The sequence below is a fragment of the Octopus sinensis genome, linkage group LG4 (assembly GCF_006345805.1).
Source record: "Octopus sinensis linkage group LG4, ASM634580v1, whole genome shotgun sequence".
Lineage (NCBI taxonomy): Eukaryota > Metazoa > Mollusca > Cephalopoda > Octopoda > Octopodidae > Octopus > Octopus sinensis.
In genome coordinates, this window is record NC_043000.1 from 133328607 (window position 1) to 133456106 (window position 127500).

General features: G+C 36.7%; 2 protein-coding genes and 1 long non-coding RNA gene across 5 annotated transcripts in view; 2 read left to right on the forward strand and 1 right to left on the reverse strand.

The window, feature by feature from the left end:
* The window catches only part of LOC115210801 (arylsulfatase J), a 30449-nt gene extending 14304 nt beyond the window's left edge, over window positions 1–16145 (reverse strand). The window contains exons 1-4 of one of the 2 annotated variants that reach the window (XM_036502506.1): window positions 15856–16145; window positions 15721–15825; window positions 12069–12177; window positions 7479–7638 (exon numbers count right to left, since the gene is read on the reverse strand). In XM_036502506.1, coding sequence (XP_036358399.1) covers window positions 7479–7638; window positions 12069–12177; window positions 15721–15743 — 292 coding nt within the window. In that variant the 5' untranslated portion in view covers window positions 15744–15825; window positions 15856–16145. Of the gene's footprint in view, window positions 1–7478; window positions 7639–12068; window positions 12178–15720 lie in introns of both variants that reach the window. The other variant, XM_029779542.2, reaches the window with a different exon arrangement.
* A 20962-nt stretch (window positions 16146–37107) lies between these two features.
* LOC115210871 (protein disulfide-isomerase A5) lies at window positions 37108–119889 on the forward strand. Of its 2 annotated transcripts, none has more exons than XM_029779634.2 (24): window positions 37108–37411; window positions 64766–64889; window positions 68790–68877; window positions 70100–70165; window positions 73068–73113; window positions 75300–75392; window positions 79556–79616; window positions 83176–83243; window positions 87000–87091; window positions 89751–89819; window positions 92089–92225; window positions 94201–94268; window positions 95655–95749; window positions 96750–96815; window positions 98255–98394; window positions 101425–101495; window positions 102177–102305; window positions 103258–103453; window positions 104469–104536; window positions 105782–105863; window positions 108924–108936; window positions 110387–110452; window positions 117200–117426; window positions 119711–119889. In XM_029779634.2, the coding sequence occupies exons 1-24, from the start codon at window positions 37352–37354 to the stop codon at window positions 119851–119853; spliced, it is 2268 nt and encodes a 755-aa protein (XP_029635494.1). In that variant the 5' UTR covers window positions 37108–37351; the 3' UTR covers window positions 119854–119889. The 2 variants fall into 2 exon arrangements, with proteins under 2 accessions (XP_029635494.1, XP_036358400.1); XM_036502507.1 differs by lacking the exon at window positions 37108–37411 and adding an exon at window positions 38813–38931.
* LOC118763141 lies at window positions 105881–107565 on the forward strand. The gene is made up of 2 exons (XR_004998898.1): window positions 105881–106950; window positions 107403–107565. It is a non-coding gene; the product is annotated as an uncharacterized LOC118763141 (long non-coding RNA).
* Window positions 119890–127500: the final 7611 nt, after the last annotated feature.

Consider the following 127500-nt stretch of genomic DNA (forward strand, 5'->3'; position numbering starts at 1 on the left):
GTTTGTCCCCTTAGCATTGCTTGACAACCGATGCTGGTGTGTTTATGTCCCCGTCACTTAGCGGTTCGGCAAGAGAGACCGATAGAATAAGTACTGGGCTTACAAAGAATAAGTCCCGGGGCCGATTTGCTCGACTAAAGGCGGTGCTCCAGCATGGCCACAGTCAAATGACTGAAACAAGTAAAAGAGTAAAGAGTAAAGAGTATATATGTATATACATGTGGTCTGATCAATAAGTATCTGGACTGTTGCTATAGTAACAAAACTAAAGCACGCAGAGTGAAGCTGCATGGCACAGATTGACCTTAAACTCTGCTGTGCATGTGCACTAAGTTTTAACATTCTAGCTCACTTCTGCTGTTTACAACAGTGCTTGGTAGGAACGTATGCAGCGTGTGATCATTGCATTGACCATGAATCAGCATCAAATATTGCCAAAAGCTTGATGATACTTGCTCAGAGACTTATGCAAAGTTGCAGAAAGTGTATGAGCTGAACAAATGTCGACAGTGACAAACGTTCTGGTAGACTCGCAACCAACAGAACTGAGAAAAACATCACAGATGTGTGTGCAGCTGTGAGGGGAAATCATTGAATCACCATCCATCAGAGAATGTGCAGATTAGTTATGGTTCAGTTCAGTCCATTATTACTGAAGATTTGGGTATGAGATGCATGTGTGTCAAATTTGTGCTAAAACTGCTTTCAGCTGACAATGCACCAGTTCAGTGCAGCTTGTGCAATAGTTTTTGGCTAGACACAGCATTCCCCAGGTCAGACAGCCATTGTATTCTCCAGATCCTTGTGACTTTTTTCCCTTTCCAAATATCAAACCCTATTTGAAAGGAAGAAGATTTCAGGACATTGAGGAAATCAAAGTGAATGCAATGAGGCAGCTGTTGATTATCCCAGAAAACGAGTTCCAGGAATGTTTCCATCAATGGAAACAGCAATGGATTAAGTGTATGGCTTCCAAAGGGGACTACTTTGAAGGAGATTGAATGCCAAATAGGTACATACTGTAGATTTGTTTTTATAGCACCAGTCCGGATACTTATTGATCAGACCTTGTATATTTATGTGTGTGTGTTTGTGTTTCTCCCCCTCACCATCACTTGACAACTGATGTTTATGTCCCCATAACTTAGCAGTTTGGCAGAAGAGACCAACAGAATAGCACCAAGCCCAAGGGTTGATTATTTTCGACTAAAAGACGGTGCTCCAGCATGGCCACAGTCAAATGACTGAAACAAGTAAAAGGATAAAAGTATATATATGTGTGTGTTTGTGTGTGTGTGTGTGTGTGTGTTTGTGTGTGTATGTGTTTGTGTGTGTGTAAAATACAAAATTGTATATTTAACAACAGGTGATTTTAGACATTGTAAGCATCAATCTATGTTTGACATGGAAAAGAAACAGGGCAACTAATGCGATACAAACTATGTATCTATCACTTTGTGGGTAAATGAACTCTCAATTATACTACGGAGTGCCAACAGCACCACATTCAACCACAAATTACTCAGACATGTTTTAATATTTTTTTTGAACAGTACTATTGCTGTCGTCACTAAATAATCAGGTCAGTTAATTGGCATAACAGAACAAGTTATACACCATATATATCAATATGGTATTGTGTATACAATATATATTATGCAACAGTGCAAGGCATTTCAATTTAATTCATAGTTTACGACATATATCAAACTATGAATAAATTTTGAGTTAATGGCAAATATTTTGAATATAAAATTATATTAGACATCATAGACATAAATTTCCATTTTTTGTCTCAAATTGATACTGATATTATATAATTAGTCATATTCCAAAATAATTTTGAGAAAATATATCTTGATTATATATCATCATGATTATTTAATTTCCTGATTATCTATTATCATCATTGTTTAATTTCCTGATTATATAATCATCATCATCATTGTTAATGTTTGTTTTCCATACTGGCATGGGTTGGCTGGTTTGAGAGGAGCTGGCGGGGGCTCCAGTTGTCTGTTTTGGTATAATTTCTATGGCGGGAGTGTGCTGGTTGCTTTTTACATGCCACTGGCATGAGTGTTTAAGTAAGACTGGCACAAGTGCATTTTATGTAGCACTGGCATGAATGCAATTTACATGGAATTGGCATGAAGTGCATTTTACATAGCACTGGCTTGAGTGCATTTTATATGGCACTAGCACCTGCAAGACAAAGACCGCACAGCTGGGAGGGGGAATGGGGGCATGGCATAAAGGATATGCCTGTATGTATGGATGACCGCAATTTTACTTAGCTTGGTATGTTTTCTCAAAAGGTGGCGAGCTGGCAGAAACGTTAGCACGCCGGGCGAAATGCGTAGCCGTATTTCGTCTGCCGTAACGTTCTGAGTTCAAATTCCGTCAAGGTCAACTTTGCCTTTGATCCTTTCGGGGTTGATAAATTAAGTACCAGTTACACACTGGGGTTGATGTAATCGACTTAATCTGTTTGTCCTCTCTTTGTTTAGCCCTTTATGGGTAGTAAAGAAATAGGTATGTTTTCTCAAGTACAGCAAATCACCACAAGTCCCAGTCCCATGTCACCTCCTCAGTGAGGCCCGGCACTTTATCCCACATCCATGCTAACATGGAAAGCTGGACGTTAATGACGACAACGATGATGACTTTTCCACATTTGCATAAGTTAGACAGATTGTCTATGGCCAGACGTCATTCCTGTCACCAACTCTTACATGTTTCCTTTTCCACAGAAGAATGAAATGAAGAACACTGCTTGTATGATGGTGATGCTCGTTTACAACCATCTCATGATATTGAGACAAAGGTATTATGCACAAACATACACACACTCACAGATACAAATAAATTTACATACATACATACATACATACATACATACATACATACATACATACATACATACATATATATATATGTGGTTGGGAAGCAAGCTACTAACCACACAGCCATATCTGCAGGTATGCAGAGCTTGCTTCTTGTATACTAAAGACTTCTTTCAGTTTTGCCTACAAAATCCACTCACAAGGTTCTGGTCAGCCTGAGGCCACATACTTGGGAAGCAAGCTCTGCATACCTGCAGGTGTAGCTGTATGGTTAGTAGCTTGCTTCCCAACCATATGGTCTTGGGGTCAGTCATAATGTGCTCAATTGCAGAGGTATAGTAGAAGACACAGGGCAAGGGTCTTCCACTGTAGCCCTGGGACAACTAAAACCTCGTGAGTGGATTTGGTAGACAGAAACTGAAAGAAGCCCAGTGTGTATGTGTGTGTGTGCATGTATTCTCATCAAGACATCACATTATTATTGGAAACATGCAACACCATCATACAAGCAAGGTTGTTTGTCTCCAATTTTCTGTGTCTGGCCATGTGGAAATAATAGTTTGCATGGAAACAGGTGAGGATTGGTAATAGGAAGGGCATCCAGGTGTAGAAAATCTGCAAGCAAGCAAAAGTGAATGTTAAAATGCTGCTATAACTGATACTCTTTTACTTGTTTCAGTCATTTGACTGCGGCCATGCTGGAGCACCGCCTTTAGTCGAGCTAATCGACCCCCAAGACTTATTCTTTGTAATCCTAGCACTTATTCTATCAGTCTCTTTTGTTGAACTGCTAAGTTACGGGGACGTAAACACACAAGCATCGGTTGTCAAGTGATGTTGGGGGGGAGGGACAAAGACAGACACACAAACACACACACACACACACACACACACACACACACACACACACACATATATATATATATATATATATATATATATATATATATATATATATATATACATACATACATATGAGAGAGTGACCACTATGTGGTCTACTCTAGTGCTAAAAATAGATCCACTATGGTATAGCCACTAAAAAATTGTTTCCAAGGAGAAATAACACAACATTTAACATGGGGCAAGTGAAAAATAATGAAATATTTATGCATAAATTTGTATTGTATCCCTGGTTTTTATGTGCCAAGTCACTTGGTGTTAAATTGATGGAATTATTAAATTAATATCAAATTTTTCACCCTCATTTATATATATACATACATATATACGATGGGCTTCTTTCAGTTTCCATCTACCAAATCCACTCACAAGGCTTTGGTTGGCCCGAGGCTATAGTAGAAGACACTTGCCCAAGGTGCCACGCAGTGGGACTGAACCCGGAACCATGTGGTTGGTAAGCAAGCTGCTTACCACACAGCCATAGTTTTACATGTTAGATAGCAATGTAAGGAATTTGTTATTAGAAATTCTTCAAACAGAGAAATTAAATAATTGTAATTAAATATAAAAAATTTCCAATCTCCTGTTTTGTTATGCAATAACTCGGCAAATAATATTTCTATAATTCTCAATTTTAATATGTATTTTGAACTAACATACAGCAGCAACTGAGACTACATATTGGATTGTAATAATGGAATAAGAAAATGTACTTCAAGAGGAAACAGCTGAGATTTACCCTAGCTACTTTCATATGAGACACTTAAGCTTTATTTAGAACTAGCAGTATCGCCCGGCGTTGCTCGGGTTTGTAAGGGAAATAACTATATAAGCATTTTAGAGAGTTATAGCCAAAAAATAGCAAAAAAATGCATTAAAAATGAAAAAAAATGATGGTAAATTTTTTTTAAATCGTTGACTCATCGTAGACATTTTTAGAGAGTTACTTCCCTTATATAATAGCGAAAAAATGCATTAAAGTGGAAAAAAATTATGGTAAATTTTTTTTTAAATCGTAGACTCATCGTAGACGCGCGCTAATACCCAGAAGGGCTGGATAAGAATCACGACTATAAGATACCCAGTTTTGGTTAAACTGCACCACAAAATGTGGGAGTAGTTAGGAATCTAAATCGTAGGAGACAGACACACAACCTTACTTTTATATATAAAGATTCTATGTAAATCCATGTATGTCCAACTTCCAACCAGTTATTAAACATAATTTGTGTTCAAATTTTTGATTATTATTTGAATAGATTACATAGTGCATATTCCAAAGCAGAATAAGCCAGATTTAACAAGTTGTGGTGCACCTGAGCACAGTATACAATAATTTCATTATTATCATTTTTTTTAAAAAAACAACTTACCCATCAACTCTCTCTCTCTCTCTCTACACACACACACACACATGCACATGCGCACACACACACACACACACACACAGACACAACATATGAAAACAGCTGGCAATACACTTTGTTACATTTAGCAAATAAAAAATATGGTATTTTATAAAACTGAAATTATGGGATTGCTAAATGTGTCTGTTTGCAATGGCTAAACAGCATTTTTACAGTTCATAAAAAATAAAGAAACATAAATATCATAAAAAGAGAAATAGACAAAAAAAAAATAGATAAGTCAATAACATCTGCAGAAATCATTTTGAAGAGGTAAAAACTAGAACATTTCTATTGTAGAAGATATTCAATGGATCAGAATAAAATTTGTTTGATTGTATGTTATTTCTGAACAATCAAAATACAAATGCCCAATAATGATGATATTTAACATGCTACCACTTCCTCACTAACTCTGTCTCATCCTTCACCTCTGTTCATTTCATTTGTGTCCTCTTTAACTTTTTCCCTAATTACTGTATTCTGCAATGCATATAAAAATAGGAATGCATGATTGCTTCATAGAATAAATGTCATGTGTTTGAGCGTTTATAAATAGTGCAAAAATAATTGACAGAGAATGAATAAGATATAACGATTTTCTGCCAACCTAAGATATAAAATAATGCAAACGTGTATTAGCAGTACACCTTAAATGTTAAGTGTTAGAGCCATTCACTCTTCTAGATTTATCAGTCTTAATTAGACACAAATAGTGGAGGCGCGTGGCTTAGTGGTCAGGGTGTCAGCATCATGATCGTAAGATTGTGGTTTCGATTCCTGGACCGGGTGATGCGTTGTGTTCTTGAGCAAAACACTTCATTTCACGTTGCTCCAGTCCACTCAGCTGGCAAAAATGAGTAACGCTGTGATGGACTGGCATCCCGTCCAGCTGGGGAACACATACACCATAGAAACCGGGAAACCGGGCCCATGAGCCTGGCTAGGCTTTAAAAGGGCACATTTATTTTTAATTAGACACAAGCATGGCAGTGTAGTTAAAAAGTTTGCTTCCCAACCACTTTGTTTTAAGTTCAGTCCCACTATGTGATACCTTGGGCATGTGTCTTCCACTACAGCCCAGAGCTGACCAAGGCCTTGTGGGTGAATTAGGAAGATGGAAACTGAAAGAAGCCTGTAGTACATGTATATGTATGTATGAGTGTAAGTAATTTCATATTTCTCTTGTCACTAATAATCAATGGCTTCAGTAACAGTATCATTTGTCTTCAGTCCACACAGCAGCCTGGTCCTCCTTTTTGATATGCTCTCATGATCTTCATCATCATCATTATCATCGTTTAACGTCCGCTTTCCATGCTAGCATGGGTTGAATGATTTTGACTGAGGGCTGGCGAACCAGATGGCTGCACCAGGCTCCAATCTTGATCTGGCAGAGTTTCTGCAGCTGGATGCCCTTCCTAGCGCCAACCACTCCGAGAGTGTAGTGGGTGCTTTTTATGTGTCACTGGCATGGGGGCCAGTCAGGCAGTACTGGCAATGACCTCGCTCGAATCTTTTTACACATGCCACTGGCACAGGTGCCAAACAAAAAGCACATTTCAGCATCATTCGTTTCCAGTTCTCCACATTAGTTTAAGTCCAGGCTGGTTGTATGCTAACAAACTGGGAGGTTGTTACTTCACTTGGAAACAAGTAGGTGTTGGTGACAGGAAGGGTCTCTGGCCACAGAAAACTGTGCCCCATTATACCCAATATTTCTGACACATGAAAATATGGAAAAATGATGATGCGGAAGATGATGATCACAATGATGATGATGAAGAAGAATTAATTGAAATTTATGATGCTGAATTTAACTTATATCAAGGTTCCTTATTGTTTTGAACTTACTTTGCTCTTCATTTCCTCAGCATTAATTAAATGTGTACCAGTAATATATTGGTTTTGTCAGCTTGGGACACTTGACACTTTTCATTGACAGAGTCTTCTTTGCATACTGATATAAAAGAAATATGTGTTTTTACTTTGCAAATGCTTAACTGCAGCTAAAGGAAAGCCTAGTGAAGAATTAACAGATTAATGCTTGGAAAATATATTAGGTTGAGGTAAAAGTTTGTGTGCTGTGTTTTGAAGAATAGTTGTTGTTTTTGAATAAATTCTTGCATAAAAAAAAATCATTATTTTAACACAGTGCACAAACTTTTTCCTCAACCTAGTAATTCTGGAGATTCAGTTTTGGTGTCAAGACACAGCTATTAATAATAAATACATTGGAGTTCATGCAATTGTCTATTCACTTGTCGTGTGTTCAGTTAAAAAAGTAACCAATAATACACTGAAATTTAATCAAAAACATCACCTGTATGGATTGGATGCCGTCCAGTCATCAGAGCACTTCGTGTTGGGGTGCAGATTGGTGAAACATAGTAATTATTCAAAATTATACCTTCAGAAGCCAAAGAATCTATATTTTTTGTCGGTATTTGGTTTGATCCATGAAAGCTCACATCATCCCAACCCTGAAAAAACCCAACAAATTAAAAAGATTTGAATTAATGACATTCATACTACATGTTTCAATGTTATAACTGATAAATATTTTAGAAATAAATATATCGTAATTCTTACTAGTATTACCTTTAACACATTAACTGCCACAAATACAATGAGCAGTTCATCACAAACTTCACTCAACTGCCATATTCACCACTGAGGTTACATTCTCATAACTTGAGAAAATATTTTATTCTGTATCTTTGACATAATTTTGAGGATATTCAAATAACATGAGAGATAAATATCAAAGTTTAATTATGAAATATGGTAAAAATTCAAAAACGATTATATTTCCATGTAATTAAACAGTATTATTATTATCACCAGTATGTTCCAGTAACAAGCCATGACAGCTAACATGTTAACATATGAGCTGGCAGAAACGTTAGCACGCCAGGCAAAGTGCTTAGCAGTATTTCGTCTGTCTTTATGTTCTGAGTAATGCCAACCACTCCAAGAGTAGTGGGTGCTTTTTACATGCCAACAGCACAGGAGCCAGTCAGGTAGCACTGGTATCAACCACACTCAAATGGTGCCTTTTACGTGTCACCGGCACAGATGCCAGTCAGGCGGTACTGGCATTGTTCACTCGAATAGTGCTTTTTATGTGTCACTAGCATTGACCATGACTATGATTTCACTCGGATCAACAGGTCTTCACAAGCACAGCATACTGCCCAACGATTGAAGGATACTTTTAAATGGGCCAGACATACAAACATTACACTCATGCCAGCATGGAAAGCAGACATTAAACGATGATGATGATTATATATATATACTAGCAGTATCGCCCGGCGTTGCTCGGGTTTGTTTCGACCCGCTGGAATTGTAATTTTGAAAAGTAAAAATTTTGTGAACATTTTTCTGGTCGAAATACACCGAAAAGTGGCGACACAGCAGTGAAAAAATCGTAAAAAATAGGGATTTTCATAGAAAAAAGCATCTTTTTGATGTAAATAATTTTTGGTGTTAACATGGTCCGATTTGAATTTTATGTTCTACGGAAGGAAGAGCAACCCTTCTTCTATCATACTCTCAATTTTGGTCAACTTGCGCCGCAGGGTCTCGGAGGAGATAGTGTTAGTTGAAGGTTACCAAACGTGGCGCACACAGACAACTTTAGCTTTATATAGAGATAACACACACACATTAATACACATACATAGACACACACACACATGTATGTATGGATGTATATATGGGTACTTGTATTGCAGAGTGGTCCCGGTTGCGCACACGTGGATTCGTGCGTGCGAGCCAGACGTAGGTACTCGATACTCGATCGCCCTTAAATAATTACTGTTTTTTACAGAAACGCGAACGTATATAACGCGCAAAATTATTCCGTAGAATTTATCAAATTAAATAACGCAAAATTAATATATTTTTTGAAATTGCAAATTATTTAGAATATAAAAATCTGGCTGCTATTTCTAGGTGCCTGAGTAACAACCTCGCAGATTTACAGATAAATGAATTAATTACTATTTTACAGAATAAAATTAAATAATTCTTGAAAATTAATTAATATTAATATTTTTTGAACAAAGTAAATAATTTTTAAAACTTAAATAATAATTTTTTTTACACAAACGCGAACGGGGAAAAGGGGGTGGCGAATTCGATTTTTTTATTTTCGTTGAATGAATAGAAAAAATGTATAATATATGTTGTACATACCTAAATTTTTTCTTTTTCATGACATTGTAGCAAAATAGTAGTGAATTATATAAATACCAGCAGTACATTTTTTTTTCTGGGGTATTTTTTTTCAACCTCGTCACATATTTGCCCCTTTCAATTTAAACAAAGTCTTAATTAAGCAATTACGGCAGCTTAGCAATGGTTTCAATACAGGTGTGACATCTGTATCTCAATTGTTCAAAACCCTTCGAATTTTTTCGCACGTGATGATATCATAGTGAAAACTTTCAATTACGCGCGCTTAGAAGTACGCTCGCAAATTAATACTACCAAAATTTTGAAGTTCGCGCTCCGCTTGTGCGTGCTTTAGGTGTACGTAGGTATGCGTTTTTGTGTGTGTGTGTCACTGAAGCCATACATACATATATACATACATAACCTCTCTCTCTCTTTTCTCTCTCAGTCACTCACTACAAAAAGTGAATAAAAAAAGTTCAGTTATTTCTGTCTTTCACTCTCTCTGTCTCTTTACACACACTAACAAAAGCACTTCACTTACACACCACACTTTCTGTGTCACACAACCCATCAAACACACACACACACACACTCACGCACGCACACATGTACATCAATGCTTTCGGAGTGAAATGTTAAAATATTGAGTTTTCTCGAATTTTGTCTTAATTGGGGGTGAAATTGAAAGAAATTTGTTATGGCATGACCGAATGGAGTACTTTGAAAAATCTTAGGTAAACTCTAATTGAAGAAATTGTGTGAGGAGTAAATCGTTATGTATTTATTTGTTTCTGTTTGCTGTGTTTTTTTATTTTTTGAGTAGTGGTTTAAGGTACACTTGCAAAGAGAAAGTGGGAGAAATTATGTTGATAGCATGAGTGATCCGTTTTATAGAAATACTTTCAGTTTAGTCTTCCTCAAATCACTCTGTCGCTATTTACTCTCTTCCAAGAACATTTTCACTCACTCTTATCTCTTAGCTTGCCATACATTTTACTCATGTATCTATCAGCGTGATAGACAGAAACAAATATTACATCGCCATCGCATTCTATTGTCTACCTGTCAACACACACACAGTGAATTACTTTCACTTTATTCGTTGCACACTGTGTGTGTGCGTGTGCGTGTGGTGTAAACCACATTAAGAAAAGCATTTGACATACACACCAGAATGTGAGTTTTCTGTAAATTTTGCTTAATTGGAGTTTAAATTTTAAAAACTGGACCTGGCATGACCCGATGCATTCTACTCTTAAAAATGCTAGGTAAACTGTAATTGAAGAAATCCTATATTGTAGATTTCTATAACTGACAAAGGGAAGGCAGATAAAATCTGCCTTTTATAATAAGAGATATATATATATATATAAATATATATAAATATATATATATATATAATATATATAAATATATATATCTATATATATATATATATATATATATATATATATATATATATATATATATATATATATATATATATATATATAAATATATATATATATATATATATTTTCGACGTGCTTCCTTCAGTTTCCATCTACCAATCAACTCACAAGGCTTTGGTTGGCCCAAGGCAATAGTAGAAGACACTTGCCCAAGGTGCCATGCAGTGGGACAGAACCTGGAACTTAATGTGGTTGGTAAGCAAGTTGTGTGTGTGTGTATATATATATATGTGTGTGTGTGTGTGTGTGTGTGTGTATATACACACACCATATTCTAACATGTATAAGAAACCCTCATGAACTCTCCCTTTGAAGACAATGTATGAATGATGTATGAGTTTTTGTTGAATGACCTGCACAAATGATTTGCTTATAGCAATCAAATCATGTGTTGTACATTAAATTCATTCCCTCCACCAAATCTACACTTCCTATACATGTGCACAGGTGTGCCACATGTCAGGTGTCAAAGTGATTTCAAAGTGATGTGAAATGAAGTATTTTGCTCAAGATGACAACATGCCACTTTGTCCGGAAATCGAACCCATGACCTAGTGATTGAGAGTGCAACACTCAAATCACTCTGCCACTTATATATAAGTATCTGCACAGTGCCTGTACAAAGTCAGAAAACAGCACAGCTCCCATGACTTTCGGAAACATTTTTTCATGCTAAGTGTTGCTGAAGCATGGAACAAACTGCCGGCATCAGTTGTTAGTTGTCGGAGCACTGCATCCTTCAAAACTTCCATGCTTCCTGAGATTCACCAACACTACACCTGATTTTCTCCCCTCCATACACACGCAAGCATGTATCTGACTCATACACTGTTCACTTTCCAGACATTTGTACATTACTGCATATGCTTTATATGCACTTTTGACAAGTTGTGGTGCACCTGAGCACTGTATACAATAATTTCATTATTATTATTATTACTATTATTATTATTATTATTATTATTATTATTATTACTATTATTATTATTATTTTAAATCTCGAAGGTTATGGTTGGAGGCTCCTACAGAAGGTGCAGTGCATTAAGATTGAACCGGGAACCATGTGGTTGCAAGATAAACTTTTGACTTCAAGCCATAACTGTAACCAATTTCTCATTCTTATCATGGGGATATTAAAGTTTTAGTTTTCCCAATGCCAAACCAGCTTGATGCCCAAGATTCTTTGATCTGAGAACAGAGGAAGGAAAATGAATTTAAATGATACAAAAATAATATAATATAATAATATAAAAATAGAAATTTTACAATTCACTTACCAAATCATCAGCTACAATAATAATAATATTTGGTTGTTTGGCAGCAGTGACACACTTCAGTAGCAGGATAAAGATCCAAATATAGATAGCATATGAAGTCATGTTACAACTGAAAGAAGAGAATTATTCTTATTCAGTTCTGTGTGTGTGTGTGTGTGTGCATGTGCACATAAGATTGCTTCATGGATTAATTAGAAGGGTTTGTGAAAGTAGCTTTCCACACAGCTGAACATCTAAAACAATAATACTTACATCATCATGGTCTATTTAGAAAGACATCTGTTATGTCCATGCAAATGAGTTTATTTGACTCGCTTTCAGTAAGTGACATAATATTTCTAGAAACCAATTGCAGCGTGGAAGGTGGTTATAAGTTATTATGAAACACACAAAAACCGTTAGATTCACTTCAACATTTAAATTTAAATGTTGAAGTGAATCTAGAGGTTTTTGTGCATTTTTTAAATGGTTTATAAACACCTTCCACGCTGCAATTGTTTTCGTTCCAGCACACGATTTCAGAACAGGTCACTTGCTATGCAAGTACATCTCCGTAATTTCTAGAAACTTTTCTCAGAAAATCAAACATGTTAGTGCCCACATTACATGTTGTGTATTAAGATATTATGGCTAACTTCATTGAAACAACAGAATATGCAGAAGCCTTGCTGCAACTCTATTTGCATATAATTTCTATAGATCTCCCCCAAAAATGCGATGTAACATGTGTTTGCAGTTCATCATTTTTTCTACTTTCTATTACCACTTTTATAGATTTTTGTAAGTATACCTAATTGACAGGCATCCGTAGCAAGAAAAGAAGGTTCAATAAAAATAACCTAAAATAATTGCAATGAAGTACATTTTGGTAATCAAAACATTTAATCACATTAATAAAAATTTCTGGATTACAGCAAATCTATAAATTTGCTATAATCCAAAAATTGCTCAATAAAAGTGAACAACAATAGGCGTAGGAGTGGCTGTGTGGTAAGTAGCTTACTTACGAACCACATGATCCCGGGTTCAGTCCCACTGCGTGTCACCTTGGGCAAGTGTCTTCTACTATAGCCTCGGGCCAACCAAAGCCTTGTGAGTGGATTTGGTAGACAGAAACTGAAAGAAGGCCATCGTATATATATATATATATTATATATATATATATATATATATAACAAGGAGAAAATTTTAAAAACATTTACTCTTAATACTTTTTTTTGCGGTTGAAGCCTTAGCTGCTATTTCTAGTGGGTTGAACGGCCTATTATGGCCGTTCCTTAATTTTGCTGTTGAATTTATTAATAGTCTTTGACTATTTCCTTTATCCCACTAGACCGCTGGTGGCAAATAATTTCTGCTGAATTTTTTGCTACCCTATATTGATTAATTTATATATATATATATATATATATATATATATATATGTATGTATGTATATATATGATAGATCGTTAGCTACTACACACATTTTTTTTCTCTCCTTGTTTTTTTCTGCCTTCGTCTTTTGTTTATTTTGTAAACTTTACCTTTATATATATATATATATATATATATATATATATATATATACACACATATATATATGTGCATGTGTGTATATGTTTGTGTGTCTGTGTTTGTCCCCCCAACATTGCTTGACAACCGATGCTGGTGTGTTTACATCCCCATAACTTGGCAGTTCAGCAAAAGAGACCGCTATAAGAACTAGTAGGCTTACAAAGAATAAGTCCTGAGGTCGATTTGCTCGACTAAATGGCGGTGCTCCAGCATGGCTACAGCCAAATGACTGAAACAAGTAAAAGAGTAACAATATAAAATGTGGCAGATGAATTGCAACAATAAAAAGTAATTTTTTCCCATGCAATTACAACTGAAATGACACATAAGTATTTACCAAAACAAGAATGTTTATTTTTTCTTTTGTTTATTTTTTAGTGTACAATATCTAAAGAAGAAATCTGTCTAGAAGCTGATAAAGCATTAGAGATAGCAGACAAAGCAATAGAGATAGAGAGAAAAGTGTCTATGTATTCTTTGCAAGTCTCTGGTGGCAATAACAAGATGAGCCAGTGAGGATGATGGAGATTGGGAAATAGAGAGTGTCTTCATTGCATGAAAGGAGCAAGGAAAAGCAAGCCTCAGAGAAAAATGTCAAAAAGGGCTCCCTTTGAAACGTACCACTGGTTCAAGAGTTTCTTCAGCAAATTACTGAAAGCGCCAAAAAGCAAGCAAGCTGATTGGCTGGCAGTCCCCCCAAAACAGTCATGTGACTTGTTTATAAGTCATCTGCTAAAACCGTGCAATTAAATTCGTGTTTTTCGCTGGTCGCCGGAAAGTTAGATATGAAATGATAGTGCAATAGAATATAGTCACATTAATACGTATGTGTACATGAGTCCGTGCAACATTGAGCAACCGAAACAGACACAACCAAAGCACACTATTATGAAAATTCGAAAGATAATTGCGCTTGTGTGTCTGTTCGACAGAGCCTTAGAAAGCTAGTGTCTGCTTCATAAAGGACAGGTTTTTGCAGTTCCCTTTACATATTAGCGCTTTGCCGTAGGATCGCATCCACGGCTATACCTGCGCCCTAGCTAGCCTTTTAGTTTGAGGTTTCACTGTTTTAGATAATCCCTAAGTTTGCTGCACAAAGAGAATGAAAAAGAAAGGATTTGTAGTAAGAACAAAACCCCAAAAAAGGTACTCTTAGGAAGCTGGGTATTCGCCAATAGATGCTTTTTATGTGTCAACTTTGTAATTTACGAGAATGAAAAGTGAACTAATCCTTAAAAAATTTCGAAGATAGAAAAACGAGAATTAGACAACTAAAGGCGTCATATATAACTAGTTTTATTACACATATAACACGTATGTATATAATATAGATATATTATATACATACGTGTTATATGTGTAATAAAACTAGTCATATGTGACGCCTTTAGTTGTCTAATTCTCGTTTTTCTATCTTCGAAATCTTTTAAGGATTGGTTCACTTTTCATTCTCGTGAATTACAGAGTTGACACATAAAAAGCATCTATGCAAGATCACACTAAAATACAAAACCTAAAGAATAGTCATGATTCCCCTTTCATGTTTCCACAAAAAAGGAAAAGAAAAAAAAGCGGAAAAAAGGAGAAAAAATTATAACTAGTGTTATAATTCAAATTAAAAAAATATTTCTGTTATTTAAAGAAAATTATATTCTCTTTTACTTGTTGCAGTCATTTGACTGCGGCCATGATGGAGCACCGACTTTAGTCGAGCAAATCGACCCCAGGACTTATTCTTCGTAAGCCTAATACTTATTCTATCGGTCGCTTTTACCGAACCGCTAAGTTACGGGGACGTAAACACACAAACATCGGTTGTCAAGCGATGTTGGGGGGGGGACAAACACAGACACACAAATATAAACACACACATACATATATACGACGGGCTTCTTTCAGTTTCCGTCTACCAAATCCACTCACAAGGCTTTAGTCGGCCCGAAGCTATAGTAGAAGACACTTGCCCAAGGTGCCACGCAGAGGGAACGAACCCGGAACCATGTTGTTGGTAAGCAAGCTAACCTGCGCCTATATATATATATATATATATATAAAATTTTAAGTGAACACTTCCTATAATTGTAATGCAACTTACCGTGAAAAATTTAACAGTCTCATATTTTCTCAAAGTTAGTACTTTGTTTCTTCTTGCTTGCTGTTATCTTTAAGTGTAAAAAGTAGAATTTCTGCTCCGACCAATGGAAAATAGAACATTTGTTTCTATATTAACTGATAGATCTAATTATCTCCCTTGCATCCTCTATGCAACATTTGGTCTTGTTTACTTTCCGCTTGACGTAATATTTTACATTGTATTTACTTAGTAACGATTATAGATACTAATGGCGGTAGATTGGCTGAAGTGTTAGAGGCGGTGGTGATGTAGAATTGTAGAACATTGGATAAAATGTTTTGCGACTGTGATGTTTAGTTACGTCCCTTTACGCTCCGAGTTCAAATCGCGCTGAGATCAACTTCGGTTTTCATTATTCTGGAGTCAATGAAAAAAGTACCAGTCTGTCACTGAAGTCGATATAATGGACAATGCCCTCCTCTAAATTTACAGGCCTCATGTATATGAATGATGGTACATAAATATCTACCATAATGTGTTTCTTATACTATGTATTCTTTGAAGGCGGTGAGCTGGCAGAAACGTTAGCGCGCCGGGCGAAATGCTGAGCGGTATCTCGTCTGTCGTTACGTTCTGAGTTCAAATTCCGCCGAGGTCGACTTTGCCTTTCATCCTTTCGAGGTCGATAAATTAAGTACCAGTTAAGCACTGGGGTCGATGTAATCGATTTAATCCGTTTGTTTGTCATTGTTTGTCCCTTCTGTGTAGTACCCTTGTGGGTAGTAAAGAAATAGGTATTTCGTCTGTCGTTACGTTCTGAGTTCAAATTCTGCCGAGGTCGACTTTGCCTTTCATCATTTCGGGGTCGATAAATAAAGTACCAGTTTCGTACTGTCTGTTCTTGTTTGTCCCCTCTATGTTTAGCCCCTTGTGGGCATATACTATACTATATATTCTCTGGTTTCTTAGAGCGGAAAAAATCGGGTCCTGATCTATTTGATTTTCAAGAGAGCAAAAAGAGAACAAATTGCTGTAAAGTAAGAAAAGCAAAAGTGCCTAGAATATGCATTACATGCAAAGATAGGGATAAAAATATATCTTTCTAGAAAGTGACCGAGACAGACAAGACATACTCCATTTCATGTGGCTTTCACTGGGAGAAAGCGAAAAATTTTTTAAATAATTGTTAAATAATACATTATGTTTCAGATGTTTATAGGACTATGGGCTCTTTTTCAATCAAAACATACATGCTTTCTGAAAAATGAGAACAAGATTGAAGTTAGATATATGTAAGCCGTTAATATAAAAAATACATTACGAAGTAAGGCGGAAGTAAAAAACAAATTTCCTGAACGTGAATGTTTCTTGTCCTCTGAGAATATTTGTTTTTATACTGATATTTGCATTTTGCATTGAAATTGAAGTTGTATCAATGCAACTAATACATAATCAATTTAAAAGATTTTTTTTCAGCGCGTAAATACTGATAGAACAGCATATAGAGGATAAAATCCTTACATAGGCGTATGAATGGCTGTGTGGTAAGTAGCTTGCTTACCAACCACATGGTTCCGGGTTCAGTCCCACTGCGTGGCACTTTGGGCAAGTGTCTTCTACTATAGCCTCGGGCCGACCAAAACCTTGTGAGAGGATTTGGTAGACGGAAACTGAAAGAATCCCGTCGTATATATATATAATATATATATGTGTGAGTGTGTGTGTGTGTGTGCATGTTTGTGTGTCTGTGTTTGTCCCCCCAACATTGCTTGACAACCGATGCTGGTGTGTTTACGTCTCCATAACTTAGCGGTTCGGCAAAGAGATCGATAGAATAAGGCTTACAAAGAATAAGTCCTGGGGTCGATTAGCTCGACTAAAGGCAGTGCTCCTGCATGGCCACTGTAAAAAATGACTGAAAAAGCAAAGGATTTTATCCTATATAACCTATTTTATCAGTACTTCACGCGTTGAAAAAAATATATCTTTCTACTTGTATTACAATATATTTCAGCGTTTCAAAAACAAACCCATGAAACTCCGATGTCAGCTGACTTGGCAGACACCCATAAAATTATTAACCATCTTACAAACAATAACTCTGAGCACCTTTTCAAATTCCACCTGTCTAACACCCGTGGACATGTTTACAAAGTCAGAAAACAGCACAGCTCCCATGACTTTCGGAAACATTTTTTCACACTAAGAGTTGCTGAAGTATGGAACAAACTGCCGGCATCAGTTGTTAGTTGTTGTTGTTGTTGTTGTTGTTGTTATATATATATAATGTATTGAGTATTAAAGGAAGTAGTGAGTATTTAGTATGAAAGATTAAGAAAATGAGAGAGACTGAAACAACGTGTTAACGATACGAGATACTTTATTCGACTGCCGTTGTTGTACAAGTTAATTGTTTTGGCGGGAAACAAAGTGAAAGTCCTTTTATCAAGGGAGACAATGGGCGACGTTGATTGTTCATGTTTGTTGTGATGATTATATAACATCTTCCCTTTTTTTTTTTTTTTAATTTTTTTATATCATCTGTATCTACAGGGAATAATTATTCGTCGTCCACTTTTTGTGGTTTTATTATTTTGTAGTGTTGAATTCTGTAGTTGTGCTGTTTTTGTTTTTTCATGCGTGTTTGTTGACTTTGGAAATATATTTTCATAATCTAATTCTTCTGTTATGCGAACGTGTTCGTTTGTTTTAAGAATATGTTGTCTATTTCGTTTGACTGTATTTCCTTCCTCTGTTATTACTAAGTATGAACGAGGTTGCTCTAGTTTTTTAATTATTTTGCCCCTTCTAAACCAATTGTTGTTAAACTTAATTCTAACCGTGTCGTGTGGTTTTAACTCTGGGAGTTCTGTTGTAATGTTTGATTTCTTCTTTTCGTGAGGCCTGATACCAATTTTGTCGTGTAGTATGTTTGGGAGATTTGTTCGCAATGTTCTATTCATTATTTGATTTGCAGGGGATGGTGCACCATTTTGTAATTTAGTCGTGCGTAATGCTAAGAGCGCTAACTGAGGTTCTTCGTCACTTTTGAATGCCTTTTTTAGCGTCTTTTTTATTGTCTGTATATTTCTCTCAACCATGCCATTCGCTTGATGATAATGCGGGCTTGTCTTCGTGTGATGAAAATGCCAATTTTTTGCAAATTTTTTGAATTCAGCCGAATTGAATTCTGGACCGTTGTCACTTACAACTGTTTGCGGAATTCCGAATTTAGCAAAAGTTTCTTTTAATTTTTTGATTACGGTTTTTGACTGGCAATCATTTATTTCGTGTAGATCAAAAAATCTTGTTGTATAGTCAATAATTGTGACATACGAATTTCCAGACAGGTGAAATACGTCTGTACCCACTTTGGTCCATGGTGTAGTAGGTATTTCATGATTTATTAGTGGTTCGGCTGCTTGTTGATTTTTGTAGTCAATGCAGTATGAGCATGTGTTAATCATGTCTTTGATTTGAGCGTTAATGCCGGGCCAGTATATACATTCCTTCGCTCTCTCTATGCATTTTTCGATACCCATGTGTCCGGTATGTATTTCCTGTAGAGCTTCTCTACGTAATGACTTAGGTACAATTATTCTTGAACCTTTTAGAACGAGACCATTGACGATTGATATTTCATCACGAACGGATACGAATGGTTTGATGTTTATTGGTATTTTGTCTTTTGGGGGCCATTCTGTTCTTGTATATGTGACGAGTGTCTGTAGAGACGGGTCGTCTGCAGTGGCTTCTTTATACTCTTTTAATTTAGTGTCGGTTATGGGGTAATTTTTTATTACTGCATGAATGTGCGATTTCATATCTTCGTCTGATACTTCTGGAGTATTTTGCTCAAGGTATGCACGTGATAGGGTATCTGCAACAATTGATTCTTTACCAGGTATGTGGTTTAGGTCAAAATCATATCTTTGTAATGTTAGTAGAAATCTTTGGATTCTGGGGGGGGCATTTAGTGATCGATTTTTTGAATATTTGCTTCAACGGTTTATGGTCATTTTCGATTCTGAAATGAGTTCCGTATATAAACTGATGAAATTTCTTGCATGCGAAAACTATACTGAGAGCTTCGCTCTCTATCGGACAGTAGTTTTGTTCCGCTTGAGTTGTTGCACGAGATGCAAACGAAACAGGTAGCCATCTTTCGTTGTGTTTCTGCTCAAGTATCGCTCCGAGCCCATGCTTACTAGCATCTGTAGTTATTTTTATTGGTAGATCTGGATCATAAAATTGTAGCACTGGTTTTCTGGTAATCATTTCTTTTAGCTTTTTTATTGCTTCGATTTGTGGTTTGTCGAATGACCATAACGTGTCACTCTGTAGAAGCTGGCGCAATGGTGCTGTGACTTCGGAGTAATTAGATAAAAATTTACATAGGTAATTTGTCATACCTAGGAATCTTTGTAATTCTTTTTTACTTGTTGGCAGTGGCATGTGAATGATTGCTTGTACCTTGGTTGGATCTTGTTTTATCCCTTCGCTGGTTAATATATGCCCAAGGTACTTGATTTGTGATTCATAGAAGATACACTTTGATTTATTTAACTTTAATCCGTGCTTTCGGATTCGATCGAAAACTTGTTGTAGTCTATTTGTGTGTTCTTCTAAAGTGTTGGACCAGATTATGATGTCATCCTGTGAATTTCTTGCTCCTTCTATGCCCTCTATTATTTTTGAAATTTCTTTTTGGAAAACTTCACTGGCGCTGTGAATTCCAAAGGGTAGTCGTGTGAAGCGATACCTTCCAAAAGGTGTGTTGAACGTTAAAAGATGGGAGCTTTCTTCGTCAACTGGAATTTGCCAGTATCCATTAGATGCATCGAGTTTTGAAAAATATTTAGGGTTATGCATTTGTGCAAAAATGTCCTCCGCTGTAGGGAGTTTGAAATGTTGCCTTTTTATGGCTTTGTTTAGATTCTTGGGGTCTAAACAGAGTCGGAGTTTTCCGTTGGCTTTTTCAACGATGACTAGGGAATTTACCCAGTCTGTAGGTTCACTAACAGGTTTTATGATATCTAATTCTGTCATTCTTTTTAATTCTTTGTTGAGTTTTTCTTTTATAGAAAAAGGAACCGATCTTGGTGGATGAATTACAGGAGTTATTTGTGGATCCACTGTGATATGATGTGTTATTGACAAAGTGCCGATTTCTCCGAAACAGTCTTCATATTTTTCTAATATGTCGTTTGTGTTCGACGAATTTATTTTTGAAATTCTCTGAATTAGGTTCAGATCTTTAGCTGTCTTTGCATCTATAACTGCGTGCGAGTTTGTTTTTGCAACAATGAATTTTATTTGCTTTGATAATTCTTTGTATTTAATGACTGCTGTGCATTTTCCTAGCACTTTTATAGCTGTGTTATTATAAGCTGATAATCGAGTTGAAGTTTTTTGCAGTTGTGGTTTTGGAATTATATTTCTATATTCTCTGAATGGCAGTACGGTTACGTCTGCTCCTGTATCTATTTTGAATGTTACATTCGAGTTGTTCACTTTTAGTTCGACCGTCCAAATGTCTTTTGGAGTCTTGAACTTTTCGATTTTGTGCACGCGGGAATTATTTGCAGTGATCATTTCGAGTGCATGTGTATCGTCATCTGATTCATCGTCGGTATGTATCTCTACTTTATGTACAAATTTTCTTGATTTGCACATTTTTGCATAGTGTCCTTGTTTCTTGCATTTTTCACATGTCTTGTGAAATGCTGGGCATTTATTTCTTTTGTGATTATAACCACAATAGTGACAGTTAGTGACGTAGTGTTGACTTGGCGCTTGAAACTTCGCGGGCTTTCTGTCACTTCCGCCTGTTCGTTTTGATGTCTGGATTGCATATGGCGGGTTATTTGGGTTTTGGCGCCTTTTCTCTGTCGTGTTGACTATATACCCTCGAGATTTCGTTATCTCTTGTTTCGGATGTGGCATTTAGCATCCTTGATTGGAGTCGTGTTTGCTCTGCACTCTGACCTGCTTGAATTGTTTTTTGTAGGTCTAAATTTGGTTCTCTCAATAATCTTTCTCTTAATCTCATGTCTCTGATTCCACATATCAGAATATCTTTGGTGAGACTGTCTGTGAGGTTGCCGAATTCGCACTGTTGTGCCTTTTGGCGCAACTCTACTACGTACTCATCGAATTTTTGATGTTCCGCTTGTCCACATGTGAAGAATTTGTGTCTTAGGAAAGTTATGTTTTTCCTGGGTTCACAATATGCATCGAATTTTTCGATTACTGTCTGAAGGTTCATTTCTTCGTCGGGTGAATCGAAATCCAGTGTGGAATGGATATCTCGGCCTTTAGAACCGATGCAAGTTAAAAACATTGAAGTTTTTACTTTGTCTGGCTTCATGTCACTTTCTGTTGCTATCAAAAAGAGATTGAATTCTTTTTTCCACTTTTTCCATGCTGCGGCTAGATTTTCCTGATTAAAGTCTAGGTCTTTTGGATGCGGTAAATTTTCCATTTCGTCTTTGAAGTATGATTTCAACTTCTTTTTTCCTTTGGTTTCTGTATTTTGGGTTCTTTTAGTATTCTGACACCATGTTGTTGTTATATATATATAATGTATTGAGTATTAAAGGAAGTAGTGAGTATTTAGTATGAAAGATTAAGAAAATGAGAGAGACTGAAACAACGTGTTAACGATACGAGATACTTTATTCGACTGCCGTTGTTGTACAAGTTAATTGTTTTGGCGGGAAACAAAGTGAAAGTCCTTTTATCAAGGGAGACAATGGGCGACGTTGATTGTTCATGTTTGTTGTGATGATTATATAACAGTTGTCAGAGCACTGCATTCTTCAAAACTTCCATGCTTCCTGAGATTCGCCAACACTACACCTGATTTTCTCCCCTCCATACACACGCAAGCATGTATCTGACTCATACACTGTTCACTTTCCAAACATTTGTACATTACTGCATATGCTTTATACGCACTTTTGACAAGTTGTGGTGCACCTGAGCACTGTGTACAATAATTTTATTATATTATATTATTATTATAAGACGTATAATCAATTACGTCTCATATGTGTAAGGCGATGAATTTACGGAGTCGTTAGTTTTCGGAGATTAATAATTCGCGACATTCTTTCAGATGTGTACCCTCCAGACTTTGTTCCCTCATAATTTCCAGAAAAATCTATATATTTTCATGAAATTTTCTATGAATACGCTTCAGGTGATATAGATTCTGATTATATCGGAATTTACTGCGAAGTTTTTCTGCAGGTGGGAAGAGGAGTTTCGGACAATTCACATGAGTTGGCTTTGTTGCTTCATAACTTTCAGAAAAATGCGTAGTTTTTAGTGAAAGAACGTGTAAATTACGATTATATCAGAATTTGATGTGAAAAGCAAAATAGTGAGCACGCGTACATACAAACACAACACAATTTCAGTCCTATATTTAAGATATGAGGAATTATGTACATTACTTATATTAGACGATATTTGTCCTCATCTTGTTTGTTGTTAACACAACGTTTCAGCTGATATACCCTCCAACATTCATCAGGTATTTTGGGGAAAATTTCTAACCTGGGTTCTCATTCCTAAGGTATTTTTCGATGTTGTTGTTGTTATTATTATTCAGGTCACTGCCTGAAATCGAACTCGAAATCTTGGGGTTAGTAACCCGCGCTCTTAACTACTACGCCATATGCCCATGAGTGTAGTGGTTAAGTGCGCGGGCTACTAACCCTAAGATTCCGTGTTCGATTCCAGGCAGTGACCTGAATAATCATAATAACAACAACATCGAAAAATACCTTAGGAATGAGAACCCTTTTTCTTTCTCCTCTCTTTCCCTTCAACTAATCACGTGAAAGCGTTACAATTACATTCCCTTTATCTCACGTCATGGACGCTTCTCTCTCCCTTTCTTCCCTCTGAGGCAGAGGCTGGTTGGGCACATTTCGTGCCGCGGTTGGGGTTTCAGTGCCGTGCCAAGTTTCTTGATACAGAAAGTTCTTCAGGTAGACTGTAACTGTTTCACGTCGGTGAAATATTCACAAACAGCGTGGAGTTTAAACCTGGACGAGTGCTGTGTACGTATTGCTGAAGTCGACGGAGATGGAGACGACGCAGAGTTGAAGGACGAAGATGGTGATGGCGGCGGCAGAGGGAGACGACGTCGAGATGAAGGCGACAGAAATGTCTGTCGCTGGAACTGGAACTGGCTGAGTAGCTCTTAGAAGGTCTAGAGCCAAAGACCCGGAATAGTGAATGCTGGGCTTTATATAGGATTTAGGTGTCTCAAATGAAGGATCAGAAAAACAGTGTCACGAGACCTTATCCAAAGGCCGTGATTGGTTGGTTTACACACTGGCGCGAAATAAGTCCAAAGACAAACTGCGCCAAATGCCAACCAGTCAGAGCAGTGGACACAATAGGGTCAAACTAGCCAAAGATGGTTGTAATCTACCACGAAATCATTCCTAACGTGTCTCTCAAACAGTGAGGATATCAGTCACGCTACATATTTGTACCCAAACATATGTCACTATAGTAGATTATTTTATTTTTGATATCGTCCCCTAAAATCTTTTGTTATTGCCCGTTGAAAATAGCACTTCCAGTTTTTCTGGTATCTGACAATTATCTTCATTTCAAAATACCAATAGAATGTTATTTTATTTATTTTATTTTATTTTTGAGATCGTTATCTGTTTGAATTTGAAGGTGTAAAAGATGGATTAAACATTAGGATGTGAATAAGAGTCCGGATATATCTTACGAATAACGCCTTTCTCGAAGTCACCACAAATTCACAAATCTCCGCCTAATCTTTGTATAACTACAACAGCCGATGTTCACTTGCTATCAACAGGTGGAATATGTTCTAATATGTACTGTTCAACAATTTCTTTCGAAACCAATGGCACAACCAGAGTGTGTGCCGCCCGGAGCAACTATTGAGTTAGCCGCCTCTGCCCCACTATACAAGCAGTGTAGATCCAGCTGTGACGGTCTCGTAAAAGCGTCGTCTGGGGCGGTCCGCCCCCATCGTCACTCCCTTTCTAACTACAAATGGACAAATATGAATTGACAGTTTACGAAATTCAAAATATAAATATGTACATTTCTTATAATTTTAGTTGGTGTAGTAGATTTGACTAGTAAAGCTTTGGTAGAGTCTTGGTTGCCCCAAAAAGTATCCTGAAGTTCCTTGAAATTAAGACAACGCTACTATCAATGGAGGCACGTGGTTTAGTGGTTAGGTTACGGTATCAGCATCATGATCGTAAGATTGTGGTTTCGATTCCTGGACCGGGTGATGCATTGTATCCTTCCTTGAGCAAAACACTTCATTTCACATTGCTCCAGTTCACTCAGCTGGCAAAAATGAGTAACGCTGCGATGGACTGGCATCCCGCCCAGCTGGGGAGCACATACGCTATAGAAACCTGGAAACCGGGCCTATGAGCCTGGCTAGGCTTTAAAAGGGCGCATTTATTTTTTTTATTTCTACTATCAGTAACCGCTCGCATTTCCAAGCTGACATTATTCAATGTAACTTCATGGTGATCCCTTCGGAGTTTTGTAGTGTAAACATGTTTATTTCTGTGGCAAATTGTTCGTCCTCAGTTTGTTCCGTAAGTCTCACACAACAAACTGACTGAATGTAATTCTTTTTTTATGTGCACAATTCGCCTATCTTTTCGCAAACCAGACATTTACAGTAGCTTATATCCACAAATTTCTGCATGGTTTTAATAATAAAATTTCGCATTTAGAAAATTTCTTCATTTCACTTTTAACAATAAATATCAATATTCTGTTAAAATATAGATGTCTATAAAAATGCTTTTTTTGCAGTAGTAAAATATGAAATATAACTGATTTTCTTAGTCACACCTACTTTACTAGTTAATCTATAGGTGTAGAGTAAAGATATATATATGTGGGAAACAAGACGTAATTGATTGTTTGGGAACAGCTGACACTATATCTATGTTTCATTAAGACTGTTTAATCAAAAGTAGACGTTACAGGAGTAAACCACAAGTGATAACGCTTTCTTTTCTAATCTAATGTACGATCGATTGTGAGAACGGACAGCAAATAATGTTAGCTGCTTTTCAGTTCGCATAGCCAGAAAGCTAAACCAGAGCGAGTGCTGAGTACGCATTGGTGTCGCTGTTGTTGTTGTTGTTAAGCAACAAGACGAGTAAGGGTGATTAAGTGATGGGTTCAGGGGCGGGAGACCCCAGACCTTGGAAAAAAACAACAACTTTGGTCGTCTTCTTGTAGTCGAGGGTTCTTCGTTGACGCCCGACACCACTGGGAGGTGGACTTCGAAGTCGCTGGAAATGGAGATCTCCAGGTCCAAATTCTTGAACGGCTATTGGTGTTGCTGGAGATGAAGGCGACGGAGTTGGAGACGACGTGAAGTGAAGACGACGTGAAGTGAAGACGACGATGGTGATGGCGACGGTGGAGAAAAGCGTCGTTGAAGTTGCTGCATGTTGTCTGTCGCTGACTAGCTCTGAGGTCAGAGGTTAGTCCTGAGAAGGACTAAAACCAAAGAACAGAAATAGTGATTTGCTGGCGCCTTTTATAACCTGCTAAAGGCCCCAGTGAACTGAACACTCGGGAAATAGTTGCATAGGCTTTACAAGCAATATAAGAAACTGAAGAATAGGAAGTACAGCGCAGACATTTTTTTTAGGAAAACATCTCTCAGATAAACGCTTAGTCATGAGCATTTTTTCTCTTTTGGTTACCCAACGCAGTTCAGAAATGGCAGTTGAAAGAAGTGGTAAACTGAGTGGAAAGGAGGTGGTGGGGGGAGAGAAGGAGGAGACAAAGAGAGAAAGCAGAAAAATATAGGTTAAAGTGAGAGCTGAAAATCGCTTCATGCGCATATACACAGTTTGTAGGAATGTCACGTTTGGAGATACAATCTTCCTTTATCTTATACTAGCAGTATCGTCCGGCGTTGCTCGGGTTTGTAAGGGAAATAACTATATAAGCATTTTTAGAGATGTAAAGTATAATAGCCATCTCAATATGGCTAACAACAAAGGTGGGGGAGGGTGTTACTGTAGCTTTTTACGTTCTGAGATTTAATAATAAATTTTTAGAGAGTTACTTCCCTTATATATGCCAAAAATGCATTAAAAATGGGAAAAATTGATGGTAATTTTTTTTTTAAATCGTAGACTCATCGTAGACGCGCGCTAATACCCAGAAGGGCTCGATATAAATCACGACTATAAGATACCTGGTTTTGGTTAAACTGCACCGCAAAATGTGGGAGTAGTTAGGAACCTAAATCGTAGGAGACAGACAGCACACAACCTCACTTTTATATATAAAGATTTGTTTCAGTCATTAGAGTGCAGCCAAGCCGGGGCACTGCCTAGAATAACTTTTAGCCAAACAGACCGACCCCAGTACTTTTTTTTTAAAGCTTGGTACTTATTCTATTAGTCTCTTTAGTCGAACCGCTAAGTTATGGGGACGTAAACACACAAACACCGGTAATCAAGCGGTGGTGAGCGACAAACACAGACTAAAACACACACACACGACAGGCTTATTTCAGTTTCCATCAACTAAATCCACTCAAACAGCTTTGATAGGCCCGGGACTATGGTAGAAGACACTAGCCCAAGGTGTCACGCAGTGGGACTGAACTCGGAACCATGTGGTTGGAAAGCAAACTTCTTACCACACAGCCACGCCTGCGCCTAGAGAGAGAGAGAGAGAGAGAGAGAGAGAGAGAGAGAGAGAGAGAGAGAGAGAGAGAGAGAGAGAGAGAGAGAGAGAGAGAGAGAGAGATATCTTTTTACTGGAAATCACTCCCAACTAAACGACCTGCAAATAACAATAAAACAACCCCCAAGCAATCACTTAGTTTGCCGGGGATAACAAAATTAAAGGAGGTAAGTTCTAGCGAGAAGCAACCTTTAAAACCATAAAACGATCGGCATAAAAATTAAGATTATATCTATTACTAGCAGTATCGCCCGGCGTTGCTCGGGTTTGTAAGGGAAATAACTATATAAGCATTTTTAGAGAGTTATAGCAAAAAAATAGCCAAAAAATGCATTAAAAATGGAATAAAAAATGATGGTAATATTTTTTTAAATCGTAGACTCATCAAGCCATGAAGTCGTTGTTCTAAAAGAACGCTGGTCTCCTTGACAACACTTTACGACGTTGATTTCCTTACATTCCCTTCCCCACAGCTTCATGAGGGAGGGAAGAAGGCGGAGAAGCAACACAGGTGCAGGTGTGACCATGGACGCCAACTCCGCCGCCATCGACACACGAAAAATTATGCATTAAAATGGAATAAAAAATGGTGTTAAATTATTTTTAAAATCGTAGACTCATCGTAGACGCGCGCTAATACTCAGGCGGGCTCGATATGAATCACGTCTATAAGATACCCGAATTTGGTTAAACTGCACCGCAAAATGTGGGAGTAGTTAGGAATCTAAATCGAAGGGGACAGACACTCACACAACTACAGTTTTATATATATAGATATGAAGGTAACGAAAAGAAGGAAGAGAATTCTGTTAGATAACTGTTCGAAGAAAGAAACTATTAGAGATTTTATTCTTATAGGGAGGACAACGGTAGAAGAATACGCAACAGAAAGACGTTACTTGATTAGTAACTTCAAGAGGGGGATTCGCAAGTATCACATATTATACCCAGTGTAAACAAAACTTTTTACAGCGATAGTCACCATGAGAGAAACTCTCATATGGTTATGTGGTGCCTATAAGCACTCTTGTTTACATCGCTAGCAGGAGACAATCGCTGCCATCGCCGCTGCCAGGACAACCAGATTACATGATTTCGGCCTTCCGCTTGTATGTATCACGAAACCCTAAAAGAGGTTTTCTTAGATTCTGTGTTCTAACACAGCATCTACTTTTAAGTGGTGATTGATATTACCTTTTGTCGCTATTATTATTTTTTTAATATGCTTTTTTGTTTTTGTAATATGTATAAAGCATTATGTGGAGGCGTGTGGCTTAGTGGTTAGGGTGTCGGCATCATGATCGTAAGATTGTGGTTTCGATTCCTGGACCGGGCGACGCGGTGTGTTCTTGAGCAAAACACTTCATTTCACGTTGCTCCAGTTCACTCAGCTGGCAGAAATGAGTAACCCTGCGATGGACTGGCGCCCCGTCCAGCTGGGGAACACATACGCCATAGAAACCGGGCCCATGAGTCTGGCTAGGCTTTAAAAAGGGCGCATTTATTATATTTTTATAATGCATTATACACTATTCGTATGCAGTTATATCCAGAGATAGGCACATGAAATCATATTAGATACCAAAGTAGTACCCAAGGAAACTAATGATGTTTTTGTATATGAAAAACGTAATGGCATTCCAAATCAATCAAAAAAAAAAACCCAAGAAAATGAAAGCGGCGAGGGAGTGACGACAAAGAGCGAGAGATGAATGGTGTGAGAAGTATGATTAATATTAGTGATAAGACTACGGTCAGAACGTAACGGCAGACGAAATGCTTGGCGGCATTTTGTCTGCCGCTACGTTCTGAGTTCAAATTCCGCCGAGGTCGACTTTGCTTTTCATCCTTTCGGGGTCGATTAAATAAATACTAGTTACGGACTGGGGTCAATATAATCGACTTAATACCTATGTCTGTCCATGTTTGTCCCCTCTATGTTTAGCCCCTTGTGGGTAATAAAGAAATAGGTATTTTGTCTGCCGCTACGTTCTGAGTTCAAATTCCGCCGAGGTTGAGACTTAGCTTTTCATCCTTTCGGGGTCGATTAAATAAGTACCAGTTACGGACTGGGGTCGATATAATCGACTTAATCCGTTTGTCTGTCCATGTTCGTCCCCTCTGTGTTTAGCCCCTTGTGGGTAGTAAAGAAATAGGTATTTCGTCTGCCGTTACGTTCTGAGTTCAAATTCCGCCGAGGTCGACTTTGCCTTTCATCCTTTCGGGGTCGATTAAATAAGTACCAGTTACGCATTGGGGCCGATATAATCGAATTAATCCGTTTGTCTGTCCTTGTTCGTCCCCTCTGTGTTTAGCCCCTTGTGGGTAGTAAAGAAATAGGTATTTCGTCTGCCGTTACGTTCTGAGTTCAAATTCCACTGAGGTCGACTTTGCCTTTCATCCTTTCGGGGTCGATTAAATAAGTACCAGTTACGCACTGGGGTCGATATAATCAACTTAATCCGTTTGTCTGTCCTTGTTCGTCCCCTCTGTGTTTAGCCCCTTGTGGGTAGTAAAGAAATAGGTATTTCGTCTGCCGTTACGTTCTGAGTTCAAATTCCGCCGAGGTCGACTTGCCTTTCATCCTTTCGGGGTCGATTAAATAAGTACCCATACGCATTGGGGTCGATATAATCGACTTATTCCGTTTGTCTGTCCTTGTCGTCCCCTCTGTGTTTAGCCCCTTGTGGGTAGTAAAGAAATAGGTATTTCGTCTGCCGTTACGTTCTGAGTTCAAATTCCGCCGAGGTCGACTTGCCTTTCATCCTTTCGGGGTCGATTAAATAAGTACCAGTTACGCATTGGGGTCGATATAATCGACTTAATCCGTTGTCTGTCCTTGTTCGTCCCCTCTGTGCCCCTGTGGGTAGTAAAGAAATAGGTATTTCGTCTGCCGTTACGTTCTGAGTTCCAATTCCACTGAGGTCGACTTTGCCTTTCATCCTTTCGGGGTCAATTAAATAAGTACCAGTTACGCACTGGAGTCGATATAATCGACTTAATCCGTTTGTCTGTCCTTGTTCGTCCCCTCTATGTTTAGCCCCTTGTGGGTAATAAAGAAATAAGATTCGCACCATCAAGCTTAGGTTCATTCTTCTACTTTTTTTCTAAACGGCTGTTTCTCACTTTTAACAGTCCAATAGAAATATACGTCAGTTGCGACATGGTTAGCTTTGGTGACTTCTCCTGTTGCATGGTTGTTGAACAGGATTTGGGTTTCTTCAAAATTATTTTCAGTCCCGCTTTGTTGCTTCTAATGTTCAGTTCAATTGACATTTGTTCCAGTTTAGGAAAATTATTTGTAAAGAGGATTTGATCATCAGCAAATCGGTAATGACTTAGGAATCCATCTTGACGTTTATCCCTTTTTCATCTCGCTCAAACTTTTATAAAAGTGTCTTGTAGTGCGGGATTACAGTTCGGACAATATACACCATTGTTTTAATCCGCTTTCAATATCGGTCTTTTTGTTTTCATTAGAAGTCTTATAAAAGATGTTCATTGGCTACAAATGTTCTTAATATCTTATGACATTGATGCATTGTTCCTTGATCAATAACAGCCTCAAGCACAGCTGGGGTTTCAAGGCTATCGATGGTTTTCACATAATAAAGTCTAACCATATACTCACACATACGCAGGCACGCACACACATATACATTGTATTATCTGTGTTTCTGAAAAAACTTGTTCATGACCTGTAGGTGGTTCATTGTTGAAAACTCACCCTTGAAGTTTGTTCCAATGGTTGACTAATATTTAAGAAGGTATTAACACGATTTGAGAGCACTTAATCCCAGTAAGACAGGGCTCTGATAAGTCTGTACTTTTTAGAGCCTGTAATGTCACCTACCTAGTATAAAAGTATGTTGATGACATTGCTCTAGCTACCGAGAATTTAACTTATTTTATGCATTCAGTGAAGAGATTTGTTACAAATTAGAACCTTTCCTTCTCTTAGGAATTTAGTAAGCACTTCATTTTTCATATCTGTCAACTGGGCGCTGATCATAACTCCGGACGTCACATGAATGAATAATAAGAGACTGAAAAATCAAAATATAGAAAGTTTGAAATAACAAAAACGACAGTGTCAAGTGTCATAATCCAAAATATCAAAAACTCCGAATTTTGAAATATACTAAAGAAAAAGTGTCTTAAAAAGCTGTTTAATTGGAATTTTAAAAGTCAGTTTATCTGAAAAATAGATTAAGATCTATTAAAAAAATTGAAGTTTATTTAAAGTGTATTGCAGGTAAAAAAAAAAAACATATTCGAAAACGTTTTTCTTTTTTAAAGAAAATTTCCGAACTTAAAATTCTGTCATTTGCTGAATGTTTTCCTTCTTTCGATACAAACATCTGAATTTAATACTTATGTAACTCATATATTCTAATACGTTTCGCCGTTTCTAAACTTGCAATAGATTCACAGATATTTACTCTCTAATTCCTCTATAGATTCGGCTCAGAACTAGATAATCAGTATATGAGTTCCCATGGACAACCAGTCTTAAACTCTACTCACACTAAATTCCTCACTGAAGTCGTTGTTAAATCTCGCTTTACTTTGTACATAGTTTGTACGGCTCTCACAAGCCATTCGTCAATGCCTAGTTTCCTTAGCGACCACCAAATTATTGTACATAGCACCCTGTCGAATGCCTTCTCCAGGTCAACGAAGGCCAGGAATAATGATATACTCTTAGGTAAGTATTTCTCCTGTAGTAGCTTCACTAAGAAGACTGTATTTGTGGTACCTTTTTCAGGCACAAAACCAAACTACATTTTATCTAGATCTGTCTTGCGACGAATCAATCGTGCAATGATTTTCTCTGTGACCTTCATAATTCCTTTTCTCTAATGTAAATTTAGCAAAGGTGCAAATTTTAGTAAGAAAGTATACAGGGTCCAAGTACCCCCAGGGAAATGACCTTGCTTGATATACAGAAGAACAGTAGGTACAAACTCCATACGTTTCATTCAGTGTACACACAAAATATGCTGTGGTATCACAGACAGACAGTCAGAGAACACAAGTTTCATATGCAACAGATGCACTGGAACAATACGTTCCAGGGATAGAACTCTTTAAATGCCTGGATGGTTCATGAGTAGTTGATAGATTTTGCTTTCTAGAGGTCATCAGCAAGGGAGGTGTTTGCTCTGAAAGTATAGCAGCAAGTGTAAAAATGTTTTGGCAAAAGTGCAGGGACTATTACCGCTGCTGGTATGATGCTTGCATTAGAACTGCAATATTACATGATAGTGAAGCATGAGCCTTGAACGCAGAGGATATGAAAAGACTAGAAAAGCAAAACAATTTGAAACGAATATGTTCCGTTAGATGTGCAATTTAAGCGTGCACGAACATCGTATAAAGGTGGCGAGCTGGCAGAAACGTTAGCACGCCGGGCGAAATGCTTAGCGGTATTTCGTCTGCCGTTACGTAGTGAGTTCAAATTCCGCCGAGGTCGACTTTGCCTTTCATCCTTTCGGGGTCGATAAATTAAGTACCAGTTACGCACTGGGGTCGATGTAATCGACTTAATACCTATGTCTGTCCTTGTTTGTCCCCTCTGTGTTTAGCCCCTTGTGGGTAATAAAGAAATACGTATAAGTGAGCTGAGAGAAAAACTGGGCATAAGAGAAATCAGATGAGTGCAAGAAAGAAGACAGCACAGTTACGTACTCACGATGTGTGTGGAAGTGGTCAGCTGTACAAAGAAGTGCAAATCACTGAACGCAGCTGGAGCCTGTAGTCAAGGAAGACCCAGAAGACATAAAATGAAGCAATAAAGGCTGACCTCAAGACCCTGAGCCTCACAGAGGAAATGACAAAGGACCTGGATATCTGGCAATAGTAGGATCTCGTGAAAACCTGCCCATCATGGCAAAACTTACTCCTGGAAGTGTGGGTATATATTGCATGTATATACACATGCACACATACACTCACAATCAATCAATCCCCTCCTCACATCACACTCCAATTACTGCTCTTTCCCCTTCTCGATACCACGTTTTTCTCTTGCTGTCCAGAACTATCTCACTTGTTAGCTATTCTTCATCAATTGATATTGTTCTCCACACCCACGTTACAGTGGCCATCCCATTCCGCTCTCTCTATCATCAAATGATCTCTCCTCATGCATTACACTTGTCTATCTCTCTACTTTGTTTCTACACTCTACACCAGTGGTTTTCAACCAGGATTCCGCCAGTACAGTCCAGGGGTTCCGCAAGAAGTTACAAAACTGCTAAAATCGGCAGTAATTTTTAATTTTCCTGTGCAGATATGTGTGCATAAGACTATTAAATTATTGCACAGGGGTTCCCCGAGCCAGTGGAATGTTTCCTTGGGGTTCCGCTCCAGCAAAAAGTTTGAAAAGCACTGCTCTACACAAACATGTCATTTCTCGTTCTTCCTCTGTCAACAGTATCATCATTACTACTCTGCTGCTCGCATCTCCCTAGCCCCACCCCTCCCGTCAATCCTTCCCGGTCTTTCCAGATGTTGCCTATCTGCCTCCATCTTTCTCGCTCCCCCTATCTCTTTCACCATACAGTCTTACAAACCCATACCCCAACTGCTCCTCCCACCTGAGGTGCCATCTGGACACCTCATTACCATAATCTATCTCTTTGGAGATATCACCATTTCATTCTCATTCTCTCTCTCCTATGTTAGTAGCCATGTAGCTTCTCTACAAGAACTTGCTCTATCCCCAACTTTTCCCCTAATACCTTACCCCACCATCAAACATAATGACGCAACACCCACCATTTACGGGCTACATGGTGATCTCATTGGTACTAGTGACAAGAAAATAGCACCTGGCATGCACAGTAAAATGGTTGGCGTTAGAAAAGGCATCCAGCCGCAGAAACCATGCCAAAGCAAAACATTAGAGCACGATGCAATCTTTGGACTCATCGGATTCTTGTCAATCCGACCAGGCGTTGGCATGGCTGTATGTCAAGAAGTTTGTTCCCCAACCACATGGTTCCGGGTTTAGTACCACTGCGTGGCACCTTGGGCAAATGTCTTCTACTGTAGCCCCGAGCCGTGGAAACACACGGCCTAGTGATTAGAGCAGCGGACTCGCGGTCGAGGGATCGCGGGTTCGAATCACAGACCGGGCGGTGTGTGTGTGTCTATGAGCGAAACACCCAAGTTCCACGCAGCTCTGACAGAAGGTAATGGCAAACTTCTGCTGACTCTTTCGCCACAACATTCTCTCACTCTTTCCTCCAGCATCTAGTAGCTCAATTGTGACGGACCGGCATCCCGTTCAGGTGGGGAACCTATATGCCAATGAAACTAGGAAACTGGCCCTTATGAGCCAGACATGACTCGAGAAGGAACAAACAATAACATAGCCCCGGGCTGACCAAAGCCCTGTGAATGGATTTAGTAGACAGAAACTGAAAGAAGACCCTCATAAATATATGTGTGTGTGTGTAGTTTGTTTGCCCTTCTCTCACCGCCTGACAACTACTGTTCAATTGTTTACGTCTCCGTAACACAACGGTTTAGCAAAAATACTGATAGAAAAAATACCAAGCTTGTAAAAAAAGTATAGGAGCTGGTTTGTTGACTAAATTCTTCAGGGCGATGCTGCAGTCTAATGACTGGACAAAATAAAAGATATATATATATTTTGGCAGAATGTTTCCCGATGTTTTTTTTCTTTATATTGTTGATATTAATAATTAGCATCACTAAATTTCATTTATTGCCATGTATTTTATCGAAAAGATCATATCCACTCCAATTTGCGTAGTCAATATACCGTATATAATTTTCTAAAAATAAACGATCTAACTGGAGTCACCTCCCCTGGATGTTTTGATCGAAGTTTTTCAACTCGTAATATCACATGTATACGAAAGTCGGCGAGCTAGCAGAATCGTTTATATACCGAGCAAAATGCTTAGAGTCCGTCTTTACGTTCTGAGTTCAAATTCCACCGAGGTCGACATTACTTTTCATCCTTTCGAGGTCGATTAAATAAGTACCAGTTGAACACTGGAGTCAATGTAACCGGCTTAGCTGCTCCCCCGAAAATGAAGGCCTTGTGCCATAGTTTGAAATTAATATTACATGCATAAGTAAGGCAGCGAGCAGGTAGAATCGTTAGCATACCGAGCAAAATATTGAAAAACATTAATACATGTGAGAGTGAGAAAGAAAAGAGGAGGGTGGTCGTAGGGATGTGCTAGAAACAACAGCCAAATCTCCATTGAATCATACACCTTTTCGTTTGAAAATATTTAGAATTTTTTTTCTTACCGAAAACGCTTCTATAGTTTTCAAGTGCGTATTGGCCATATATCGATCTGGATGAGGTGAAAGAAATCACAAATTTTCTAAATTTTTTTCATTAAAAGATGCCCCCCACTATCATTTAAAAGGTCGTAGTTAAAACAAAATTGGAGAAATTCCAACTTTTTGTGAGCTTCTTGATCCATATCTCCTCTCCCCACTAGCAGAAAAAAAAATTCCCTCAAATTTTTATAATCGTAATCTATGTCATTTGAAAGGTATTTGTTAAAAATTTCATCATAAGCTACCCTCTTTCCTAGAAGTTATAAGGTAAAAAAAAAAATCGGTTGTGTGAATTTTTCGAAACTCCCCACCCCTCCGGAAAAATTCTTTCCAACAAATCCCTATATACTCTGAATCTACAGTATCTAAGCGGTATTGTTTGAAAATTTCGTTAAAAAGTATACATTTTTTGGAAGTTAAGAGGCAACAAATTCGGAGGGTGGGGTACACTGTGGGAATGTCATATTTCCTCCGTTTTACTTAATTCTGTGGAAAGTGGAGTTAAATTGCTCTCAAATCGAGTTTGTTATATTTTTTGTGTGTTAACTAAATACAGAAATTATAAGAGTGGCATGCTCACACACAAATACAACCAAGCATATAGAATAAATAACTCAACTTACACAAAACTATATAGTGAAAAATACAAAGTCTAGCAAAAATACACACAAAAATAAGCAGCATTTAAAAATGTAACATGTGATTGCGATCAACTCAAAATTTCATAGAATTAAGTGAAACGGGGGAAGGGAAGTTTTATCTTGAACGCTTTTAGTAAAAGTAAAATTCCGTTATTCTTCAACAGAAAACAATGATTTGGGTTCGCTGTTGAATCGTTCTAAAAGTAGTTATACTTGTTTTAAAGTTTGCCAACAATCGCTGTTCATAACTTTCCCACACATTTCAGAACACTAAACAGGTCTGTAAAATATCCAGGATACATTTGTGACGCTATACACGCTTGCATTTTGATATTTCCAGTATGCTCCATCGGTTTTTTTTTAGGAATATAATTGCAAATATTTATTGTGTGATCGTAACAAAAAGACAAACGATAGACATGTAAACAAACCCGAAAACCGTGTTGAGTGAATCTGTAAATACATGCAAAATATCAAAGAAACGCAAGCAGTTATTAGAAACGTTAAATGTTAAGAAATGCATACGATTCTATAAAACATAAAGATATATATTGACAATTAACATAAAGACATATGGTAACAGTGAGAAACCTGAAGAAATCTAAGGAAGTACTTCGTGTCAACTACGTGTAACGTAGTTTCGCGCAAAGCGATTCTTCATTAAGGCGTGACGTGTCATAAGCAGTGCGCCTGCGCATTAACGTGGCCAAACTGTTTGAATAGTGACGCTTCATTCACCAATAAGCAGACTAAATACGCTCGATATATACTACTACTGTGCACTGGCTCAACGTTACTAGTTGGGGGCCCCTCTCCGCATTTTTCTCCTCCTGTAATGTTTACATAGGCATTTCATTAAGACAATCTGAGTTGCAACAACCGGACATCTAGGAGTTTCTTTTTTTTCCCTCCCAATTTGAATATATATCATCATGGCAATTACTTTGGCAAACATGCGTTTAGCACCACTCATCTTGATTTTCTTTGTGACGGTAAGAGTTTTTTTCTTCAACTTCGATTTTTGTTTTCTGAAAAAATTTTTTTTTTCTTTTTTTGGAAGTCTAATGCTTGAAAGCATCATTAATTATTATTATATTTCTAAAGCTTCATTTGCATATCAAAATATCTTGTATGTGTGTGATTTTAAGAATGGACATTGCACTTTCACGCCCGCGCGCACACACACACACACACAAACACACATACTCATGTCCTAAAGAACCGAAATTTAATTACTTTCCTTATACGTCTTGATTTCCCTTAATTAGTTCTTTACTGGTTATGTATCTCTTCAATTTACACGTTGCATTTTATCGAGCGATAGATCCACTTGCTGACTTTGGAGTTCCTATGCACCTACCTACCCCTGTCGGTTTGGTAAATAAAAACCCGGTCGATGGTCATTTCTCTGCTATCTAAATGTCACTTGTACCCGTCTTAAGTCCTTATCAGCAACTTTTCAGCAATTTTTGTGCAGCGTCCCAGATTTGTCTTCACATTCTTAAATTATGTGACAAGTCATTTGTAAAACACAACGTGAACTTCAGTAGAATGTCTTATTTCTTCACAAGTCACTAAGCCTGTTTTCTTCATATTAAGATCCCGGTTTTTCTTATTACTCAAGTATTCCACCAACATGCTGATTACGAATTCTGTAATCCAATATAACACGCACACTGATTAGATCAAGGAGAATCTGGTTGAAGATAAGATAAAACCGACGGCATGTTTGCCTTTAAAATCATATACTAAATAGCATTAATACTTCCTTGGTTCATCTAGTTTCATTTATTCCATACAATACACCGATGCTCAAATAATGTTTGTAAACTTCTAGCACGCAAATTCCCCATCCCCTGCTTGCCTAGTTCTTAAGAAACTTTTACTAAAATATTTCCGTAAATTTATTTTGTAAAACACCAGTTGCTACTAATCAAAGTACAGTGAACTTGTTATTTGTCCACCGTTCTTCGGTGAACTTTCTCTACAAGAATTTAATCACCACCATCAACATCACTTTCTTCTGCTTCATCACTATCATCATTATCATTGTTGTCGTCAATCCATCCATTTTTCGTTCTTGCTTGCTTTGCACACATCTTCTTCAGCTCAGTGTCTCGTCACTTGTTACAATCTTTTATCATCTTCTCTGGTTCAACCCCCTGGGATTAACATTCACCGCCTCTTCCCATATCTTCTTTGATCTTTCGCAAGTACCTTCCACTGGATCGTTTAGCCCTTCTTAACCCAGTTGTCATCTCCCGTGCCCCTCGCATGCCGACTCCACTTCAGTTCTCTTATTTCTTTTACACTCCATTTATCTCAGTCCATTCGTGCTCCATCGTTCAAGCACGCTAGCATTGCATATTCTGTGGAGCATGTTTGCCTTAATTCATTCCAGTCTGCACACCCGATGACTGTGTTTCACTACCATGCAACATTACATTTCGTACACAAGCATTGTAGAATCTGTCCTTCACCCACAGAAGGAATCTTTTTGATGTCAGCAGGGGTAATCACTATTCTTTTATTCTATTACTTGTTTCAGTCATTTGGCTACGGCCATGCTGGAACACCGTCTTTTAGTCAAAGAAATCTACCCCAGGGCTTATTCTTTGTAAGCCTGGTACTTATTCTATCAGTCTCTTTTACCTAACCGCTAAGTTACGGGGACGTCAACACACCAATATCGGTTGTCAAGCCACGGTGGTGGGAACGACAAACTCACACACACACTCGATGGGCTTCTTTTCAGTTTCTGTCTACCAAATCCACTCATGAAGCTATAGTAGTAGACACTTGCCCAAGGTACCATGCAGTGGGACTGAACCCAGAACCATGTAGTTGAGAAGCAAGCTTCTTACCACTCAGTCACGCCTGTGCCAATCTAAATATTTTCTTTGCATTTTTTACTCTGGCTACTACTATACTTTCAAAATAATCCCCTCTGCTAATTAGGCAACAGAAATTACTATCTGCTACAAGAGAACCTTGCAAACATTTGAAAAATTTTTTAGATCGGTGCTTCTTCCTAGAGTGGAGTTTCTCTGAATTTAGACAGCTGATCTTAAAATACTCTATTATGGTTTGGAGAACTACAATAAACAGGATGGAGTTGAGGACTGAGCCCTGATGGTCACCTATTACATGCTAAATGACTTACTGAACTTGTTAATTTTCAACTTGCTGATTATATCTCTATACATGATTTGCATGGTTCTCACTGGTAAAAACACAATCATCTAACCATATTACAGGGTTGATATTCCATCATATGACTATAGTAACTACATAGCAATATACTTTGTCAAATGTTTTCTCCAGGTTAACAGATGCTATGTATATAGTGATTTTCTCTATGCAAATAACTTTTTGTGGAGGCACATGGGCTAGTGGTTAGAGCAGCGGATTCACGGTCGAGGGATCACGGGTTCAAATCTCAGACCGGGCGATGTGTGTGTTTATGAGCAAAACACCTAAGCTCCACACGACTCCGGCAGAGGGTAATGGCAAACTTCTGCTGACTCTTTCGCCACAACTTTCTCTCACTCTTTCCTCCTGCATTTTGTGGCTCACCTGTGACGGGCCAGCGTCCCATCCAGGTGAGGAACCTATATGCCAAAGAAACCGGGAAACCGGCCCTTGTGAGCCAGGCATGGCTCGAGAAAGGAACAAAGAACTTTTTCCTGTAGTTGTTTCACCAAGAAGAGTGTTTTAGTAGCTGGTACCCTATTCTGGCACAAACCTTGAACTTCATCTAATCTAATTTAATTTTCTTTTTAATTAGTTGGTCCATAGTTGCTTCTTTCTAGGACATCTCCTTTATCCTGTGTGAAACTAACCGTACAGCTATACCAGTCACTGGCAGTGACCTCTTCTTGTACCACACGAATGATTACATGAATAATTAGTGCGTGTTCTTCTTCACTTGATTCGTTCAGCATCTCAGCATGATGGTCCTGAATAATGATTTCAACCATATAGCTATCGATTTCAAAAGCAGGGTCTCATTGAAGTTGACTGTATATCTCCTATGCATTCTCCTTATTCAACAACTTCTCATAATAGCATTTCTTCACAGTCTCTTATATGATTGGAAATATAATTTTGAAGTATTCATGATGTCATAGTGAGGATCTGATCAAAGATTGCATTTACAAAAATAAGAGAAAAATTCCGATATAAATAAAGTGGAAGTATACAAAAATGAATATAGTTTTCCTTCTTACTGTTAATTTTGTTTCGTTTTGAAAAATAAAAATTTATTTTATGATTTATTATTGTTTATATTTTGAATTACATATATATGGGAGTGCCAAAATCTTTTAAGTACTTTAGGCCTCTATGGGTCTTAATCTGGCCCTGATCTTACATGAGTTATAAAGCTCAGGTGTGACTCACATTAGTGTGGTGGGGCTGAAGTATTTCCCGACCTTAAATTTCATATCGAAGTGGAGAGTGTGTATGGTATTTTTTTGGTGATGTGTGGAGTGATTATGTTTTATATTTGCACTAAACGCACAATTTTGAGTACTTTTCTGTGCTTTTTATAAATTCCGATCAAGATTACTTCTCAAATATTGTACTCTTTAGAAGTTAAATCTTTGTTGGGCTGAAAAGTCAACCTTTGAACTATAGAACATTGGAACTTTTCTCTGTATACCTTTTGCAGATTCTGCAATGAGGACCAGGTCATCAAGTCAAAGTTTTCAATTATATCCAACTGAAATTCAATATGGGTATCATAACCTCTGTAGTGTTGATATTACACGTGGCCATAGGCATCATTTATTTAGTTTTTTTTCTTTAAAATACTTGATCAGTTAATTCACATCGATATAGGTGATAGTATTTGGCAGTTTCACATCCTTTAATCTGGTGAACAATGAAAAAGCTAGATGCCGTTTCATTCATTTACTGAGATTAAGCATATATTGATGTTGTGCTAATATCATTGGTTGAGGTGAGTTTTTCTGTCAAAGGATTTGACCTCTTGAACCAAATATTAATTCATACAGTGTTTCTGCAACTTACAACAGTGGGTTGTACCTTTATGATATTGGCTCTTGATTTCATAGCATAGTGGACAGAGCCAGTGTGTGTGCTAAATGATAAAAAGAGCCCCTTCTGTCATGAATGACCATGAGATAGCACCTAGATATTGTGAGCCCGATGCTCTAACCACTGAGCCATGTGCCTTAAATATATATATGTATATATTACGGAGATGTACTTGCATAGCAAGTGATTTGATCTGAGATCGTGTGCTGGAATGAAAACAATTGCAGTGTGGAAGGTGTTTGTAAGCCATTTAAGAAACACACAAAAGCTGTTTGATTCACTTCAACATTTAAGTTTAATTTGTCAAAATATTTTTGTCACTAAAATCCGCGACCTGTTCACTGACAAAAATTTTTGTCAGTGAACAGGTCGCGGATTTTAGCGACGAAAATATTTTGACAAATTAAACTTAAATGTTGAAGTGAATCGAACGGCTTTTGTGTGTTTCTTAAATGGCTTACAAACACCTTCCACGCTGCAATTGTATATATATATATTTATATACTGTATATATGATGATATATATATGTAGATTTATATGTATGTATGTTCTTCAACTGATTTCTTTTATTGGACTGTAGTCACACTGAAGCACACATAGCCTTCAAAGGTTTTAATTGATATGTTGTTTCCATTAATTTTTATCAATCTCTATTTGTCAAACTGCTCAGTTTGAGACATATACAACATTGATTTTCAGGCGGAAGTAAATGCAAATACCCACACTGTTTAATGTGTTTTTCCATGCTAGCATAAGTTGGATGAAGAGTTATTAGAGGTAGCATTTTATTGCTGGTTACTCTTGCTGCAACTTGAGATGAGGGTCTTTTTTTTTCATTCCACAGGTCTTTGAAGGTTCAAAGCTCCCACTCAGTATGCCAAAAAGGAATATAAACATCAGTCACTGACTTGCTTTAGTGAAGCTATGAAGCATCAACACTTTTGCACATTCACATGCATGCATGCATGCATGCATGCATGCATGCATGCACGCGCACACACATACACACACACACACGACAGTCTTTTTTTTTCAAGTTCAACAAATTATTGGTTGAATTGAGACATAGAAGAAATTTAAGAGATTGGTGAATCTGGAAATGTTTGCAAAGTAAACTGTTTAACCATGCAGCCATGTAAAAAGCACATGTGCCAATGCCACGTAAAATGCACCTAGTACACTCTGTAGAGTGGTTGGCATTAGGAAGAGCATCCAGCCATAGAAACCTTACCAAAACAGACAATTGGAGCCTGATGCAGTTCTCTGGCTTGCCAGCTTCTGTTAAACTGTCCAACCTGTGGCAGTATGGAAAACAGATTTTAAGTGATGACAATATAAGCTTTAGACAGACAACCTAGTGCAAGCTTTGGATATATGAGAGGTGTAACAGCATTATAAGAAGGTTAACAGAGAAAATAATCTTATGTGTGGCGAATGTGTGGCTACAATAAGCACTAAAAATGTGCAGACAATAGACCCTCTCAAATGCTCAGACAGATCATTAGAAGTTGTAGATAGCTTTTGTTACCTAGCAGACCAAGTTAGCAGTGGAGAAAGAAGTTCTGAGTGTTTCTACCTTTGTTGGTAACTAAGGGCCTCTCCTTCAGAGCGAAAGGCAGATTATATGATGCCTGTGTATGTACTGTTATGCTACATGACAGTGAAACATGGGCTTTCACTACAGAGGACTTGCAAAGGCTTGAAAGAAATGAAGCTAGCATGTTCCGCTGGATGGGTAATGTCAGTATGCATGTAAGACAGGATGTAAGTGATTTAAGAGGAAATCTGGATATAAGAGGCATCAGATGTTATGTGCAAGAGAGATGACTGTGCTAGTTTGGTCATGTGATGCATATGGATGAGGACAGCTGCATAAAGAAGTGCTGAGCACTAATTGTGGAAGGAACTTGTGAAAGGGATAGAACCAGGATGACAGATGAAGTGGTGAGAAAGGATCTCAGATGCTGGGCCTCACTGAGGAAATGGCATGGTACCAGAAGTTGGGATTTGCTGTACTTGAGAAGACATGTCAAGCTAAGTAAAATCGCTGTCGTCCATACGTACAAGCTTGTTCTGGGCTGGTGCTGGTGCCACATAAAAATGCACTTATGCTAGGGCTGCATAAATGTGCCTGTGCTGGTGGTATGTAAAAAGCACCTGACACACTCTGCAAAGTGGTTGGCATTAGGAAGGTCAGCCAGCCAGCTGTAGAAACCATGCCACAACTGACAATTGGAGTCTGAAGAGCTCCCCAGCTGGCCAGCTCCATGTCAAACTGTCCAGCGCATTCCAGCATGGAAAATGGACATTAAATGATGATATATATATAATTACTATGAGGACATCCTAGATACACTGATTTAGTAAATTGTATTTTGAAGAGATATTTCTTCAATTAATATATTATATAAAATATCAAATATTATTAAGTTTGCAAATGGAGAGTACTAATGGATACATTTGTATCTGTTAGATCTGTCTGTTTTCAAACTTAATAATTATATATATATATATATATATATATATTATATATATATGTATATATATATATATATATATATATGGATGGATGGATGGATGGACGGTTCATCATTTAATGTCCCCTTTTCCATAATGGCTTGGGTTAAGCTGTTTGATATGAACTGACCAGCCAGTGGGGCGTGCTAAACTCCAGTGTCTGCTTTGGCATGGTTTTTACAGTTAGATGCCCTTCCTGATACCAACCACTTTACTGAATGTACTGTGTACTTTTTTCATGGTATCAGCACTGATGAGGTTAGCAAGTACTTGCAAAACAAGACCCCTTGACTGAAGGGTTATAGTATTATGGGATATGAAAAAATGGTAGTGGGACACTAGCAGGTGTCTTGCTGAAGAGATGAATACATGGCTTCCCCATTAAGAAAGAAAGAGAGAAATGCGAGGCCAAGGTACAAAGTGAACATAAGAATGAGAATTGAGGTAGAAGAAAAAAATTGGGTGCTAAATTGAACAAAAAGAATGTACTTAGATTTGTAGATCTCTTGGGTATGTATTGTGGTATATCCAGTTTCATTTCTCATTAAGACTCATTTCACTTCTTTCATGTTACTCACATCAGAAACTTGATTGGCTACTTGCAAAGATGTCTCTTTATTTCTGTTATATTCTCTCAACAACTATTGTTAAAAACTCCTTTGATTCATATTGCTTATTGATTGGAATAGGTTTGTGTTAGTATATGTTTTTTCTTGCAATTTTTTAATTATTAACAGCTATAGCTCATCTGTAATGGATCACAATGTGTTGAATTTGTTTGGTGGATATGTTCTGCTAATTCATTTGCAATTAGAGCGTTATTGTTACTACAATTTATTGATTTCTTCTGAAGCAGCCTGTGGAACAGTTGTGTGTGTGTGTGTGTGTGTGCATTTATATATATTTATATATATAAATGCACACATACACACACACACACACACATACACATGATATATATGCACACACATACACATGATATATATATATACATATATATCATGTGTGTTTGCTGGCACAGACTTGAATATTACCAACGTATATATATATATATATATATATATATAACTTTGTATATATAAATAAATAATGGGTTGTTTGTTTATAGCGAATTCATTATTTATAACATTATAAATTGAGATTTTTTTATAGAGGCACAAAACACAAAGCCTCTCTTATTTGAATAGGGAAAAATATATCACTCATAATACACTTGTCTTTTTAAGAACAGTAGCAATAAAGAAGAGTCATGGAGCTAGCAACAACTGTGAATCAGACCTATGTCACAGACTTGATTTGTTGTGACTCCAAATGATTGTATATATACATATATATATCACCTCGATCACCTTGACTGACCAGTTCGTCTGGCATCCATTTGACACCACTGGTCACACCATGCTATCCACTCCTCTCTGGATCGCACCTTTCTCATCCATGTGATCCCAATCACCCTCCTGAAATTGTAACTCGACTGTTGTGGAGGCCTTCTGAGTGGTCGTTTCCACTCGCGTGGGTACCACTCGACAACTGCGCCGGTCCACCGTTTATCGGTGAGCCAGGCGACGTGTCCAGCCCATCTAAACTTGCTGCGTGTATATTCTACGATGACATTCCTCACGCCGGACTTCTCTCTGATGACCTCGCTACTGATGTGCTCTCTCAACAAGATTCCAAGCATTGACCTCTCCATGGCTCTTTGAGCTGTTGCCAATCTCTGTTCTTCTCTCTTTGTTGTAGCCCATGTTTCACTACCATATAACATTGTAGGTAGAACTGTGCTTTTGATGAAGTTGGCACTGGTGGTCCTGTCCAACCTTCCCTTGAGCACATCCCTTATGCCATTAAATGACTTCCATCTGGCCCTTATTCTCCGTGAGATCTCCTTTTCGATATCTCGGCACATATACACTTCCTGTCCCAGGTAGACATATTCCTTTACCTCCTCTATTTCATCACTGCCGATCACTATTCGACCTGTTGATATGTTATCTGACCGCATATATATATATATATACATATGTATATAAGAAGGAATATATATATATATGTATGTTTTTACTGGATCAACAAACATTGTTTTTATGCAAATACACTTGCTTTCTCAGCATTCTAAATCAGACTCTAATTTGAATCAAAGTAGTTTAGTGATTTTCCTGGTAAGTATAATTTATTAAGTGGTTAATGTATGCTTATTTTAGAGATTGCTTAACCAGAAATATTATTCAATGAGAGATCTTTAACTCTTTAACAGCAAAATTAAATGTCATGCTTATTATGGCAATGATATTAAATCTCTACTAAAAAATAGAATTAATATTTTCAGAAAGTCCTGTTGCCTCTGTAAACTTGAGAACCCGGCCATAATAAATAATAAAAATCAAAAAAATAATTAACATTCTTCAGCAGGCACAGAAGTGGCTGTGTGGTAAGCAGCTTGCTTACCAACCACATGGTTCCAGGTTCAGTCCCACTGCGTGGCACCTTGGGCAAGTGTCTTCTACTATAGCCTCGGGCCGACCAAAGCCTTGTAAGTGGATTTGGTAGACGGAAACTGAAAGAAGCCCGTCGTATATATGTATATATATATATATAATATATATATATATATATATATATATGTATGTGTGTGTATATGTTTGTGTGTCTGGTTGTCCCAACATCGCTTGACAACCGATGCTGGTGTGTTTACATTTCCGTAACTTTGCGGTTCGGCAAAAGAGACCGATAGAATAAGTACTAGGCTTACAAAGAATACGTCCTGGGGTTGATATGCTCGACTAATGGCGGTGCTCCAGCATGGCCACAGTCAAATGACTGAAACAAGTAAAAGAGTAAGGGACAACCTGGTGTATAAAACTATTTTCCACAGTTAAGGGTAGTGAAACTTTGAGTGGATGTGTCTTATTTCCGCAGTAAAAGGGTTAACATAAGACATAGGAACTTGGCAAACCAAGATCATTGCCTTTCACTTCATTTACATAGCTATTGCTTTTGAGAAAACATGAATGTCACACAATCTCATTTCCTTTCTTTCCATTCTTGTAGCTTGGTACCTTTGTCAAAAATCGATATCTTTGAAATTTGGCTGAAGCGGAATCAATATTTTATTTAAAAGTGTTTTAAATAACTGATATACATAGAAATAGAGTGTCACATAAGAGAAGGAAGTGGTTAAATTGAAGTATTCTATACTTATAGTCAAGAGGGAAATTGGTTGTTTTATATATATGTCTGTGTATCTGTGTGTTATAGCTTAATTAAAGATTAGTAGTATAAAAAGATACCATTACTCTCAAGCTACATTTAATCAATTTTCACGGCTGATTGACATTTACATGAAATCTGTGTGCCTACTTTCAGATTTCACTACATATATATTAAGATCTATGTTGTCTGCTATTTTCAGATTGGTTTCTCTGTCAGGGATATTTTGTTAGTTTTCCAAAAATACTTTTACTCTTAGATTCATTGGTTGGATAACTACCGCTTAGAGCAAGCTGACAGCTGTTAGTGTCATTACTAAACTACTGTTACTTACTATATCGATGTATTTTGCACTGTAGTTACTATACTATCACTTTCCATCTCACTTGTTTGTAAACACTGAAACAGACAAAGAAAAGACAGGAAGAACAGTCTTTTCCCCGAGACATGAAATGAAGATATAATGATGGTGATGGAGATGAAGACAGAGTGGTTGTTTGTTGAATATATTCCTATTTCATTTCTCTTGATGACACAGCACACCCATTTTATTATAATAAATGTATCCCAAACCAACAAGAAGCCTTTATATGGTTACTAAACCTGCTGGAAATAGTAACCAAATCCCCTCAAATTATACCTGCCATTGTAGAAAAGTATGTATTAGATAATGTGATCATAGAAATAGGAGACCGGATGGCCTTGACTAGAATGCATTTAGTAATAGTTCTACATGATCAGGGCTGACTTAGGGCTACAGGATATCATCAATGTATACTATATCCTTATCCTTTAATGTAATATGTATGCGTAGATAATTTATTTCAAACACTTTACCATATCAAAATCTGGTGACTACTTAGTTTGACTATTACCATCAAATTGTTATTAATTTCAAAACAGATGTTAGGTTTTAAACACAAAATGAAGTAAATATTTATTCATACTTCCCCACCCAAACTTGTGTAATGTAAGTAATCATGTTCTAGTCTCTTCCTTCATACTTTAACTTTTCATCACCCAGTATAAAGCTGCCTCCTTCTTTCGTTAATGTAGCTCCACTCAATGAAAGTGGATCTTAATCTTCCAAATTACATGGTGACCTTACTGGTGCTTGTACCACACCAAGAGGTACCCAATACACTCTGTAAAATGTTTGGTGTTTGGAAGGTCATCCAGCTGTTGAAACCTTATCAAAGCAGACATTGGAGCATGAAACAAACCTCTAATTTGCCAGATCCTGTCACCATCGATCCCATGTCTGCATGGAAAATGGTTGTTAAAAGGTGGTGATGATGATGACTTTAATTCAGTCTGTATCTAGATTTTAATTTTAGAGATGCTGGCATCGGTTTTTAAAAGTAGCATGAACAATTATGATGTAGTCTTTCTTACAAACACAACTGTTTCTGACCAGCAATTGAAATTACATATTGTTGTTGCAGTTTGTTTGTTTGTTTGTTGAGCGAAGTGGTCTTCGTCCCAGAGCTCGCAAGATCGTGCCTCAGGATTGTCTGTAGCGGAAGAAGTCCGAAACGTAGTCCTTTGCTATTCGTAAGACCCGCAGAAGAGAAAGCAGGTCAACCCCCGACACCAAGAGCATCGACGGATGGATGAATGCGCATCCAGGCTCAGCGGTTGCGTAGGAAGTCGGGGACAAGAAACAGGAAGAAAGAATGAGAGAAAGTTGGAGCGAAAGAGTACAACAGGGGTCACCACCCCCCCTGCCAGAGCCTCGGTGTTTTCACTCAATAAACACACACAACGCCTGGTCTGAGAATGGAAACCGCGATCCTCCGACCGCGAGTCTGCTGCCCTAACAACTGGGCCATTGCGCCTCCACTTGTTGTTGACCCTGATGAAGGAGAGCCTTCAGAATTAATGATGTTTTATGGGTGGCCTACCTGTCAGTTTTCAGAAAGGACATCTTAGATCATAGTATCTAACGTATTTCTTTCTTTTTTAACCCTTTAGCACTTAAAATGGTCATATCTGGCCCAAATATTCTACCTGTTCTATGCTTGAACTGGCCAGATCCAGCCAGCCTCTCACACCTATTCTACAATGTCATTCTAAAAATAAGCAATAACATCATTGAAATTTTGAAGCTATGAGGTAATGCACAAGCAATTCAAAACAATGTGAATAAACAAGCATTACATTTGACATGATAATCTGAATGCTACAGGGCTAGGACAGTAGAGTATAATTTGAAGGAGATTTGGGTCGACATTTCTCACAAGTTAGCTGGTAGAGTAGATATTGGTTTGGCCGTGTAGTATTGGGAATTCACTGCTAGATCGTAGCACTTTTCACATATTAACATTTCAAATTAATATCAATGTGCGGTGGTTGTTGTCATCATGGAAGCTACTTTGTAGTTGTTCAATCTGCTGTATATATATATATATATATATATATATAATAAGCCATGTTTTCCCTTCAGAGAACGCACATTGTTTTATTGTCTACTTTTCCATGAGTGCTTGTGTCAGAAGTAAACTTATTGGGGCAAAATTTTTTTACAGCTGACACTCTTCATGTCACCAGTTGCAACCTGTTTCCAAGTGGGGTAATAATCTAGTGAACAAAAAAAAAAGCAAACAAACAAACAAACAAAACAACCCCGGCATTGCTTAAGTGGAGAACTGGACACAAACAACACTGAACGAACCTCTTGTTTACAAACTAGCAAACAAAACACACATGTAGATGAGGGAAAGATGAAATTAGCCATACAACCACAAACACACACACACACACACACACACACACACACACGCACACACACACACACACACACACATACACTCAGACATGATGGGTTGGGTTTCTTTCAGGTTCTGCCCTCCAAATCTACCCGTAAGGCTTTGATTAGTCTAGGGTTATAGTAGAAGACACTTGCCCAAGATATCACACAGTTGGATTGGACACCAAAGATAAAAGGGCTTTGGTTAGAACATGAATCATAGCTGTGAATATAAGCAACTGAACTTGAAGTGGGTTACTGTAAGGTACATTGTAGGTTACCCAGCTCATGCAAGACTGATATTGGCAACTAGTGACTTAAGCCATGTCTAACCTAAAAGCATTATCTAATAGTTAGTTGAAGGTGCATGGCTTAGTAGTTAGAGCATTGGGCCCACAATCATGAGGAAGTGAGTTTGATTCCCAGCTCAGGCTGTATGTTGTATTCTTGAGCAAGACACTTTATTTCACATTGCTTCAGTTCACTCAGCTGTAGAAATGAGTTGCAACGTCACTGGTGCCAAGCTGTATTGGCCTTTGCCTTTCCCTTGGATGACACTGGTGGGGTGGAGAGGGGATGCTGGTGTACATGGGTGACTGCTGGTCTTCCATAAAACAACCTTGCCCAGACTTGTGCCTTGGAGGTTAACTTTCTAGGTGCAATCCTATGGCTATACTCTTTACCTCTCTCTGTGCCATGAGGCACATAAGGCTGTAACATGATCTCTCCAACCAGCTCTGTTACCTAGCACTGTTCTGGTCTCATACCAGTTCTCCACCCCTGTTGTCTCCTTCCCTTGTCTATGGTCCTTTACCATGTGGTTTTAAGGTGCCCTTCTGCTCTTTTTCCCTCAGGCTGCCACTCCAGTGCTGCCATACAATTACTTCCTTGATTTTATCTGAGGATGTGTCCGAGCCAATTCCAGATTCTGGGTCTTATTTCATCACTGATCCTGTTGCTGCCTGCTGTCGTCACAACTGCATCATTTCAGACTCTCTGTTGCCAATTGATGTCAAGTATTCTCTCTAAGCATGTGAATTGGAAGCTGTCTATTTTTTTTTCTTCCATTTTCGTCACTCCATTGTGATGATGTTCACTGATGTCATCTTTGTCTTCTTGCTTTTTCAATTGGTAGAACAAAGTACCAGTCAAGTATTGGGGTCAGTAGTGTTGACTGTCCCCACCTTCCCCAATTGCTGACCTTGGGCCAAATACGGAACCATTATTATTACTATCATGGAGTGTGGCCAATGCCAGCGCCGCCTTGACTGGCTTCTGTGCCAGTGGCACATAAAAAGCACCAACCGATCATGGCAGATGCCAGCCTCCCCTGGCACCTGTGCTGGTGGCATGTAAAAAGCACCCACTACACTCACGGAGTGGTTGGCATTAGGAAGGGCATCCAGCTGTAGAAACACTGCCAGATCAGACTGGAGCCTGGTGCAGCCTCCTGGCTTCCCAGACCCTGGTCGAACCGTCCAACCTATGCTAGCATGGAAAACGGACGTTAAACGATGATGATGATGGTGATGATGAGAGTAATACCGGCCAGGCCAATATCTTGAATGGCTTCAGCTTCATTTTGTGGCCTATACCTTTGCTTCTCCATACCCTATTACATTGTGGAATGCTCTCTGGGCTTTGGATATTCTGTTTATATCTACTGTTCCTTCTCCATCTTTCTTGACAGTCCCCTTGAGATTAGCAAATTTTGAAATTATCTGTTCTCTTTACATTTACTCACTGTCTTACTTCAAATTAACCCTTTAGTATTTAAACCGGCCATATTCGGCCAAAATATTTAATCTGTTTTATGTTCAAACTGACCAGATCCAGGCTCTCACACCTACCCTACAATGCTATTCTACATTAGGTAATTACACCATCAACATCTTGAAGATATGAGATAATGCATGATTAATTCAAATCAATAATCAATTAGCATTATGTTTGATAGAATAATCTGAACGCTAAAGGGTTAAACAAAAACTTTATTTCTGCTGACTGTATCTTGAGTTCTGTTATTCCTTTAAGTACATTATTACTATGTTAATTGCATAATTCACATTAAGATGTTTACGTAAACATATAATCACATAATGATTTAGTGATTTTGTGTATTTAGTAACTTGATTAGTTTAAATGTCATATACAAACTTTTGGTAGTGTGCATACCAACATGTGTGGCTGTGCGGTTGAGAGCTTCCTTTCCCGACCAGGTGGGTTCAGGTTCAATCTCACTGTGTTGCACCTTTCACAAGTGCTTTTTACTTTAGTGCAGGAGAACCAAAGCTTTGTGAGTGGATTTGGTAGACAAAAATTGAATTATATATCTATATTCTTTTTTTTATTTTACTTGTTTTGATGCTGGTACACCACCTTTAGTCAAGCAAATCGACCCCAGCACATATTCTTTGTAAGCCTAGTACTTATTTTATTGGTCTATATTACCGAACTGCTAAGTTGCTGAGACCCCCTTTGGTCATGACTGACCATGGGATTGCACCTAGAAAGTTACCCTCCGAGGCAGAAGTCCGGGCAAGATTGTTTATGGAAGACCAGCAGTCGCCCATGCATACTGGTCTCCCCTCTCCACGCCAGCAGTGTTATCTAAGGGAAAGGCAAAGGCTGATACAGCTTGGCACCTGTGATGTCACAACTCATTTCTACAGCTGAGTGAATTGGAGCAACGGGAAATAAAGTGTCTTGCTCAAGAACACAACATGCAGCCCGGTCCGGGATTCAAACTCACAACCTCACGATCGTAAGCTCGACACTCTAACCACTGAGCCATGCGCCTTCACTGCTAAGGTATGGGGATGTAAGCACACCAGCATCAGTTGTCAAGCGATGTTGGGGGGGGGGAGCAAACACAGACACACACACATATACACAACAGACTTCTTTCAGTTTCCGTCTACTAAATCCACTCATAAGGCTTTGGTTGGCCCAAGGCTATAGTAGAAGGCACTTGTTCAAGGTGCCATGCAGTGGGATTGAACCCAGAACCATGTGGTTGGGAAGCAAGCTACTTACCACAGCCATTCCTGTGCTTATATATCATCATCATCATCATTTAACATCCACTTTCCATGCTAGCATGGGTTGGACGATTTGACTGAGGACTGGCAAACCAGAAGGCTGCACCAGGCTCCAATCTGATCTGGCAGAGTTTCTACAGCTGGATGCCCTTCCTAACGCCAATCACTCGAGAGTGTAGCGGGTGCTTTTACATGCCACTGGCACAAATGGTGTTTTTTTACGTGCCACCTGCACAGGAGCCAGTTCAGCGGCACTGGCAATGATCTCGCTGATTTTTCACATGCCACTGGCACACTCACCGGCATCGATGTGTGTATACTTATTGAAGTAGTTTGACTTGTGAGTCCTATCAAAACATGTGGCTTTTACATGCAGTAATAGCCCATGATATTGTAGTGTATTTTATATATAATAAAATTAGATACCGTGTATTAATTTTTTTCCTTAATTGGTTTACACACTGGTTACTTGATAAAATCTTATATAGATTTTATCCTTATATTTTCTATACATATATATCTTTTAGCTTTTACTTGTTTCAGGCATTTGACTGGGGCACTACCTTAAATAGTTTGTAGTTGAAGAAATTGACCCCAGTGCTTATCTTTTTAAGCCTGGTATTTATTCTGTTTGCCTCTTATGCCAAACCGCTAAGTTACGGGGACATAAACACACCAACACCGGATGTCAAGAGTGACAGAAGGACAACAACAGACATAAAGACATGCACATGGTTATATATATATATATATACATGCACACACACACACATACATATGGTTTTATATATATATATATATATATATATATATATATATATATATATACATACATATACATGCACACACACATACATACATACATACACACACACACACACACATATATATATATATATATGTATGAATATAATCAAAAGGGTAATAATATAGATTTGTACCAGTGGCTCAGCACAAAGGACGAATTAGTCATTAGACAAAATATTATTCATATAGAAAAATATTATTCATGTAGAAATATAATTAAGGGCTCCTAAATAAAGATGCCAAGTGCTAGGGACACAAAAAAGGGATAAATTTATCGAGAGTGAAAATATATATATATATATATATATAACACGATGGGCTTCTTTCAGATTCTGTCTACCAAATCCCCTCACAAGGCTTTGGTTGGCCTGAGTCTATAGTAGAAGACACTTGCCCAAGGTGCCATGCAGTGGGACTGAACTTGGAACCATGTGGTTGAGAAGGAAGCTTCTTACCACACACCCACTCCTGCACCTATATATTATTTGCTTCACATAATTTGTAATACTGTTTCGGAGGTAGGCATGAATATCGCAACATTGAAATTCTCTCCTTCCTATAAATCAAAGACTTTGTGTCTACCTTATAAATCAGTATTAATAGTAATATGTTTTTCTGACAAGATAATTTCATTTTTTTTTTATTTTAGAAGCTGCTCTAAAACCATTGAAAATTTTCCTCAGTTGTTGTTACGAATAAATATTGTATTAACCTTACAAGATTACATATTTGCATTGATATTTGACTGCGGAAGATTGAAGCACTCTATATCAGATATTGTAACCTATGTAATCAGAGTTTTGTAATAGTTTATTTCTTGTTATTTTTTTTATATCACAATTTATGAACAATATTGTTATTGGGTTACATGTCACCATCTTTGAACTACAGCATTTTGATGGTGAAAGTGAGGAAAGCCACTGATTCAATATGTAATGGGATCATTTTCTTCAATTTCCTTGCAGAACAGCACTGGTGCTAGCGGCATATTAAAAGCACTGGTGTTAGTGCTACATAAAAAGCACCTGGTAAACTCTGTAGAGTGGTTGGCATTAGGAAGGACATCCGGCCATAGAAACCATACCACAACAGACAATGGAACTTGGTGTGGCATCGGCCTTATTAGCTCCGATCAAACCATTGAAAGGGGACATTAAATGATGATGATGATAATCATGTCTACACATAGACATAGGCAAGGCTGTGTGGCTTAGCAGCATTTCGTCCACCTTTACATTCTGAGTTCAAATTCTGCTGAGGTCGATTTTGCTTTTCATCCTTTCAGGGTTGATAAAGTGAATGCTAGTTCAACACTGGGGTTGATGTAATCAATTCACCCCCTCCCTTGATATTATTGATCTTTTGTCAAAGTTTGAAACCAATACTCTTTACTCTTTTACCTTGTTTCAGTCATTTGACCATGGCCATGCTGGAGCATTGCCTTTAGTTGAATGAATCAACCCCAGGACTTATTCTTTGTAAGCCTAGTACTTATTCTATCGGTCTCTCTTGCTGAACCGCTAAGTTACGGGGACGTAAACATGCCAGCATTGGTTGTCAAACGATGTTGGGGGTGGGGACAAACACAGACACACACATATATACATATATGTGACGGGCTTCTTTCAGTTTCCGTCTACAAAATCCACTCACAAGGCTTTGGTCGGCCTGAGGCTATAGTAGAAGACACTTGCCCAAGGTGCCACGCAGTGGGACTGAACCCAGAACTATGTGGTTCGTAAGCAAGCTACTTACCACATAGCCACTCCTACACCTATGGTTATTTGTTTTTAGCATTTCTTCTGCAGTTCCATCTAATCCTGAAGCCTTTCTGTATTTTTTTCACATTGTTCAGTGACCGTTGCTATTTCTTCAGCAGATAGACATTTCACAGAGCAAAAATATACTTGAGTAAAAATTGTTTACAATTTGTGTGAAGTGCTTATGTTTTGTGATATTTTTTTTTCTGCTTCACCACACTTGAATGATTGTAATAGTTGTAATAGTAATACAGATATGTAAATTGGGTTTATAACATTAAAATGAAGAATTTGAAAGTGATACTGTGACAGTGATACTTCTCTTTTATTTATCTGTAAATTAAGTCAAATGGTTCCGAATACGAACTGAAATGGACCACAGATGCTTTCACTAAGTATCTGCTGTCGCATCAGCAGTACACCATGCTAGTAGTCGTAGCAACAATTAGTTCTTGTCCTAGAATGCATGAAGGAAAACTGTTGTTTTATCTACTAACTTACGCTAGCATTGTGCAATGCATATGCAGAGAATTACATTTAGACTGAAAAGAAAGATACACTGTCTGTAAATGCATCTATAATAGAAGTAGATGAAGTACCATTTGAAGTACAGTGATTGTACTTCAGTCAGCTCATTCAGAGTTGTTTTGTTGTTAGAATTCTTTTGTTGCCGGATGATTCACAAGGCATTGTTTAAAACTGCTTTAATAGTCTGATTTTCTCTTGAAACCTTGATGTATTGCAACGATTGTTGTCTACTATAATAGAGATTTCAGTGTACGTCTGAAAAACTGCTACCGTTGTTGCTACTGCTGCTGTTGTTGTTGTTGTTGTTAATGTGGCAAGCAGGCAGACTCATTGGTATGCCAGATAAAATACTTAGCGACATTTTGTCAGTCTTTATATTCTGAGTTCAAATTCTGCCAAGGTTGGCTTTGTGTTTCATCCTTTCAGTGTTGATAAAATGAGTAACAGTCATGCAATGGGTTGATGTAACTAACTAGCTTCCTCCCCCCAAATTTCAGGCCTTTTGCTTATAAGAGAAATTATTATTATTATTATTATTATTATTATTATTATTATTATTATTATTATTATTATTATTATTATTATTCAGTAGTTTTATTTTTATTGCGTGCTTTCACTTCACTACCGAGCACAGCTCTGTGTGCCTTGAGTATGTGCTGTGATTTGTTGTGATGCTCTGATGCTTATTGTATGGAAAGTGTTCTGCATAGGATGTGTGCAGTGCCTAGTAGTACAATTTTCTGTATGTTATATGTGTAAAATTGCACTACTAGGCACTGCACACATCCTACGCAGAACACTTTCCATACAATAACCATTATTATTATTATTATTATTATTATTATTATTATTATTATTTAGTAGTTTTATTTTTATTGCGTGCTTTCACTTCACTACTGAGCACAGCTCTGTGTGCCTTTGGTATGTGCTGTGATTTGTTGTGACGCTCTGATGGTTACTGTATTGAAAGTGTTTTGCGTAGGATGTGTGCAGTGCTCAGTAGTGCAATTTTTTCCTGGTGTTTTTGTTATGTATTTGTTTGAATATTTTTTTATCATACCTAATGCACCTACTATGATAGGAATCATTTCTGTTTTTAGATTCCACATTCGAGTTACCTCTATTTCCAGGTCCTTGTATTTTGAAAGTTTCTTCATTTCTTTTAGAGACATGTTGTCACCTGCTGGTTATTATTATTATTATTATTATTATTATGGTGGTGAGCTGGCAGATTTGTTAATGCATTGACTAAAATGCTTAGCAGCTTTTTCCATCCATTTTTATGTTCTGAGTTCAAATTCTGTCAAGGTCAACTTTGCCTTTCATCCTTTCAGGGTTGATAAATTAAGTACCAGCCAAATACTGGGATCAGTGCAATTAACCGTCCTCTTCCTCACAAAGTTCCAGGTCTTTATTATTATTATTTTTATTATTATTGTAAGGTGGTGAGATGGCAGAATAGTTAGCATCGTGGGCAAAACGCTTAGTGGCATTTTGTCCGTCTTTACGTTCTGAATTCAAATTCCACCAAGGTTGACTCTGCCTTTCATCCTTTCAGGGTCGATAAAATAAGTACCATTTGAGTCCTGGGATCGCTGTTATTGACTTAACCCTACCCACTATGTTGCTGGCTTTGTGCCAAAATTTGAAATCATCACTATTATTATTAGTGTTGATTCAACAGAATTGTTATCCTGTCAGAATTCAAATTCTTCTGAGGTTAACTTTGCCTTTCTTCCTTTGAAGTTCAATATAATGATAAAAAACAGTTGAACACTAGGGTGGATGTAATCAACTAACCCCCTACTCTTACTCTTAAAATAGCTGACCTTGTGCAAAAATTTGAAACCATTATTATTATTATTATTATTATTATTATTACTATTATTATTATTAAGGTGGTGAGCTGGATGAAATGCTTAGTAGTATTTACCTATTTTTACATTCTGAGTTCAAATTCCACCAATGTCAACTTTGTCTTTCATCCTTTTGGGGTTGATAAAATAAGTACCAGTTGAGCACTGGAATCAATGTAATCGACTCGTCCCCTCCTTCAAAATGGCTGTCCTTGTGGCAAAATTTGAAACCATCATCATCATTATTGTTGTTGTTGTTGTTAAGGCAGTGTACTGGAAGAATAGTTAGCCCATTGGGCAAAATGCTTAGTGGCATTTCGTCTGTCTTTATGTTCCAAGTTCAAATTCTACTGAGGTCGACTTTACCATTCATCCTTTCGGGGTCAGTAAAGCAAGTACCAGTTGACCACTGGGGTCAATATAATCAACTTACGCCCTCCCCCAAAATTGCTGTCCGTGTACCAAAATTTGAAACCAGTGTTGTTAGGTCTAGGGTATATCAGTTGTGTGCCACTTAAAAAAAAATTAATATTGTTATTATCCTGGCAGTATGTTTTCTGTTTCTTTAAAAAGTTTACTTCACATTTTCTGTGCATTTAAGAAAGAAAAAAAATCATCAAAACATCCCTCTTCCTCAACCTAAAAACTGAAATTTATTAGTTTTTTTCAAATGACCAGAAATTGTTCCTCACATTAATATTGCTTCAAATCAGTATATTTTCAGGCTTAAACCACTGCATCATCATCATCATCATCATCATCATCATCACCATCATTTAACATCCGCTTTCCATGCTGGCATGGGTTGGATGATTTGACTGAGGACTGGTAAGCCAGGTGGCTGCACCAGGCTCCAATCTAATCTGGCAGAGTTTCTACAGCTGGATGCCCTTCCTAATGCCAACCACTCAGAGAGTGTAGTGGGTGCTTTTACGTGCCACTGGCATGAGGGCCAGTCAGGCAGTACTGGCAACGGTCATGCTCAAATGGTGTTTCTTACATGCCACCTGCACAGGAGCCAGTTCAGTGGCACTGGCAACGACCTCGCTCAAATGTTTTTTCACGTACCACCTGCACAAGTGCCAGTAAGGCGACTCTGGTAATGATCACACTCGAAAGGTGCTTTTTACGTGCCACCGGCACGGAAGCCAGTCAGCTGCTCTGGCAACAATCACACTCGGATGGTGCTCTTAGCGCTCCACTAGCGCGTATGCCAGTCATCAAATTTGATTTCAATTTTGATTCCACTTCCCTCAACAGATCTTCACAAGCAGAGTTTAGTGTCCAATGAAGGTTGCTAATTTTTCTCTTGCTGGTTAGTGTTTCAAATTATAAAGCAAAAAATTAGCTACAGTTGAATTGATATCATCATCATCCTTATCATTTAATGTCCAGTTTCTATTCTAGCATGGGTTATACAGTTTGACTGGAGCTGGTAAGCTGGAGAGCTGCATTAGTCTCTAATTGTCTGTTTTGGCAAGGTTTCTACAGCTGGATGCCCTTATTAACACCCAATACGTTACAGTGTTTACTGCTGCTTTTTACATGGCACCAGTACTTTACATGTGGCACCAGCACAAGTGCTTTTTGTATGGTATAAACACAGGTGCTTTATGTGTGACACCAGAATGGATGATGTTTATATTTTGTGAAAATTAAGCATATATTGTTTCTTGGAATATTTAAAGTGAATTGACCTTCAGTATAGTGATACTTAGATAATGTTTTGCATGAGTTGGGTAGGGGCTTTGGGATTGAAGGGGAAGTGGTGTTGGAAAGTTTGAATTGTTTTGCCTACTGCTGGTTAAACAATCAGACTTTGTTATCAGTACATATCCTTAAGTTGGCTCTTGAAAGTTTTTTATTTTCATTTTTTCGACTCCTGTTCCATATCTTGATTTGCTAAGTCGTTTTTGTAGCCTTTCTGTCAATTTTTTCCTTTAATTTTGTTTTGGATGCTCCAACATTTTATAATTGATATTAATTGCCTTAATGTGTATTAATTGCCTTAATGTTCATGTATGCAAATAGCATATATTCCTGATAACACACACACACAAATATATATATAAATATATATAAAAGATAGAGGTGGAAACAGCACGGAGGTATATTTAAGACATTCTAATTTAGAAAGAAATTAATAAAATGATTTTAAAATTTTGTTTATATTTATAGGAAATATAAAATATTAATGGTTTCGATGATGAAATTCATCTTATTGAATATTAAAAAAAAATTGTAATTTGAAGTAAAAGCAGTTTGTATTTATCTTCTGTTTGGTGATTAGAACATGTCTGGAGTTTTCCCATAAAGTCTTTAAACATAGGTTGTTAGTAAATAATTTGGTATAGAGTTTGTGGTGTTAGAGAGAAAGAGAGGGGTAGTAGTTGTCAATTGTCTAAAAAAAACCTGTGGGTTCCTGCCAAGTGTTTAAACTGGCCATATCTGGCCCAAATATTCTACATGTTTTATATTCAAACTGGCCATATCTAATCTCTCACACCTAACCTACATAGACATTCTAAAAATATATAATCACATCATTGAAACCTCAAAGCTATGAGATAATGCGTGATTAATTCAAAACAATTTGAGTGAAAAAGCATTATATTTAACAGAGTTATCTGAACATTAAAGGGTTAAAAGTATTTATTAAATGGGCAGAACTTATATCTCTCTAACGATGGGAAAAGTGGGAGATGTGGCTCCTTAAATACAAAGAGAAATTTAAAAAAATACATACCACAGACAACCCCTTCATCAAAAAACATAACAAAACATGAAGCCCTACAGAAACAATCAAACTGTCAATCGTAACACACCTAACCCACAAACACAATTCTCCCAACCCAAACCAGATACACCCAACTACAATCAAAGAAAAACCACACCCAACCACAACACAAACATTCCCCAAACTTTCTTTCACAAATCCAAATCCAGAAATGACATAAACCAACCTTATAACACAAACACTTTATACTTTGGAAGAGGTACGCCCAGATTACTGAGAGCTATATCAGGGCCCTTAATAAAATATAACCACAATCATTATAGCATAAATACGATGGCCTTTGGAAGAGACCCACCCAAACCACCCAGATTACTCAGAACCCCAACCGGACTGCAGCATAATGGAAACTACAGTTGACCCAGCCCTCTTCAACACACTTACCATCAAAAACGACCCTACAAATCCACTCAAATCAGACCAACAACAAATATTAACTACACTCAAAGTAACTTACCTTTTTAGCACAAGGACAGAAATACCAGGACATGCGTTCCACCCCCACTACACAAGAAACCAAAGGTAATTAACCTCTTGAAAAAGCCATTAACTGACACCCAAATAGAAATTCTAAGTAAGGGACTGAGGTTTGCACCTACACCACAAAGACCAAACTTCCCCGAACTGAAAAATGACATTGCAGAATTCTGCTGAATACCCCATCAACAACTCTAATGATGAGGACAAATCATTAGCCAGAAACAAAAGCAATTTTTTCCCAAATAAAGCACTAGATTCCTACTGTGAATACATTATGAATTTGCCCTTTGGGAAAATTGAACATAGAAACATTAAATCAAACGTTACAAAGCATGTATGGAAGAACCTACTGGACTTACAAGAAAATAGGGAGCACTGTTGCCATCATGGACACAAAGTACTATAAAGACCTAGTGGGATATCTTCTTTTACACCAAGCAGCTGAAGTGACACAGCCTGCACTGATTGATGTAACACAACTAGATGCACAATGTCCTGCCCCTATGAGACAAATGCAGGATACATTGAAACAACCATCATGCTGAATCTTCCGTTTCCTTCATCAGTTATATAGATAGATAGACAGATAGATATGAGGAGAGAGAGAGTATGTGTGTGTGTGTGTGTGTGTGTGTGAGAGAGAGAGAGAGAGAGAGAGAGAGAGAGAGAGAGAGCAGTGCTATATATCATACCTTTACCACTATCAACAGGGATTTAGCACTGGAATTACTCCAAAAGAAAAGAAGACACTCATCCAATACTATCAAAGGTATGGTCTGCAAGTTCAGTGGCCCATGACAATGTTTAGTTCAGCTTCTAACTAACTTTTATGAAAAAATAGTTTACTATTATTTTTTAACATTAGAATATTCTGTAATCTATATGTTATTAGTGTGCATTCATAGTTGCATCTTGATCAGACTTGTGATTAACACCAGCCAGATCTGTCTAGTCAAATCACTCTAGGGAATCCTTTGTTTGACTAACTAATAATAAAGAAGCTTATATTAGGTGGTGAGCTAGCAGAATTGCTAGCATGCCAGGCAAATGCTTATTGACGTTTTTTATTGTCTTTACATTATGAGTTCAAATTCTGCTGAGGTTTGGCTTTGCTTGTCATCCTTCTGGAGTTGATAACATAAGTAACACTTGAGCACTGAGGTCAATGTAATCAACTTGCCCTTTCCTCTGAACTTGCTAGTCTTGTGGTGAAATCTGAAAGCAATAAAGAAGCTTATGGACCTATACATTTGTTTGGAAAGGCTAAATTTTCAAGAAGTTCCTACTCAATAATGACAGAAGAATGGTCATATTCTGATTTATTAATTCAAGTAGGAGGATCAGTTTAGTAGTGGTATCTGAACCAAAGGAAACTATTTTTTTTTCTGGTTATCTGTACTATAAAGGATGGAAATCAAAATGAATTAATATGTAATGTGGCTCTTGTTTATCCTGTTTATTTGTAAGAGCTATATTCTGGAAATGTTTATCAGCAATCATGTACATATTCTTTTATCTAACAAAGGCTTGTATTATCATTTATGCAAATATTTACATCCCATAACTTTAAGTGTGTTCTTAGTAGTTAAATGTTTATCAACAAGAAAAGCTATCTAGTTGCAGCAGGAATTTTTGTAGCAGAATCTATTCCAGTTTGTAAAATCCATTCACTCAAAAAAGTACAGATGATTGGATGTAAAATTGTGTTTGTCATCATCACCACCATCATCATTATCATTATCATCACTGTAATTATCATCAGGATTCATTGGATCCAAGGATCGTATTGAGCTCCAGTGCTTGTTTTGGTATGATTTCTTCAGTTGGATGCCCTTCCTAATACCAACCACTTAACAACATCTACTGGGTGCTTTTTTTTTGTGCCACTGGCACTAGTGAGGTTGCTATGCAGTTTACAAGACTATGAACCCCTTTGGGGAGGGGCCAGTTTATACAAGAAGATGAGGCATTAAAGCATAAGGTAGGGTAGGGGTAAGGTTGGGGTGGAAGAGCAGGCACTTATAGAAGAGCTACATAGCTACTCACATAGAAGAGAGGGAATAATCAGTAGGAGCTGCAAAGTGAGAAATAGTGATAATGAAGTGTCCCCTCAAAGCACAAGGTGAATAGAAAAGAAGGGGACAGAGGAACATCATCATCATCATCATCATTTAGCGTCCGTTTTCCATCTAGGACGGTTCAACTGGGGTCTGTGAAGCTGGAAGGCTTCATCAGACCCAGTCAGATCTGGCAGTGTTTCTACAGCTGGATGCCCTTCCTAACGCCAACCACTCTGTGAGTGTAGTGGGTGCTTTTTACGTGCCACCCGCACATTTTATTTTATTCATTGGTACTTGCTTGTAAGGTTGCATTTGGAAATTATCTGGTCAATGTTACACTGTAGGATTGAACTTGACACTTCATAATTTTATGTACCAATACAGTGTGGTTTGTGAATAAATAAAGACATAGAGTGCCAAAGAAAATAAAATATTTAAAATATGCCTTTCAGTTTTATATATTGTCTCATTTACATTTGAGCACTTCTTTTTGCAATCCTATAATCCCTTTTGTTCCTATAAAAAGAGACAAATATTATTTCTTATTATGACAAAAATTTCTACTTTTCTTTCAATATCTCTTATTTTGCAAAAATTGTCAAACAGTTTCTTCTCCACCAGAGAAAGTCTGGGCCTTTTGGCCAACATTAAATCACTCTCATAACTCTTCTTCAATTATCAAACTTTCTAAGTTCTTTCAGCAAATGTATTTTCTCTTTTTATCCTTCTCATATATTTTCCCTTACCTTTGATCCAAGCATTCCTTCTGCTTTTGTCTGTTGTTACATTTTTTCATGTCTATAATGAACACATCTGTCATGTGTAAAAACTACTTTTGCAAACAATGCACAACAGTTTTCCTGAAGGTCATAATGTAAATAAGATCTTATTTTCCCACTGCTTATTGAATTTATACTTACTATATTCTCTGTTTATTCTTTTCATTTATTGTCTTTTGCACTGCAATGGGCAATGTAAAAACAAGATATATTGTTTGAAAAAACCTGCAAATGTTCACAAAAGTTTAAAAAAACATAACTGTATATAACGCATAAGAATTTCAGCCATAAACTGACTGGCAAAAAGTTGTGATTGACAGATGCTTTTTACTGCCTGAAGATCAAATACAAAGTGTGTTTTGAATAATTTGGGATGGAGGTGTAATCTGCTATTTTTAATCATCCAAAGCCTCATGGATTGGCCATCTCTCACAGAAAATCCCTTGTAGATGAAATATTACTGATTTTTTTTTTATTATCTTTTTTCTTTTATCTTTCACTTGTTTCAGTTATTAAGCTACAGCCATTCTGGGGTATGTGGATCACATGCTACTTGTGAAAGAGAAAAAGACTATGTACATCACACAAAATCTCAATATGCTATTTAATTTTTTTAATCAACTTGCTAATGATGTTGTACTGGAAGCATTAAATTTAACTTTTTTTTGTTCCATTGCTAAGAACCTTTTTTTCTATTTCTTTCTAGACCTGTGTGGCAGTGGCAGCATCTAAGAAAAGTCAAAATTTAGTTTCACATGTTGAAGATTTTAAAGACTTTAAAAAGTTATTGAGGACAAAAACTAATTTACTTGTGATATTAACTAAATCAGGTATAGTAAATGCTTTGCTTTCATGTTTTTTTTTTATGAAAAAGTTGGATGTTTAATATATTTTTTGAATTGGTTAGTATTGTCTAATGTAACTTTAACACAAATTTTTCAAGAATTTTGGTTCCAAATAAAGTTTCTATCACTTGAGGTTATGGTATTGCTATATTTTGTTTGTCTAGAATAATAGTATTTAGCTGTAGATCAGCTCTAATAGAACAGAATTAAAACAGGTTAAAGCTGGAGTATTGACCACATTGTTAAGTTCAAAATCTTACTTCGGTCATTGTGTTCTGTCTCTTACAAGGCACATAACTCATTACTTCAGTTTGGCTGATAGTCTTCCCTACTAAATAAAAAAAAAAAAAATAAAATAAAAGAACAAACAAATGAGCTTCTGTTTCACAGTTAGAGTAATCAATGTATTCAACCATAAAAAGTATTGCTCCAGCACAAATCCATTCCATTCATCTCAGTATGGAAAATCATCATCATCATCATCATCATCATCTTTTAACGTCCGTTTTCCATTCTAGCATGGGTTGGACAGTTCGACCGGGGTCTGGGAAGCCAGGAGGCTGCACCATGCTCCAGTCTAATCTGGCAGTGTTTCTACAGCTGGATGCCCTTCCTAACACCAACCACTCCGACAGTGTAGTGGGTGCTTTTTACGTGACACCGGCACAGGGGCCAGAGGAGGCTGGCAAATGGCCATGATTGGTTGGTGCTTTTTACGTGCCACCGACAGGGACGCCAGTCAGGTGGCGCTGGCATCTGCCACGTTCGGACAGTGCTTTTACCGTGTCACCGGCACGGGTATCTTAACTACAATTTCCATTTGATTTTAATTTTGATGTTGGTGTTAATGCTCTTGAGTCAATATGTCTCCCCAAGAACAGCGGGTCACTCTACGATCCAAGGTTAGCACAGCAGGCCATCCTGCGAGCCATGAACTCACTTTATTTGTCGGGTCTTCACAGTCACAGCATATCTCAGAGGTCTTGGTCTTCGTCATTTCCTCTGTTAGGCCCTACGTGCCACCAGCACGGGAATTACAACTACAATATCCATGCGATTTTTATTTTGATGTTGATGAACTTGACACAATAGGTCTCCTCAAGCACAGCAGGCCATCCTGCAAGCCATGAACTCACTTCATTTGTCGGCTCTTCACAGTCACAGCTTATCTCAGAGGTCTCGTAAAACAGTATAAATAAAATATGCAAATATACCTATTCATAAACTTTTACATATCATTTGGCTTAAATTGCTCTTGCAAGGTTTCATTTCAACCTTTAAATGTTCTATCATCATCTACATAACTCATTACAAATATTTCCTTAAACTGATACTGTGGGCTCTGTCTTTGCTTTGTTGAATGAAGATTCAGCAAGACCATAGTCTGTGGAAAATGATCATCACCCTATGGCTACCTGTATGCAGGGTCAAAGCCGAAAACTTCCAGTGGCATCCTCTACTTGTTCCCATCACCCTTTTCTGTATCACCACTAGACTTATGATGAAGATGATGCAGTGGTGTTGGTACTGGTGTGTTGGTTTGCTGAACAACCTGTATGAGGAGTATTGTTATAGTGGGCATGATTTGTACGGAGCCAGTCCCAGCTCTCTTGTCCTTCAAGCTTGTATTGGTCTGGTGCAACAAGTACCATGGGATTGGTACATCAAGTGCCATGGGATTGGTACATCAAGTGCCATGGGATTGGTACATCAAGTGTCATGGGATTGGTACTTACCAGGATACAGGGTTTGTATGGAGTTACCTTCTCTTGGATGAGAAGTTAAAGCATTGAAGGGCCTCATCTGTTCTGGGTCTATCAGGATATCTTTAACCCTTTCGTTGTCGTATTTATTTTGAGATGCTCTGTGTTTCTTTCAATTAATTTTGAATGTAACAAAGAATTTAGTAAAATAACTTAGTTATCATTAAGTTGGTATTAGGAACATAAATTGTGACTAAGGTTTGGTGGAAGATTTTAATTCAAAACTTATGAAAACAAGACATTTGTACTACAGAACCAGAGGCGGTTTCAGCTGGGTTGGTATCGAAAGGGTTAAGTGACCTTCTTCCGAAGGCATTTCTGTGACATGCTAATTAACTCATAAGTATGACATGCTAATTAACCCATAGTTAACCCATAAATGACATGCTAATTAACCCATTTCTGTAACATGCTAATTAACCCATAACCCGACAAAGGCTACCACGCTGGGTCAGAGTATATCTGGGAACAATAGCGACTAAGAAGTAGTTTCACACTCCTGAATCTCCTAAACCAGGGCCCCACAACAGGGTGCAGTTTAAAGCTCTATCCAAGACAAAAGTTGCTGTTAAAGCTTGATTTATTGATTTTCTTTCTTTTGAAAAGGAAATGAGATATTGGGTCATCTCATAAATAATGTGGTTTTTTTTTATTCTTCTTTTATTTTTCAAAATTAAGAGAAATGAAGTTCTTTTTTAATCTAAAATATACTCTCCTTCATTTTCTACAATGCTCTTCCATCTATCTGGTAGACTTGCAAGGTCCCTCTTCCAAAATTCACTTGTCTGTGACAAAAAATAATCCACCATTACTGTTCTGGCCTCATCTACAGAATTCATATTTTTTCCATCCAAATGATTTTGAAGACTGCGGAATAAATGATAATCAGATGGGGCAATGTCTAGTAAATATGGTGGATGGGGGATCGTTTCCCATTCAAACTGCTTCAGCCTTTGGAATGTCATCCTTAATGTATGTGGCCGAGCATTATCCTGATGGAAGAACATTTTTCATCTTGAAACCAAAGATGGTCATTTTCCTTCTAGCACTGGCTTAAGCTGCTCACAGTAGATCTCCTTTGTTATTGATAGGTTTGCATTAGAAGTTTGAAGTGGACTAAACTTTTCATATCCTACCAAACAGATAACAGCACCTTATGTGGGTGAAGACCTTCTTTAGCTGGGGTGGGGTGGGGTGGGGTGGCAGATTCTCTTTTCCCTGCTCACTGTCTTCAATGCTTGACATTTTTATAGAGAACACATTTCTCAACACCAGTCACTATTCAGTCCACCAAAGGTTCATTCATGAGACGTGACAGCAAAGAAGAGCACACATTCACTCTCTGCATATGATTAGACTCGGAAAGTTTGTAAGGAATCCATGGACCAATTTGCTGACTTATCCAATGGCATGCAGGTGTTGATGAATGGTTGAATGACCAAATCCAAGCTACTCTGCTAGTTCCTCAACAGTTGCGATGGGATTTTGTTCCTACAGAGTTTGCAGGACGTCCTTGTCGTGCTCGACAGATCTTCCAGGACAAGGTTCATCTTCTCGGCTGCAATTTCTGGCTTGGAATTTCTGGAGCCACCGTTGACACTGGTTTACGATTATTGTCAAATCTCCAATTACTGCATTAATATTCCTTGCACTTTCCAATGCATTGTTGCCTTTATTGAACCCATAAAGCAAAATATGCCAAATGTGCTCCTTTATCACTTCCATTATATTTTTGGAAAAATAACTGTTAAAATCAAACTGCACTCTTCAAAACTTGCACAAAGAATAAGGACAAGGTAAAATTACTACCTGCTTTTATAGCAAGTTGATGCAGGTAGTTTATCCTGTCTCCCTCCGACTTTTAGTTCATGCAATTGAAAAAAACCACATTATTTATGGGATGGCCCAATACTTAGGTAATCTACTCTTTCTTGAAATATAGTCAGTGAAAGGTTTAATGTCAAAAAGCTATACTAAATATTGGAAAAGGAACTCAGTTGACAATAAGTGCTAGAGTGAATGTCAATTCTTTTCACCTTTTTGTCTCTTCTGTTCCCATTCATTTTAAAATTCTAATTTGTTTTCCAATATCTCATATGTTGCATTTAATTATTTTTTTCAGAAAAATCTTTGTCTTCCATTTTACCTGTGATACAGACAACTGCTGAAGAAATGAAAGGCAAAGCCACATTAATTATCATTGACTGCAGGTAATCATTGGTTAAGAATGGTTTGGTAATCTATTTATAATTAACACTTAGTGTTAATTATAATTAACACTTAGTTTTGTAGGTGTTCTTTCTTTTGCAAAATTATACCAGTAACCATAGTAACTACAATCCTTACATGTGAGGTTAAGATTGTTGGTTTGTCTATGCATGTTTAATACCACAACGACTTTCTTTATAAGATGGTGATGTGGAGAGCAGATGGCAAATTTAATTTGTCTAAAAATTAGTTGTTGTTTAACTCCAGGTCATCTCTGATTGAATGAGATAAAAAAGCATATAGATAATCCACTGAAGTAAGGTTGACTTGCTTGTCATCCAGTCTTTTTTTTCAGTATAATGTAGGCACAATTGCAATATCCTTCCATTTTGTTAGGCTTCAGATCAGTCCTAACTAAATGGAGCTGTAATAAAAGACATTACAGTCATGATCATCCTGTTTTAAAATGGCAGAGTATAATTTGAAGGAGGTTCGGTTGCTATTTCTGGCTGGTCAAGTGACCACTTACAAATTGCCTTGTTGGCATGTGGATCTTTAATTTTTTTTTGTTGATGTTACAAATGGAAGAGAAACAATTTTCTTAATTTTCTATTGTTCTGAAAAATCCTACAGAGAACAACAACAACAACAAAAAAAGAAACAAACAGTGAAAAACATGAATGCTTATACATTTATATTTTTATAGCAAATTCGATCCTTTGGCTAAGAAGATATTCTACTGTCATTAATGTTTATTGAATTTTTACTGAAAATATGTTAATTTTCTTTTTAGTAGCAAATCAATAACTTTGTTATTATTGAGTCACTATTTTTCAAGCTTTGTACTAAATGAACCAACCTTACTCAACTAGCTCTGTCTCTGTGATTTAAGATGATCTCTTTGGCTATAGCTAGACCACTCCTCTTTCAATGCAGTGATTAAAAAAGAAAAGAAGTGTTTAGCTAATCTTTTATATCTTTCAATGCACAGAAGAATCAGGATTAGATGATTTAAGTAATATTTGGCTTAATATAATTTTATGCTATCCATACAAAACAAAATTCTTTTTCTGTTTTATTAAACCTAACAATTATCAGTTCATTCTGTCTTTAAGAAGATCTGATATTTTGATTTAGCATGACATAAACATTGAACTACCTACATTTTTACTATCTTTTAAATATAAATATAATATGTCTCTATTTCTGTGTTTATAATTTTAGTGTTGCAAAGAAACTTTGTAAAAAACTGAAAATGTCATCAAACAGCTTTGAACTTAAACATTATCAGTAAGTGTTTTGATTTATTTTTGAGTCCATATTCTTTAGTATTGTCTGTCTATGAAATGGTGAAATGGCTGAGGAGCTAAGATAATTAGATTACTAACTTATTGGATATATGTTGTATGCCTTTGTAGGAATCTTATTGTGACCCTGGGAAAAGCACAGCTATCCACCATGAGGTGGATAGATTTCCTGATTAAAACATGTATATATAAATACCAAAATGAGGGTGAAAAAATTGTATATTAATTTAATAACATCAATTTAACACCAGTGGTTTAGCACATAAAAAACTGAGATTCAGTAAATATTATTAATACACATATGAGAGAGAATCTACTAAAGTGGACGCCCTTATGCTAGAGAGAGATCCGCATGAGTCTCAACCACTAAAAATTGTTCTCAAGAAAAACTTAGCACACTATGAACATAAGCAAGCAGGACAATCTATATTTTGTTTATTTTTGTTATTTTTCATTTGTCCTGCTCGTTTACGTTCATAGTGTGCTAAGTTTTTCTTGAGAACAATTTTTAGTGGTTGAGACTCATGCGGATCTCTCTCTAGCGTAAGGGCATCCACTTTAGTGGATTCTCTCTCATATGTGTATATATAAATATATATTTATAAAGTAATTCTTAAAATTTAATTGCAAAAACAAATACATTGCTACAATTAATTCAGAAAGATGTTGACAGTTGTTGGGAAAACGTTCAGTAAAAGATTTCCAGGGGAATAACATTCTGGGAAGTAAGGGATAGGTATAGAGGGTTAGTGTGGCACCTGGTGAGTGGGAGGTGGACACAATATGGGTTTTGAGAAAAGAGAGGAATGTGTTATGAGTGCTTGAGTGGAGATGGTGTAAGACTAACCAGCACCAAGGAGGAGAAGTCATAGTTGTAGTGGCAGAAAAAGGCAGAGAGGTGAGATGACACATCTATGGACTAATGGTTGGTGTGTGTTGGTGCCATTCAGTCAACATTTCTTTGGATTGGTGTAGGACATCCGTATGCTTATATAGCACTAGCATTGTTCCAAATATGGGAGCAGTAATTTATTGTAAGTCTTTCTTGAACTTTGTAAATGGTTAATAGTTTTTTATGGATGAAGAATTTTCTGGCTTTGAAAAGGAAGGCCAGTGTTTGTCTTTACTTTGTTGATGTGTGTTTGTCAGGAAAGATCCTCACTGATGGAAATGTTAATAATTTGTAGCAGTGATGAGGATTCTAGTTGCATGCTATTTAGGGTTGAGATGGAGTGCACAATTGTTTTATTGTTATGATAGGTGCAGATATGTCTGTGTGGTTAAGAAGCTTGCTTTGCAACTATTTGCTTTCAGGTTCAGTTTCACTATACAGCACTTTAAGCTAGTGTCTTATACTATAGCTACAAGTCGACAAATGTGGTGAAGTTTGGTAAATAGAAACTGCGAAAATAGTTTGGTAAATAGAAAAGGTGGCGAGCTGGCAGAAACGTTAGCACGCCGGGCGAAATGCTTATTGGTATTTCGTCTGCCATTACGTTCTGAGTTCAAATTCCGCTGAGGTTGACTTTGCCTTTCATCCTTTCGGGGTTGATAAATTAAGTACCAGTTACACACTGGGGTTGATGTAATCGACTTAATCCCTTTGTCTGTCCTTGTTTGTCCCCTCTATGTTTAGCCCCTTGTGTGCAATAAAGAAATAAGAAACTGTGAGAAAGCCTTGTGTGTGTGTGTGTGTGTATGTGTCTTTGTGCTGTGTTTGTCCTTCATCAGTGCTTGAAACTTGGTATTGGTTTATATCCCCATAGCTTAGTGGTTTAGTAAAAGAGACTAACAGAATAAGCTACCAGTTTTTAAATGTAAGTAATGTGGTCAATTCATTCGATTAAACTATTCATGGTAATGCCCCAGCATGGCCAAAATCCGATAACTCAAACAAGTTTTCTTAGGTATAGTGGTCTTGCATTCAGGAAATCCACCTGAAAAATTATCTTGGTATCCATGTCACAGTTGATTGGTTTGTTAAGAATGACAATATCCAACATCGTCTTCCATTTTATGGTTGAATGACTGGTTTCAAGAATATGTGATATGCAGGTTCAAATATTTGCTGTTTCATCTTATGTTTCAAGCAATATTATTGTAAACAATGCTAGCACTTGATACAGGAAATATTTTGTGATAATCATAAATCTTTCATAACTATGCTTTTCAATTAACAGTGCCTTTTTGTTTATAATTACCATAAATCCTTGAGTATAATCCACATTTTTTTCCCAAAATTTAAAGGTCAAAATCCTTAGTGCGTATTATACATGAGGTTAAAAATGAAAATTATTTTCTAAGCAATTTTCGAGTCTCTATTTGCTGTCCGGCAATGTTTATTCAGACGCATTTTGTGATGTCGGATGCAAAAATACCTTAAGCTAAGCCTTAAAGCAATGAAATCATAAAAGAATCATCCATAACTTGCAGTAAGCAACATTTATTAAACGTTATTACTGTTATTTCTTTATTTTCTGCAAACAAAATGCACAAAAATGCTACACGTTGGCATTATGTTATATATACAATAATAATATAGTACGTTACCGTATACATTTTTACAAACCAAGGATGTTATATAGATCTCCTTGACTCAAGTTAGAGAAGGGGTGCGTATTATACACAAGGTTTAGGTTTTTCAGAGGTACAGCCCCCTAAAAATCCCCTGCGTATTATACTCAAGGGCGGACTATACTCGAGGATTTACGGTATACATTTTTCCTCATTCATATGTGTTCTGATTATGAACAGAGGTATGTTATGATTTGTGTTGGTCGCTGTACTGAAACAATTACAGTGTTGAGACCAAGTCCCTAAAAGGTAGCTTTAAGGAAGCTACTTATACCATGTTGTTAGTAAGTTCTTTGTTTTTATTTTATCAGTGATGGAGAATTTAATCGAAACTATGACCGCAAATTAACTGTAAAAGTAAGTTTGTTTATTTTATTTAAAGCGAAACAATACAAGAAGACTGTACAAATTACTATTGCTATTGTAACTAAAAAAAAATAATGCTGTTTGATTGTTTTAGATTTTCTTGATATTTTGTTGTATAAACGCACATTCTGAAATTAATCCTGAAGGCTTGAATGCATGACAATTTCCTATGTATTTCTTCTGTATTGGAAAGGTTCTATATTGGGAGAATATTAATTCTGATAAAATTTGGTTTAAATTGTTTCAAATTATTGTAGTCCAGGCAGTTAAGCACTTGACTTTATTGCTGTTTGTTTTTGTGCTTCACACTTTTGAGTTTTAGCCAATCCTACTGGACTGGCTCCCATGCCGGTGGCACATAAAAAGCACTATTTGAGTGTGGTCATTGCCAGTGTTGCTTGACAGGTTCCTGTGCAGGTGGCATGTAAAAAGCATCATTCGAGTGTAATCGATGCCAGCACTACCTGGCTGGGCCCTGTGCCGGTGGAACATAAAAAACACCCACTACATTCTTGGAGTGGTTAGTGTTAGGAAGGGCATCCAGCTGTAGAAACTTTGCCTGATCAGATTGGAGCCTGGTGCAGACTCCTGGCTTAGCCCTCAGTCAAACCATCCAACCCATGCCAGCATGGAAATTGGATGTTAAACGATGATGATGATGATCCCCTTGGGGTTGCTTTTTATCTTTCCAAGGTAAATGAATGACAAAAATTTGTTATAACCCCGCCACTTTAAAAAGGGGCCTTATTTTTAGTTTAAAAAATTTCAACATCTGCAAAAAATATATGGGCAGGGCTACAATTCTTACAAAGAAAGAATGCAAAATGTTTAGTACAGTGATTAGTTATTCCATAAGGCATGTAGGTTTAGAGGAGTAGAAATGGTAGGTTACACTTGAACATTCTATGACCCAGCTGTAAATAAGTAGCATAATTAGGTTAGATCACTGCTGCAAGCAGACATGACTGCATGGTTAAGATGTTTGTTTCACACCACAAGGTTCTGGAGTTGATCCCACTGTCAGATACCTTGAGGGAGTATCTTCATTTATAGCCTCGTGGCATGCAAGCAAAACACACCTTTTGGTATCTCTGTAGATATTTAATAGTTAAAGCTCATTAAATTTGCATTTCATCATCACTATCATCATCATCATCATTATCATTTAATGTCCATTGTCCATGTGGGCATGGGTTAGATGGTTTGGCTGGGTTGGCATGCTGGAAGGCTGCACCAGACTCATCTCTGATTTGGCATGGTTTTCTACAGCTGGATGCTCTTCCTAATGCCAACCACTCTGAGAGTGTAATGTGTACTTTTATGTGACACCAGCACAAGTGCTATTTGTGTGACACCAGGGTGCTTTTATGTGCCATCAGCATGGGTGCCAATTTGTGTGACACCAGTATCTGCCACAACTGCAATTTTGCTCAGCTTGATGAGTCTTCTTCTCAGCTGTTTTTGTTTTTTTATTTGTGATACTTAAGTGTTTCATAAAAAGACAATACCATGTTTTCCATCCAAACTAGTTGAGTATCAAGGTGCTTAAGCCTTTTTGTTTACTTGTAAACATATCCAATAAAAACAACTGCATTAGTGCCAAGCAGTGACTAGGAATAAATGAACTTTAAGTTAGTTAAAATATGTTTGTGGCATATTTCAACTTTTAAAGGCAAATTCACTGCAGCTACCATGGAGAAAAAATGTTCTCTCTTATGGTAAAAAGTGTGAAATCACCATTTCTGCTTTATAGTATGAAGTACTGGGCAGATATGGTGTTTTACATCTTTTACCATAAGAAAGAATTTTTTCTCTATGATAACTACATAGAATTTGCTTTTAAAAGTTAAAATATTTCACAAATATATTTGAACTAACCTAAAGTTTGTTTACATCCAATACAACTTCAGAATTAGCTTTGCAAGTTTTATTATATAAAATAATAATAATAATAATAATGAAATTATTGTATACAGTGCTCAGGTGCACCACAACTTTTCAAAAGTGCATATTATCTTTCTCTGAGTAATTAAACATCAGTGATTTAGTTTCTTGTAAATAAGTATGTTGAATCTGGGTATTGCATAGTTGTTTGTGACTTATATTTTACTGCTAACTTTCCTTTTAGTTATTTATTTTTCTTTTATTTAAACCTTTTTTTAAAAATTCCTTTTCAGTCAATGATAAAGTTTCTTCAAGATCCTAAAGGAGATATTCCATGGGATGAAGACCCAGAAGCTGAAAACATCGTCCACGTAGAGAGTGAACAGGTTAGATAGAACGTATTAATTACATATGCTGTGTGTAAGGAACATGTCTACTTTTCACTGAACTTTTTTAGGTCATGTTTATTTAGCTTTCTTAGAAATATTCTACTATTCATTTTCTTTTAAAAGAAATGATTTCCTGCTTATTAGCTTAAAAATGTGACTGATTTTGCAGATAGTTTATGAAGCCAAATTAAAAGAGTTTCTTTAAATTACAGCTGTCTATTTTTGTTTATGTAAAATCCTGGAGGTAAATAAGATTAATACTCAGTATTCTGAAGTCAGTAAATAGAATATATTAATTATCTTAGGGTAGGTGGTCACAAATGTAACTGATTGCATTTGACATGCAGGCAAGTGTTTGACTATATACTTCTATGCATCTATCTGAATCGGTCAGAGTGGACCAAGGCTATGTAAAAACATAATAAAGAAAACTAGTGACAATTTTAAGTGGCAAATAGGAATACAAACTGTTCAGAAAAGGAATAAATTGCTTTGCTGTGCAGAAAAGAGAAAGTCTAACGTTTTTGGTCAGACCCTTGTTTCGAGGGGGCAATAAAATGTTTTCTGATGGTAGTTAATAAATAGATTAGGAATAAGTGAAAGAGAGATGGAGGTCACAAGATGCGACATATTTTCTCCTCTCTCATTATTAGCTATCTATATATTAATTATCCTCAGAAGATATTATAGTGGGCATGGTTTATGTAGAGCCAGTCCCACCCTCTTGTCCTTCAAAGCTGTATTGATCTGGTGCAACAAGTGCCAGGAGCTCAGTAGTTACCAAGGCATAGTGGTACAATATCTTTTAAATCATACATTGGAGAGTTTAGAGTAGATAATCTGTGTAGAGATCAGCTTGGCACTGACTTGAATGTGGTAACATTGAAACTATGATTTACTATAATTTTTCTTTTATTTTTAATATTTTGTTTGCTGATTATTTATTTTATTAATGTAGTAATATTGTGTTATTTATTTATGATTTCGTTTGTTACATTTTTATAATTTGTGCAAACTTGTTATACGTTGTATACTATATTGTTAGTCACTTGTAAAACAGAATAACTACAGAAAACGTAACTATGGTAAGTTAATTTTCTGATAATAATTAAAATCCTATTGAAGAGTACGATAAACAATGTAAAGCTAAATCCTGGTGACATAGATAATCTTTAGACATATCATTTAGCACCAGACATTAACCACTGTGGGAAAGTTTAGAAGAGAATAAAAAAGATGTCTTTGAAAAATATTAGGAGAGAAAACTCTCCTAGTCTTCTGTTCTGTCACAAGATAAGAATTGTTATACTTCTCATAGTATTTTTTGTCTTAGCCAAAAAGAGAGGGAAGCATTTATAATTTTTTTTCAAAATTTCCAAAATTATTGAAGGAAGGGAAGTGAAAAAAAACTGATTCTCAGATCATAGATCCAGTTGAAATGCTTGTAACAGAATGGGTTCCACTAAAGATATACACAGAAGTGTTAAACTGGGTAATGTTTTAAGCATACTACCAAACAGTTTCCATCTACCCTGTTTCATTTCCAAATCTTTGCTTGATTTGGGATTATAACAAAAGATAATATCCCAAATTATGGCACAGTGAGATTGGACCCAAAACCACAACTTTTTAACTTCATGACCATACTTGCATCTGATTTAATGCTGTGGTTTTATAGATTAAGAAGAGAGATAGTCTTCTACAAAGTAGTTTACAAGCTAGAACAAGAAGCCAAGTAAAAACTAGAATGATCGTTATTGAAACTCCCTTAAAGCATGACAACCAGCATATTACCAAAAGACCAGTATCAGAGCATGTCAACAACAAATAACCAGCTTTTGATTGAAAATCTAGCAGTTTGATTAAAGATTACTTTCAAAAGATAGGTTCAATTGTATTGTCAAAGAATTTTGAAAAGAATCAATGGAGATATTAACTAGAAGAAACAATAAAAAAAAAAAAATGGCTGGGTATTCATAAGTAACTTGGTGATTTAATTCTGGAGTTAATTCTTCTCTAAACAAGGAGTTAGTTCATACTTAAGATGTATCAAACTACTTTTATTCAATTATATATGCAATTTATTCTCCATTTCCATTGCTTTGGAATAGTAGTTACCAAATTCTGTTACAAAGTTAGACTTGTATTCTACTTCTGAAACACTGTTATTTCACATTCTGTTGAAAGTTTAAATGTAGTCCAATGCGATCATCATCATCATCATCATCATCATCATCATTTAGCTTCCGTTTTCCATGCTAGCATGGGTTGGACGGTTCTACTGGGGTCTGTGAAGCCAGAAGGCTTCATCAGGCCCAGTCAAATCTGGCAGTGTTTCTACGGCTGGATGCCTTCCTAACGCCAACCACTCCGTGAGTGTAGTGGGTGCTTTTTACGTGCCACCCGCACTGGTGCCAGACAGAGCTGGCAAACGGCCACGAACGGATGGTGCTTTTTATGTGCCACCGGCACGAGGGCCAGGCGAGGCTGGCAACGGACACGAAACGGGGCGGTGCTGGCAACGGTCGCGAAACGGAAAGTTCTCTTACATGCCACCGGCACTGGTAACACATCTGCAATTTCCATTGATCGATTTCCATTGATCGATTTCGATTCTGATCCTCACTTGCCTCAAGGGTCTTCACAAGCAATATAAAAGAATAATCATCATTTTCTCATATTTGATTTAGGTTAGCTTGGTCTACAAAGTTATATTTTTCATTATACTCTATATTTAAAAATGCAATCACATCTATATTTAGGTTACAACACTTTTGTTTTTTTTCCTTTTACTGTTTTGTATTCCTTGTTTCCTCTATTAGCATGAGTTCGCTGGGTTTCTTTAGTTTGTATGCTTGTATAATGTTGAAGCAATGTGCTTCACTTAGGCAAATAAAATTCAGCGGAAACTTTGTGAAAGTTCACATATGTGCAGGCATGGCTGTGTAGTAAGAAGCTTGCTTCCCAACCACACGGTTCTGGTTCAGCTCCACTGCATGACACCTTGGGCAAGGGTCTTCTACTACAGTATCAGGCCAACCAAAGCCTTGTGAGTGGATTCGACAGACGGAAACTGAAAGAATCTCATTGAATGTGTGTGTGTGTGTGTCCGCCCCCACTGCTTGAAAACTGGTGTTGGTTTGTTTACATCCCTGAAATTTGGCAGTTTGGTAAAAGAGACCAATAAAATAAGTACCAGACTTTAAAAAAATACTGGGGTTCATTTGTTTGACTAAAAACTCTTCAAGGCAGTGCCCTAGCATGGCCACAGTCTAATGACTAAAACAAGTAAAAATAAAAGACATATTATGTGCTGTCATTAGTTGGACAGGTATAATGCTTTTGTTAATACTTTAAACAGTCAATTAGATTTCAGTGTTTCTTATCAGGGAAGGAAACCAGAAAATTATAAAATAATATATTCTCTGTTAAATCAACTTTTCAATGCAAGCCTGAATAGTTTGGTTTTTGTGTGCAAAATTGTTCTATAAATGGGCACTTTTTATATCGTTCAACTATGTAAAATTAGTATTTGTGTGTCAGGCAAGGTGAGGTAAGAAGACTTAGGATAGCTACTAACTGTTAAATAGATTGCATTTATTTTGTTTTTAACTATCAATTGACAATGAGTTGTGGACTATCTTGAAAAAATCAGCAAAGAAGGTTTTATATTAAAAGAAAAGTAAAGAATCATAAAATCAGGTAAAAAGTATATAGTTTAACTTAGGATATATATTTTGTTTTTGGGGAGTCAAAATTATTGAAAAGGTTGCAAGACGCAACGAAAATTTTAGGAAAATAAAAATAAGAAATAAGTGGAAATTTTACCGGTGAGTGTGTTACATTATAAGGCACAAAAAGAAAATGACTCTCCCCAGGCACAACAGAATTAAGATATATAGTTTAACTTAGGATAATAGCAGGGCTAATTGAAGTATTGAATTATTGGAGTATTGCAGGTGAAAAACAGGTAATACCATTTACCATTTACAGTTTGGTAGTTGTAATATTTTGGTTAAAATTGCCCATCATCACTTGGAACAAGCATTCATTGAATCTAATTAGCATAGTTTTACAACTTCTATGGGATATCTTTTAAAACATCTTTCTTAATATCTCTGTATTGGATTAATTAGATACAAGTGTTGCTTTTGTTTCAGAAACTTAACAAAATGTTGAAGAAACAAAGGCTGCCAATGCTGCTTATGTTCTACGCACCTTGTAAGTAGGGCTTGAGAATAGTTCAACATTTTTGTTACTTCTATGGATGGTTCTTGCATATAAAGAAGAGAACAGAGCTTTCTAGAAAGATAATAGCAAAACAAGTCATTTCTAAATAAATAAATTTTTCAGTTGTTAATCCCTAAATGGTATTTAAATAATGCTTTAAAGTAATTTTATTTTGTTGTTAAAAATTATCAATCATTTTGAAAACATTGGCATTTCTTAGCTCTTTTCTTTCCTTTTATTTCAAAAGTCTATTTTATTTTATGCTATTACTAATGCTTTTACTAATCCTCTAGTAATCCAACTATTACTAATCTTTTACTAACGCGATTGTTATCTTTTTACATGATGAAGACATCTGTATCAGTATTTATTATAACAATACTATAACATTCACTATCTTTAGATGTTGTTTAGCCCCAGGTTGCTTATGAGCTCAAGCACACCTATAATCAAAGACATTTAGGCTATTGCCATCCTGTAATTATTTCGAAGAATGATTTATCTTGGACTTTATCAAATACCTTTCTTTTATTGAAAATGACAGTACAGGATATGAAGAAGATTTGGTTGCTATTTCTAGTAGACCGTATGACTTGCGACTCCCTCAGTATAAATACCAGCAGAATAGTAAGATTAATATAGAGTACTATGTCCGTTCCCATTAATCACAATTGGTCTTGTGTCTAACCAAAAGAACCTATTATAAACCTGTTTATTATGTTTCATACTAATTTTTATTTTTGTTGTTTTTTTTAAAATTTTTGTTACCAGAGTTGGTGTAAAGGTTAAATTGTCCAAGGCTATAATAGTGTATCAAATAAAATTGTTTATGGTGTTTAGTTAACTGTCTAGAGTCTTTAATATCGCCTGAGCTAACTTTGCTTGTCAACTCTCCAGGTCCAAGGAAAGTAGCACCCTTATGTTACCAGGGCTGGTTATATGAAATATAACTCCTTACTTAACCCTTTAGCATTCAGATTTCTTTGTGAAATTTATTGCTTTATTTATTCATACTGTTTTGAATTAATCACATATTATTTTGCAACTTCAAAATTTAAATGGTGTGGCTATATATTTTTAAAATGACATTGTAGGGTAGGTGTGAGAGGTTGGATCCAGACAGTTTTAACATAAAACAGGTAGAATATTTGAGCTGGATATGGCCAGATTAAATGCTAAAGGGTTAATTAACCTTTTTGCATATTGAAAAGAAGCAATTTTCAAGATAGAAGAAATGAAAATGGTCGACAATCAAAGATTCAAACTAGAGTGTTTTCTGATCTTTCTGAATGGTATTCTGAATCTGTGATATGGTTTTATACAATAATAAGAGTTAACAAAAACTGTAATAGAAAACATATGCAAACATTGTAAGTGGTATAATTAAAAGTATTAAAATTTTCATACGTTCAAATTAAATGTTTATCAGGCACATACATACACACACACATGCACACACATGCATGCACACGCGTGCACACACACACACACACACACACACACACACACACGTATATGAACATGGTGAAGCAGAATGAAGCAAGTCGTTTATTGAGTCAATCCTCTCTCACTTGCTGAACATGTCAATCACTCTTTGTATTGATGAGTCACTTCTGAACATTTTGCTCAGTAATAAATAATTCTGCGTAACAAACCACATAATCAATGGTATTGAAACCTAACTCACATTTCTAAAATGGAAATGTGTGCATATAAATTTATATATGTATTAATATTATTTTGTGGTAAATTTGTTTCGTTATTATAACTTAACTGAATAGTTATTTTACAATATTATAACAACTTATAATGGACCCTAATTTTCATCCAGTGAACACTCTGTAATACTTTAAATATTTTATGGAACACCATCCGAGTGTGGCCGTTTGCCAGCCTCGTCTGGCACATAAAAAACACCATCCGAGCGTGGCCGTTCACCAGCCTCGTCTGGCACCTGTGTCGGTGGCACATAAAAAAACACCATCCGAGCGTGGCCGTTTGCCAGCCTCATCTGGCACCTGTGTCGGTGGCACATAAAAAAACACCATCCGAGCGTGGCCGTTTGCCAGCCTCGTCTGGCACCTGTGTCGGTGACACATAAAAAAACACCATCCGAGCGTGGCCGTTCGCCAGCCTCGTCTGGCACCTGTGTCGGTGGCACATAAAAAAACACCATCCGAGCATGGCCGTTCACTAGCCTCGTCTGGCACCTGTGTCGGTGGCACATAAAAAGCACCCACTACACTCATGGAGTGGTTGGCGTTAGGAAAGGCATCCAGCTGTAGAAACTCTGCCAGATCTGACTGGCCTGGTGCAGCCTTCGGGCTTCCCAGACCCCAGTTGAACCGTCCAACCCATGCTAGCATGGAAAGCGGATGTTAAACGATGATGATGATGATTTCATTAGGCATCAGTATTTACTTTTTTTTTTTCACTTTATTGAGTAGAGCAGTTTGAAAGGAGTGTGAATTGCCTCCAGTTTCACTGCTATTAAGTTTTTTTTTTTTTTATTGTAGCTTTAGTATTACTATGATTCTAGTATCTTCTATTGGAATTATCATGCTGTAAATTTTATCCTCCCTATTCTCTTGCTCTCTGTCTGCCTCTCTTTCTACTCAACTGCACATACAGTTTCTCTCCTGTAACATTACATTATAATCATTAACTTTGAATGTTTTCCCATCCTGCCAGCATTTAATCTGCAGAAGTTTAAGCAAAGAATTCACTGCACTAATCCAACCCTTTAATGCTTGATGATATTTCTATTCTTATAGAGTCTCTTCAGTCAATGAACAGAAACCTTCTAATCTGGTAAGGAAAAGAAAAGAGAAAGAAAAAAATGAATAAAGCTTAAACTTGAATGTTCTTGTTTAAAAACTATTGTTCAATAATTTCTTCATAAACCAGAGTCAAATATTTCTATTTCACAACTGGTATGTCCAGAGAAATTGATGTATTATTAAATTTCTATTTAATGTTATTGATGATTTTTTTTAGAATACTTGTATTTTTATTTTATTTTTGTATTGATACTTTTAACAGGTATTTCTCTATAACAGTTGTCAAATCAAATTTTTAAAATTTTGTTAACATTTTATGCCTGTCTAGCAACAACGGTATTTTAAATTTACATTGAAAGATTGTCTTTGGAGAAAGATAAATAACAAAAGTAAATAATAACAATTTGATTCAGTCTGATTAGCTAGTTACTTCAAATATTTATTTAACTGCATCTATCTTGAATTGTCAAGTTTTACTAATATTTATTTGTCTGACTGACTGGAAAACCAGTGGCAGAAATGGTACAACATCAGACAAATTACTTTGCAATATTTAGTTGTGTTCAAACCTCATTTGAACTGGTTTTGCTTTTCATCTCTCTGGAATTGGAAAAAAAAAAAAAAAGAATTTAATTCCAGGCCTATACTGGGGTTGATTCTATTTTCCCTGCTGCTTCTTTATAAAGCTGTGATCTTGTGTCAGTGAGAGAAATCGATATATATTTGAATGGATTTACCTAAAATTTTTATATCTTCTACTTGATTTGTAGGGTGTGGTTTTTGTAAAAGGTTAAAACCAGAATTTTCTGCTGCTGCTACAGAATTGAAAGGAAAAGCAGTGAGTTGTTTTTTCTTTTTTTTTTTATTTGACTTGAAAGTGTTATTAGAACAATTATTTCATGTGTAAACTTAAATATATGAAATTAATAAAATCCAATGTTGTGTTTTATTTGAGACGTCTTTTCTGGCAGTTGCTTGCTTGTCTTGTACAGTCTTTCATCAGTATCAAGTAAAATCTTATCTAATCTATAAAATGAAGAAGGCGAACGTTGATACAAATTGGATTTTTATGTAAAAATGGGGCTGGAAGAGGATTAAAATTTACAGGAGGGGGTAACTTGACGTGAGACGTTTTGGGGTGCTACAGTGGTTGCTTTGGTATGAAAATGGGGATTTTATTGATTTTTGGCGACACTTGGGGGTCTAGATTGGACACCTTTTGCCCGATTTCAATCAAATTTTCAGCATGGTAAAGTGGAAGCAGATTTGTAATTTAAGCATAGAAATCTAATTTTTATAAATGGGAGAGAAATAGATAGAGAAAGATAGAGTAAGAGAAAGCAAGGGAGAGTCCGAGAGAAAGGAAGAGTAAGAGAGTGGGAAAGTGAGAGAGAAAGGAGAGAGAAACAAAGAGGGAGAGTGTGGTGATAAGAAACGGAAAGTAACAACCACACCCTCACCCGCACGTAGAGCGGATCACCTTAAGCTAGTTTATGATATATAAAATAAAAGCCGTAACATTTGTTAAATATCTTATGTTCCTATCAGCCAATTAGGGCATTCATATACTTCTTGGAATTTTTCATTTATTGACCTAGATGTTTTTGATTAGGTACTATTCTTTGCAGTCTGGTTGGATCTAGAATGCTTCATGTGATCTTGTGTTGTGTGCCAGAAAAGGATGTAAATATGAACTATGTAGCTAATCTGGACAGTAATTACACTAAAAATGCTGTTGGATGATAGACTGACAGGGCATCTAATTTCAAGTGTGCTAGATACACTATAATAGCCAGCTGTGTCAACATTGATGAACAAAAGACTATGAACAATTTAAATGAATTGCTAGGAATTGCAGATAAATTCTGCCATATAGATAATATAGTCAGTAAGTGGAGGCACAATGGCCCAGTGGTTAGGGCAGCGGACTCGCGGTCATAGGATCGCGGTTTCGATTCCCAGACCGGGCGTTGTGAGTGTTTATTGAGCGAAAACACCTAAAACTCCATGAGGTTCCGGCAGGGGATGGTGGTGATCCCTGCTGTACTCTTTCACCACAACTTTCTCTCACTCTTACTTCCTGTTTCTGTTGTACCTGTATTTCAAGGGGCCAGCCTTGTCACTCTCTGTGTCACGCTGAATATCCCCGAGAACTACGTTAAGGGTACACGTGTCTGTGGAGTGCTCAGCCACTTACACGTTAATTTCATGAGCAGGCTGTTCCATTGATTCGGATCAACCGGAACCCTCGTCGTCGTAACCGACGGAGTGCTTCCATAGTCAGTAATGGATTTATGAAGGTGGAATTATTTGTATATTACTAGGTATTAAGATTGATTTCAAATTTTGACACAAAGCCAGTAAATTTGGGGGAGGGTGTAAGTCAATTATATCGACACCAGTTTTTAACTGGTACATATTTCATCAACCCTGAAAGGATGACAGGCTAAGTTAGCTTCAGCAGAATTTGAACTTAGAACATGAAGACATACGAAATGTGCTAAGCATTTTGCTCTGCATGTTAACGTTCTGGCCAGCTCACCACTCTTTACTAGATATCTTTATATATAAAACTGAAGTTGTGTGAGAGTCTGTCTCCTCCGATTTAGATTCCTAACTACTCCCACATTTTGCGGTGCAGTTTAACCAAAAGCGGGTATCTTATAGTCATGATTCATATTGAGCCCTTCTGGGTATTAGCGCGCGTCTACGATGAATCTACGATTTAAAAAAAAAATTTACCACCATTTTTTCGTTTTTTAATGCATTTTTTGTTCGGTTTATATAAGGGAAGTAACTCTCTAAAAATGCTTATATAGTTATTTCCCTTACAAACCCGAGCAACGCTGGGCGATACTGCTAGTTAATATTAAAAGATGATTTGTGAACTGTTGAAAAATGAAGGTTTTCTTTTGTTTTTTCTTCTCTGCATATGAAGGAAAACTCTATTGGAACAAAAGAATGAAGTTTGATGCTATATGCAAGTAAAACAGGGTCTGTATCTGCAGTGACAAGAGAATAATTAACTGAATGTAACTGGATTTGACTTGAAATTCTAATTGGGAGAATGGCTGAACGGATATGAATTACGAAATCAATTAATATTTCAAAGATAATAACAAATTGTACAAAAGAGAAGTTCACACTAGTTTAGACAGGCAATATGAATGGAAGATAACATTGGAAGACGTGCTGGGAGTTGTGTAGTAAAAAGTCTTCAGAGGCAGTAGAGAAGACTTAAGAGAGTACTGTAAAAACCTGTGTAATTTGTGCACCTGTGTAATTTATGCGGGTGATTTTCAGGATAAAATTTGTTACTCATGTAAAATTTGCACCCCAAAGTTTTGAGAATTGCTGATATGGCCAAGGGAAAAAGGTTTTCAATTCAGTTGTATTTAGCATAATTTCACTTACTGATGATTAGATTTTATTAAATTTTCATTAGATAAATATAATTTCTGTTTAACAGGTATCACATTAAAAGCTATTAAATAACAATGTTGTTTATAATAAACTTTATTTTACATTTCTTGCTCAAAAGAGATTATGTCTGATCTGTAGCATACTGCTGTATGTCTTCTCAAATCACAATCACAGGAAAAGTTATTGACAAGAATTATCAACAAAAACAAAGCTGATAGATATGCACAGGTGTTGCAAATTAAGTTTAATTACCAATAAACATTAATGGTTTTAGTAAATTTATACAGAAAAAGTAAGCATTATGCCATCCAGCATAAATAAAGTCAACTTCATTATATTTAAGCCCTTATTTTTTCTGTAAAAACCTCTTCTGATATTAAATGAGTCAACTTCTGGTATGAATGTTTACATTTTGTATGTCTTTTTTTTCAACAACAAACAAAACAAAAAACAAACAAAATAACAATTTCTAACAAAAATTCTGGAAACGATTTACTCATGAAATTTACACACCCTTAAAGCTTATTTTTATTTTTGTGAAAAAAAAAATGTGTAAATTACATTGGTTTTTATGGTGCTTGGCTTTACAGAAGAATTACAGCAAGATAAAACTGGGTAGAAAGTTCTATTGTAAGACTCGTCCAATTCCTACAAACTTTGAAAAATGGATATTGGGACGGGAATTTTAGCAACTGATAAATGATTTGTTAGTAAACTTATGGCACTTGAAAGCACTTACGTGAGTAAATTATGGCACTTGCAGTTTTATTAGATAGTATACTGCTTGCACAGTAGAAAGAACCACTGCTGTTAACAAACATTGCATTTCCCTAAATATCTGTATACTTGAAACCCTAGCTAATATATCTTAATTCTATCTTCATTACAAAATAACAGATTTTTTAAAGTTTAAAGTTTCAGTTTGCCATTTTACCTAACCACATTCTTCATGACTGTTAATTGTATTATTACATTCCATTGAATCTAATATTAGTTTGCTAGAAATAACATTAGATTTTTTGCACTAGCATTATGTAAATAACCACAGAATATTGAGTGCCTGCTTATTCTTTGCCTGTCATATTGTCTGTATATTAAATTCATGCCAGCAAATAAGGATAGTAATGTGTTGCTGTTTATATTTCAATGAATAACAATTTTATGCTTACAGATTTTAGCTGGTCTGGATGCAGACAACCCTCAGTTTTTCCAGTTAAGATTGCAGTACAACATCACTGGCTTCCCAACCATCTTTTACTTTGAGTAAGTAAACATATGAAACTAGTAAATTTCAATGAATTTAGGTTTACTTTTACAAACTAACAGTTTCTTTAAGCGTTACCATATTGAATCAAATTTCATATTTATACTTCTAAGGCAGCAAGCTGGTAGAATTGTTAGCAGGTTAACAAGGTGGTGAGCTGGCAGAAACATTAGCACGCCGGGCGAAATGTTTAGCGGTATTTCATCTGCCGTTACGTTCTGAGTTCAAATTCCACTGAGGTCGACTTTGCCTTTCATCCTTTGGGGTTGATAAATTAAGTACCAGTTACACACTGGGTCAATGTAATCAACTTAATCGCTTTGTCTGTCCTTGTTTGCCCCCTCTATGTTTAGCCCCTTGTGGGCAATAAAGAAATAAGAATTGTTAGCAGGCTGAGCAAAATGCTGAATGTCATTTCGTCTGTCTCTGCATTTTGAGTTCAAATTCTTCTGGGGGTCAACTTTAGCTTTCATCCTTTTGAGGGTTGGTAAAATAAATATCAGTTGAATACTGGAATTAATCTAATCAACTTACCCACTCTCCCACAACTGCTGGCCTTGTGTCAAAATTCAAAATCATAGAAATTAGTTCTGTTTTCTTTTTTCAGTTTCAGTATAAAGTTTAATTTTTGTTGTTCTTTGTGTGAGGGCACAAAATTCTGTTTTTGTTGTCTTGGATGTTGATACAAAGCTCTATTTTTACAGCTTTAGAATACTATTTCCAGTATATTTGTTTCTATTTCTGGGATCTATACTGTCAAGACAAGCTCTCTATTACAATGCTAGAGGTGCTAATGCTTAACTTTGTCATCATTTACAGCAAGTCTGTGGGCTGCCACTTCAAGGAAGGCTGGGTTTTTGATGGAATAACCCTGTCTTGTGGTATTTCTGATCTTTTGATTTGGAATTTAGTTTTAAGTTTCTTTCTCCTTTGAAAAGTGAGGTAGGATCATGTTTATCTTTCCCTACAAAACTAAGTAGAAATTAACATGTAATATATAGGCACGTAAAAAGCACCCACTACACTCTCGGAGTGGTTGGTGTTAGGAAGGGCATCCAGCCGTAGAAACACTGCCAGATTTGACTGGGCCTGATGAAGCCTTCTGGCTTCACAGACCCCAGTAGAACCGTCCAACCCATGCTAGCATGGAAAACGGATGCTAAACGTTGATGATGATGATGATGATATAATATGGTGTATTATAGACAAAGTCACAACTATGGTTAAGAAGTTTACTTCAGAGCTACATGGTTTGTGGTTTGGTATATATATATGTAGTGTGTGATGTATGCATGCATGTACATGCACATTCATGTGTGTGTCAGTTTGTAGTTACCCTCTTCTGCACTTGTGTGCACTGATTAGAAACTAAAGATCCACTGTTCATATAAATTGTGTCATGTGTTTCCAGTCCCCACACAAAAGTATACCTGAAATGTTCATTGGTCAATATATTAGGGGATTATGAGATTATTACTTTGCTTGGAAACAGTTGACATTTGGCATCATGAAGGGTACCTGGTTGTAAAATATTGTTTCAAAGTAGTCTCATCTGATCCATGCAGGCACAGAAAAGTAGACATTAAAACAATAATGATATAGTAAAGTGTAATTGAACTAAGAAAGCAGATGATAATTAAAGGTGTGATGAAAACTAATTGGATAGTTGATAGTATTGCGGAAAATTAGAGACTAAATGAAAAGAACTAGAATTGACAAAAGGTCTTATGCTGTTAAGAGGACCACATTATAATTAATTTTTGTCAATGATGAGTACAATGAGGGATTTTTTTAGTTTGTTATTATTCATAAATACTTCCATGGTGTTAAAAACTTTTTAATTTAACAAATACCCAAGTTGTTTTGTTGATTAAAACTCTTTCATTACAATCAACAAGCAATCATTAGTGTTTTAACTTCAAACGTCCCAAGATTTGTCAAAGAATGGCATGTGATCTCATCTGTCATTGAAGTCAGTTACTGTAGTTTCTCTGAAGATCAGTTACTATTTCTTGCAGAAGATGGCCATAGAGCCCAAACAACTGAAGAAAAGTCACTAGGGAAATAGCCATGGCATCAGAGACTAGCTGAAGGTGATTGTAGTTGGTGAGAGACTGTAGATGGATTCCTTCTGTAGGCAAAAGCTGATTCAATCCTTATTGTCCCACTCAGGTGAAGTTTACAAGCTAAGGAGCAAAATACTTATGACTGAGTTATCCATTGAAAGTACAGGCAGGTTCCCAAGAATGCATTAGCTTTAGTTACCAAAGGAAGAACTTGCAACATCTTTAAGTAGTTTTTGCTTCTCTGATGTTTATTTACCAACAGTACAACACTGAATATCATACTTTATTGTAAATAGTTAAATAGTTTAACACATCACTGTTTTTCAGTTCATGCTCCTCTAAGGTTGATAATTTAACTACACAGAATAAAAGGACTAGTTGACTAAACTATACTTCTCAAATTTCCAAAATATAGGGCATTTTTTCTGTAGTCAAAAGGAAACCATTTTAACAATTAAACAACTATTGTGTGAAGTATTTTAAAGCTAAGAGTAAACAGATAATTATGATGTATCTGAACTTTGTTGACAGGGAACTGAAATATGATATTGTCTGATTTTGGTTAAAATAAAGATCAATTTATGTTTTGCAGAAATGGAAAATCATTATTTCAGTATGGCGGGGAAAATACAAGAAGTGGAATCGTTAAATGGATGTCAAAGTAAGCATTTTATCACAGAATACTGCATAATACTGCTCAGATTTTGAAGTCAATTCCTTCCATTTCAATGTATTGTATCTCTGTTACTTTTCAGGCAACAATCTATCTCACTGAAAACCTTATTGTTCTTTTTTTTTGTACATATAAAAAGATAGAACTATCAATACTAACAAAAATTGCAATTCCTTAAATATCTGTACACTTCAAACCCTAATAACTATAATGTTCTTAGATCCATCTTCCTCACAAAGTAACAAATTTTTTGTTTTTCTGATTCACCATCTCATCTAACCACACTCTTAATCATTATGGTATTTCATTCCAGTGAATCCACTCTTAGTTTGCTAGACTTGGCTTCTTGCACTATCAGAATAATGAGTTCCAGCCTATTCCTTGTTTGTCATGCTAACCATACATTCAGTCCATACCTGCATATAAGGATAGCAGGAATGTGTTCAAGAATCTTGAAGTTGTGTGATGTGAATTTACAATAATAACTTCAAGGAACAAGCCAGCCACCTGAGTACCCATCAGTTTGACAAACAGACAAGCTGGCCTTTCTAGTTTATGGTTTATTCCAGCCATAAAGCATATTTTCCAGCAATGTTAATTTTTGAATTGATAGAACTATTCAATCAGTGGTTAAATTGACTGATGGGAAAATAATCAAAACCCTAATGATTGATTTGAGACATTAGAAAATTGATCATAATTGAAACTTTTATGTTAGACTCAGAGCCATTATGAGTAGCTATTTACAATATTTGCATTTGCTGTATTCTGTTGTATGTGTGAAATCTTACTCGTGAATGTTGGAGATATAAATAATCTCTCTTGAAATAAGTGATCTCAGCATATGCACCACAATCAAGATTGGCTGATCAATAAAATGCCCATCTCTGTGAGGCTTTCTTGTAATGTATCTGGATGACTATTGACTAACTTATTAGCATAACTAGGATCTTTAATGGATATGTTGGGTTACATCTCAAATGCTTTTCCAAAGGATATGGAGGCTATGCTTTTAGTAGATAGAAAAAGGCTCAAGGCTTTTGGAGTTCTGTGATATAAACAAAATAATCATTTACAATAATAACTTCAGGAAATAGACCAATTAATTGATTAATTTCACTAGGAAACAAAATAGATTGTTATGTAGTAAGTACTTCTCAGCTTAGACTAGTGATTAGTGATATCAGAGTAAGTGCCTTATAGATCTAGAGACACAAGACAAGATGAAGAAGGAAGGTATGAAAGCTGAAAGATTTTCTGGCCAGATGTAAGTTTAAAGAAATATTAAATGACATATATGTTGGAAAGCAGAAAGCAACAGTGACCTATAATTGAAAGGACAACCAGGAATGTTTGTGAGACATTCTGCTGAAAGTCACAGACCTGATCTGTAGATGAAACAGAGTTTCAACCAGACAGAAGGTGATGTGGCAGTAAAATGATTCAGTAGATAGAACTATAAAAGCTGAGAGACAACCTGGAAAGAATGGAAGAAAGGGAAGGGGGCAAGATATAATAACCGGTAACTAGAAGAGAGACTTGATGTTAGATATACTTAGCAAGGAGAGAAACAGAAAATAAGAGGTTTGGTTATATTTTGTGACATGAGAATCAGAGGTGTGAGGTATTGTGGATTGTAGCATGTCAGTATGAAACAAGATGTTATTGGTGAGAATATTATGAGTGACACACATGTTCTCACTAAAACTAGGAAGGAAAAGGCATGGAAATTATATTTTGGGAGGTTGCTGAATAAGGAGAATGCTTAGGAGAGACAAATTATCTCAAGTAGACCTAACTGAGGGATAATAAATTGAAATTAATAGCTATATAGACTAAAAATAACTGTCCATTGAAGATATAAAGGTAGGGAAGCAGCTGGATCGTTAGGAATTATATCAGAGATATTAAAATTACTCAGTAAAGTGGGGTATACACTAGTCACTTGTATAGGCAATCAGGTAGTAAAGGAAGAGATCATTCTCAATGATTGACATTCTGATGTCATCATCAAGATAAAGAAGGAAGGGCAAAACAGATGCTTTAGAATGAAACACCTACAGAGATATCAAACTGATGGACAAAGTTATGAAAGTAAAAGAGAGGATATTTTTAATGGTTCCTTTGTATTGTTAGATTAACTTTAGTTGCTAATAACAGTTTCACTGCTTATTAGTAATATTTTCTTTATTTTTAATACAATGTACAATATAACTGAAATATGTTCTGACTTTATTTGTCTTTTGATATTTTTCAGCCCTACACCACCAAAAGAAGCAGAAAAAGATGCATCTTTGTTTGATGATGAGTCAAATGTTGAACCTTTGTCAAAGATCACCTTTGACAGCTTTCTAGCTGAACACTCGTCAGTCCTTGTGATGTTTTATGCTCCATGTATGTCTTTTTAGAATATATTAACTAGTTAACTTTAGATTTAATATATGTGTGAAGAAGCCACTCCATCTGGTGCTGGTATTCGGATGACTATGAAGTGATATAATTGAATGACTTCTGAATGAAGGATAACTCTTATGTAGTAGAAAAGAGTAGTCTCTCTTGCTTTCCTTGGAAATTCTATTATTAATTTAAAGTCAGCTAACAGGGGATCTATTGATGATAATTATATCAGAGTTTAGTCTTCTTGATTGGAGATACTGTGGGTTCTTTCAATATGTGAAGTTTCTCAGAAAGACAAGGATAACAGATATAAGCACCAAGTAAATAAAGGAGAGCTTTATTGAGTATACTCCCTTATGCTGGACATATCATTTCACTGATTCTTAAGTGTCCAGTTGAAACAAGAAAGAAAGGTGGTATTTTCTCTGTGCTGAAACCTGATGCAGTACATATGCTAAGTTAACTTCCTTTGAAGTTGATGGCTATGAGTCCTGTGCAGTTCCTTAGCATACTGTCAGGTGGAGTGAGAGTTATTATGAGAAGAAAGAATCCCTTCAGTGGGCAGGCGGATGCCTGAGAAAGGATTGCATAGGTGTATTGTTTTTTTTTGTTGTTGTGTGATATTGGAAAAGATGTTATTTAGGCAGTAATAATACCATAACATTAAGCATGTTAAAAATTTTGTAGTATTTATGTGTATTTGGGAAATGATATCTAATGAAGGATAAAGAGTTCTTGGCTATGTTTGTTGAGACATCTAGGTTGAGATGGAGGACTGAACCAAGTTATCTCCCATGTCTTTGGTGGATTGTGAATCCCCTCTGTATCGTAATTTCTCACTAAAATCATTAATACTTTGTACTAGAATGTGAACCTGTTGAAGGTGACTCTCTGAAAATTCTATTAATACCAGCTACTATATTTTTAGTTATAGCTGGGGGCAGTGGCAATTGTATTGTTGGGTGGAATTCCTATAAATATATATGGTTTCATCATTAGACTGCCTTGAAGTCTAAAATAATGTCTTTAGTTAGACTGGTGATAATACTTATTTTTAAACCAACTCTTTGAGAATTCCTGTTCTTCTTTCTTCAATCAATGGTATGGCTGTACATATCATTTGAAACTGCTAGGCTAGTGTTCCTGTACAAACTTGGGTTGTGACTTGTGTGTGTGGTGTGCGTGTGTGTGTGTGTGTGTGTGCATGCACTTCTTGAGGGTGTTTAGGATAAATAATCCTGTAAAGTCCATGACTTCAGTCCTGTTGTAGTTCCCTATAAAGATTTAAAATAACAAATCACCTTCCTGTTTGATGTAGTAGAAGTTATCGGTTCAAAGTCTCTCTTGACCAGAAATGGCCTGAACTCTTTGCATGAACACCCTCCCTGTACATAACAACATGTCTCCCTACATGGCCTTGCTTTTTGCTTTTTGAGCCAAAAAATTAACTTAACTTAACTTAACTTATGATATAAAAGTGGCTTCTTAGTGTTCCTGATTATTCTAATAACAAGATTGCCAATCCATGTGAAATGATTTCTTAAGTTCAGGGTTAGCAAGAAGAGAGGTTTCAATTTGGAAGTGTTAAAATTGATAATCTCAAACTGGGTGAATCTGCAGGCTGCTTTGTTATCAGTACCATGGAACCATTTAATAATGGTAGTGATCCAGTTGTCCTGTGGACTAATCCAGTCTCCTTTCTGATAATAGCATTGATGATAGCCTTACATACTATGAGGGTCTCATTTTCAGAAGAGTTTATCCCAACCATGATTCAATGCAATATTTGGCAGAGTAGCTAGAAATAAATTTGTCAACCTTGATCTATAATTTACACACTCCATAAGTGGCTTTACTATATAGACGGCTGTATAAATGAAGAATCTTGGTTAAGAAATTATGATTTCTCAATTTGCTAAATCCTTATATTTGCTTTCCATCATTATTTGTTAACAAATTATTCATTTTATAGGGTGTGGTCATTGTAAGAAAATGAAACCAGAATATATTGAAGCAGCTGCAACATTAAAAGAAGAAAATGTAATTATGAAACTCAGATTTAATATTTGTTATTCCATTATCAAAGTGTTAGACATTATCTTAGTATTTCTTATCAGAGAGTAAGGCTTGCAGTAAAGGAACTGTATGTGGTGTACTTAGTGTGAGAAGGTGTACCAGTGCCTGTAATACTTTTAGTTTAGGGGCTTGAGGAAGTTGAGTGAAGTTAATCTGCTAAAAGTTTAGTTTGACCTTTTGGATACTGGGGAGTGATTGTATGCTGGAAGAGAGTTACAGTAGAATATAGTTGTAATGAGAAATGGTAGACCAGTATTTAGTATGAGAGTTGGGAGCTTAGGCATAAATAGCGGTGAGTGCAAAATGAAGAATTGTTTCCAATAGTAAATGATGTGAAAACATCTTTCAATCAAATTCAAACTAATTATGGAGCAACATCAATATTTTATTGGTAGCAAGTTTTTTATTTTGAAAGCTACTAGTTTGAATTCATATATAAAGCAACCACATTCTTCTCTGGGTACCATAGTTGATTAAAATTATTCAGTATCACTCTACTAGCCAAAAGTCTGACAGTTTGTATCCTGTTTACTAGCACCCAATTCCACCTAGATGTGAGGAGGCACAGTTTATTGCATGCTGTAGAACCATTGTCTAATTGCTGAGAGTTCTTTTAGTATATATTGCTGAGCTGATATCTAATGATAAAAAAAATAATCTCTGTTAGTGAGTTAGTGTCAAGATGGAAAGAAGGCAGATGGCTCTAGCACTACTATTTTTTCATCTCAGATACTTTCATGGTAAATTACAAAATGGCACAATTTCATCTTAAGAATTATCTGATGATATTTCTCATTTACAATTTGAACCTTATTTTCTCACAGCATTTTTTTATACTCAAGATACCCGTGCCAGTGGCACGTAAAAAGCACCATCCAAACGTGGCTGATGCCAGCACTGCCTGACTGGCGTCTGTGTCAGTGACCTGTAAAAAGCACCAACCGATCATGGTTGTTTGCCAGCCCCCTCTGGCCCTTGTGCTAGTGGCACGTAAAAAGCACCCACTACACTCACAGCGAGGTTGGTGTTAGGAAGGGCATCCAGCTGTAGAAACACTGCCAGATCAAACTGGAGCCTGGTGCAGCCTCCTGGCTTCCCAGACCCCAGTCGAACTGTCCAACCCATGCTAGCATGGAAAACAGACGTTAAACGATGATGATGATGATGTTTATTGATGCATTTAATTTTCTCTTGCATAGTTTTTTCATAAGTCTCTCCTTCATTACTTATACAACTCCCTGTAACCATTTTCTCACACAGACGCCTTTATATATTTTACACTGCATTTTTTTTCATGTGTTTTTCTTATAGTTGCTAAAGCTATTTGATTTATGATTTTGCTACCTACAGATTGATGGAGCATTAGCTGCTATTGATTCCACTCAAGAAAGCCAAATCAGTGAACGGTTTAAAATTAAAGGATTTCCCACTGTGAAATACTTTCGGTAAGTGTTAATAAAGATGAAATAAAACATCTGAAAATGACTATTTCAAATTTACCTCTGAATTGAAAATGTCACTGTGTATGTATTTAATGAGTATTTATCAACATCTGATTGAGTATATGAAAAAAGATTCTGTATTATATACATAATAAAAGGAGGAGTGGCTGTGTGGTAAGTATCTCGCTTACCAACCACATGGTTCCAGGTACAGTCCCACTATGTGGCACCTTGGGCAAGTGTCTTCTACTATAGCCTCGGGCCAACCAAAGCCTTGCGAATGGATTTGGTAGACAGAAACTGAAAGAAGCCCGTCGTATATATGTATATATATATATATATGTGGGTGTGTGTTTGTGTGTCTATTTGTCCCCCAACATCACTTGACAACCGATGCTGGTGTGTTTACATCCCTGTAACTTAGCGGTTTGGCAAAAGAGACCGATAGAATAAGTACTAGGCTTACAAAGAATAAGTCCTGGGGTCGATTTGCTTGACTAAAGGCGGTGCTCCAGCATGGCCGCAGTCAAATGACTGAAACAATTAAGAGAGTAAAAAGAGAGTAAAAGAGTATAAATATTTTCTTAAATATTTTTAAAGGTTATATATTACTTTTAATTCAATAAGGCGCATGGCTCAGTGGTTAGAGCGTCGAGCTTACGATCATGAGGTTGTGAGCTCGAATCCCAGACCGGGCTGCGTGTTGTGTTCTTGAGCAAGGCACTTTATTTCACGTTGCTCCAGTTAACTCAGCTGTAGAAATGAGTTGCGACGTCACTGGTGCCAAGCTGTATCGACCTTTGTCTTTCCCTTGGATAACACTGGTGGCGTGGAGAGGGGAGGCTGGTATGCCTGGGCGACTGCTGGCCTTCCATAAACAACCTTGCCCGGACTTGTGTCTAGGAGGGTAACTTTCTAGGTGCAATCCCATGGTCATTCATGACCGAAGGGGGTCTTTACCCTTACCCAATTCAATAAATACTATATTTGTTTGTGTTTTCAGCAATGGAGAATATATGTGGGACTTCAATGAAAGAAAAGCTGCTGACATTGTTTCCTTTATGAAAGAGTAAGCTTTATTTTGATTTTTACTTGACAGTTTTTTTTTTTTATGTCACTAGACATAAACATATCTGCCACACAAAAAGCACCTGCACTGGTGCCGTGTATAAAGCACCGATGCCAGTGCTACATAAAAAGCACCCAGTACACTCTGTAGAGTGGTTGGCATTGGGAAGGACATCCAGCCATTGAAATTGTGCCAAAACAGACAATTGGAGCCTGGGCTGCTCTGTGGCTAACCAGCTCCTGTCAAACCATCCAACCCATGCCAACATAGAAAATGGATGTTAAATGATGATGATGATGATGATCATCATCATCATCGTCATCGTTTAGCATCCGCTTTCCATGCTGGCATGGGTTGGATGGTGCAACTGGGGTCTGGGAAGCCAGAAGGCTGCACCAGGCCCAGTTTGATCTGGCAATGTTTCTATGGCTGGATGCCCTTCCTAACGCCAACCATTCCATGATGATGATGATTTTCCTGTGCAGGTATGATTTTGAAGGTTCATCCATCTATGCTTGGCGATAAGTTAAATATATTCCTTACATGCATATAAACTAGACAAGTTTTGACTATATTATTGTTTTATGATTTTTTTTATATCTGTATTTGAATGTTTTAAGGAAATTTTTTAATCTTTTGTGTAAGGTAATGGATAAAGTCATTCTTAATTTTGAATCCTTTAGGAAGATAATTTCAGTTCCATTTTCACAAAGATAAATTTGTATTGTCTTCAATTTTCAAATTTTGTAGTTATTTATCAAAAGATAAAGCTATTTGTAATTTAGTTATTCAAATCTATTTAGTGAGCTCATTTAAGATTATAGTCCATCCCGAAATGCTCAGATACATCATTTGTTTCTTTATTAAGGGGAGGGTTAAGAGGTATCACTATAAGAATTTTCGTGCCAGTGGCACGTAAAAAGCACCACCCGACCGTGTTTGTTGCCAGCGCCGCCCCGACTGGCCTCCGTGCCGGTGGCACGTAAAAAGCACCATCCGATTGTGGCCGTTGCCAGCCTTGCCTGGCCTCCGTGCTGGTGGCACGTAAAAAGCACCATCCGTCCGTGGCCATTTGCCAGCCCCGTCTGGCACCTGTGCGGGTGGCACATAAAAAGCACCCACTACACTCACGGAGTGGTTGGCGTTAGGAAGGGCATCCAGCCGTAGAAACACTGCCAGATCAGACTGGGCCTGGTGCAGCCTTCTGGCTTCCCAGACCCCAGTTGAACCGTCCAACCCATGCTAGCATGGAGAACGGACGTTAAACGATGATGTTATGATGATGATGATGAGTGTAGTGAGACATCATCCATGCTGACCACACTATTTAGTATGGTAGAAAGTAATTTCACTTAGATATTTTATCGCATAACATAACCAATTCTAACAGTAAAACCCAAAATATCAAACTACATTTTCAATTACTTTTTCTATTTCAGTCCCAAAGAACCACCACCTCCACCTCCACCAGAACCCAAGTGGGCAGATACTGAGAGTGATGTTCATCATTTGACTGCAGAAAACTTCAAAACTATTCTGAAGAAGAAGAAACATAGCTTAGTAATGTTTTATGCTCCATGTAAGCATTAGCTCATTTTTCGCATTCAGTAACATCTTGATTGATTTAATTTTTCATTTGTGTGTCTTACATTTTGAAATACACTTCTTTGTGTAACACTCTTTTAATGTATTATATTTTTTTGTATGGTGAAGTGATTATAGGCACAGGAGTGGCTGTGTGGTAAGTAGCTTGCTTACCAACCACATGGTTCCCAGGTTCAGTCCCACTGCATGGCACCTTGGGCAAATGTCTTCTACTATAGCCACAGACCGACCAAAGACTTGTGAGTGGATTTGGTAGATGAAAACTGAAAGACGCCCGTCATATATATGTATATATATATGTGTGTGTGTGTGTGTGTATGTTTGTATGTCTGTGTTTGTCCCCCCAACATCGCTTGACAACCGATGGTGGTGTGTTTATGTCCCCGTAACTTAGCGGTTCGGCAAAAGAGACCAATAGAATAAGTACTAGGCTTACAAAGAATAAGTCCTGGGGTTGATTTGCTTGACTAAAGACGGTGCTCCAGCATGGCCACAATCACATGACTGAAACAAGTAAAAGAGAGTAAAGAGTAAAGAGAGTATTCTATTACAATTATTTAATCTTTCATTTTGTTTTTCTGTTAACTAGTTTAGTAAAATTTTCTTATAAATTCATTTTGCTTCTAAAAACTGGCTAATTCCTCTTTGTAGTCAATATCTGAAATATTGTCCCTCAAATTACCAATTCCTATCAAATAGCTTTCTCCCATTTTGTTTGTACTCATTAATTATTTCCTTGATACTTTTATTGAATGGTAATTTCTTTAGTTCCTGTGGAGTACTACAGCAATGAAATACCTGTTCATATGAAACTCAAATGTGTCTTTGCAATTTTTATAATGTACGTGCAGGTGGCACGTAAAAAACATTTCCTACACTCTTGGAGTAGTTGGCATTAGGAAGAGCATCCAGCCATAGAAACCTTGCCAAATCAGACTGGAACTTACCAGTTTTTAGTCAAACTGTCCAACCCATGCCAGCATGGAAAGTGGACGTTAAATGGTGATGATGATGCTAAGGCATGGTTGCGTAGATAAGAAGTTTTTTTCTTAATCATGTGGCTTCAGGTTCAATCCCACTGTGTGGCTCCTGAGGCAAGTCTTCTATTATAGCTTTGGGCTGACCAATGTTATGTGAAGGAGTTTAGTAGACAAAATCTGAAAGAGCCTGTCATGTATATTATGTGTGTGTGTGTGTGTGTGTGTGTATGCCTCTGCATGAATGTTTACAGCACACATGGAACCATGGCTATGAATAACAACATTGCCTTTTTTGATTGGGGTGCAAACAATGACGACATTGGTTGACATTTCCTGTTGAAGAATCATCCGCTTTCTCTGTGCTTTCAAATTCCTCTGGGATAAAAAAATCCCTTATTTGAAAAATAGTTATGGTTTTGCTACAAGGAGAACCAATGCCTGTAAAAATCCTACTTCAGTTAGCTTCTATCTAAGCTATGCTTTCATGGAAATGCAAACATTAAGCAAAATGAATGAGAGAACAGTCAAATGAATAACTGAATGTTCAGTCTGAGACAATATTGTTTGCTACCAGTATCTAGTCTTGGAAAAGAAAAAAGCAAGAAAATTTTCTAGAATGACTTGGTATTGTTTTGCTGCACTATAGACTCAACTCTTCTAAGTAGAGCAAGCTAGATCAATTTAGCACCCATGTAATTAGCCCCCATGCCAGTGGTACATAAAGCGTGCAGGGCTTCACAGAGGCAATGACAAATGACTGAGACCTTTGGCAATATGCTGTGCTTGAGAAGGAAGCGCCATCAAGACATGTGAAATTGTAGTTATAGCAGATACCGAAATTAGGCAACTGGCACCCACGCTGGTGGCATGTAAAAGCACCCATTACACTCTTGGAGTGGTTGGCATTAGGAGGGACATCCAGCTGTAGAAACCATGCCAAATCAGACTGGATTATGGTGGAGTACCTCAGCTTACTAGCCCTGGTCAAACCATCCAACCTATGCCAGCATGGACAAATGAATTCTAAATGAAGATGATGATGATGATAATCTAACTCTTGTCATCTTGATATCCGTTGTAGCTAAAGTCAGTCTTAGAAATGAATTTGAATCAAGACACGTCTATCCTCTGACATGCTTCTAATCTTTATGATAAGTATTACAAAATTTAATTCATAAATTGCAACCTTTACAATTGAAAGAGGAAAAAGATGAACATTTGCCAATGTTTCTGTTGTAATTCCTAGAATTGTTTTTAACAATGTAATCTATTTCCTCTACCCTAGGATAGAAGCCTTGCTTCTTTCATGCTTGATTTTAACATAAGATGTTAAAAAAAAAAAAAACTCAAGCAGTCCCATCGCCAAACCACCGTAGAAAGTATGGATAAAATATTATTGGTATAAACAGCAAGCCACTGTGTTTGTTACTTAACTTGGTTAAATTCATTTTCAAATTATCAGAATGAGTCAAATGGTTCAAATTCAGACATTGATTTTGATTGAATTTAAAGTTTCTTCATTTTCCATTTGTTCTTTTCCTGGCAGTGGATGATATATATATTGTATGTTAAGAAGGATTTTTTTTTCCTTTTCTTTTGGAGTATAGTTACATGAAATATCTTTCTTCTAAAATGATTTCTTTTGATATCTATTTGTTGTAATTCATAGCTTGTCCTAAGTAGTTATTGTAATTATTAGTAATGCTATAATAATTAATGTGGAGGCATGGTTAGGGTGTCAGCATCATGATTGTAAGATTGTGGTTTCAATTCCTGGACCGGGCGACGTGTTGTATTCTTGAGCAAAACACTTCATTTCACATTGCTCCAGTCCACTCAGCTGGCAAAAATGAGTAACGCTGTGATGGACTGGCGTCCCATCCAGCCGGGGAGCTCATATGCTATAGAAACCAGGTAACTTGACCCATGAGCCTGACTAGGCTTTGAAAGGGCGCATTTATTTTTTATAATAATTAATAAACTGTAGTTAAGTTTCTCTGAAATCAAATACTTTATGCATTTAGGGTGTGGACACTGTAAGAAAGCTAAACCAGAATTCACAGAAGCTGCTTTACAATTGAAAGATGAACCTAAAGTAAGTTAATTTTTGTCTTGTTTAAAACATAATTTTGCAGTTCTATTTCTTTTCGTTTTTATCTGTAATTTTGGAATTAGTAAATTACATAGAAATAGATTCAGTGTAATTAAGATGCTCTGTTTTTGATGAATTGTGTAAGATCAAGTATCATATACGTAAATGTTTATTGTATATATTGACAACAGTTTTAAATATACATTACTGATAAAGGAAGAACACTTGTGTGATGGCAATTAGTTACGAACACTACATTTTCTCTGTTTCTCTGTATACTGAACATTTCTAAGATTTGTCAGCTGAGATGAATGTGCCTTGCTGATAAGATCTAACAAGGCTGAAATATGTCTGTGGCTTCCACCAGTGGACTTTAGAAACAAGATCCTATCATAATTACATTGATTTTATCTTACAAAAATTTGGATCAGATAATGTTATTGGAATTATCTCTCTTGCTTGTTGATTTATATTATAAACACATCCAGAATGAATTTTTGTCTTCTAAGTACACAGTTAATTTCAGTTAACTGAAGTTTTTCAACAAATTATATTACACATTCAAGTCTCTGTTGTTTGTGTGATAAATCCTTGTGCTGAACTAATGATATTTCTTCTAACTAAAAATTTTATCGAAAATAGTTTAGATTATATCATTGTGTATTATTGTTATTTCTTTTTCAGCTTGCCATATGTGCTGTGGACTGCACAGAACATACTTCTTTGTGTACAGCTCACGATGTGAAAGGTTATCCTACCCTGAAGTACTTCAATTATGGCAAGAATCCACAAGACTACATGGGTGGCAGAACAGTAAGTGTTTTTTTTTCTTTTGTCTTCTACATATACTGTGGCATTAACAGTGATAGATACAATTTATGATTTAATGATTGTACTTGTTTGAGAATATATGAAAATAACTTTCATAAATAACTGCGCCAGGATCCAGCCTGATTTGGCATGGTTTTCTATGGCTAGATGCCCTTCCTAATGCCAACCACTCTTTGACTTGTGTTAGTCATTTGGCTGCAATCATGCTAGGTATTGTCTTGAAGAACTTAGTTGAACAAACACAAAAATACACTCCCAGACACAAATGCATGAATATGTGGTTGGTTTCTACAGAATCTCTATTTACTAAATTCACTCATAGGGCATCGGTTGACCTGGGGCTATAACAAAAAGCACTTGCCCAACTTGCTTCACAATGGGACTGAACCCAAAATCATATGATTTCAAAGCAAGCTTCTTAACCATGTAGCCATATCTGTATCTATATATTCAAGCTTTTCTTTTATCAGTTTTTAAATGAATGCTTTCTTTTCCTTTCCTAGTTTTTGATAAGTCTCTGAAACATTTATTCTTAGGAAAATTTGTTTATTGGTTTTAAATTTCCAGTGTGTTTAATAGCGATGTGCTGCTATTATACACACTGAAAATAGGTTTTATTGTTTAATACTTCTATTTCTCTATCTTGGGTAGAGCATTATCCTTCTTCACTACCTCCTTCTGACATTGAAATATTGATAAAATGTATGCATGATTCATTTTGTGCTTCTAATGTTGTGACAACTGCATCTACATTTCTAGACATGATAACTCAAATCTAACTCCACCTGACAATATTTGCTGTTTCCACTTCAGAATGTGGTAGCTGGTTTTAGGAAAGTTGCTTCAGTTCTCAATATTCTGTAATAGTTTATAGTGAAAATATTTTCCAAAATAAAGTATTCATATGAATTATCCTGATTCCTGTCTTTTTCAGACAGCAGATTTTGTAAATTTCTTGAAATCTCCAAATGCTCCTCCTACACAAGAACCAGTTCCTAAGATGTCACCACAAGAAGAATTTTGGCTAAAAGAAGTTGGGCCTTCTTTCAAAGATGTCAGTTTGTTATCTTCTATTTCATTTGACTACTTTATCAGTGATAATCCTTCAGCCCTAGTATTGTTCTATTCAGGTAAGTTCTGTTATTGTCAATAACAATTTTTTTTCTTATGAATTTAGAAACGTTTGTTTGTTCTGTTAACTCTGGAAATAGTTATCAAGGCACTATTTTCAATCTTTCATGACTGTTGGTATTCATGTTCTCTCCAATGCAGTATGAAAGTATTAAACACTGCATTACAAGCTAACAAAACATTCCTTAGTGTTCCTGCTCCTTATAGTTATGAGCTGGTACCTCACTCATGGTACATATTTACAAGTGAATCAGTTTGATTTAAGTCTTTTTATTAGAGACACCACTTAAATCTAGCAAGAGAATATGAATCCTTGATTTTCTAGCCAGTAGGTCTGCAGTCTAAAGATTCAGCCATCTGTGACTCTCTCATCATAATTTAGTAATGTTAAAAGCATATATTTTTAACTTCCCAACTATTACAACTTACCATTATAATGTAGGAATGACATGTGTCTCATCTATAGTAAAGCATCTATTCTTGACCCTCTGTCATACTTTAGCCTCTCAGCACCTGGCATACTTTAGCCAATTCCCCTTTCCTAATACTTACCACTTAGTAATGCAAGGGCTCTTCCTCTTCCCTCTTCTTTTTAGTCTTGTAACTTGGTGACCTCACTAGTGCTGGTGGCATGAAAAAAAAAAAAAGCACACAATACACATTGTAAGGTGGTTGGTGTTAGGAAGGAAATCTGATTGTAGAAAACATGTTATAGCTGACACTGGAACTCAGCACAGCTTTGCAGCTTGCTGGATCCTGTTAAACTGTCCAATCCAATCCACCATGGAGAATGGACATTAAATGAGGATGATAATTTATATAACTTTTATTGTATGCTTGGCATGCTTTAACAATAGAAATATCATTATACTTTATGACAGCTTTCATTTTATTCATAGTTATTGCATTAAATTCTAGTTGAAACACAAGCTTCTTGTTATTGTGAACATTTATTGGTGTGAACTGTTCTTTTTACCATTTTCATTGTTTGGTCTATTCTGTCTTTCATCATAGGCAAACACCCTGACACAGAACTTATGAAAGAGTTTTCCACGACAGCAACTTTCCTTAAGGCTGGAGAGGTAAGCATCTAAAATATTTAATTTAGCTTCCATTAATAGTATAGTTGTTATAAGTGATTTCAATTATCATTGCCAGGTTGATACATTTTGACCCATTTTGCACTATTGCAGGGATGAAGCACTGAATTGACAAGTCAAGCTAGAATGATTAGTTAGATAAGTAATGCTATAAACCATATGTACTAACACTGCTTCTGTTTGATTAAAAACCATTGATGTATTCTCATTAAATAGCTTGTGCTAAGTGAAGGCATGTAGCGCAGTGGTTAGGATAGTCAGCTCACAATTGTAAATTCGTGGGTTCAATTCCTGGTGGCACAATGTGTGCTTGAGCAAGACATTTTATTTCACATTGTTCCTGTCCACTTAGCCGGCAAAAATGAGTAGTATATGTATTTCAAAGGGCACATTCTGTATGACACTTGAATCTTCCTAAGAACTACGTTAAGGGTGTGCATGTCTGAAGAGTAGGCTGTTCAGTTGATTGGATCAACTGGAACAATCATCAGCATAGTGGAGGTACATGGCCTAGTGGTTAGAGCAGCGGACTTGCGGTCGAGAGATTGCGGGTTTGAATCTCAGACTGGGCGATGTGTGTGTGTTTATGAGCGAAACACCTAAGCTCCATGCGGCTCCGGCAGAAGGTAATGGCGAACTTCTGCTGACTCTTTTGCCACAACTTTCTCTCACTCTTTCCTCCTGCATCATGCAGCTCACCTGCGACGGACCAGAGTCCCATCCAGGTGGGGAACCTATATGCCAAGGAAACCGGGAAACCGGCCCTAATGAGCCAGGTGTGGCTCAAGAAGGAACAAACAAATAACCAGTGGAGTGCCAGTTTGCCCTGAGTTACAGTATTTTGTTGTCTTATTTTTTTGATCTTCACTTAATCTTTCGCCTATGAAGAATATACAAAATATATTGGTAATATGTTTAAGTCAGCCAAATAAATCTGTTTAATTCTATGTTTTTGACAAAAAAGTGGCATATTATCTGTTGTTATATTCTAAGTGCTTGTTCTACCGAGGTCAACTTTTCGGGATTGATAAAATAAGTACCAGTTGTGCACTGGGATCATGTAATCAACTGCTGGCCGTGTGCCAATGTTTGAACTCAGTATATTTCTTACTCAAAAACTCAACTGGCTTGTTTTATGATACATTGCAATATTGTTGTCAAAAACACCTAAGAATATTAATTATTCCTCAAACCAATTATAAATTCATTTTCTCATCCTTCTTACAGAGCACTGACGTTTTTGCTGCAGTGGACAGATATGCAGACAAAGATTTGGCAGATAAATTTGTTGGGTCAAGATCTCATGTCTGTAAGTTCTTATGTGTATTGTTATATTTTTCATATTGGAATGTTTTGGATGAATTTGCAAGTCCTGATGTTTGTGTGACAGGAGAAAATAATGTGTACACTTAGTAAAATCTATTCAAGCCGAAGAATTTAGTGTCTATGTAGGTCTTCATGAGGACCTTATTGTCAGCTCCACAGTCTATTCTTTCTAGTTTTTGGAAGTAACACAGCTGGAGTTCATGACTAGATACTCTTGGAAACATATGTTAAGAATCTGATTCTCATTGCAAAATCTGTTGAAGAGTAGCATGAAGAGTTTCAAATGAGGAAGAATGGTCTAGAGTTCAAAGACCTAAGATTCAATATGGCAAAGGTCAACATTCTAATTAATAGTGGAGAGTACAAAATAAGGAAAGTGGCCTTGTTTGATATGTGTGTGTGTGTGTGTGGTGTGTGTGTGTGTGTGGTAGTGGTGGCAAACTGAGAATGAATGCTTCCCTGCATTTGGTGAAGAAATACAGTCTTTATTTGCGGATTAATAATGCTGTGAACATGGAGATAGATTTGGTGGAACACATGTAAATTGTAAATTTTTCTGCATGAAATCAATGATGTCATTGTTAATCTACAAATAAAGAATATATAGATAGATAGAGGGATAGACACACACACACACACAATGCACGCACACACGCGCATGCACACACACACACACACACACCACACACACACACACACACACACACACACACACACACACACTTGATCTATATGCTTAATGCAAAAGAACTCTGGCTTATTAACAGGGAACCAGGATTAATTAGCAATAGGGACAATGAAATCAAATAATCAAATTATTGTTCATATTGATTTCTAGAAATAATAGTTAGTTTCTGTTACTTAGGTGACATTATTAGTAGTGGAGGGGAATGTAATGAAAGGATAGTAAGAGGGAGATATAGTTAAAAACAAAAATTACTGATAGCGGAGTTTTCCTTGTGCAAAAGATAGACTGTGTGAATCATATGTAAGAAACGTGAATGTTCCATAGTAGTGGGACTTTGGCACTGACTATGAAGGACTTGCAGAGGTTAAAGAGATGGGAATCAGTCAGATATATTTCTTTATTGCCCACAAGGGGCTAAACATAGAGGGGACAAACAAGGACAGACAAACGGATTAAGTTGATTACAACGACCCCAGTGCGAAACTGGTACTTTATTTATCGACCCCGAAAAGATGAAAGGCAAAGTCGACCTCGGCGGAATTTGAACTCAGAATGTAGCGGCAGACAAAATACCGCTATCATCATCATCATTGTTCGACTGTGGTCGAGACAATGGAATTTACCATGCTACGCCAGACTTCACGGTCCATCATGGCATTACGGAGGTCCTGTTGCTGGATGCCTGTATCCCTGGAGATTACATCAGGGTAGGAGAGTGTGCGCCCTCTGGTATTGCGAGTAGATGGTTTCTAGAGGAGAAGAGTAGAAATTACTTCTTTTTCCGCTAAGCATTTCACCGACGTGCTAACGATTCTGCCAGCTCGCCGCCTTCAGTCAGATATGATCTACTGAGTGTACTCTGTTAACTTATATGAAGGAGAAGAGCACAAGTGATCTGAGAGCGTAGAAGCATATTTAAAACATTGACTGGTGTATGCAGAAGAGACACCTGCATTGGTAGAGACATCTAATGTGAATGGGTGATGAATGTTGGATAGAAAAAGTGCCATGTACTGATGGTGGAATGTACCTGCAACAAAAGAAGACATGAGAAGAACTGATGAGGACAGATCTCAGGCTTCTCAGACAAGGTAACAGAAGTTTGTAATGTGTGGTGATAAGGTGTTATTATGCTAGTATTAAAAAAGGGAGATTGAATTACTGAGGTCTGTGTTGTTTTATAGCTGGGCACCCATATGATTACCTATTATATATTTCTTTACTGCCCACAAGGGGGCTAAACATAGAGGGGACAAACAAGGACAGACAAAGAGTTTAAGTCGATTACATCGACCCCAGTGCGAAACTGGTACTTTATTTATTGACCCCGAAAGGATGAAAGGCAAAGTCAACCTCGGCGGAATTTGAACTCAGAACGTAATGACAGATGTAATACCGCTAAGCATTTCGCCCGGCGTGCTAATGTTTCTGCCAGCTCGCTGCCCCTTACCTATTATATTTTATAAAGTACTATTACTGTGATTTTTGCTCTAAATTAAGTTGTTAAATGAGAGATCCATGTCCAAGAATCTAATAGGGTTGTTGTTGAATAAGTGATAATTTCTAGAACTTTATATCTAAGAATATATCTGTTGAATGTGTGTAAGTATCAAAACGTTAATGACTTGCAAATTCAACATGTTACATCTAATAACAGACATGTTACATGTAATTTATTGACCATGAGAAAATATCAATTTAATGACTGATACTCTGCCACTGCTTCCCACTTCTATCTTTAATTTCAATAATGGTTTAACCCTTTTGTTACCATATTTCTTTTGAGATGCTCTGTTTTTCTTTCAATTAATTTTAGATATAACAAAGAATTTAGTAAAATAACTTAGTTATCATTAAGCTAGTGTCAGGAACATAAATTGTGACTAAGGTTTGGTGGAAGATTTTAATTCAAAACTTATGAAAACAAAACATTTGTACTAAAGAGCTAGAGCTGGTTTCAGCTGGGTTGGTAACGAAAGGGTTAATTCTTAACCATTCTGCTTTCATCTGAGTTTTGTTTTATCTAACTCACTGCTGTTCTGAGTTGAAATTCTGTTCAGAATCAGTCTACTTTCCATCCCCTGTCAATAAACTAAGTACCAGTTATATATTGGGATACATACAATTAAACACCCACTCCTTGTAAAACTTAATTAGATCTATTCTTAAAGAGACATCATGATTCAATGTTTTATTCTATGCTATAGTAAGTGTGTATAATAATAGAATGTTGAATTGTTTATCATTGGTTTATTCTTAAGAAAATTCCATCTGTCTGTTTTTTTTTCATTTTTAAATCTTTTGTTTTAACTTACTCTTGTTTTTCTTTTTCTACTTTTTCCTTTTGATTTATAGTGAAATATTTCAAGTGAGTATTCTATTATTTTTCGATTTACTGACTTTAAACAGTATGTCCTTTGGTCCTGCTCTTAAACCACTGCACAACTATTTATTTAGAAATTGTATTTAAATACCTATCTTTTTGCCACATTGTTGATAATCTATAATATTTTTCTGATTCCATTTATGTAACACTATTATAATTATGAAACAAAATGCCAGACATAATCTATTATACTCTCAACATTAATGATATTTGAAAACAATTGACGGATAAACTATGGAACTAAATCAAAGTTATAATCTATTACAGATACATTTATTTCATATAATTTTTAGGACATTTGATTGGAGAATAGATATTTCAATTTAAGAGTCATGTAAACATATATTTATTGATATTTTGTTTTTAGATTCCACAGCTGAGTGTGGCTGCTACTGTAGTTTGTTCACTAGGTCTGGGGTTCAAATCTTGCCAAATGCATTTTTCTCTGATATGAAAGTACAGCATATTACCAACATAGGCATACTATAGCAGAATATTATTATGTGTGGATTATCCTTTCTGCTCTATAGGTACAAGGCCTGAAATTTAGTGGGGAGGAGATCAATGTAATTGACTCACCCATCCCCTTCAAAATTGCTGGCCTTGTGTCAAAAATTAGAAAGAATTATATATGGATTATGTCTTTGATTTCATTTTATATTTGAGATTGTTGGCCGATACCAGCGCCGCCTTGACTGGCTTCCGTTGCCGGTAGCAGGTAAAAAGCACCAATCTGATCGTGGCTGTTGCCAGCCTCGCCTGGCACATAAAAAGCACCCACTACACTCACAGAGTGGTTGGCGTTAGGAAGGGCATCCAGCTGTAGAAACACTGCCAGATCAGACTGGAGCCTGGTGCAGCCTTCTGGATTCCCATATCCCCGGTCGAACCATCCAACCCATGCTAGCATGGAGAACGGACGTTAAATGATGATGATGATGATTATTCTTTCAATGTTTTATGCAATAATTTTAATATAATGGCGGTGCCCCAGCATGGCCACAGCTCATAAGCTGAAACTAGAATCAATCAATCAATCAATCATAATCATTAAGTGATGGAAGCTAACTAGTATTTTCCCATGGACAATTGTGCATAGTTCTTTCTAGAGTAGGTCCACTTTTTGATATGGAAATAAAAATAACAACCCTCAAAGAAGAAGAGGCAACAAATGTATAACAAAGAATATTGTTTTCAAAGGTACTCTCCTAAGACTGCATCTTCAGTTCTACCTATATGGATTTTTACATGTCAAGAATTAAAATCTTTTGGTAAAAAAAAAAATACAAATTCAAAAGAAATTATGTATTTCATTTGTCTTGGGAAGGTCATTACACCAATAATATTAACACACACACACCAGTTATAGATTATGTTTGTTGTCTTATTTTGATATATAAACATGCTAATTTGTTTGATTTTTTTCTTTTAGAAATGGAGAAGCAGTGTCAGAATGTATGGGTAAAACTGTTAAAGAACTGTCAGAATTTATTATGGAGTAAGTTGAATTTTGTGTATTGTGATCGGCCCATATCAACAGGTCTGAACATTTAGACATACAAATTTTCTGTAGCATGATTGGAATGGTTCTCCATGAGGTTCTGGGTTCAATTTCATTGTATGGTATCTTACTCTTACTCTTTTCTCTTTTACTTGTTTCAGTCATTTGACTGCGGCCATGCTGGAGCACCGCCTTTAGTCGAGCAAATCGACCCCGGGACTTATTCTTTGTAAGCCCAGTACTTATTCTATTGGTCTCTTTTGCCGAACTGCTAAGTGACGGGGATGTAAACACACCAGCATCGGTTGTCAAGCAATGTTGGGGGGGGGGACAAACACACACACACAAACACACACACATATATATATATAAATATATACGACAGGCTTCTTTCAGTTTCCGTCTACCAAATCCACTCACAAGGCATTGGTCGGCCCGGGGCTATAGCAGAAGACACTTGCCCAAGATGCCACGCAGTGGGACTGAACTCGGAACCATGTGGTTGGTTAGCAAGCTACTTACCACACAGCCACTCCTGTGCCTATCTTGGACAAAATGTAATTTCCTGTGTCCTTGAACTAACACATGCCTTGTAAGTGAAATTGGATAGACACAAGGTGTATAGAAGCCCATTGGAGGGATTGTATCTGTAATTCAAGATATACAGTCTTGTCACATATTGTGTCGTTCTGATTCTGCCTGAAAGTTACCTTAAGAGTACATGTGTCTGTGAAACACTCGACCATTTATGTATTAATTCAGGAGTTGGTTTTTCAGTGAATAGAACAATTGAAGTTCTCATTGTCAAACAGTGGAGATCCACTATACTTTGTATTTGTTTGAATGAACATTCTCTTGTCCAACACATACCAGTATGGATTAACAGACATGGAATGATAATGATGATTTCTCACTTGTATTTACAAGACACCAGAACAAAGCAACATACAAAAGCGGTGAAAGAAACAGCTTTGTGTATGTGTGTGTGTGTGTGTGTGTGTGTGTGTGTGTGTGTGTGTGTGTGTGTGTGTGTGAGAGAGAGAGAGAGAAAGAGACTTTGTAAATTGCTAACATTGTGTGTTGTCAGATTTGAATTATTAAGTTGTTTTTAGCCTTGAATCAGGCCAGTTGAACAAACCAATAATCAAATATCTTATTGATCCCAATCATCCCATCTTATTTTCAGGCATAACATTTTTTAAGACTGCATTATCCAATGTGTTCTTTTTAAAACCAATAAAATATGGATTATGTGGGCGGGTGGGTGGGGTAACTCTTTAGTTCTGCCTTAAACTTGTGTTATTTTATATACATTTGTTATCATCAATTTAGTAGATGTGTATGTTTGCACAATCTACACTCCTGCATTTACCGATCACCAAACCTCAGAAACAGCGACAAAGGATTGCTTTGGATTTTCCTCTTTTGCATCTGATGTTAGTCTCTGGATATTTGATGTTGACCTACCCTATGAAGAACTACTATGAACTTTCTTTTTCCTGCTTTCTGCTTAATCATATTTATATACACATATATCATCATCATCATCATCATCATCGTTAAGCGTCTGCTTTCCATGCTGGCATGGGTTGGACAGTTCAACTGGGGTCTGGGAAGCCAGAAGGCTGCACCAGGCCCAGTCTGGTCTGGCAATGTTTCTACGGCTGGATGCCCTTCCTAACACCAACCACTCCGTGAGTATAGTGGGTGCTTTTTACGTGCCAGACGAGGCTGGCAAATGGCCACGATCGGATGAGGGAAAAACATTTGAGTGAGGTTGTTGCCAGTGCCGCTGGACTGGCTCCTGTGCAGGTGGCACGTAAAAAACACCATTTGAGCATGGCCGTTGCCAGTACCGCCTGACTGGCCCTCATGCCAGTAGCATGTAAAAAGCACCCACTACACTCTCAAAATGGTTGGCATTAGGAAGGGCATCCAGCTGTAGAAACTCTGCCAGATCAGATTGAGGTCTGGTGCAGCCATCTGGTTCACCAGACCTCAGTCAAATCGTCCAACCTATGCTAGCATGGAAAGTGGACGTTAAATGATGATGATGATGATGATGACATCTTTATACCTAATTTATAAATGATTTTGATACCATTCATAGCTGTCTGTGCATTTTTATTTTATTTTGCTTTCATTAGCTGCTATTTTGTCGCAGATTGAATGACCATACAGAGGCTTTGACTCAGCTTATTCATGGACTATTCAGTTACAGCAGTGGTGTGACCCAATCCTACTCTGTGCTAGAATTTTTTCTGTTTATTATTTTCAAGCCTTTTATTTCTTTATTTTCTTGTGGGAAAATATTAGAGCAGCTAAAAAGAAACCAGTTTTCTATACAATGGCTTTGTGTCTCAAACTTATAGGAAAGTTGTTTTGAAATGACAAAGAAAGGCTATCATCAGGAGTCCATATTTGTTTATTTACCCACATTGATTTCAACCATAATCATTCAACCATATAGACTCCAGTTGTGATTTTAGTCTGTTGCTTATTTAAGTAATTATATTGAAGTTTTTCTTTTGAAAAGGGTATTAACTCAGCAGTTTACACCAGTGTGTGTGTGTGTGTACACGCACACACAAAAGCTGTTGGAGACTGGTCAACAAACTCTTGAGAGGGTTGGTGCTGGAAGACCATATGTGTGGTAGTAGATTTCAACTCCTTATCTCTGGAAAGACTCAAAAGGGGTTGTCAGATAATTTCTTTGACTTCACCAGCCCTAATTTCTGGTCTCCTCATACTTCTGATTGTAATTCCATGGATTGCTATGTGTGGGATGCAGTTGAGAAAGATACCAACCACACTTTCTTCGACACCAAAACTGAACTTGTGGCCAAGATCAAAGAGGTGTTTGAAGATTTTCACAGGGACATAATGAGGAATGCATGTTCCAGGTTCTAGAGTCATCTTGAGGCCATGCTGGAAGCTGCAGGTGACTACTTTGAGTGAACTGCTATCTCTCAGCCTTAATGTAGTTGATCTTTTGATTTAAAAAAAAATACTTATAGTTTTGGTTGGGATATTGTGTTTTATTTTCCTTTTTATACAAACTGTCAAATTTAGCCTGAACACCCTGTGTATATACATACATACATATATATATATATATATATATATATATATATATATATTATATATATATATATATATATATATATAAGTAGGTGAATGAATTATCCTATGTTTATCGTCAGCATGGAAAATTCGTTTAACCGAAACCTGGGTAGCAAATTCACATCAGAAACACGGTTGAAGCGACCTGTCAAGGGTAGAAACTCCGGGTTCATGTGCATAAATTTGTGTGTTGTATATGAATAAATGAAAGAATGGAGTCGAACGAAGATGTTAACAAAATTCCTTTACTCTCGACATATGTTTCGAAGACAGCATGTTTTCATTCCAAAGGAATAAAGGGTGCATTATGCAATCTTCTGTTGAGAGAGGCTCCCTTTCTTTCCTGATGAGAAGATTGCATAATGCACCCTTTATTCCTTTGGAATGAAAACATGCTGTCTTCGAAACATATGTCGAGAGTAAAGGAATTTTGTTAACATCTTCGTTTGACTCCATTCTTTCATTTATATATATATATATATATATATATATATCTATATATATATATATATATATATATATATATATATAAGTAGGTGAATGAATTATCCTATGTTTATCGTCAGCATGGAAAATTCGTTTAACCGAAACCTGGGTAGCAAATTCACATCAGAAACACGGTTGAAGCGACCTGTCAAGGGTAGAAACTCCGGGTTCATGTGCAGAAATTTGTGTGTTGTATATGAATAAATGAAAGAATGGAGTCGAACGAAGATGTTAACAAAATTCCTTTACTCTCGACATATGTTTCGAAGACAGCATGTTTTCATTCCAAAGGAATAAAGGGTGCATTATGCAATCTTCTGTTGAGAGAGGCTCCCTTTCTTTCCTGATGAGAAGATTGCATAATGCACCCTTTATTCCTTTGGAATGAAAACATGCTGTCTTCGAAACATATGTCGAGAGTAAAGGAATTTTGTTAACATCTTCGTTTGACTCCATTCTTTCATTTATATATATATATATATATATATATATACACACACACACACTCTCTTTTACTTGTTTCAGTCATTTGACTGTGGGCATGCTGGAGCACTGCCTTTAGTCGAGCAAATCGACTCCAGGACTTATTCTTTGTAAGCCTTGTACTTATTCTATCGGTCTCTTTTGCTGAACCGCTAAGTTACTGGGACGTAAACACACCAGCATCGGTTGTCAAATTAAGTACCAGTGAAACACTGGGGTCAAGGTAATTGACTAGTGCCCTCCCCACAAGATTTCAAGCCTCGTGCCTTTAGTAGAAAGGATTATTAAAAGGTAGTGGTAGTCAAAATGGTTTGTGGTACTGTGTTCCTTTAAATGCTGTGTTCAAATCTTACTAGGGTCTGCAAAATACTACTAATATTCTGGGGTTAATTTTCATCAATTTTTCCTGTCTCTCAAAGTGGCCTTGTATATTTATTGGCCAGGTAAAATTGTGTGCCAGAGAAAAAGCTTTACAGTATTTTTTTTCTGGCTCTTTATGTTCTGGGTTCAAATCCTGCTGAGGTCAACTTTGCCTTTCTTTCCTCCAGAGTCAATAAAATAAAGTGCAGTCAAATACTTGGTTCACTGGTATCAACTACATCTCTGCCCTCAAAATTGTTGGTCTTGTATCTGACAGAATCATTTGCGTGTCAGATAAAATGCTTTACAGCATTTCATTTATCTTTAATTTACTGAGTTCAGCTCCTGCCAAGGTCAACTTTGCCTTTCATTCTTTCGGGGTCGATGAAATAAGTATCAGTTGAGCACTGGGGTTGATGTAATTGACTAGCCCCCTGCCACAAAATTTCAGGCTTTGTGCTTGTAGTTGAAAGAATTATTATTATTATCATTACTAGCAGTATCGCCTGGCATTGCTCGGGTTTGTTTCGACCCTTTAGAACTGGAATTTTTGAAAAGTAAAAATTTTGTATTATGTAGCTTGTTATTCTCTTTAAGTGAACATTTTTCTGGTTGAAATACACCCAAAAATGGTGACACAGCAGTCAAAAAATAAGGATTTTCATAGGAAAAAAGCACCTTTTTGATGTAAATCATTTTTGGTGTTAACATGGTCCGATTTGAATTTTATCTTCTACAGAAGGAAGGGCAAGCCTTCTTCTATCATACTCTCAATTTTGGTCAACTTGTGCCACAGGGTCTCAGAGGAGATAGTGTTAGTTGAAGGCTACCAAACCTGCCATACACAGACAACTTCAGGTTTATATATATAGAGATTAACAACATCTACAGCTATGGATGGCAGAATTGATAGAGTGGCAGTCTTATAATATTTAGTTACTTCCCTTGGTCATACTAAAAATTCTAATTTTGCCGAGTTAACTTTGCCTTTCAAAGCTCAGTTGTTAATGTGTAAGGAGGATATTTAAAAATTCTTATACCTAGTTCTTACCTATGTAACATGCAATGTTGAATACATTATTGCATTGTAAATAATATTTGCTATAATTTAGAGTAAGAGAGGAAAGCAATAGGCTGAGTTTGTTCAAAACAATTATACTACATCCAGAATTATTACATAGTGTTGTTAGATATTGCTTGAATATAAATCATATCTTCAATAACTTTGGATAAGATGAAAAACTGTAGGAGTGGACCAAAACTATTTGAAAATTAATTTAATTAGTGAACCTTCCCTAATCTTTGTAATTTTAGTACAGAATTTATTGAATGTTCTTTTTTTTAGTTTGAAGAGTAATGAATGTTTGATATATAAATGTGTTTACTGTGGCTTTGATAAATATCTGTTAAAGTAATTGTCTCATTCATACTTGAGAAATGTCATTGTTGGCTTCATTAACTTCATGTGTGTTAGTTTTCATTTAAAAGCCATGCATTTAAAGGTTGAATCTGTTATGCTTTGTGAGATGAACTTTTCCCTGAATGTCAGTTGGTTTCATTCTACCTGAATGGTCAGAAAGTTTTGCAAAGTGAAATTGTCTCCTCTAACTTTAGGTGTTCATTTTATTTCTTGATAGTTTTTCCACATGATATTTCTTAGTAGTTCTGTTTGCTGTGCTTATTATGCTCTTACTAATTTAATTGTATTAAACATCTTTTCATGAACTCAACTGATATTAATGGGGTTTTCTTCTGTTTTTTGTTGGAAATTCAGATATTGTTTTCAAAGGTAACATCTGCAGATAATTCAGCTGTTATGATATATGTTCCTTTCTTATTTATTTATCACATATAGGCAGATAATCAATATGCTAGAAGAAGATCACATATGATCTAACTACAAAGACAAAAATGTTCTCCAGAGAAAATTCAGCGAACACCAAAACATAAGCGGGCAGGACAGATGAAAATTATATAAATTTTTTCTTTGTAGTTAGATCGTATGTGATCTTCTTCTAGCGTATTGGTTATCCACCTAGTGGTTTATCCCTAAATATACACATGTATTGAAATTTTTTCTGATTTTTCAAAATTTTTATATATGCTAGGCTACTGGTTTTAAATTGATATTAATTAAATTAATATTCAACTTATCTCCCTCATTATTTTAACATTTATCACACATATATAAATTCAGCATATATCTTAAAGATTTCCTCAAATGTATTTTTTTAAATATATTTTTATTATTATTGTCTCTTAATGATAACTTCTGATATATTTTCTTTTCAGCCCATTGGTAGATAATTGGCACTCATCATCATCCAGTAACACTTATAACCCAAATGCAGCTAACTTCAAGAAAACATTATCTACAAACACACATGTCTTCGTGGCGTTCCATGTCACTAAATGCTCCAACTGTGAACAGATTAAAAATGAGTTTCTCACAACTGCAGAGGAAATGGTGAAACATAAAAGTTTTGCTTTTGCAGCTGTTAATTGTGATTTTAATTCAGGTAGGTTTATTATTTTCTAAATATATCCCACAGGTTTTTTTAATACATATTCTTGTTCATGTGAAATAGGTAACTATTAATATACACTTATAAAGTATTAAAATCAATCAGAATATAACAGAGACATAAAAGCACCATCCGAGCATGATCGTTGCCAGGGCTGCTGACTGGCTCCCATGCTGGTGGCATGTAAAAGCACCATTTGTGCATGATTGTTGCCAGTGTTGCCTTACTGGCACCTGTGCTGGTGGCACATGGAAAACAACATTCGAGTGTGGTTGTTGTCAGTGCCACCATTCTGGCTCCTGTGCAGGTGGCACGTAAAAAGCACCATTTGAGTGTTGTCATTGCCAGTACTGCTACACTGGCCCTCATGCCGGTGGCATGTAAAATCACCCACTACGCTCTGAGAGTGGTTGGTATTAGGAAGGGCATCCAGCTGTAGAAACCTTGCCAGATCAGAATGGAGCCTGGTGCAGCCTTGTGGCTCGCCAGTCCTCAGTCAAACCGTCCATCCCCTGCTAGCATGGAAAGCGGATGTTAAACAACAATGATGAGGATGATGTCATCTTCCACTGAGATCTTTGTCAAACAATCATCCTTCACAAAATATTGCTGTTTACAATTTCATATTCTGTAGTCATCAAAATTGACTTCTCTCATATCTTTTAACTCTTGTCTAATTTTTCCATTAATATTATCAATTTACTGTTTAAACTCTATTGTCATGACGTTCTAACTCTCTTTAGTGACTATTGGTATTGTCTCTGTGAAGTGAAATTTATTTAAATATATATGTAATATATATAGTCAGTGCTCTGTTAATAAGTTTTGGGGCTGAAAAGGGGAGAGCTTTCATTCTTAATGAAAAAATATTGTGAGTGATAAAAATCATGCCAGAAGTGATAAAAATCATGCCGAAAGTGATAAAAATCAAACAGCCAGTCAACATCATGGTGTTTGGAGTGATCACAAAGATGGTGATGTTATGCCTCCATTCATCTTTCCACATGGCCTCAGACTCAACACGGAGGCCTACATCAAGTGCCTGGAGGAAGTAATGCTGTCTTGGGTGAAGAAGGTGGGTGCTGGAAGACCCTATGTTTGGCAACAGGACTCTGCACCATGCCACACAAGCAGGAGAACCCAGTCATGGCTGTCAGACAATTTCTGTGACCACATCATCCCTAACATCTGGCTGCCTAACTCCCCAGACTGCAACCCCCTTCATTATTATGTGTGGAGTGTAGTTGAGCAAGAGGCCAACAAAATTCCTTGTAACAACAAAGATGAACTGAAGGCAAGGATTATGGCAGCATTCCCCAACTTAAAGAAAGAGACCATCCAGAAGAGTTGCAGGAGATTAGGTGCATACTTTGATTAACTGCATTGCTTTTTGTTGAGACAAAGTAAAATAAGCTTTCAGTTCAAAATTGGACATTTCATTCTTAATGACCTACCATGCCTGATCACTAAATCCACAAGTTTTTTTTTATCTTCTCTGTGTTTATTTTCTCATATTCCTTTCTGTTGAAGAGTGTAGGCTCGAAATGTAAAAGACTTTCTCACTTTCCTGAGCATCAAATTAATACACCTGCTTATTCATACACCTGTCTTCGTCTTTTGCTTTTCTGTAAATTTCAACTATGTGTGTATATGTATGTATATATATATACATATATATATATATACATATATATATATGTATGTATATATATATATACATATATATATGTATGTATATATATATATACATATATATATGTATATATGTATATATATATATACATGTATGTATGTATATATATATATATATCATCATTATTTAGCGTCTGTTTTCCATACTGGCATTGGTTAGACAGTTTGACTGAAGCTGGAGAGCTATACACAGTTCCAATTTGATCTGGTATGGTTTCTATGGCTTGGTGTATATAAATAAATACCCATTGCTTTTGATAAAAGTCAATAAGAAGCCACAAAATATAAACCCCTAAACACACACTTACTCTCACTTCAGATATGTGTTTATGCAATAATTTTTAGAGGGTGATGAAAGCTTAACATGTTTGTATTGAAATAGGATCAAATTTGGTGAATTAAATTGTCTATATGTCTTGTGTAATTTACTAGTGTTAGGTAATATTTACATTGTTTTACTGTATGTACACAAAAGCATCATTCAGTTGTTGTATGAATTTAGTCCTCTACTTATAAACACTTTTGATGCAGTTAAAAAAAAAGGTATTATATAACATGTTTGTAAATTATTACCTTGTATTTTCAGATTTATGTATAACTGAAAAAGTAAAAGATTACCCAAGTTTCAAACTTTACAAAAATGGAAAATTCTCTCAGAATTATTCAGGTAACAATCAAAAGAATAGCTTTGTCAAGTTCTTAAAATCATTTGTAAAAGAAGAGCTGTGATGCACTATTTCAATAAAGATTTTAAATATTTGTAAACTGTTTTGTTCTGTTGTTTAATAAAAGTATGTTTTGGGAGTGAATTTACAAAACATTGCCGAGAATGATCTGAGATGGGTATAATTCCAAAGATAGGAGTTCAAATTCTGGTAAGTATTATACTGAAAAATAAGTTATCCATGTTATTATACATGATTTTTTTTCTTTTAATTTTAGATGTTAAGAATTTCTTTCCCATTGGCATTAGATAGAGCATAGATAAGAGAGTATATTGGAGTATCTATTTATACATATATATATAAACCGAAACATTTTGGGTATATGTATGTATGTATATGTATGCATGCATGCATTGCATTGCATTGCTGTGGTTAAGAAGTTCACTTTCCAGCCATATGGTTTTGGGTTCACTCCATCTGCATAGTCCCTTGGGCAAGGTCATGTAAGTGGATTTAGTAGAAAGAATGCTGTTTGCATCTATATATATATATATATATATATATATATGTTTTACTCTTTATCTTTTATTAAACTTTTAATACTTTTGATATTTATATAATAAAAAAAAAGAAAAGAAAAAAGAAAAAAATTAATTAATAAATAAATAAATCATAAATAAAATAATATATAATTATAAAAATATACATACATATATATATATATATATATTTGTATATATATATATTTAAAATTTATAAGTTTAAATTATATAAATAATTTTTAAAATTTTAACTTTTATATTTTTAAATTAATTTTATGTATTGGCTTATGTTTTTCACTGTTTGATTTGCCTAATAGTGGTTTTATCTCTAATTTAATATAATGTATGTATGTATGTATGTATGCATGCATGTATGTATGTGTGTGTCGCCATGACGTGATAGATATACAATGAGTTTTGTCGAGGGAATCTCATAGCTAATCATGTGTGATGTGATTTTAAGCTTACCATGAACATACATGCATCTTACCTGTTATCCTGCAGTTCTTGCCATTTGTGTGAATGCTGATGTATTTTTGTTTGGTACAAAAGCATATAATTATTGACAAAAAACAGAAAGTGACGGAGAGAAATGATGATTATGCCGTCTTTTAAGGGCATAAGAGACAGGAGTTAAATGGAATGGCTACTAACAAGAACTGTAACTGAGTCACATCTACAACTCATCTCATAGGCTGTGAACTTATCTCCTTTTCGGGGGCATTCTATATATTACCTGTGTGTTGTCTTAAACTAAACATGGGGTCAAATTAAAGAAACAAAAATTCATTCAGATGGATTTATCTTGAATGAATTGATTCTTGTATATTACTGAAACTCATTTTAACAAGCCCAAAATGGACAAGTCCATGAGGGGAGCCTCTATGTGGTATCTTGCCCTGTAAGAAATAGTAGCGGTATCTCCTTTCAGTTATACTCTGACATCTTTCAACACGAAAGGGCACATTATATAATCATTATATAACCTTTCCAAATACATTATCTGAACAAAAGATGGAAAAGTCATGGTAAGAACATTTTTGATTGTAGATCTGCTCTGTCTTCCAAACAACAACAAGCATGAAGTTGGTGATGGCATGACTGGAACTTTAAACTTTTGGTCCTTGTAATGTTTGAACTGTATTCATCATTTCTGCCAGTTTTTTGCAGCATTCATTTCTTACATTGACTATAAGCCCAGAAATTTGCAAAGGAGCATTTTAGTAGAGTTAATCAATCCCAATACATTACTGTGATGAAGCTGCTATGTGGTCATTCAATCTGCTGGAAAGACAGCTAAATTTCCTTCCAAATCACATGCTTAAAAAAGGAAGGATATTAAATTATTTAGTCTTAGATATACAGTATCTAAATAAATGATAGGATGGTCTTGATTGGAGTGCTTTTGATCATATTTTTGTTCAATCAGGTTGATCTGTAAAAGAGGATAAGTGAAGTCCTTCTTTCTTCAGTTTTGAAATCACTGAGTGAAAAATTTAACCAACCAATAAGTCAGAGATTAACAAGAGTTTTCTTTCAAGAAATGAAAATATCACAACTGTACCAAAAGAATAAGAAATGCTTGTCAAACTATGTATCTAACAAGCCTATCGTTTCATATTTAAAGGCTTAACATTTCATTTCACAAATACTTCTAAAGTTTGATTAATGCTTTTATATTTTTAAAATAAAATTTATGAGTAATAAGTATTTATTTTTTGTTTTTTTCCTACTCTTTATTGAAATCATCATCATCATCATCATCATTCATTAAACATTCCACTTTCTAATACTTGCATGAGTCAGACAGAATTCATTGAGGCATATCTTTTATGCTTTTTCTGTTAGCAATCCTCAGCAGTTTCCAAGAAAGGTAATATTTCCCCATGGCTGGACAAGTTTTTATGGAAAATTCAAAATTTTGAAACAGATGCTATCACTGTTACAAAATTGTGTAACAGATACTATCACTCAATGTCAAGAGAAAGAGCTAGAAGACAAACTGCATCTCATCTAGGCTAACTCAGTTCCTAATTAGTTGAGCTATAACTTATTCTGTAACTTTTATAACTGGGTCCTGTAATCTGATACCTCTGTAATTATTTCTCCCTTTGCTTTTTTGCCTTTGTAACCTTTTGAAATGCTGCTACACCAATTGTTGGCTATGATACCTTCCTATATAACCCGATGAACTACATGGGTAAGAAGGCCATATCCTAGTCACCTGAACCTGTGTTCCTTGCATGTGACGAGTCTAGTTGAGACCCCACTTCATCTTACCTCTTGCACACAACACACATTTATGTGCCTCTGCTCAAGCATTTGTTATCAGTGAATGTTCTTGAGTTTGTGTTTTACCACATCTGTTACTCAACATTATTTTCTATATTGACATTGTGGTAAGAGAGGCATTCTGTTATCCTTTCATTTGTTTCATGGACACTCTACTTTACATTTCTTCTCAGTTGTTTAATATGTAGACTGGTTGCTGAGTCCACAAGAGGAGCTTTCTATGGTAGCCGCACGATTCACTGTACCCACATTCTAAACGACTAATTTACATGCGCACGCACGTGCATACACACACAAACACACATCGTAGTAGTATCAATTCATTCTTAAAATGTAGGAGTGGTTAGCTACTAATTTGTATCATAACATTGATATTCAACAGCTGATGGAAAGTGATTTATGAGTTAGCTGATTAACAGATGACATGCCTACAGTTTAAAGAATTCTTTTGACATCAAATGATCATTAAGACCTATAAACGCAGGTTGACAAGAAAAAGAGTGGAAGCAGAATATATTTGTATGCGTGTGAGTATGCATATATGTATACACATACACATGCAGATATATATAATAAATGCCGAAAAGAATTTCTGTGTATCAGTGTGTCACACTTTCACCCCCTCTCACTATTCAGTGACGCTCCTATTGTTCGTTATGCTGGGGTGAGAGTAACAGTAGGCATAGTGACGGCGAGGGCGGTAGTAAATTGACGGTTGTGATGGTAATGGAGTGATAGTAATAGTATGAGCTGTAGTTGTGATAGAGGTGGAGGCGACGGTGATGATGGTGCTGGTGGTGGGAGCCGAGGCGGTCAGGGATAACGGTGATAGTAAGCGATGTGAAAGGCAGTGGTGATGGTGGTGGAGGAGAAGGCGGCGAAGTCAAAGTTATTGATGGTAGTGGCGTCAGAAGGCTGAATAGTGAATGTTTGGCAGTTGTGGTGGTGATGGTGATGGTTGAGAGAAAGAAAGAGGTTAGACAAAAAAATTACTGACCCCCGAATGGGAAGACAAAAAATGTTGTTTATAATGCAGCTTTGCAATAAGTTCCAAGTCAACGAATTACATCAATGTTTTGATGAAAATTGTTCATTGCTTGAAAAAAATTGGTCAAGTTTAATACAATTTAATATGTAGTCAATGCATGAAGTGTCGTTGTTGGGCCCAAGGCCCAATGAAGTGCTCTCCACAGGAGCTTTAATATGTACTCAATGCATGAAGTGTCATTGTTGGGCCCAAGGCCCAATGAAGTGCTCTCCACAGGAGCTAGCTTAAAAGCCTCCGGATAGGGCGACTTTTAAGCTAATAAATAAATATATATATGGAGTTACGATGTGCATCCGTGGTGTTGCGATGTTCATCCGTGAAGATGTCACAGCATTGACACCGCTGTCACATTCGAATGCAGTCTACGACACACTCATAGTACATCTAAAGCAACTTGCCGTGGTAATATGCACATTATACCGCCCACCCAATGCCTCAAACTACAATGGCAAATTTGGGGAAGGTCTTACAAAGATAAAAGAAGTACTCACAAACCTAGACCAATATCTTAATGTACTTCTGATGGGTGACTTCAACTTTACCAACGTGTCATAACCTCAGGACTGATACATAAAGAATGCAATCAGGCAGAATCTCTAGTAGATCTCATGAAAATGATGTTCATGGAGCAGACCATACTTTCCCCAACCAGAAACAACGACATCCTGGATCTCTGCTTCACAAACAATATGGACCTTATTACAACATAAACATATCACCGTCTGCCCACTCAGACCTCAGACCATAACATGATAGAACTGTCAATATGTAGTCTAAAGCTAATTAAAGAATCATACAACACTGCTGGATCCCAAGCACTAACCAGCCTGAATTTCTACAAGGCTGACTGGAAGTCCACCAACAAAGACTGCACCAGCAAAACTGGCTTAAAAGTCTGTCCATGCAAGACACTGACATGGAATTCAATGAATTCATGTCAATAATGCGAGGCATATGCATTAAGTTTGTCCCAGAGAAGAAAACCACCACACATAAGAACATTATTTCCCGATATAGAAGAATCCTAATGGGACGGAGCCTCTGGCTGAAACCTATTATATATATATATATATTATTCAGATGGCAACACTATGCAGGCAGGTGGCAGGTTTGATCCTGAGATCCTTCAGGACCAGGAACAGAGACACAATGCTTCTACTTTGGAGAACCTTTGTCCTTAGTCATCTGGACTGCTGCTCCTAACTGTGGTCCCCACAGAGTTTAAAACTAATTGCGGAACTAGAGGTGATCCAACGCCCCTATATATATATATATATAATAGTGTACGTTTAAGCACAAAAGAGAAGTGAGGATCTCAAGAAGCTGGGGAGAGAGAGCCATTACAGGTAAAAACAGTAGTGGGGCTGCCGTGGAAAGAAAAGCGAGAGTGATGAAGTTGAAATTACGAGAAATGTAAGAAGACGTGGTGTAATAGGCATGCATGTATGCTTGTGTGTGTGTGTGTGCACCTATGTATGTATGTATGTTTGTATGTATGTATGTTTTTTCTTCGAGTTTAATTTAATTTCTTATTGATAGAGTTTAAGACGGTTGCTAACAAAACAAGACTTTTTGAGATGAAAAAAAGTTCCCGATGTTTGTGAATACGTGGTTGAGTTGGTGTGTTTGTTGAACTGTCGATGCATAGACCCAAATGTGTGCATAATGATCTCACTTGGAGAATTTTTGGAGTGTCTTACAAATTTTCGCTGTACCACAAATAGATTGGATTTGGAGAATCCACGTCAGTTTCTCCTACTCTTATTCCGTGAAACTGAGAATTTCTAGGTTTTTGTGCAATGCAGGTATGTGTACATGTATGCGCGTGTGTATATATGTTTGTATACATGTATGTATGTGTGTGTGTGTGTGTGTGTGTCCGTCCACGTGTGAGTTTATATAACATCGCGCTTTCAGCCAGACAATGAGATGTCTCTATATATTACTTGTGACAATGCACTTTCATTTACCCTTGATCGCACCCCTCTCATTCATTTGGTCCCAATACTATTTATGCTGTTAGACCAGCGCAAATATATACATATACAGACAGGGGAGGTAACCGCCCCACGACCGTCTTGAAGATCAGCCATACTTAGTGACGATTGAAATTTTCCTTTATAGTATCACATCGTGCCTGGCTGTTTATATTAATTTTTAGTATACGCATTAACATTTTGCTAAATCATCCATAAATTTTGATGGTAAATAATAATTTGCTGGTAGACGAAATTACCTGACCATGAGACGTTCGAACAGTCACCACTGAAGATGTCTACGGTATAGACGAAACTAAAGTCACTCAGTATATGTATATATTTACGCTCTTCTTACAGTATTAAGAGTATTTTAACTCTTATTTCTAGCAATCTAGGTGCTTCAGCACCCATATATTAAGAACGAAACAAATTACATTCAGATAATTTCTCATTCGTGCGACGCGAATTAGAACACCGCTCTCTAGTTTTGCAAGCGAAGACGGAAAAAATAATTCTTTGTGGTTACGCGACTGTTTAAAGCGTAAGCGAAATGATTTTGGCGCGCTTTTCCGTTGTGGGCGAAGGATGAAGACTTCTATTGCGCACGTGGCGAGTGAGTTCATGCTGGAAGACGATGTGCAACGAGTGACGTGATGAAAGTCGACGTGAGGTTTTTTTTTTATGTAGTAGCCGGTGCCATGTGGAATATATGCGAAACGGTGCCGGGCAAAATTCGTGTGGAACAGTTGATACAGTATTTGGTGTCGAGTGTGAAGCTGGTTTCGGCGGTTAATGTGAAACGTAGAAGGTTTTGAACTGGCTGCGAAAATAGAGAACTTGGCAACGTAAAAAAGACGAAATGGTACCGTGAATTCAGATGTAACAAGAGTCCAGTCGGAAAAAAAGAGATAAAAAAAAAAGATAGAAGATAAATCATTAGACTGGTGAATAAAAGAAGAGCTCACCAAAAGAAGTCTACACATTTCAGAGGTAAATGAAAGAACTTTCTAAAAACTCTCTAAAGAACTTGTTTGTTTATTCCATAAATGTTATTGGCCGCTTAATTAAAGTTCTCGTATTTTGGTTATACTTAACGATTCTGTTTGTTATTTTCAGCTCTTCTGACGTCTTTGATTACTGTTTCTTTCGCTATAAGCAATTTGGTTTGCTGAACTCGCCTACGCGGTTTTCTGAACTATCGGACACACAGACTGTTGCGTTGTAGGTGGTTTCGGGAGGCTGCGCGCAAAGCGTTCGACAGGGTTGACCATAATATCTTACTCTCAAAATTGACAAATGTTGGAATCCGTGGAAAACTTCTACACTGGATTAAGTATTTCCTGGCGAATAGAACACAACATGTTCTAGTCGATGGAGTCCACTCAAGCCCAGCAAAAGTCACCAGCGGTGTCCCCCAGGGGACTGTCTTGGGCCCGCTCCTCTTTATAATTTACATAAATGACCTTTCCAGTGTCGTACACCACTGCAAAGTGAAAATATTTGCTGATGACACTAAGCTCCAGCAAATCATCAATGAAGAAGCAGACAAAGATAAAAGAAGTACTCAACTCCAGTCTGATCTATATGCAGTGAGTCAATGGGCAGACAAAAACAAAATGAAACTGAACGAGGGAAAATTTGAGCTGATGCATTTTGGAAGAAAGTCCACACTAAAACAGCCATACTCTCTTCCTTCAGGGGAACCGCTCACGGCCTCTAACAATATCAGAGACCTGGGCATAATTGTTGATGACAACCTCAGTTGGAGTGCACACATCAACAAGAAGGTCGATATAGCTCGTAGGATGAGCTCCTGGATCTTAAGAACCTTCCGGTCCATAGAACAAGGT

Bases quoted from the DNA above. Each gene is read 5' to 3' on its own strand.
- LOC115210871 (XM_036502507.1), top strand. From the start codon at position 38,833: ATGACTGTGTTTCACTACCATGCAACATTACATTTCGTACACAAGCAT. The intron at 38,932-64,765 runs GTAATCACTATT...ATTTCTTTCTAG, and splicing joins TCTTTTTGATGTCAGCAGGG to ACCTGTGTGGCAGTGGCAGC. The intron at 83,244-86,999 runs GTGAGTTGTTTT...TTATGCTTACAG, and splicing joins CAGAATTGAAAGGAAAAGCA to ATTTTAGCTGGTCTGGATGC.